Source organism: Eulemur rufifrons, chromosome 6 (genome assembly GCF_041146395.1).
Source record: "Eulemur rufifrons isolate Redbay chromosome 6, OSU_ERuf_1, whole genome shotgun sequence".
Classification (NCBI taxonomy): Eukaryota; Metazoa; Chordata; class Mammalia; order Primates; family Lemuridae; genus Eulemur; species Eulemur rufifrons.
Window position 1 is genome coordinate 1,753,139 of NC_090988.1, and position 143,680 is coordinate 1,896,818.

General features: G+C 48.6%; 1 protein-coding gene across 4 annotated transcripts; it reads right to left on the bottom strand.

Annotated features, from left to right (window-relative positions):
- Positions 1-1,075: 1,075 nt before the first annotated feature.
- FLI1 (Fli-1 proto-oncogene, ETS transcription factor) lies at positions 1,076-117,026 on the bottom strand. 4 transcript variants are annotated; one of them, XM_069468641.1, is made up of 10 exons: positions 109,397-109,601; positions 50,410-50,621; positions 44,920-45,082; positions 41,820-41,974; positions 37,464-37,667; positions 29,167-29,232; positions 8,719-8,784; positions 7,017-7,076; positions 5,060-5,107; positions 1,076-3,871 (listed from the first exon to the last, which is right to left on the bottom strand). In XM_069468641.1, the coding sequence occupies exons 2-10, from the start codon at positions 50,417-50,419 to the stop codon at positions 3,342-3,344; spliced, it is 1,302 nt and encodes a 433-aa protein (XP_069324742.1). In that variant the 5' UTR covers positions 50,420-50,621; positions 109,397-109,601; the 3' UTR covers positions 1,076-3,341. The 4 variants fall into 4 exon arrangements, with proteins under 4 accessions (XP_069324742.1, XP_069324741.1, XP_069324744.1 ...); XM_069468640.1 differs by lacking the exon at positions 44,920-45,082; XM_069468643.1 differs by lacking the exons at positions 37,464-37,667; positions 41,820-41,974; positions 44,920-45,082; positions 109,397-109,601 and adding an exon at positions 116,866-117,026.
- Positions 117,027-143,680: the final 26,654 nt, after the last annotated feature.

The window sequence follows — 143,680 nt, forward strand, 5'->3', positions numbered from 1 at the left end:
AATGTTTGTGTCTGTCCCCCTCCCAGAATCATGTGTGTTGAAACCTAACCTCCAATTGAGGGCATTTGGAGCTGGGGCCTTTGGGAGGTTATTAGGTCACATGGGCAGAGCCCTCTTGAATGGGATCACTGCTCTGACGCGGGAGACCCCAGGGAACACCTTGGCCCTTTCACGGTGTGAGGACACAGTGGAAAGGCACCCTCTGTGAACCAGGAAGCCGCCCTCACCAGACACCAAATCTGCTGGCACCTTGATCCTGGACTTCCAGCCTCCAGAACCGTGAGAAATAAGTTTGTTTTATAAGCCACCCAGTCTCCCCAGGAACAGTTTCCGTCGGAGCTGCTCCCAGGCCCGCGCTGCCCGCTAGACTGCGAGACCCCCTGGCACGGACCCAGGACGGCCACGGGGACAGAGCTGCACTAGCAGCCAGCAGGGGAAAGAGCCGGTTTGTCCTCTGCGACTGGTCAGCGGCGCCCTTGGGCCAGCCAGTAAACTTTCAGCCTGGGCATGGCAGGGGACTGAATGCCAGGCCTGCCTTCGTACGGACGCTCCTGAGGAGAAAACGGTGGCCCAGCCCTGTCAGTGAGCGGACTGGCTTGTGAGACCAGAAAAAGTCACTGGGAACACATTCTGGGGGCACATTTGGCTAAAGTTCTGAGACTTTGTAGAGGTGATGAACCTAGGCCAGTGTTTGAATATGACACGTACAGAAAACCTCTCAGAGGGGGAGTGCCCGATGGCCTGAGCCCTCCCGGCCGTCAGGAACGCGCCTCCGTTTCCCCTAGCGAGCGCTCTCGATGGCAAAGCTGATGTGGACACTGCGTGGCTGAGACAGAGATTTGCAGCTGGCTAGACACCAGCTGGACTGTTCTGGAACATACCTGGCCTTCCTCATTTCTCTCTCTCTGCTTGGGCCATTAATACCACGCTTTTATCTTCTCCTCTCTTAGAAGTCACTAGAAAACCCATACATGGATACATATACACACACTTATTTTACTAAAGACTAACTTTTTTGTTTTGACTGTTAACAGCAAGGGATATACAATATAAAGAAAACAGGAGAAAAAAACATTAAAATTTCAGTTTCAATTTAGCTTTATGTCATCCTTTAAATTTTTCTATTTTTGTTTGTTTTATAATATAAATGATGTAACAGTTTATGTATATGATTTTTAAATCAATGTGCATAGACTGAGAATATGTGCTTAACACATTTTTTTAATGGTAGTGTGTAAGATTAAAAAACACTGGAGACCAATGTTCTGGAACACATCTCATTTTATCTAGGTAGACACGTTGTCTAAAAGGTACTTACTCAGTGTTACCCTGGAAAGGTTACAGGGTTAGCAGTGCTGTGAGTCTAATTCCCTGCAACAGACATCAAGGGCTTCCCAGGTCTCATTCCTTTTCATTGTAAAATAGAGGAAATGAAAACAAGCTACCTAACAGTGAAGCAATTTGAGGCAAGTTTCTTCCTCGGGAAGAAAAAAAGACCCTAAAGTCTGCACGGGCCATAAAATTCTGGCCTGGGACCCGAAGGCAGCAGGGCTCATTCTCTGTTGGTGTCAGGTCGGCCACCTGGGTCTGAAGCACTTGGGGGAGGCAGCAGGGTTAAGTGTCTTGGCCAAGTCTGGATGGACCGTTTGCTTTGCTGTGATCCTCGGACACAGATTGTCTGTGGCCTTGGCTGTCATTTTATCAAACCCTTTTCGGCTGGAGGAAGATTTAAATAACATTAAAAAAAAATCACTGCAAACATCGTCAACAGCAATGAAAAACCACATTGATTTTGTACCTTCCGCTGTGCTGCAGTATGTACATTTGAAAACTTCTCGATGGTGCAAGAGGTAAATAGAAAACTTCCCCGGGAAAATCCTTTGACTTAATGAGGGGTAAATAAGAAACATCCTCAGTTCTGAGAGAAGAAGGCACAATTTATTTAGTCAAATTATTTTACAACATAGTCTTCATTGACAGTTGTCAGCTTAACACTTCATATAGTTAAAAAAGTCAACGATTACCTGCAAAATTATATATATTTTAATGTCTAAAAAATATATTGCATATATAGAGCAGGAAAATCCCTCGTCTCCACAAGGGAAAGTTTGGTTCTTTTCTTTTCAGAGTTATGATTATTGCAGTACTGTTATTTACAAACATTTCCGAAGCATTAAAGATTTAAATGGTTTGCCTTTCCTTGCTTTTGCACGCCTGTTAAATAACTGTACCAGTGCTTCTCTTTCTTGTAAGTCAGTGACTTAAACGCCCTGTTTTCTTTTCAGCAATAGTCACATTATGCTTTTTAAAAACCAGCTATAAAAACGTACAAACAGCCCAAATGTACAGATTGACAAAAGATGTACAAATTACATTTAAAAAAATAACAACGACTGATTTGATAGTAAAATTGCATTTGTGACCGAGGTCAACTCGTTTATTTATTCTTTTTAATTTTTTACTTATTTACTTTCAATACTGTGAGATATAGGAAAATAACTCTGCATAATTTATACAGTAAGTTGCCTTCTGATTGGTTGACCCTGGTCTCATGGCCTGACAAACGCACAGCGTTTGCGAATCTGTCTGAGTCTAGAAATCCCTATGACTTTTCTAAGTTCTGGGACCCACTGTCATCATTTAAAAAAAAAGTTATTTAATTCTCTGTCTTTCAGGAATGTCTGTATTTGCATTAAAATTTCTTAGTTTATATCTTGACTACTTCTAGACAGAATGGTCAGCCGCGGGCATCCTGCCCACGGAGGGGCGTTTTGCAATGCCCACGGCTTCTTAAATACTCACAAACGTTCTTTCTTTTAAATTCCAGTTGGGTGAAAACTTCACTGGCCTTACAACCAATGTTCCAGTTGCCATCCACTGAATTAGGTCCTTCTAAAATAAGATTATAAGCTTCTTGACTCTATTTTCAATAAGTCTCAAACCAGAACATGACTGGTTAAGTCCATGAACCCTACAATGATAAGACCCGTGTGTTGATGAGAAACTGCTTAGGTCATAAAAACATACAGAAAATGTATAGCTTCTTGCTCAGAACCATGACATAACCATTCCAGTAATCTAAATATTCAACTCACAAGATGATAGGCGATTGAGAACACACACTGGCATACTGGCCCATTTCTTGGTTCAGGTAGAGGAAGCAAAAAGTTACCAACATGACAAAAATTGTTTTTAAAGAACAAATACAAAGGTTCTATCCAACGAGGAAGAACATCCAGTTTTGTTTCTTCTTCAAGGCCACACATGTCCTTTAGAGTCCAAAGTATCCAGGAAGTGTGAGGGACAGGGCTTTGGCTGGAAGGCCACCGATGGTGAAGCTTCTAGTAGTAGCTGCCTAAGTGTGAAGGCACGTGGGTGTTAGGATGGCGGGGGACATTGGGGTTGGGGTAGATTCCACCAGTGGGGGAGGTCCAGTATTGGGACGCCGCTCCAAAGAAGCTGGAAGAAGTGACAGGCATGGAGGATGGGTGGGGAGGGACAAAGTTCACCTTCTGTTGGTGGGCGTGGTAGGAAGGCATGTAGGAGATATCAGAAGGGTACTTGTACATGGACGGCTCGGTCGGGTGTGGCTGCAGAGCCTGGGCAATGCCGTGGAAGTCAAATTTGTAGGCATACCTTTTGCCATGCACTTTGGTCATAATGTTTTTATCGTAGTAATATCGGAGGGCCCGGCTCAGCTTGTCATAATTCATGTTGGGCTTGCTTTTCCGCTCCCCCCAGCGCCTGGCCACCTCATCGGGGTCCGTCATTTTGAACTCCCCGTTGGTCCCCTCCCAGGTGATACAGCTGGCGTTGGCACTGTCCGAGAGCAGCTCCAGGAGGAATTGCCACAGCTGGATCTGCCCGCTGCCTGCAGGCGGGAGGCAAACAGGAGAGAACAGAGTTATCTCAGCCTGGAGAAGGCAGAACCCAGGTCCCTAACTGCGGGGGCTCCTCATTCTTTGTGAGAAACCCTCACAAATGTGTTTCCTTTCACGTTCGATGGACTTGACAGCCCCTTCTGATCACTGTTGGTTTGCTTTTCTGCTTGCCGCTGAGATGGGCGTAATGAGCAAGGTTAGGTCTTAAGACAACTTGCCCCAAGGCCTGGTGAACAGAATGTGGGTGATGAAGCGCTGGGTTTGCCCAGAATGAGCTGGGCGATCTTGGGTGAGCCCCCCAACCCCTACCCCTTGGGGCAAGATTTTTGAATCTCTTCTATAAAGGCCCACATCACTGTCTCATCTCTGGGTCATGAAACAGCTGTCAGAGTCACCGGGAGAAGGCGCGTCCTGAGCTTTAGGTTGGCTGGACCTGGCTCATTCCTTGGCAGAGCCCTTGAGTTTGGTTCTCAGCTCTAAGCTCTACAGAGAACTTGGGCAGAGAGAAAAATAACAGGAGAAGATGCCGGGTGGCTTCTTTTTCCTCTGGGCGGGAATGGTCGGGCGCTAAGGAACGGGGCGGAGGGGCAGGGAGACACTGGCGGCACTTCGTTCCCCGGGACGGGAGGACGGGTGGGCCTCACTCTTGCAAAGGCCTCGCAGCTCGCAACCCCAGTGGTCTTCATTTAGAAGAGCTCACTTGAGAGTTATTTTTAAAAATAAATCCTTACAATACATTGTCAAATTACTCTATGTGGAATTCACCTCTTTTATAAGGCCAGAAAACTCTGCCCTACTTTCTAAAATCAAGAACAAGCATTTTTAGAATATTTATTTGCCTGTGCCTCGCGTGGGGAGATAACTGAGCTCACTGGAGTTGTTTCCTTTTCTTTTTTCCGTCTTTCCCTACTGGGACTTCCACCTGTGCCGTTTGTCACCAATCTGCGCCTCAGTGCAGGTACGCAGCGCTGTTGCATGCCAGCGCATCCTCACCGAGGGACACCGCACCAGGGACCAGCCCTGAGCGCTCGTTTGCGTGCTACACAAGCAGGTCTTGAACATTTCAAGGAAGAGTATGTGCGACTCCCCCGGCAGGTGTCTGGACTCAGGACAGAGGTCTCTGTGGCCTCGCAAAGCTACATGCTGGAAAGAAAGGCTTGCAGGCCGGGTAAACTCACCAGGGTTGGCTAGGCGACTGCTGGTCGGGCCCAGGATCTGATACGGATCTAGGGAAACAAAAAAGGAAATTGGCTTCAGTGTTATTAAAAATATAACAATAGCATCAACAATAAGAAAACCCAAAGGGCTTATACTTTTATTGCAATATCATTGAGAAGACTGATTTCAGAAAACTTTGCCGCTTTTAATTTGCAGAACTCAAAGGTCCTAACAGTTATGGCTTTAATTTCAATAATTACAGAAAAAGTGTGGAATAGTTACATCATCACTTTTTCATATTTGGGGTCTAAAATTTGTAGATTATGCTATCATTACCCAAAAGAAAATAAGAAAACATTTGGAAAGCCGCTGTCTAATATTCAATCATACAACAAGTAAGTGGACGGATGGCTTAAGGAAGGTCTCATGGTTTCTGGTCTTAGTTCTCCCTAATACTGACAAGAGTACAAATCTCTGACGTAGCATAAAAAACACACGCCTGGAAACCACGCAGCCTGGGTTCTAGCCCCAGCAACGTTATAAACAAGTAACTTGTTGGACAGTTTCTGGGTATCAGTTTTCTCATCTGCAAAATGAATGGGTTTGGCTACCGACTTCCTCAGTTCCCTTCTAGTATAACTCTGTGATTTTAAACTTAGACATGTCAATACTAACCAGAATTTGTATTTTAGCTGTAAAACGACTATTCTTAAAATCTTGATTTACTTAAAACTCATGTGATTATTTAGCCATAAAAAAACCTTGGCAATATTGGTTTAGGTGAAATTTGTCTTTTTTTTTTTTTTTTTTTTAGTTGAAATCATGGTAGAAAGCTGGATCTCAACTTAGCCGTACTGTCGTCACATCTTTTGTATGATTCCAATTTTTACAATTATAATTGCAATTTTTAAAAAATCAATACGAGTTTTTGGTTTCTATTTAGAACCACAAATTAGTTTCAAGCGACCTTAAGGCCATTTTGTCCGTCCTTTCTCAGCCCCACTTTTAGCATGGTAACTAAAATATTTTTGGCAGGTGATGCCTAATTTTGTTGTTGAAGATCCTTTAAAACTCTCTACATCTGACTTGTATTTCACAGTCAGCAAGTTTTTTCTTAGCCCTCCCGGTAAAATGTAGGTTGATTTTCTCTCGGAGAAAACCTTCGAGAAAGATGGAGAAGTGTTGGCCCATCCCGAAGCCAATGGCTTGTTCAGAGCTTGGTCCCAGCTGTGCCACATAAGCAGACAGAGTGGACCGGGGGCGTGGGCGCTGCAACTGTCTGCAGACGGACACAGGGCCATTGTACAGAGCAGGAGGACGACTTCTGCACGGGGCAAAGGAGGAAGCTTGAGCGGAAGCTCCAGCTGGGAGACTTGGGCTCAGACAGTGGAACTGAGCCCAGCTAGGTAGTCAACCCCCTGTTTTGCCAGGAGCAGAGGTGAAGCAGGCAGAGGACCAAGATGTGATACAAGGTGTAGGTGTTCCGGACTCAGAAGTCTCTAAGTTCTGCTGCAATATTAACTCTCCAAGTCCATGGCTTTAAAAATTCCTCTGCCTTAATTGTTGAGTTGACCCAACACAGGATGGGCATATTTTTGAAAGTAAGGTTTGGTGAAGCATAAAAGGCTTGGATAGGAATTTGGGAGCCTGGGGCCACAGGTCTAGTTCTCTTCAGCTGTGTGGCTTTTAGCAAATCACTTGACCTCTCTGGGCCTCAGTTTCTTTATTTTACAAAATAGAGCACTGGAATATTTAATCTTTAAGTTTCTTTCACCTCTGATATTTAACAAGTCTCTACCTGATTTCAGTACTTGTTACTTCATTCACAGATCTATTACAGAGAGTCAAATATAGACTCTTTGAGAGAAAAAAGAGACAACATATGTGATATATTATTTAAATCCTCTCCCAGTTGCCCATGTGGAATCAGCAGCTGCGTGGGACGCAAAGGCGAAAGTGCACGTCCTGGACAGGTACCTGGCTGGGGCCGTTGTTCCGTGTTCTTACTTATCGTCTGTGCTCCTCCGAGCGGGGGACCTGTGACGAGAGGAAAAAACACAGTAGGTGGGGCCATTCTCCACGAGGGGAGAGAAACACCTCGACAAACACCTTCCAAAAGGAGGACAAAAGTGCTTTCTCATTCATTCATTCACCCACCTGCCACTGACTCATGTATTCATTTTATTTTATAACTATTTATCCAGAGCCCACGGTGCCGGTTCTGTTCTTCATGCTGGAGACTCAGCAATGAACAAGGAGTTCCTGGTAGAACTTACATTTTAATGGGGAAGACAATGATAAGCAAATTTTTAAAAAGTAAATCAATAGTACAAATTATCTGATGGTATTGGGGCTGTGGATTTCATTTTTAAATAGGAAATTTAGAGAGGTAACATAATGAGAAGATGACATTTGAGCAAATGTCACCTGCTTCCCGTGTCCCGGGTTTTGTGAGCTCTCCTCCATGTTATCGAGTACCTCCCACACCTCCCTTCCTTCCCTGTCACTGTTTCTGCCTTGTAGGTGCGCATGGCTTCTCTCGAGGTCTGACAGCTGTTGTCCCCACTCTTCTATCTTCCCCCTGACCCATCATGCACTCCTCCATTCAAAAACCTTAGTGACTCCTTCTTGTCTCAAGAATTAAGGTCTGTCTTCATAGCATCATTCCCAGCCCCTTTCATGCCTTTCCAGACTTTTTTTCCATCACACATCCTGGACTCCAGGAAACTGGGGTCCTCACTGACTGCAGACAGGCCAAGCTTGATGTCCTCCCCCAGCCCCTGCTCTAGCGCAAGTGTCTGTCCTCCTATCTCCACGGGCCCAGATCCTTGCCTCTCCTTCCAGAGCTAGCCCAAATGCTGCCAGGTCCACAAAGCCTCCCTTGGCACCACCCAGATGAGAAGAGTTACTCGTGTGCGTGGTTTCCCTCCCCTGCTTTCGAGGCTGTTCCATGTCTGATCCGTCTGGGTTAATTCCATAGTGCACAGCGCTGTGTGCAAAGTAAACAATTAATACTAAAATTGAAAGTGATCCTGGTTATTACTTGGGCATGAATTTGTAATCCCGATCTCTTTCTTGAAGTACTTCCTTTCATCATTCATGTGCATATTTTACTTCCTGGAGGCAGCAAGACTGACACATGCTGGTCCGGAGTCCATGAGTCATTCCTTATTCCCTTAATAGGAGACACTGGGTAGACTTGAACGCAGCATCACCTCGCCCCTCGGTGGGCAACCTGGTGTCTCCAACCCCTACCTTCTCCTCATCAGGCTGTCTCCATCCCAGTCTCTCCTGGAATGGGGACAAGGGACTGGCAGGACTGAGCCTCAACAGTCAGAGGGGCCAGGTCAGAGCGGGTCACTGTGCTGCCTTAAATAACAGACTCCAATCCAGTGACCTTTCATTCATACAGAACCTTGTCCCAAGAAACCTTCAGCCTTCAAAAACTCTAAACCAAGTGCGATGAGACAAAACTCGAAGGTCTACGTGAAAATCCCGTGCCATTCTTCGAGGGGTGGGTATCACAGACAGGCCCTAAATTGGCAACTAATGTTGATGTCTGCTCACAAAGGAGGGAAAGAGATGCTTGCTCCTGTCCGCCTTCATCTCATCGCCCTGCCCTCGACCCCAGTCCTCAGGAACGCGTCTCCTCCCAAAGACTGGAACGATGGTCACTTACTTTTGTTGAGGCCGGAATTCATGTTGTTGCTCCATGCTCCTCTCCTGACCGAGTCGTAAGAAGGGTCTAGCGAGAAACAACAAGTAGGTGCGTTAGCATCGCCGCTTTCAGCAAGGTCGGTGAGGATTATCTCCCGGTGATCAGGAGAGGTTAGATTTAATTCAGCAACGACTTCGTAAGCATCACTAAGCTCCAGGAGTGCACTCTTCCCTGGGGGGCGGGGGTGCGATGGAGCAGTAGCCTGACTTTGAGAAGGTCTCAGTCTCAGGAGCAGAGGAGATGGGAAGAGCCTGAATTTGAAGTCAAAGGATTGGTTCAAGTCCTGTCCCCGCCACTGTTTGTCCTGAGACTCTGGACGAATCCTAGGACTCCTTCGGGTCTCAATTTTTTTTAATATGGAAATAAAAATTGCCATGAATCATTTACCTTATGGGGTTGTGGTAATGATTAAATGAGATAACATATATACAGCACCTGATGAAGCTTTCTACAAATATAAACTAACACAAGGTTAGAAAGAAAAAACTGTCCACAGCTGTGAAGCAAAATCCTTCCTGGGGGCCCCCCCAGCCCCGCTTTGAGCACGCCGGGGGGTGGGACGCTGTCTCAGAGCAGCCAGCATGTCCCAGCCTCTCGGGGCTCTCAGACTTCCCCGGTAGTGACACGGGCTGGGCCCGACGGCCACAGAGAAGGGGAAGGGGCCGGAGGTGTAACTAGAAAGGGGCGGGGGGAGACACGCTTCTGCCTGGAAAGGGCGCAAGGTGTGCTCCCGGCCTGTCCTGAGAACGCTGCGCGGACTTAAACCTTTGTGCTCCCCCCTCTTTCTTGAAAGATCCACATGCCTCCCTAACCGTGTTCAGAGATTGCTCAACTAAGTGGCTGGAAACTTCACTCATTTCCTTTCTGGTGGTGTGAGTCCCGTTGAGACGTAGAGCAGGAACAGCAGAAGAGCTTAAGGATGCAGAATTATGACTTTCAAAGTCTTTCCATGAACAACAAAGAAACCATAAAAACAATCCGAACAAATGGAGTGCAAACCTCATCAAACAACAGCCGGACGGGGAAATGCAAACCGTTCCCTCCGACCCCTTCGGAGCCCCTCAGACAAACCAGGACACGACCTGGGAGGATGGAGGGACTCGGCCCATTGTCTGGTCTTGTTGTTTCTGGCTACAAAGAACCAGCAGCAAAGACAGTTTTCTGTGGAAAAACCCACGTGCAGACGCACATTCCTCATGCCTCTGGAAAAGTCAGTTCAGTTTTGAAATTACAGTCTTTAGCAACTGGCAGGCAAAGCAAAACAGAAAGTGAGGGGGTGTGGATGGGGAGAAGGGCAGGGCGGGGACGGAAGAGAGAGACCAAGCTCAATGCCTTTAAGACGTCTGCTTTTATTTTTGACTTTTTTTTTTTCTTTCACAATTTCTCCTGTAAATAGAGTCCTTTCCTTGCTTAAAGAGCAAAGCACACAAATGAAAAACCAACTTGTGTACAAGCTTGGAATGAGGTCGAAAGCTCTGATGGGCATCTTCTGCGGGCTGTGTGCAATGTTGGCATCAGCTAAAGCAAAGGTGAGATTCAGCAAAAAGTTTTCTTTGAGCGGGAGGAGGCTGTCGGTTAGGCCTCCAGTAATTTACCTGGGACCCACCTGGGCACTCCACCGTGTGCTTGGCCGCAGAGTGGACGTGGAATGACAGGAAAGGGGCTCTCTGTCCTTGCATGTGGATAAGGAGCTGAGATGGAGCAGATGCGGCTCACCTGGGGAGACCTAAGGGCTGCTGGAGGTTAGGGAGGGAAAGGGGAGTGGCACCGGCCGGAGAGGCCACCTGGGGGCTGTGTGACTTGAGGGAGCGCTCTCCGGAGAGGTGGGGTGAGCAAGGCAGGCAGGACAAGGCAGAGGCAGGTGGCGAGATGTCAAGGTGACCTCGAGGGACGGCACGGGTGGAGCTGGCTGACGGGAGAGATGTGGAAGGAGGCGGGGGCGGGGGCGGGGTGGTGGGGAGAGCAGAGACATGTTCGCGGTTGTGTTGATGGCAGCTCAGCAAGCTTTGTGACCTTGGGGTTCCAGGCAGTGGAAAGAGGTTTAGGGCACGCAGTGACACCAGGAAAACAGGTGTGGTGAAGAATGAGCTTGTGGTGGTGTGGGAGATGGATCACTCTACTGGGAACAGAACAGAAAGTGGAATTGATAGTGACAAATTCAAGCAAAAAGGAAAAAAAAAATACACTAAGTTCCAGAAATCAGTACATGTCAACTGAAGTTCCGACTTGACTTCTGACTTACTGCACCGATAAAATCTCTGTCTCAGATTTTTCTACAGAATTTTTCTACTTTCAATCACTAGTCTACTGACGGCTTCAGTCCTATCTGAAAGCTATCTTGTAACCATTCAGAGGAACCACTCTATTTAAAGCCCAAATTATGGCCATGGCTGTAGTTAGCATTTTCTTCCTTTTATTCTAGCGCCAGGGACAGGGCAGGCGTGCAAAAGTCACAGAAGGCACGAATGGGCTCCCTCTCCCGACAGCGGGGGGGTGGTCACTGGCTCCTTCTGTGACTCCAAGGAGCCAGGCCTGGTTTGAGGCTGGTGCCCCATGACAGCGGTGGCGTGGCAGCCCTGCCTTGTCTGTGGTGCCCGGGGCCTGAGGAGGGACGCAGGGCTGCTTGGGGCAGTTCTCCCACAGGCCTGTCTCGTGGCAGAAGCCTGGCTGAAGGGACTTTGGAAGTCCCAACCAACCCTCGGCGCCTCCCGTGGGTGAAACAGCAAGTGCCAGAAAAAGAAGGGCCACCCGGCAATCAGCCGGAACTGCGTTCTCACCGTGCAGTGAAAAGAGCCATAAGCGGTGGCGGGCGGTGCCGTAGGCCGGCGCCTTCCGCCCACGTCGGAGCAGAGCGTGGAGTCAGAGTCACAGGACCACAGGCCCCCACCCCCCTGCCCCCCGGGCCTTCGCGGTCCCAGACCTTCGCATGGAAAACGCCCCCACTGGCACCTGAATCCCCAGAGGACAGCCTGGGCCGCTTGCTACGGAGTTTAACAAATGCCTTCTGTGGGCTCTGGGGTGCCAGGGGACATCTACTCAGTGTAAAGTTTACATTAAAACCAGTGTTTTTGGAGAAATTCCTGCTCCAAAGACAAATAATGACGGTGGAGAAGCCAAAGCCAAGAACTGAGGTCTCGGCTCTGGCTCAGAGGTCTGAGAACGGGGCAGCCGTGCAGCGTGAGCGAGGGGCCCGGCGAACACCCCCGTGCCCAGCGCGGAGCCCGCCTCAGGCGGGGCCAGCGATCGATACCATGATGGAGCATCGTTACCGTGTGCCAGGGAACACTCGGGCCCAGGAACGTGGTGGCCAGCCTCCCCACCCACACCCTTCCTCCTGCCCCTCGCCTCCTCCCTCTGCTCTGCTCCTTATGTTTCCACTGACCACCTGATCGAGTCAATCGCCAGTTCCCGATTGTGGCTCACCGCATTCCCCACCCGAACGTCAGGTCCGCAAGGGCAGACACCTTCGTGTTCTCTGACACGTCCCAGCGCCCAGAGCGGTGCCCGGCCCGGAGTGAGCACTCCGTAAGTATTTGCGGAACAAATGAATGAACTGCGCCAGTGTTTCCTGCCTCTTGCTAGCCATAAGCCACACAATTCTTACTGTTTCGTAGTACGTACATCGCTAGCTGAAGGGAATCCAGTGTTCCTACCCTCCCTGCTCTCCGCCAAACTCAGTCTCCAGGCTTAAGATTTCAGTGTGGCTGATGAGCGCAGCCCACGTCAGCCCCGTGTCCCCTCTGAGTGTAAGGGACTACGGTCCCCTATTTATGAGGCGTCGCAGGCTAAGCTTGTTCCCGCAGGGAAGTCAAGGACTAGACGCTACTCACCGAAGTGGCCTCCATTTTATTCATGTGTTTTTAACAATGTCATTGTGGAAATGAGCTTTCACTTTATTCCTACTAAAAGTCACGCAAGTGCAAACTTAGCAGTGTGGTCGGCTCTAGCACAGACGTTCAAACAGAGATATGCCTATAAGAAAATGGAAAATCCTGGGCCAGGGAGCGAGCCCAGCGGCTCACGTTCCTGCACAAACACGGTCCCTCCTGGAGCCCGACGCCGGCCTGTGTCAGGGCCCGGCTGCCGGTCAGGCCAGCACACGGAGCAGGTCTCGGTAGAGGGGCGCCTGCTTCGAGAAGCAGCCTGGGTGTGCACCAGGCCCCCCCGAGTGAGGTCCCTGGCTCCTTCCTGAGAGCCGACTTTTGGAAAGACAAGCTTGAGGCACCACCCAAGGCACAATGTGCAAAAAGGTGGCCTTTGGGACCAAGCCCGAGCTGATGCTCCCAGAACTTCCCTGTGGAGGCAGGTGGCTTCGTCAGCAGGAAATCACACCTCAATTCTGACAAACTCACTTTTTTCTTTGGTGAAGGCTGACACCCCTGGCTTATGGAGCACCAAGAGGACAGATCTTTTTGTGGTTTCTCTTCAGAAGAGTCACCAAAAGCGCTTCGCCCAGAGTGTCTGGTTTCAGGCAGTCCAGAGATCAACTTTTGCCAAAGCAAAGAGACCTGAGCCCTGTTCTGAAGAATCAAGGCATTGCCAGCCATTGTGGGTGATCCAGCCTCACATATATGACGCCTTAACAGTGTCTCCATTATGCAGTGCCCAGCGTGGCTGAACCTGACACTAAATGGCCTCTTAGATTCCAGGAGAGCCTCCTGGGGCAGAGAAATACGAGCACGGAGATGTTTTTTCTGAAAGTCCCTGCTGGAAGGGGAAAGCTTTTTCTGGACATGACCCTCTCATAGACATACCAGTGTTAACTTAGTTTCTGTGTGAAGCTTTTAAACTGGTTCTAGAAATACGGCCAAGTGTCTCAGGAAATCTTTCTTTCTGCTCTGCCGCCTGCAGTTAGCATCCGGCCAGCACGCCGCACTCCACTTTGTTACGACCAGAGGCCGGCGACACGGCACCACCGGCCCACAAAAGCCTCTCTCTTCAGCCCCTACGACATAACCCTTGTTCCCAAGGACATGGTGGAAAAAGACGAATTTTCCCTGAAACCTCTCACTGAACATCTGGTTGCTGCTGAGGAGCCTGCAGCACTGGCCCGGTGCACCCGCGGGGAGCCGGCTTCCAGACGCAGACCGTTCAGCGCGGGAGTGTGCAAGGCTGCCACGCTCCAGGCAGAGCAGGGCCTCTGGGAGCCGGAGCCAGGCCGATCCTGGCCTCCCTGCCCGAAAGGGTGAGGATATGAAAGAGAAATGCCCAAATAACAGTGCCCTGGGACCCAAAGCCCTCAGTTTCCTGAGAAAGAGGAAGACTTTGGCACTGCTTGTGCAGGTGACCAGTGGTCTTTGTGGCTGGGCTGTCAGGCAGGGGCCCACACGTGCTGGTAGACAGTCCGACTGGGTGACCCTCTACAACCCTTCTCGGCCTGAGGCCCTGTGTTTGCAGCAGGGCCAGACTGTGAGGCCACCAGCCGGGCTCAGGCAGCTTCCCTCTAACCTTCCCAGCCCATGCTCAGCACCAGCTGCTTGTCTGCCACGGTCTCTGCCACGGCGCCGCCCATGGCCCTGCCCACGGCTCTGCCCACGGCCCTGCCAGTGGCCACACCAGGACTGAGTCCCCGCTGTCGGACCTGCAGGCCTGGCTGCCCCATTTCACAAACAGCGCAAAGGCAACTCACCCCGATGCAATGAAGTTGTTTACGCAGGGCTTAGGATGCCCTCATGAAGGTGTCCTTTCTCTCTGGTTGGCTCCCCGGGGGTTACTTTGACAGTTCGGACATGGCATTTGAGTCAGTTAGCCCTGGGTTCAAATCCCAGCCCTGCCGTTGACCCTGCCGTGTGGCCTTGGTCATGCTGCTCTGCTGTTTTGGACCTCGGGTTCTGCTTCTCTGAAAAGCACTAACAAATGCTTTATAGGGCTGCTATGAGTATTAAATAAACACTCAATAAAAATACACCCAGTATACATGTAGTCTATTCAATCTTGCCGGTGCCTCCTCCATGTTTATCTGGGTGCAGTGAGGTTGCAAAGCTCTCAGGGAAGGCCTTGGAGAGGAAGGGCGCTTCCCTCCTGTGCTCCTGGTTCAGCGGTTCCCAAATTTGAATAAAATGGGGCTCTCTTTTAAAGGAAAAGGAGATTACCCTGGGCCCTGGTTTGAGAAACTGCCCCAGAGACAGAGAGGGCTGGTGGCTCTGGGCGGTCTGCGGGGACATGGGGTCCAGGTATTTGTCTGGCATCCTCTTCCTCCCAGACTGCCAGCTGCCCGAGTTCCTGCCCAGCCGGCCCCGAAGCTCAGGGTGAGTCCTCACCCCATCCCCACCCATTCTACAGGGCACACTCGGCCCTCACTTGCATGGCATCTTATGTCCCAAAGAGCAACAGAGGAGCCTGGCTCCCACTGAGACCCCAGGAGCGGGGAACTAGCTGGGGAGGGCTTTCCCCAAACTTGGAACTCACAGAGAAAACACCCTGGATCGGATTTCCTTCACTCAAGGATCTTGTCCTGGAATCCAAATGGCCCCTCAGCCTCAGAGCCGTCCCCGCTGCGTGGAATATAAGGGAGGTACTGTTTAAGATATTATATGTGCAAAGAGGAAAAAAGACATGTGAGAAAAATGCTTGCAAGAAATGCATGGTATTTAAATATGAAAAGTTTGGGAAGTTAAGTGGCACGTCCGCCCGGCACGGCCTTGCCACAGCCGAGCCTGGGCCCCTCTTTCCCCGTGCCCCTCCCGTGGGCTCTGCGTTTAAATGACACAGATGTCTAAAGGACCTATTTATTTTGATAAGACCTCAAAGTGGGATTTTTGGGCCAGTCTTATGTGGAAAAGCAATTCATACTGACTAGATTAATTGGGTGTTGGCCAAAACTCCCCTCCCCACTGGGCCACGTAGACGCAGCTACAATTGCATACTTCTTCGGTCAAATCTGCCTCAGGGTTAAGAGGATTCCAGGTAGGAAAAAGAAAACAGAACTGTTCGCTTAGGTAACCAGGCTTGAGGACAAATGAGGGGCAGTCTCTGCTCGGCCCCCTCCGCCCCGCCGAGAGCCCCGAGCTGACCCTCCTCTGCGGAGATCTCTCAGTGAGGCTTCCCTCCCTCTCCTCGGCCTCGGGGGCACAGTCCCGTGTCTACGCGGCCCTCCGGCTTCGCACCCGCTGCTGTCAGGGCTCACTGGCGGCCGTCTCCCGCCTATCGCCCTTCCAGAGCGGGTCTGCGCACCCACCTCCCTTGTAGGATGAAGGGGCTACATCTTAATCCCCTGTTTCCCTCAAGAGCCAGTTCTTGCCTCCCACCAACACCAACTTACTGAATTTAATTGAGAACTTATATTCCACCACACGGTCATTCATTCAACGGAGTTTTACCGAATGTCTGCTCTGGTGCTGGACACGTCTGTGCTGGCAGCACCGTGGCGGCTGGACAAGCATCTTCCTCCGCGGCGCCGGCATTCAAAGCAATCAGCGACCGCCTTGTGTGCCAGAAGGCGATGAATGCTATGGAGAATAGCAAGCCAGGGAGCGGGCAGGTAGCGCTGGGGGGGAAGGGCCTCCCCCAAAATATTCACTCTGATCAAAGGCTTGATCCAACATTATGAGAACAGCTCTATCTATATAGCTCCATGACTTTCTTGTGGAAAGTGACTGGCTTGCCCTCCATTGCTCTCAAACCTTTCTGGAAAGTCAATTCTTTTTTATTAGTTCTTTAGTGAGAATTGCTTTATGTTGGAGGATAGCAAAATTAGCTACACAGTTTGACAGCATCTCTTCAGTGTTTGGGTGAGGGATGTTGAAAGGTGAGATGAACCCAGTATTTTAAAGAGAAAACCAATTTTTGTATATTTTGAATCTGGGTGATTGCTCAAGCTGTGGTCTCAGACCCACATTGCATTAGAATTGCCATTCAAATCAAGAAACTTAAAATCCCAGCACTTTCTATGATTTGCCTTTTGACCTATATCTGAAGTGGTTTATAGGAAAGGATAAGTCTCTGGGGTCAGTGTGGGAGAAGTGGACAGGTGAGCTCATCCTGAAGGAAGCTCCCTCTTCGGTGTCCTGGCAGGTGAGCATGGCACACCTCGGTCCCTGAGCCCTGCATCCACAGGACGGAGCACAGTCGGTAAGAGAAAACGAACCATCAGTTCTTCACAGGTAGAATGTGGTCTCCCTTATTATATCATAGAATCAGAGGCTCCTTATCAGTCTGGAAGGGACCTCAGACATTATCTAAACCAGACATGCAAATTAGCACAGGCCTGGAGGCCCAAAGCCTGAGAGAAAGCATGTGTGGCCATGTAAGAATTTTAATAGAAATTGAAAATATGACTCATGGCATAAAAACTGCCTTTCTCCAAACTCCTCCAGGATATTGGGCAGGACTGGTCATTATTTTGCAGGCAGAGCAAAGACTTTTTAAGCACAAAGATTCTTCAAAATATATGAAAAATAATTTTAATCTCTTTGGAAGAGTGGCACCTAAGTCTTATCAAGTGTAGGAATGTTTGTGGTGTTGTTATTAAGGATTCTTAAAGATCTTCATGGGAAGAAATTCCATAATTTCTGTTTAATTCACTGTCAACAGGGAAATGGCTCATTGCAAAGGAAAGAAATCTGGATTGGGGTCAGAACTCCTCGGTTTGCCTCCCAGCTCCGCCAGTCATGAGCTATGTGAACTTAGGCAAGTGACTTAACCTCTTCGAACTTCAGTTACTCTATCTGTAAGAGGTAGACACTTGTGTATGTGTAGGGGGAATGATGATTCCTAAATTTGAGAGTTTGGAAAAGCAAACAGCATACTGAATCCTCATGGGTTTTTTTAAGAATAAATGAGATCCTGTATGTGAAAATGCTTTATATACTCCAAAGTGTCCTATAGAATTATAGCTGCTATTCTTTTCCAGAGTTTAATTTATGAGAGTTAAGAAGTTAATATTTCTTATGCCAACCAAAGCTAATTTCTTCTGGTTCTTTCTTTAGTGAAGCAGAAGGACTGAGTAAATACTTAATTAAATGGACAAAGAGTAGATTGTTCTTCCCCAGTGAATTCGTCAGCTGTCGATGATATTTACTGAATATCGACAGGGCTGAAAGGAAGACACAGGACAAAACTCACAGTTGCAGACTGCAAGGTGATCTGCAGTTAGGTCCATAAATAGCTTGTGAATGTCGTGGGGCTCAGAGAAGAGACTGTGGCCTTTAGGAGCAAGAAAAAAATACCTCGAGGCAGGTGGGACTTGCTTGAATCGGGGTTTGAAGAATATGTTGGATGTTGACAGATAAAATAATTGTCCCACTTAATTTTCTCATTTTCTCTTTAGATATGCCAGACACAAGAATTCGAACTTCATCAAAGAGGCATGTTAAACTTCTTGACCCTCACATGTGGGGGGGGTCACAGCTGTCCCTGGAATCAGACAGGAAAAGCCACTCATGTCTTCAGCATTCCTTGCTCAATGACTTTCTCTTCTGCCACAAGGATATTTCATGAGAAATAAGCTCTTTACTATCTTACATAATGGCTTCTCTGAAGAGAGAGAGTTGTTACATCTATAAAAAGAGCTTAGGAAAGATTTTTATATTAAAATAACAAATGATGCTACCTACACTTTGGCTCTCCACTGGAAGATGCCCCAAGCCCTTACACCTGTGTCCGGCACAGGAGATGCTTCTCTGTCTCTCTCTCTAGATAGACAGACAGACAGAGACAGAAAGCAAGAAAGAATCTGGTTTTCGATCACGGGACTAAACAAGCTTCTTTCAAATAATTTCCAGCTACCAGTGTCCTCCGAACAATCAATCCCCCGGTAGTGGAATTTCTAAATCAGCGTATTTGGCAAAACAAATGCATTTGCAACATTCGTGCTGAAGCGGCCACCAGCAGGTCATCTGGAGCACGGTGGACCTGCGCTTTTCTCTCTGAAGTATTTGGGACCCCACTCCTCAAAACAGCCAACAGGGGCCACGTTTAGTTTCTATTACAAACCCAGACCACGTGGCCGTGGCAATGGAGCCCCATCAACCAAGGCCAATTTCATTTTGAGTCTTCTCTGTGTTAACCATACTGGGATCAGTGTTGCCAGTCAAAGTGAAACTTGGTAGAGATGGCAGGCCTAGATAGGAATAGCCCAGAGTCGGGAGATAAATTAGAAATTCAAATCCCGAAAGGCCCACGTGGCAAGTATGAACCACTGCTGAGAGCTGGTGGAGCTCTACCCGCCAAGTGCTCATGGCTGTGGGGCCCCTCCTTGCAAGTGGAGTTTTTGGGCTGAATCCACCTGGAAGGCTGCTCTGGAGGCCCCCAATACCTTCCCCACAACCGTGCACCCTCTCCCCTTCCCCCTTGGGGGGAAGTCATTTTCTTTATTAAAATGCAGCAGAGCTCATGCATTCATTGTCACCATCATTAAGGTTGCAGAGCAGATGGGGGCCTAGCAGGTTCTGTTTCTCCAGGGTGCATCCAAGAGCAGCTCTGAGAAGCATGAAGACCAAAGACAGCCCAGGGAGGGCAGGAAGCCAAAGCGGGAACTTCTGAGCAGCAGGAAGAGCACCAGTGGCTTGGTGCCTTTTGGCACAGGGACGGGCAGAGGCGAGCGCGGCAGTGGGAGAAGGGGTGCCGCGCAGAGCAGGAAGTTCTTCTCCGAGAAGTACTGGAATAGAGCATGGCTCTCACTGCGGTGCGGGGAGAACATTTTAGAAGCAACGGGAGGAGCTTATTCTAAGAACAGAAGTGCTATCTCCAACTTCCTCCCTGCTCCTTCACCTACCAGGCGCACAGGTGAATCTACGAGGGAGCATGAGGGTGGGGGGCTGGAACATTCTGGCAAGTGTCTTTAAGATACGTCCTAAGTGATTGGGATAGCCTTTCTTTTTCCTCCTTGAGAACCAACCCCGGGTCTAGGAAGCTTACAGGGGCAGAGGATTGTTTACCTGTAATTTAAGGAAACTTTACAATTTGATTTATTCATCTATTATTCACTCCATTCTTTCATTTTTTTAAATTAAGTTTTTAAAAATCCTTATTGATAGACAGTACTGATAGACAGTATTACTCAATATGTTTACTTTTCTAAATCTGTTATTTTCCTTTATCATTTTAAATGTAGTACTAAACACAAAAGGATATCCGTAATATTATATAAATTATACAGCCTAACAATGAAAAAAAATCTGTGAAGCCACCTAATGTGCTCCTTGAAATGCATATAAGACCAAGTGCACTGAGTCAGGCTCCTCATTTTTTTTGTACCGTAACAGGAATCAATTGATCTAATCATGCCATCTTAACAACTAGACGACATCAGCTACCTGGAAGAAATGGGCCTTTGGAGGGAGGTGGTGAATGGGGCAGGAAGAGGTCATCTTAGAGCCTTGGTCACTGCCTGGGTGGGGAAGGGCTGGCAGGAGCAGGTGCTGTCCTGCTTTATATTAACTTTATGATCGGGATTAACCAATCTGTAAAATGGGAACAATCATAGTGCCAACTTAACAAGGTCTTAGGAAGTGTAAATATGAAGTGAATAGAAAACTTCCTGGCACATAGTAGGTGCTTAATAAATATTAGCTCGTATTGTTATGGGGGGCATGATAGGAGACGTTAGGAAAGGAAGGTTGAAATGAGCAGAAGACATATTTTCCCTGCATGTCACCTTTCCTCAGCTTGGCTGTGACCTCAGCCCGTCTGCATGGGACAGACCTGAGCCCTTGGAGGGCAGTTCAAGCTGACAGAAGCAGGCTGTGGCGGTTGGGCCCAAAGGGTGAGGTGGAGCTAGGATCCTGTGCTTGACACCTGCTCTTTGAGAGTCCCCCCCTCACTGCACAGGGATGGAACTGATCACAGTTTCAGAGGAGTCATCCGGGGTCCCACAGGGTAGAAAGTTAGGCAAGACGGAGAAGAACGGCAGCAACATGTCAGTGGCTGTAGGAAATACCAGGCTCCCTGATGGAGAAATCACGAAGGACCAGTTTTACACTAAAGTCTCGGGGAGTTGCTTGAGGCACTTTGACTATTATTTTCATCCATCCACCCAACGGTCCCTACCTCCAGGGTGCTTCAAGTCTTGCAAAACCAAAGACCGTTGTGCTAGAATCTGCTGAATGCTGAATTGGTAAAACAGCAGGCACCAGCCAAGCACCCAGGGAGGGGGTGGATGAGCCCGTACTGAGGTGGTGTCATTTAAAGGGTGAATGTGGTTGCCCAGAATATGGACTGGGGGGGAGGGTATATATACCAGGCAAAGAAAGAATGGGGAAACATTCCAGATTGTGTTTGAAGATAGACAGGAATCCGTTCATATTGGAAGGAAGGCTCTCTTCATCAGAACTTAAATGGGCATAGCTGTATACCTCTGAGCTCCAGGGTTATCTAGATAGCTCTGAAGCTTGCCTCTAGCGGTCCTGCACAGCTGAATTGGACAGTCTTCAAGTATGAACACACTGGCAGGGTGGGTGGTGACCTCACTGTCCCTTGTGATACGGTGCCAAAGTCAATGGGGTCTGAGTAATCGGAAGAGACCCCAGTGTGGTCCTATTCCCAGGGAAAGCAGTGTCCCCTTTGAACTCTAGGTGGTCACCTAGTCGTGCCTGTGCCCTGCACAACATCTCTGGTGGCTCCCTGTGGACACGCATGTACATCTGACTTCCTTCCACAGTGGAGGTGTGGTGAGGCATTTCTTTAAAATAATCAATCAGTCAATCGACACAGAGACTGAAGAGAATGATCACTGGAAGATATTTTTGTTTGTGTATGTTTCAAAAGAGTCCTCAAAGAAATAAAAAGTACATACGCAACACCACAACAAAATTCCTCCTCTGATGGCATAGACCTGCCTCTAATAAGGCAGCGTACAAAGTCTTCTGCTTCATTATCCTGGAACAAATTTACACTTGTCTTAGGAAACAGGCTGTTTCCAATAATTTAGAGAAAGTGTGTCCTAGGCGCTGTGTAACCCACACGTGTGCAATAGCAGTGCACACAGCACACCCACGGAAAGAAATAACAGTTCTTTTACTTGGAGAAAGGAAGGATAATGGTTACTTAGAAAGTGTCCCAGACAAGCTGTCAAACTGAATTCAGAGAGCTGGAGTCTGACTCCGGGACAGGGCTGGCTGGCTAAATTCCCTTGGGATTGGGGTTTCCTGCCTGCTACAGCTTAGAGACAACGACTCTTTGTTTCCAGCACTCTCTCTCTCCCCCCTCCTTCTCTCTCTCTCTCTCTCTCTCTCTCTCTGCTCTCATGCTCTCTGTGTGTGTGTGTATGTGTGTGTGTGTCTTTCTCTCTTCTGGTGAAAAAAAACATGCAACTCTCCAAAGAGGGTCAGATAAAAAGCAGACAAAACATTAACTCTGGAATTTCAAAGGAAAACAATTTTAAAAAATAAAATGGAGGGAGCAAGCTACTGTCTATCCTGTAATCATAAATCCTGTGTTTGGACCACAGGAACAGCACACACACACACACACACACACACATGCAGCAGTCAGCCCTGCTTTTGCTAAAAATGGATTAGGGGCATTTCATCACAAAGGAAAAACATGAAATGACAAAGTTCTTCACAGGCTCTCCTGTGAGGCCTCCATACCCTCCAATTTAGAGTGTGTGCTCGCTGACACACAACCTGCTACATAAGAGATGTCATTTACTCCCTAAAAATAACACGAGATTACCTCACAGTATTACAAGGCTTTTCCTGTGGGTACACATGTCCCAGACCAACCCCCATACGCCACGCTACACAGGCAACACACACACAGCTCATGGCCACACTGTGCTCTGGGCTCAGCTGCCCACACACACACACACACACACACACGGGCGTGCGACACTGCCGAACGCCCACGCTCCCGAGTACTGTGCTCGGAAACACATCTCACTCACCGTGTGACACATACAGTGCCTAGCATGAGGAACAAATGTTCTGTGTTCATCTACATGTTCACCCGTCAAAACAAAACTTCTTGAGACATCTTTTGAGTTAGGAAAAATTCAAGGATACATAGAAGCAGAGAGAAGTCTGAGGAAGCCAGGGAGGCTCCTTGCCCTGCTCTAACGATGACGAGCTCACGCCCATCTTACTTCGGCCCCACTCCCGCCCTCTGCCCTCCCCGCCCCGATGGCCGTGCAGCAAGCCCCCCAGTTCCCGGCCCCATGGCTGAGCTTCCTGTCTCACCGTGCAACACCTCACTGCACGCGGTCTCCCAGTTTCCAGGAAGCCACCGTGCAAACCCTGCCCAAGGCTCTCCTGCTCACACCCGCGTCACTCGGGGACCTTGGCTGTTCCCATAGAGACTCACCGGGCTCCTTCCCCCAAACCCAACCTGAAGACTCCCACGGTGGCCCTGTAGCACAGCCCCCCATGCGCCCCAGCAAACATGATGGCTTCTCTGGCGCCTACCTCCTTCCCTCCCGGTCAATAGCCAACCTCACTCTACCAGGTGGCATCTTTCTGGAGGCCCCCCTCGTTCACTCTGACCGCTGCAATCAAACCTTTAGGACACGTCATGGAGGACAGAAGTGCAGGGGAGAACAGAAAGATTTGGTGACATATTCCCCAGACTCTAAAGCACTGTGTTTAGTTCTTTGTGTCTCTGTTTGACTAGAGACCCCAGGGCAGGTGCTGGGTGTTCACCGTAATTCCAGGGCTCAGCCGCTGTTCTAGGCAGAGCAGGTTCTTAATGAACGCAGGGACACAGGAATGAACGGGGTAAGGGAAGCATGAATCACAGAATTTAGGTCTATTTAGGACTAAGTTACCCATAATATGCGCCAGTATATAGATATATTTATACATTTTTCCTCAACTCCCTGTGTGACCTGAGCTGGGCCCACGCCTTCCCTGGCCTCTGACCTCTTTTGTTCTATGAAGAGTTTGGAGAACATATTTGGCTTTAGCATTTAATGATTTTTTTTCCCTCTCTTTGTTACCCTTAGAGAACTTCTTGTACGTAGCATGCATTTTTGTATTTTAGTTACATGCAATTTTATATTATTCCTTACTATTTTATAGGCATACCTCCCTGATAAGTTTCAAGCAACTTGGCCATCTCATCTGTGGTGCAGTATCCTTCACAACCCTTGGCACAGTGTAGCACCTGGCAAGCTCTCAAAAATATCGTTATTATTTGCAAGAATAATGTTAATTGCTATTATAATTTATTATAATAAATCAGAATAATAAGGTACTATTATTACTATAACTTTTATGTTTGAGCCCTTATTGGTGTGTCAGACAATGTGCTGATTTCTGAGTATTATTTCATCCTGAAGGAGCACTACAATTATCCTCATTTTATTTGTGGGGAAACTGAGGCAGAAGAAAGTAAGTCCCTTGTTCAGGTCACAGTCTCTTTGAGTCCAGGGCCTAAGTTCTTAATCAATATGCTATAAGGCTGAAATATGAGATCAACGCCCACCTTAGGTAAATTGAGAGTATTAAAGAACGTTTAAGGTGTTGTCAGATGCCTGAATCAAGTGTGTCGAGATAATGATGCGAGAAGTAGCCTGGAGGGACAACAGAACACACCAAAGACCCAAGTTTAAGTTCCTTTCTGCCCCAAGACCTGGGTGACTCCTAATCTCTCTGTGCCTTGTTTTCACTACCTACAGAATGGGATAGTGGTAACACCAGCCTTGTCCTCTCATGGGGATGGCTGGGGCACAAAGGAGACAGGGGTCTCGAAAATGCTTGGCAAACAAGGAAGGGCTGCAAAGAAAGGGTCGTTACCACCTGCAGGCCCCACCATGCGCAGATCTGCTTGAGAGAAGCAGGGCTCTTGTGAGCCGCTGTCAGCGCCAGGCAGGATGCAGAAAGGTAGTTTCTCCCCTCTCTTTCCATATTAGCATGTAAGCAGACAGATTTTTTATCCATTAGCCAGGCATGTGCTGGACATGGCCATTCCGCGGCAGACACTCTGCCCGCAGCGGGGTTGGGCTCTGGGTTTCAGCAGCAGGTCCTGAGAGGCTCCCAGACTTCGGCTGGAAGCCCAGTGCTCCGCGGGCCTGGTGGGCTGATGAGTTCCAGGAGTTAATAAACAAGGAACTCAATATCCTCCATCTTTTGCAGAGGCAGAGGTACTTAGACAGATTCGGCAGGAGGAACTAAGGAAATGAGGGCTTAGGCATGCAAAGCAGCTCTGACGAGATCTGCTGGGTTTTGCGCATGGCTGGGAAGGCCCGAGGGCAGGTTTGCCCAGGAGAATAACATGCAGCCCTTACCTGCACCCAGGACAGACACACGCACTTCTGCAGCCAGGAGGACAGGAGAGGGGGGGAGGGGAGGCAGTAGCCCTGGCTCCAGGACGCCTGTGTGCTTAGGAAGGCCACTTAATGTCTAGAATCCCAGTGTCCTCCCTGTAAAATCAAGTTACCAACACTATATCTGCTTTTTAGGGGACTGAGTTTGGAATAAGTAAGGAATTTCTGAGATGTGAAGTTCTGTACTAAACTTGTCAAAATAATAACAACATAAATCAATAAAATCAATCATCAATGACAACGATGGAAAAAAACCTAATAATGGTTATATGGTCCCTACACTTCTCCAAGCCTTTATCAATGTAACAATAGGTCCTGCTCTTCCTTTCCTGGGATGATGGGGGCCGGGCCTGAGGTAGCTCAGAGCTGGTCCCTTCCCTCCTCGAGCCGTCTCTGTGCTACGACGCGGGGCTTCTCCAGCGTGCTCAGCTTGGCTTCCAGGAGCAAACTGGAAAGCTTTACAAAATTCCAGTGCCCAGGAGTCACCCTTGGAGATTCTGAATTAGTGGGTCATTCTTGGGGCTTGGGCATCAGCAGTTTTTATTTTAATTTTTTTGCATTTAAAAAATTGTAGCAGAATATATATAATACAACATTTACCATTTTAATCATTTTAAGTGGAAAGTTCAGTGGCATCAAGTACATCCACATTGCTGTGCAACCATCATCACCATCTATCTCCAGAACTTCCTCATCTTCCTGAACTGAAGCTCTAGAACCATTAAATAATAACTCCCCATTTCCATTCCCTACTCCCTCTGGCAACCACCATTCTACTTCCGTCTCTGCACATCTGCCTGCCTTAGCTATCTTAAATGAGTGGAGTCATGCAGTGTTTGTCCTAGGGCATCAGTATTTTAAAAAGCTCTGCAGGTGTTCCTCTGTGTGGGTAGGACTAGTGGGTGGTGCGGAGCAGGAGCAGAGACTGCGTATGGGTTCCTCTTTGGAAAAGAAAATGAGTTTAGGGAGGTAAATCCAGCTGATAGTGGGAAAACTGCAGGGGCAGAAAAAAATAATGCAAAAAATTCAAATCCCTGCCCAAATTACCTTTAAGCTGCGTACTGCTTCTGTGAGAAGGCGGCTGGAGGGAAAAGCTGTATTTGTCAGGAAGACCACCTGAAGGAGGGTCCTTCAGTCCTCTAACCTGAGTTTGAGTCCTTCCTCTGCCATTGAACAGGTGGGTACCCTTCAGTGAGTCACTTACTATTAAGGAGCCTTACTTTCTTCGTCTGCAAGATGGAGATAATAATATCTACCGCAAAGGGACGCTGCAAGGCTCAAAAGCAAAGCTTCTGAAAGTGTCTGATGTATTCCAAAACTCTGTAGAGATGACAGTCATGGCTGCTATTGTAAATGGGCAACAATAGCTTCTGTCCTAATTTATTTTTCAAGTGCATTAGCCTTGATAACTAAAGGCAGAGAGAGCACAACTAACTGCTCTAGCTGGGTCCAATCCATGTCCACAGAATATTTAATTTAAGGGCCTTAAAGATTGTTATAAATTAATTTAAAAAATCTAGTCTTACTTCCTGGGCACAAATAACCCTTGGAGATTGCAGCCATTTTCAAGAAATGGCTGGAAGAGTGATTATGCCATTTTAAAGTAAAAAGGCATTCTAATTTGATAAGTGCTCTGAAGACCCATTAACAGACGGCATCTCCTCGACTTCTTCCCTTTGTGCGTGATGCCAGCACCTGCCCTTTGTGGAGTGCACACGTGTCCAAACACACACGTGTCCGCACACACGCACACAGAGCTCTGGTACTCTTGATGAACTCTGGGGTTGCTTGGGGCTGAGTGTGTCTTATTCAAAGAAGATGGAGTCAAGGTCGCATGATGTCTTCTAATAGCTAATAGATATCTATTAGCGCAGAGCAGGAGAGACAGAGGTTGGGAGGGCATGAGAGGGAGGAGAGACAGCCCGGTTAGCTTTGTCTTGCTAATGTACTTTGTTTTGTGGCATGGTGGGTTGTTCAGCTAGATTCAGACCACCTCACAAGTGGAGGCGTAGAGGAGCAAGACGGCTCAAGTGGAGAGCTTTCCCGGGGACAAAAGACGCACCTGCAAAGCGCAGACTTAATCGTCTCTAGAGGCCGGGGCTGATGTGGGGAGATAAATGCCCGGCACCACCTGAATGAGCGTGCGTTCGCATGGATACCACAGTTAATTCCTTTCAGAAGAGGGGTTGCTACCCAGCGCGAGCAAGCCGCGCCTGGGGAAAGCCTGAATAAGCCAGCAGCACTGCAGATGCTCCACGGACACAAAAGGGCCCAGGGGAGGCATCGCAGGTAGGGGGGAGGGCCGAGCACTAAGGCCTGTGGCAGGGGCGGGGGCGGGGGTGGGGGTTGGTTAGTGTCACATTTCAACTTGGACAAACCAGTTTCTAAACTAAAACCTGTATTTTAAGCCCGATATCAGAAACTCTTTCATTGGTTCTACCCCAGAGCTCACTGGCTAATTCTGGTGTTGTTAGCAGCCTGCAGCCCGGAGAGCTGGAAGAGCTTGTCAGGATCCTAGTTCAACAGCTCAGAGACTGGGGGTTCCATCCTCCCTCCCTTCCCCTTCCTTCCTTCTTCCTTCCTTTCTCCCTCTCTCCATCCAGTTGTTCCTTCCTTTCCTCCCTCTTTTCCTTCCTTCCAAGAAGTCGATCCCTATCTGCAATGAAACGGAACTCAACCTGTGGAACGACTCAAAGCACGGTGGCCGTGGATGGGGCTGGGCCCTCACACTGTGGCCCCAGGGGCATCTCCTTAGCGGCCCCAGCTCCAGAGTCAGGCCTGACTGTCCTGATGTAGTCCATCCCCTTCATCTGAAGCAAACCAAGGTTCAGGGCATGAAGTGATTTCCCCAAAGTAAGCCGAAGGTGCCTTGACCTTCACTCTAACACATTTGCCACTCACATATATTTTCTCTCTTACAGACATCTGCAACACGATGTTAAAATAGGTCATCAAGTAAAATATGGCTCAAACACAGAATGAATCAATGTAAAGTGAGTTTTCGTGGCAAAATTCAATAGACCTGAATTGGAAGGGAAAAACATCAGTAGAAACAGGACTGGCTCAGGGTGGGATAGGAGGGAAGAAAGCAAATAAAAAACATGAAAGTTTAAATGCAGATTCATTATGTTGTATCTTCTTCCATCACTGCTCTAGTCATTATCAAATCATCAACTGTTAACAGGAACAGGAAGTCCTATGTGATCAAAGGTGTTAACCCCGGGCCAGTGTCTTTGGGTGTCCATACCCAGTGAGGATTTTCAACCAAATGGTCTCTTCCCTTAGAAAAGCCTTATGCTCCTCTGAAACGCTATGCTGGGCTACATTATATGCAACCAGCACTGAAGGTGCCTTCATTCTACGTCATGGCAAGAGTGAGTTAAAGACAGACATGAGGCAGGAGAGGGCCAAGGAGAGCGCCTGCCACACTCCTGCCATTCTGCAAGCTCCTACTTACAAGTTCCCTCCTCCAAGGAATTTTTCTTTTGCCATGGGAAAATTTTTTCATTCCTTCTCTGGTTCCTAATAATTATTTGTTTGCATCTTTTCTTCTCTCGTAACCCAGGTACCATGAATTATTCACTTATTTAGATGCCTGAAATCTAACACAGTGTCTGGATTAGTCCTCACAATATTGTTTCATAAATAAAGATGCTGAAAAATGCTGTTGTGATGTTTGCTAAACTCTTCACTGGCAAAAGCCATTTGCTGAGATGGGTTTCTTTCTCTCTGAAACAAACCAAACCAAACCAAACCAGACCAAATCCTCAAACCGCCACTTTAAAAAAATCAATTGACATCGCTAAAATTTGTTCGAAAGAAACCTTCAGAGGTGGACATGCTAGAATCCTTGAAATCTTCATTTCATTATCTTCAGCAGAGCAACACCCCACTTTCAGCTTGGAAAGCAAGCAGTATCCATTTCATTCTAAGAGCAACACGTTTCCTTTCATACAGTAACTTCAAGTTATATCTTTATGGTACTATTACAAGATACTTTAAAACCTCGTTTGTTGTATTTCGGCAACCAGTAGCACAAATGGTAAAAACTTTGGCTTCCTGTATGCTAGAAAAAATTGAGCGGAACAAGGAAGCTGGTGCACAGACCTGAAGTTTTCCACACCCGTCTTACCCCCGTGGGATTGTGTTCACGCCACGGCCACGTCTGGTACGAAAGAAACTTTGAGCGCGCAAGAGAACAGACTCACCTTCTTTGACACTCAGTCGTGAGGACTGGTCTGTGTGGGAGGTTGTGTTGTAGGCCAGCAGTGAACCTGGGAGGAAGCAAAAACAGGTTAGAGCCTGAACGTTCTCCTGAGAGCAAGAGCAGGGGACGGCAGGAGGAAGGAGTGTGGGTGGGGAGGGAAGAGGGCAGGGGACTCCTGGAGGGAAAGAAGAAGTCAGTGGAAGCCATTCGCCTGGAGTGAATCATGCAGGCCTGAAAGAGCCTCCTGGAGGTGGAGACAGAGTATGTCAGGACAGAAAGCTTCTCAGGAAACAGGCCAAGCCCGCCATGTTTGCAGCCCTCAAGTGCCTGCGGCTCCACGCCACAGTGGGAACCCAGGACTTCGAATCAGTAAACCCGAGTCTGTCCTATCCTGCTACTGACTCACCATGAGACCGTGGGTCCTCATGGGCCTGGACATGTCTCCATTTTGATTTCTTCCTGAGCTAGAGCAGAGGTCGGCAAACTTTTTCTATAAGACCAGATAGTAAATAACTTAGGCTTTATAGGCTAACTGCTGTCTCTGTTGCACATTCTTCTTAGTTCTTGTTTTGTTCTGTCCGTGGGCCAGATCTGGGCTGCAGCTTGTACTTTGCCACACCCTGGCGGAGAAGCCAGTACCACCCCTCCCTGCTCTGACGTCTGTGGGTTATGTGCGTGGGGGTCCCTTGACAGGCGGGGTGAGGCGATGCTCCTTGCGGTGAGGGGTGCTGGGAAGGAGCTGGGGGACGGTACTCCAAATAGGAACTTTTGCCTCGCTTTACCTGTGTCTAAGAGAACACAACTAAGCATGAGGAGTAATGTATTGAATTTTCTATCCTCCCAAGTGCTTAAAATCCAACTTCAGTGTGTATCTACTCTGTAGCAGGCACTAGTCTAGTCATCTTGAAGAGATAAGTATTTTTGTGGCACGTAAAACAAATTCTCCCTTCTTTCCTAAAACTAGCATTGTTCCTTTGTTTAAAGTGAATTCAAGAGTTTTATTTTGTAAAACTCAAGACATTTTTGCATTTCTCCTTGAGATTTTCCTGGGGAAATCTTAAAGAGCCATCAAAACCAGGGCCGGGAGTCGCTTTCACAAAAGATACCAGCAGCTCAGCACATGCGCTTGAAGCTAAGAAGATTTTTCTACACAACCCTTTCCGTTGCTCCCCGTGGCCAAGTGGGCTGCCTTGGGTGCCAGCGCTGGGAACGGGCTGTCAAGACACTCCTGCTTTAGTCTCCAGTCTCCGAAGGGGCGCAGAAGTGGAGCTGCTGCCGTGCCCAGCTGTGGGCGTTTGGTTGTGTGCCTCAGGGAAAACGTGTGTGCTACTAGGCCAGACGAGGAGGAGGACAATATATAAGAATCTTCCAACCGCCTAGAACATGACTGTTACTTCTAGCTCGGAAACAGTCCAGACAAAAACAAGGAGTGGGGTGGGGGTGATACTGAGACTGCTATATGCCAAAGTGTGGCATGTGGATACCATTTTGGAAATGACACAGTCACGTGAACGTAATATCCCAGAACTGACTACATTTGGTTAGTCCATTTTCAAGACTATCAATGACAAAGTGAGCCTTGGACAAGTTCATTTTAATAGTCGTGTACTGAATAACGATGTTGCGAGGCATGATAGACTGCGTACCTGATGGCAGTCCCATAAGATTATTAGACCACATTTTCACTGCAACTTTGTTTATGTTTCGATACACAAATAGTTACCATGATGCCACAACTGCCTGTGCAGTCAGGGCAGTGACATGCTGTGCAGGTCTGTGGCGTGGGAGGGACAGGCCGCACCGCAGCTGAGGTGTGCAGCAGGCTGGGTGCTCAGGGTTGTGTGAGCACACGCCAGGATGCTCGCACGACGAGGTCTATCCCATCATTAAGAAACACATGGCTCTATGTTATTATGCAAACGAGAGTTCAGGATTAGACCTGCCTCTCAGCGCTGACTAGCTTTGTGACCTCCAGCAATATGCCTCATCTGTCTGAGCCACAGCTTCCTCATCTGTAAAATGGGCTAGTAACGATGCCTACCTAATATGGTGATTGTGAAGACTAAATAAAGGAATGCATGTCAAGTGCTCAGAGCAGACCCTGGCTCATAAGAAGTGTTCAGTACGTGCTAACTATTACCTCGTCATTACGCTTTGGACACCCCTCTCGCAGACACCACAGTCACACACAGTAAACTGCTTTATATGAGAGTTTGCTGAGCGTCCGTCTTGTCCTCTGGAATGGAAGTTATGAGTGGGTTCTGCTGCAATAAGAAGTAATCCTCCATGACTGGAAGGAGGTGAAGAAATGGAACCAAATGTTCCAAGGGGATACAGAAACATCCCCGGAGTGAACTCAAGAATGCTGGCCTCTCTGTCCCCGGCGTTCTCCCCCTCGGGCTGCAACCTCCCTGCTGGAGCAAATAAAGAAAAACGGTGGCTCTGAGGAGCAAACCGCCTGAGCTTTGTGCAGATTTAGCCGAGAGCACGGAGCTCAGATAAACCACATTTATTAAATTTCTCCCTTGGTGAAAGTTCTCCTTTGAGCACATGTGAATTCCACAGGAAGCTCCCAGAAAGCTAAGAGAAAGGGTCATTTGACCTCTCCAAAGCTTGCATGAAATACATATTTCATGGCAACCTAGGAAAAGGATTTTGCCCTGAAGACTGTTCTTGGTTCAGGTTTCACTCCTGGAAGGAAAGGCGTCCCTCCCCGAGGAAGGGCTGGCTGGGGGCATCTGGCCTCTTTCCCAAGGGACCTCATTCCCTTCTCTTCTCTGATTTTTATTTAACTAGTTCCTCAGGCTCCAGAGGGTAGCACAGCACACTCTTTTCCTAAGGGGACGTGTTCCGGTGCAGGCAGCTCCTCCCTGGAGCCTGTCCTCCTGCTCTGTGTCTTTGGATTGTCCTGTCCGGCTTCCAGGCTCTTTCTGGGCTGGTCCCGCATGGGCCTGATGTGCTGTGAGCTCCTGGTCTCTCCTGACACCGGCCCGTCAGAGTACGCGGGCTACGAAGGGAGCAACACACACAATGTGCCAGACACTTTCTTTCTCGTCTCTCACTGAATCCTTGCTCGAGCCTTGCAAAGCCGGTACCATGTTATTCCCCTTTTACGGATGAGAAGACTGACATTCAGCAGAGTCATGTCATTTGCCCGCAATCACACAGCCAGAGAGTCCAGGAGGCAGGAGCCCCTAGTCTATCCACAAAAGCTGTCTTCAGCCCGGCAGACACTGCAGCCTCCAGGCTAAAGCAAAGAAACAGGCAAAACTCCCCTGTGGGGTTGGGAAGGCAGGGTGGCGGCCACCTTTGGGAGGGAAGGGCGGTGGGATGGAGAGAGGGTGCGGGGGGCTTGTCTTATGCCCTGGCCTGGTAGTGCTTACATGAGTGAGTAGGTTCACTTTGTGATAATTCCTCGAGTTGTGTACTTGTGATTTGTGCACTTCTCTGTATGTTACACTTCAGTTAAAACATTTGTTCACTCGGTTACTTGTTTATGTATATATGTTGCATATATGTATGAGTATATACGTGCACACATACATGTGTATCTATTTATTCGGGGTGCTCTTTGCTCTGAAAAGCATGAAGTGGCTGGGCCAGAGGACTGGGATGGCCTTCCCAAAGTGGAAACATGAGGGAAAAGTCATTTTCCGTTTTCGAGCCCGTCTGTCGCTGGATACAGCACCCGGGAGGGAGCTGAACGGGGGCGGGAATGAGCAGCGGTCTGCAGGTGGGGACAGCCCCGGGCTCATGCTTTCTTTGGTGCCACATTCCCGCTACCTAACCTGCTTTTCATCGGGGACACCTGGAGCTGGGAAGACAAGCGTCCCAGTGCCACGCTTTTGTCTCCTGCCTGGCTGTGACCATGGGATCCCCCAGCGCCCCTCACAGCTGGCCTATTGATCTGGGTCTCCCTTTTCTCTGGGCTGTGCTGCTGCGTCAATGGCCCTGGCTGACTGGCTGAGTGCAGGGCACGGGGTGGGGGCAGGGCTCTGTACTCGTTCAGCAACAAGACTGGCCTGACTACTGCGTCCAGGGCAAGCTGGCCTTTGGCCCTGCTGGCCTCATGCTGTCCTCCGGTCAAGCCGGCCTGGAAGGCCAACCCTTCACCAGCACAACTGCCCAGACCCGTCGCTCTGCCGGCCATCCGAGGCTGCAGGTGGGAAGGCCACAGAATGCAAAACGTGCTTTCCATTAAGTTTAAATTAAAAATGGGACTCAAGATAGATACCTCTTCTGTGGTCTCCCTGTCACACAATTTGTTTCATTCTCTTGAGTAGCCACTGTTTGAAAATGCAGTTTCTTAGTATTTTTCCCAGGTCAGACCCAGGTAGACATTTTCCTTCTGCCTCTGACCACCCCCACCTGGCCCTGCTGGGCTCCCAGACACCCCCAAACTCCCCCCAGTGGCCCAGAGCCTGAACTGCCAGCTGGGGACAGACAGCCCTCACTTCCTTTGAGGTCCGTCCCAATCTTGGCTTGTGAAGGCCCGTCTCACTTGCCGCAGCCCGTGTCTGTAACACGGCCCTGCCAAACGGCTGTGTCTGAGAGCGAGACCGGGGGCTGCCAGTCAGGTCCAGAGAAGGACTGGGTTAGTGTGGTGATGGGTTTGGCTTAGTCGGCCTCCTTCCAGAAGGCCACAGGGAAGTTTTCGGAAAGCATTTATCTCTTGGTACAAATAAAGAACGGAGAGTGGCCTGGCCCTCGATGTGGAAGCCCTGGGGGACCGAGGCTGACTCTGCAGTCAGCAGGGGAGACAGGGGTGACACCATGGCCGGCTTGCTGCTGTCCCAGGGCCAGGGGAGACACAGCGGCAGCATGAGGCTGGGGCCTGGGCTGCAGATGGGGACTTAAGAGTCTCAGACACGCCGGCTGTAAGCCTTTGAACCGATTCCTGAAGCTCTCTGGGCTTCAGTTGTTGGGGCTTTACAATGGGGATCATAAATAGTTGTCCACAAGGGGGCGTCCTCCCATGTAAGGTGAACGGCACCTGGGCAGGGGCCTGCCTGGGCCCTGGTGTTCCCCAGGAGACCTCAGAATGACCCCGAGGGCAGTGGGCACTCTGGCCAGACCCCTTGGATTTCAAGGGTGGTGGTGTCACACAGCCACTCTGTCTGGCACAGCTGAATGTCCCAGTGTGCAGAGCCAGCACCTGCAGGCAGGCCGGATGAGCCCTAGCATGCTAGGCCATCCGACAGGGTCTGCAGTGGCTTAGGACATTGCTATTTCTTCTCCCCCCTGGAAAATACATTGTTTAATTTAAAATTTGGCATTTAAAGTTTAAGAATATCTCTCGCCTCCCAGACAACCAGAATAAACAGTCAGGCTCCTTTTGAGAAAGGGTAAATTTGATGACAAAACTTCTTATCTGACAAGGTTTCCTTTTTCCTAGACTTTCTATTAAGGTCCAGAAAGACTCGATCAGAGAAATGCCACCAGTTTGAAGTCTCCTGACTTAGGACTGGCTCACATCCCCAATTCTCCCCTCTCAACTTCCCTTCGCCCCACAGGACTTCCTCCATCTGTGTTGAGGATCTCAGCTATTTTCCTTCCCCCTCTTGCCAAAGTGGAAATGCCGGGCCCCCACCCGCCCCTGACAAAAGGACCAGATGACAGGGCACAAGGAATTAGCACCCCTTCCCAGCCTCCACGGGCTGCTTCAACGCACTCCCCAAGCACAAAACATCCCCTGGAAGTCAGTCTGGAAAAACAATAAAGAGAGAAGGCTCCAAAAGCATTTAAATTGTTGGTCAGCATGAGGGATTTCCCAGAAATCCAGAGCACAGAGACAGCAGAGACCGGCACCAGCACAGGCCCCCTGCAGGTCCTCAGCAACCAGCCGCCCCCAACCCCAGGAACCCCACCCTGGACACTAATTCAAGACCAGCGTGGTTTGAAACGTCTCTCCCCTGACAGGGGATCATTTAAGTCTAGGGTCCTCAAAAGGATATTACAGTGCTATGTTGGGCCATGTTTTCTTTCTTTCTTTTTTTTTTTTTAACTTAATACAGCTATTTTTGATTTTGCAGGCAGACGTGGTCTTTCTATCAGTGCACAGATCACTTTCTAGTGAGCTTTTTCACTCCCACTGCATCGTGAGCACGGCTCGTGCTCTCTCACCACCGTCACTCCGCGGCAGAGCAGCGTCTCCTCCTGTGGGTGCGCTGCAGCCAGCCAGCCTGGTGCCGAGAGTCTGCCCTGCGTTCCCAAAGGTCTCCCTGCATGTGCTCCATCCTGCCTCCTTTCCACTCTGGAAATCTGCTCCACTAATAAGCCCGTTTCTGGAAACCCCGTATTTTTATTGCTTTGGGGGCATCTTCTGTCTACAAATATCCTTGAAAAGAAAGAAGCAATTCACACTTTTTCTTGCCATGTTATACCCCCCCAAATACCCAACTGTGCATCTCCACTTCTTCACAACCTGCTCACTGCCTTGCCCTTGAACCCACTTCCTCCAGTTCAAAGTCCCTTGAATGGGTACCAGTGGCCACCTTCGCACATACCTGGGCCTTTGAGAGGCAGGTATTTGCTCAGCACCTGTGGCTTGGGTTCTTTGGCGACACGAAGTACTAGTGGGGACTTGGGCTGTTTATGGACAGGTCAGGGCCTGGGGCTCTCACGGCATGAACAGGCTTTCCCAACAAGTACTGGGCTCTTTAGCTGTTCAGAGCATGCTGTCCAGGCTGTTTTTCTCCCACAGATGAAGGGGCCAGGGGTCCCACAACCTCCTGCCAAGGTCACCCTTTGGGCGAAGTGGGGAAGGCGGGGTGGGCCCTTACTTTGCTTTGCTGGTCTTGCCTCCCACGGTCCCACCCCTCCCCGCTCCCGCCTACGCCACGGCAGGACTCTGGTCAGAGACCCTTATTTTTTTTTTTTTATTCTATAAACACTTAAAGCCTGAAAAATATGGATCATTAGAAAATGCTAATTATCCAAAACTCAGAAGAGCTGGGTGGAAACCAGTCCCCTTTTTTGAAGTTGTTGTTCCTTGGGCTGACCTCATGTTGCAGCGAGACTCAGACATGAGGTCATTGCTCTGGTGCTAACACACACTGCATCACCCACTCTCTGCCCTGGTTACCAGACGCCTTGGAGAGGTGACCGGAGAGCCCAGAGGCACTGGTGGAAACTTCCGAAGGCATTTTTTTCATTCTTAGCTTTTCCAGCGGGTGTGTGCTGCAGCGCTGCCGAGTGAGACGCGGGTTCCAGAACGGCGTGTCAAGGGCCCACTGGCCGACGGCACCCCGGGAGCAGCAAGGCCAGAAGAGCAGGCCCCAGAGGTGCTGTCCCAGGATCCCGGCTTTGGAGTGGGGCTTACCCTCAAACACCTTCCCAAAGCGTAGCTCCCGCAAGACTCCAGCGCCCTGGCCGTTCACAGCAAACGCAGCACCCGCGGCTGCCCTGTCTACGCTGTTAGGGAGCCCCTGCGTAGCGTGGCCCACAGCTTTCTTCCTGGGGCATCAGCGCTGTGGCCCTCGAACCATCTTTTTAGGCCACAGAGCAGCCCCCCCAGTACTTGGGGGCAGCATTGCTCTACCACCCGCCTGGGTTTCTGGTAAAGAGCAAGGCTGAGGTTCCCGGCAGGTCTAAAAGAGTTCCCTCCCTCTGCTCTGCGCACATTTCATCTCCAGCGAAATTCCTGTCCGCTTGCTGGGTGCTTAGTGCTAGGGAACCTCCTACTGGCCGAGTCGCATGGCCGGCTGCCTGTTTCTTTCCCAAGCCCGCCCTTTGCAAAGCTCCTTTCCTTCCCCTGGCCAGGCCAGGAGAGAGCGTGCCATAGACCTCAGCACACCTGTCGCATTGGCTACTCTCCCTGGTTGGTGGGGCAGCGTGCAGACAGCCCTGCAAGGCAGGGTGGGAGGTGCCAGCGTATCCCAAGGATAAGGGGAACCTAATATGTAAATTTTCAACACTTTAAATCCAAAAGCCATGAACTTTAAATCATTGCTCAGGTAAACACCAGCCAGGGCATCCGCCTCTGTATAATGACAGGGTGAAGTAGTCTCTGGAAAGGGGCTCTCACGGGAGGAGCGTAGCCAGCCTCTGGCAGGCCCCTCCGCTCACAGCTCCCTAGTCCTCCCCACCCCTCGCTCCTCTGCCCTCGACACGTCAGGAGTGGGTCTGCCCCCGCAGGGCCTGCAGAAACCCAGGCGACCTCAGCAGCATCACAGGCCTGACCGTGCCGCACCTGCCCAACACGGCGACACCGACTTTCTTTCCCTGGGTCGGCTCCGTGGGAAACCAGCGGCCCTTGCAGGGCTTCCTCCTGGCCCTGGGAGCGTGGGCGGCACTTACTTTCCCTGAGGTAACTGAGGTGTGACAACAGCACTTCCGTGTTGTAGAGGGTGGTGGCGCGGAGGAAGTCCTCCTTGTTCATTTTACACAGTTCTTTGCCATCCATGTTCTGGAAAAAGGCCGTGTCGATCTCCATCAGGCCGTACTCCTTTATGGCCCACTCCAGCCACTGCCTCACGTGCTCCTGCGTCCACAGCGTGGGGTCTGCAGAGGAGAAGGGACGAGAGCCGTCGGCAAGGGCTGCGTGAGCGTCCTGGGCAGCCTCCCGCTCTCCCTCCCTCCTGCCCTCCTCTCTCTCCCTCTCTGTCCCTCCCTTTCCGCCCCTCGGTGGAAAGCCAGGTCCCTTCCAGATGGTTCCCCAGAACCCCCGTCTGGCTCCATGGCATCTGGCGCTGCCTGAACCACTTAGCACTCCAGGGAGGTTCTTCGCTGCCTCGCTACGTACCCCGACAGGACACTCTTTCAAGTCTTGGCGGGCAACTGGAGCCTTTGCCTGAGCAATGGTGGCATCAAAATGAAAATAAACACAATTCCACAGAACCAGGGACCAATGTTTCTGGAAAGGGGAACCATCTGTATTTTAGGAATATTAATGATTTCACGCAAGAACGCAGATCCCTCAGATGGCTACAGAAAAGAAAGATGCGCGCACAGACTTTCACTATAATTGCATCCAGGCAGCTGGAAAACCCAGTGGTGTTAGTCTCTCCCACAAACCCTGTCTGGGTTTTCTCCTTTTGGGATCACCCCAAAAACATTTTTTTTTTGATATTTAAATATCCAAAGATGAGAAATGGTGTTGGAGAGAAAAAACCTTTTAGTCTCCGAGTGAATACAAATAATGTAAAAGCTGAGGCGGTCTCCACTTGAGGACCACTCAACTCCTCAGCCAGGGCTGTGTTTGCAGGGGGAAGGTGAAAGGGATGAGTTCTAGCAGGGTCCACAGTAGGTAGAACCTTGTGTCTTATCACTTATCACAGTCCGGAACCCATCTCTTCACCGGGCAACCGATTGTTAGTGGGTCTAATAAACACCTTAACTGTGCTTGTGACAGAAGGAAAACTACATGGCGCCTGCCCTCAAGGAACACCTACCCCCATGAAACATTTAGGCAGGAAAACACACGGCTAAGCGATGGATTTTGAGGTGGTCGTTCAAGGACCCATACGTGGAAGGGAATAGCATAAACTTAGGGAGTCATGGAAGGCTTCCTGGAGGAGGACATAGTTGGCATTTTGTTTCCAGTCAGCCATTAGCCCCAGCTTCTAACAGGCTGTTTCATTCAGCATGTCTGTTTGGCAGGAATATTTGTGCTACTCCTCACCCAACTCGCCTCCTCTCTCTGCAGTGTCTGGGAAGGCTCTTGGCAGTAATGGGAACCAGGACGAACGGTTAGGGGTGGATGGGGCGGAAGGCAGGCTCTGCTGCCTGGCTCACACCGTGCAGCTCGCGCCAGAGACACATCCTCCAGCGTCGGTACTGCGACCTTCTGCTGACTGTGCTTGGCTGGCACGGGTTCTCCGTCCCACCTTGGTTTCTATATGCGACAGTCTGGGTGGCAGGGGCTGAGGCGGCTTTGCGAAGTGCCCAGCACCAGCCACGCACGGGAGTGATCGCTGCGTTGCTGCTGGAGGTGGAGGAGCTGGCAAAAGGGGAGGAGTTAGAAGAGGAGAGTTTGGGGTCCCAGGGCACAGACTGCTACTGAATGCCACAGTGACAGCCCAAGGGCCCCGTAACTAGTGATGGCACAGACGGCGGGTGCCTACTGTGCACCAGCCGCCCCCTGTGCCCTGTGTTTACTTCTCAAGGAAGTCTTGCAATATCCCCACTTTACAGATGAACGTGGAGTCTTGCAAGGTTAAGGCGAGTCGCTGCTAAGCATCTGAGCTGGGCTTCCAATCCAAGTCTTCACAGGACTTCACTCAGCTGAAGTGGTAGGTCCCCGCAAGGTCCCCTCTCCTCTCCTCATTGGCCTGCTCCCCCCACCTGTGAGTTACTCTGCTCTTAGCCGAAACGCAGAGCGTCGTTGTACAAGTATGTATTTGTCTCTCCCAGATAAATTCCTTGCTTTGCTTTACTCTTTCACTCTCCAGAAGCAATTAGGTATGGGTCATTGGCAAATGGAAATAATTTTGCACCTTTGCAGAATTCTAAAGAAACATGTCCTGGGGGGAGTTGGCCTGTGTAGCACATTATTTCATCCTTTGCTTCTCCCAATGCCTCGCTGTTAGTGTCCAAAGCCTCAAGTTCAATTTTACACCATATATTTTATTTATTTTATTATTTCCTCCCTTGCTTTAGGCTCTATGACAATATTATTTCTCTCTCTATATAGCACAATGAATTATAAATCTTCTACTCTGGATCCGCTGAACTCTTCCAAATGTGCTTCCTGGATGATTTAGTCCTACTTTCTTCCCATCTGCACATACAGCTGGTGATTAACTGGGGCCCACATTTATACTTGTCTTAAAATCCCACCATAAATTCAATCGGTTATTCCACTACCATTTTATTGCCTTGATTTGTGGACTTGCCCAAATGAGACTCTCCCTCCTGTCCAGCAGGCTGACCTGGAAGAAGCCAAAATGTCTGAGGGTCTGAGAGATCCGACCGGAGGCAAAGCACCGAAGCAAACCCACAGCACGCACCGTCACTAAGCACAGCGCTTTGAGATTGCTCCATGTGAGCGGGCGCTACTTTCACCATTAGCACAGCAGTTAACTTGGCCCACTGGAGCCTGTTTTGCTGTTCCTTTTGAGGGTTAGAGGGTCAACGCAGCAATCTGGCCACTTCTGACCTATTTCCAAGTCCCCTCCCAAAACTGATGACCGAAACGAGATGGTGCCAACAGAGACCTTCTCTGACCCCCTAACACTTCAGTCCCGAGAGATTCCCTCCCATGCTGGTAGCTGTTTGGTGGAAGCAGAGAGTTTGATACCATTTGAGCAAAGACTCAGTGAGGCTCAAATGAGGCTCAAATTCCCGGCAGAGTATAAAGGAGGCTCCTACTGTGTCCATATTAATGGTTTCATTGTCTGCTTTCTTTGGTGAGGAGGAAGAAGATGCACCCAGGCTAAACACTACTAGCTGGTCTGCTGAGGGAGGTGGGAGGTCAAACATCCAATGATATGGAGAGAAAGCAGTTCACATGGTGCCTGGCACCTAGAAAGCACAGAATAAATGGAAGCTCCTCTCCCTCTACCTTTGTTGGATCATATGCTTGTGGAAGAAAGAACTTAGAATTGCTTTATGAGTCAGTTTTAAGCCCTATGGGGTACAGAGAAATTCCTGTAAGCCCCACCTCTCTCCTGCCTCATTCTTTCTCACACCTTCTGGAATTTGGCCCAGAACACAGGGAGGTGGCTGTAGCCCTAGGAGGGATGAGACACTGCCTCCCACAGAACAGAGATGCAGAGGGTCTAGGCAGGGGCCCATTACCAAATCACACCTTTAAACCAACAAACAAATTCCTTTGGACTACCTCCAAGAAACGTCTGATCTTTTACTTTCAGACATAACTGCATTTACACTTTTACAAAGAGAAGGAGTTTTGCCTCTTTGGTAAAGCTATTTTGGTAAGATCAGTTTTAATCCCTGCCCTATAATTCACTTTGCTTAGGACTTGGATGCTCTCGCTCCTTCTACCTGGCACCAGTTCTACACGTGGCAGTTTTCAAACTCCCTTTTTGTCCAGGCGGCTGGGCTTGCTGGTGCTAACTGAGGCAAAGCGTCTGGCCAATGGACTGAAGGATCGAACAATGATTTTATTTTCTGTAACAAACCGCACCAATACCTAGGAAAAAGAGGCTATTTTTACCCAATGACATAACTTGTTGCACACATGTCAAGGCGCTCCGTTTGTTAAATATAGTTATTTCTATTTTAAAACTGAAAGAGCTGGCTGTCATTCTGGAAAGGTGGAACCCAGCAGATGCCAGGAAGTACACGCCTGAAGGGAAGGACAGACTTCTGCAGCTGTCCTCCTCCGCAAAGGCAAGGGTGCCCATGCCTGGGAGCCCACGAGACTCCTTTTGGGTGGGGGCAGCCTCTGCTCTCCGGGCAGGTCCGTCCTCGGGTACCAGGCCACTGATGTAGAGCCTGTGATGGGGTCAGTTTGAGCGTGGGGCTTCCAGAATCCGCACGTTGGGGTTCTGGTGACATTTGGGATACTGTCTTGGAGGGCAGCTAGGTAGGAAGGTGAAATGTGCAGCTTTCTGGGTTTTGCATTTCCGTAGGGTGTAGGGTATCAGGTAAAGGTTTAGATGCCACCCCGGGGCAGGCCTGGCCATCAGCTGTGGGCCCCCAGAGAGCGGAGAAGTGAATGCCGGGCCTGAAGCCTGGTTCCCAAAGTACCTGCGGGGACGATGACTCTCCTCTCGTTGGTGGTCATGTTGGGGGGAGGGGGGCCGTTCTTCTCGTCCATGTAGCTGTTGTAGTTCATGGGGTTGGACTCGCCCCCGCCGATGAGCTTGCCGCATTTGCTCACGCTGCAGTCCACTGGCGACTCCCTAGAACGAGAGGAGACAGAGCACAGAGGAAGCCGTCACCGACGGGGGCAGCTCACCCTGCCTCAGCATCGCGGCCGGTCACTCTGAGCACAGCCGTGGAGCCACCACCCAGCCTGCTGGGTGTCATGACCGTGACGGCGGCAAGGACGCTGCCCTATTTCTATCCTCCTTGCTGCCACCAAAGTTTTCTTCAAATCCCAGCCGGATCCTATAATTATGCTACGTAGAAATTTTGGCAGCTCCACAGTGCCCTCAGACCAAAGTCTGAACTTCCTTGAGTGGCCCTGCGGCCCTCCCAGGCTGACTGCAGCTTACATTTTTAGCCTCATTGCCAGGCAACCTGGTCCTTGCTCCCAGACACACCTTCCTCACTGTCCCCAGCCTTGGTTGTAGGATCCTTAGTTTGGCACATGCCCTCCCCCTGCTGGCTTACGTGTTTCTCCTTTCTCAAGATGGTGTCCTCACTTTCTTTGTTTAATCTGGCACCCTATGCGGTGCTTTGCAGGGGAGGTGAGCAGCAAATGTTTTCTCAGTGACTTATTTCTGTTGCACACATATCATTTTAATGTATTTCTCATGTTCTGTTATATTTCCCAATAATCCTCCAAGATAGACATAGGAAGGGTTACTACTTCCTTTTTTTTTTCTTGGTTAAGGAAACAGAGGCAGGCTGACTGGCCTAGGGTCGCACAGCTAGAGCGGGGGCAAGCAGGACTCAGATCTTTGGTGCGAAGCTTCACTATCAAAACATGCAAAAGAGCTGGTTTCGGCATGAAGGAGGACTAGAACCCAGGAACTTCAGCCTGATTGAAAGGTGTGGCCCTCATGGCATTTTGCAGCCCTGGCCACCAAGCTCACAGGGGAAGAAATATGGAAATGCATGGGGAGAAAGCAAATCACCCAACTTGGCCTTGAACTACACACCCAGTTAGCACCTGGGAGTTTGCAGCATTGGTGACTGACTGGTGCCCTGGAGCAGGCTGGCATACACACTGCACACGCCCCCACCCAGCGTCACACACCTCCAGCGTGCTCAGGGGAGGTGCCATCCTGCCCTGCCCTTCCCAGACACTCCGGCAGCAGCAGGACCAAAGGAGACGGTGGGAAGGCCAAGGAGAGGCTGCAGCTGCGGTTATAGCGAGCAGGAAGCATTGGTTCTGGCAGCCTGGGAGACAGCCAGTTCTCTCAAGAGCTCCAAACCAGGCCTTCAGACCCCGGAGTTCAGATAAGGTTCAGATTACAGCTTCCAACTCTGGGCTGCATAGTCTCGCCGGACGTTCCAAAGGCCTGGCCACTGCCCTCCGTCCCCTGCTGTGGGCAGGACCAGACCACTGCGAAGCCGTAGGAGCAGGGCCGTGCCAGAGAGGGACCCACCCATCCCCGCAAGCAGGGAGGGCTGTCACCAACCCAGGAGATGGACAGCAGCCCAGGGCTTCCTGGGACTCAGGCAGGGCGGGGGAGGCCTGAGCACATTCAATACAGAAAATTAAATGAATTTGTTTCTTAATCTGAAAGGAAAAAATATTGAAGATCACTTATCATAGCTGGGAGATAAATGCTCCACTGAGATATTAGAAGTCAGACGGTAATTTTTTCCTGATGTCTTACAGAGGGGAACATGGGCTGAAAATGAAAATAAGATGTATAACTTACACATGTTAGAATTTAAGGTTTTACTATTTGCCTACTGTTTTTCCAGGCAGAGAACCAAGAACCAGCCGTCAGAGTCCCAGATTGTTGAAGGTTTAATGTCCCCATGGCAGGCGGAGGGGAGGCAGTAGCACATCGGGGCTTTTCACCAGCGCTCGGCCCTTTGGCTTCTGCTGTTGAAGGACTTGGCCTGCCATGAAGCGGCCCCAGTCGGGCCTTGGAGTCGGCGTCTGAGCTGGGCTCTGGCCCGAGCGCGCCGGGTCCCCACACCCACCCTGTGGCTGACTACATGCCTGCATCCACACACATGACCTGTGCACACTCTGCAACAAGAAGAACACACCAACACAGATGTACACATGTGCACACATGCTTCACACCCCACAGTCTGGCAGCCTTTCCCGGCTTCCTGGTCAGTTGTGAAACAGCCCAAGTGCCGCAGAAGTTTGCAGGATTAAGTTGGCCTGCAACCAGGGAAGCAAGGTTTGCACTGGCCGGGTGGCCGCTGGAGGATGCCCAGCACCAGAGGGTGTGGGCAGGGCCAGGGGTCTTTGGGAAAGGAGGGCAATGTCAGTGGGCAGGGTGTGGCGGGAGAGGATGCACGTGCTCCACAGGCTTCTCCCCTTTACGAACATGGGGGAGATGATGTTTGAAAAATTCTTTTCGCCATCAGCAGGGCCTCTGGGGGATTTCTGAGTTAAAAACGGACCTCTTGCCATTCAGAGAGGTCAGCACCTTGGGAGTCACTGAAATTAAGTGGCCCTTTATGGTTCATGGCTGTGTATGGTAGGCACAGGCAGGTGGCAGGGCTGGTCCCCAGTGCCAGGAGGAGAGAAAAATAAATTTGAAAAGATGGGACATTTCATAAAAGCTGCCTGATGCATGACCTGGTGAGGAGCGGAGCCACAAGCGCCCGGTGAGGTCGGTACATGCAGGGAGGTGGGCGCGGAAGAGGGCGGGGGCTGTCTTGCCAGGACGGCTGCTACAGCTGTCTGGTGGGCACAACCTCCTTGTTCACTGACCCACAGAAGTTGTTCCAGTTCTGCTTCCCTCTGCTCTCCCTCCTCCAGCCCCGTGCACACACCTACTCCCCAGCTGGGCAGGTGATCTCTCTGGCTGCCCACCTGCCTGGGCGCTTCCCTTCTGGAGCAAGGCCCTGTCCTCAGTCCAGGCCTCTGTGCTAGGGCTTGCAAGGGGCAGCCTAGGGAGATGCCCTGGCCCCCACCCCAGACTGCCGCACTTGCCGGGCCAGCCCTCCTCCCGCTGCTCAGGGAGAGAAAGAAGGAAAGCCGTACCTCGCCCGCTCGCCTGCCAGACTTCCCTCCATTCTCCCAGATCTAGGGCACCGGGCCTCCGCCAGAGAGCACGAGCCCTGCGCGGCCAGGGGCTCAGCTACTGCTAAGGGTGGGTACAGGTGAAGCCAGCGTAAAGACTGCACTGTAATGAGGCAGCTGGCGCCTGTGAAGAGGGCTGGATGAAAACAAGAGGAAGGGAGGGAGGGGAGCACAGACCAGACGAGGTTTCTCCATTCAGCTTCCCGACACTGCGGCTCATTTGTATTGAGACTGCACTTATGGCTAGCATGGGGCTGGGGCCCACAGGCAGCTGATAGTACTGGGACAGGGACAGGTGACAGGAGGGCCTGGGGCTGCACAATGGAGCAGGGCGGAGGTGGCGGCTCCCAGAGTGTAACTCAGTGCATCTCTGGATGGAGATCTCAGGCAACAGAAAACCAGGGCCCGGGAGGACGCAGCAAAGCTGCCCCCCTTTCCTTCATTTTTGCCACTGGACATAGACTCTTTGCTCTTTGGGCTCTGTTTTTGTGTGTTCAGTGAACATTGCTTTGAAAAAACTGCTAGTGATTTCCAAAAGTGCCTTGCAATCTGTTAGGCAATTTAAAACAAGATGTGAAATCTTGGGCGTTTGGATGAAAGGAGATTTCAAAGATTTCTGAAGATTACCCCTCAGACTATACAAACATCTTCTTCACCTCCCCATTCAATGCAGTGACTGAACTCAGGGTATATCATCAGATCCACAAATCTGCAGCCCAGGCTTTCCATCAAGGGATACCCAGTGTTTACACAGTTAAAGTTGCATAGCACACGTGTCTTCCACGGAGCATGCACATTGAATAAAAATTAAGCAGTCTATATCGCCTTTAGGATTTCTGTAGGATTCATGCAGAGATGTGACTTTCGTTTTTGAAAAGGAGATGCAATAATTTAAAAGCAAATTTCAAGGAAAAAAAATCCCCCATAACAAAACCATCCCCCTAACCCACTAGCTGTTTTCCTCTCCATACACAGTAGATGCTGACAGCTTTTGCAGAATCCTGAGAATGCCTTCCCACCCAGGTTATATGCGGTATGTCTCACACTGCAAGGTTCAGAACGTGGAGTTTAGGGAGGAGCTTTGCAGTCAGGGAGGCACAAGTTACAGGGCTTGTGAGGCTGATCTTTCTGCACGTGGAGTGTGAGCCTCTGGGTGTTCGGTGCATCCAGACCCTCTGGGCCAGTACAGGGAGCATCAGGACAGGCTAGCACTGAACTCAGGCCCTGAATGCCGGGCACACAAGGCAAGCCCTGTGTTTCCCCTCCATAAGTTGATACTCTTTCCTTCGAGGGATGTTTTCCCCAATCCCTGTGGCTGAGACAGGATGCAGCTGAGAGTTATTTGCAGACCACAGCTTGGATCAAGTTCCTGAAGTCTACATCCAACATAGAACCTATGGGCCATGCTGTTTCAAGGCAACCCAGCCTAACAGAGTCAACCACAACAGGGAGAGATGAAGAAAGAGAGCACAAGCCTCCAGAACATGGGCAACAAGACTTTCTCTGAGCTCCCCAGACCTACTCTCTGGGTTTGACCCTTTGCCCTGGGCCAGATGGCTTGCTGCTGGGATGAAAACCTTGCATCTTCAGGCACACTGAGTATCTCCTTCCCACCAGAGACACAAATATCTATGGGGTCTCCAGTGAGTGTGAAGAAGTAACTTAGAAACTCATGTTATCAAAGACCGTGCAAGGAATGCCTGTGAACTGCAAGGCAGTGCAAAACATTCTGGCCCAGCACTGTCCAAGAGAAGTAGAATATGAGAGCCTTGCATGCCAGCCACATAAATAATTTTAAGTTTTCTAGTGACCGTATCTTTAAAATAAAAAAGTACAAGTGAAATGGATTTTAATAATATATTGAAACATATTACTATATTAACTCAATATAGCCAAAAGATTATCATTTCAGCATAATTGATAATCAATGAGGTATTTTACATTTTTTTCCCATACTAAGTCTTCAGTATTATTCTACCTTTAGAGCACATCTCAGTTTTGGTCCCAGTGCTAGTGGCCATGGCATTGGACAGCGCAGGTCTAGCCCAGAAGCCCAGAGATCCCCACTGTACACCCTGCCTGGTTCTTCTCTTCTGAAGTTAGGGATTGTTACAGCCGCCCCGCCTGTCTTTTGCGCCATGGTGAATTATTCCCTTTGCAAATGATCAACAGAACAACAAAGTGCCATTATCACTAATACTCAGAAGATACAAGCAGCACAGGGTTCAGGACGAGAGATTTAAATAGCCTGGCATCTATTTCATCACGTCATTTCTTTTTGCATAATTCAATAATGGGATCTGATATGGTTCCACCTTAAACAAAGACATTTTTCTGGAAATCCTTGTTCCCTGCCAGCCGACCAGTCCAGCTTGCACATGAGCACTTAGAGGATATTTATGAGGTGCTGGCGACGGCTGGGCCTAACCCGCTGGGCTCTGAGAGTCACTGGATTGCCTTTGTTTCCCAGGGCGGGTGAGCAGACACCAGTCTTCGGAACCTGCTTTGTCTCCTGCCCACGGTGTGAGTCAGGCGCGCACACCAAACGCAGAGGCTGCCGCTGGTGCCACCAGAGCAGGTTACTCTCCTGCCGCTCCCTGAGGTATCAGCACAGCCCCTGCAGCTGGCCTGGTGTGCCGGAGCCAGGGATGAGCTGGCAAGTGGGTCCTGAAACTGATTGCCTTGGGGGACCCTCTTTGCCCAGGATTTGTGGCCTAGAGTGCTCGCGGCTTCTCCAGGAGCAGGGCAGCCAGTGAGCAGTCGCTGAGCACCGACACCGACTCGTGTGGGAGGGGCTGAGTGGCAGGGCTCGTCCCTGTCCTGGTTAGTCACTGACTACCTGCCTGGCCTTAAACAAGCCGCTTCACCCTGGAGTCTGCTCAGCCGTGTCTTCATTCCACTGCTCCCTGGACGACTATGAATGGAGCGCCTATCCTGGGGCAAGCTTGGCTCTGCAAACAGAAGCCCCGCCCACATTTCCATGGGGCGGGGACAAGAACTCCGCGGGGCACAGAGTGACAAGGTGCTGCTTTAGATCGGCGGTCAAGGAAGGCCTCTGAGAGGGTGACCTTCAGGTAGAGACTGGTGAGAGTCATATGGCTGGATGGAGTAGCAATGTTCCAGAAGGAAGGAACCCAGGGGAGAGACCGAGGAAGGAGGGTGCTTGGGGGTCCAGGAGCAGCTGGACTCTGGTGAGACTGGTGTGGAGGGAAGGCGTGAGAGGGACAGGGTTGTGGAGAGCACGTTGGGGGGTGGTGGGTGGGGGACACGCTAAGGACTTTGGATTGTGTCATAAGCCGTTAAGGATTTTGAGTAGGATGGTTAAATATTTGAAAGGATGACCCGAGCCGTTTGCCATTTGGAGAACCGAATGCAGGAAGGCAAGAGGAAAGGGGGAGAAGACGATGCCCCTGCAGAAGCCCAGGAGCGGAGCTGCTGGCGCTGGATCTGGGGGGCGCTGGCGGTCAGCTCTGGGAGGATTCGGCTACGACAGACCAAAGACTCTCCAGCAGGGACTCTGGGTTTCCATGAGCACCAGGAGCTGCTGCGGTCAGGTCGGTGTGGGAGGCATTGCTGGGCAGAGGGGAGACCACAGTGCAGAAGCAGGACACAGGCAGAGGGGCTCAGGGAAAGGCCCCCAACAGACCACACACAGGGGCCGAGCGCCAGCCTTGCCTCCTCCAGGTCCTAGAAAAGGTGCTCACCTCTCAAAGCCCAGCTCGCCTTCCTCCGGCGGAGTCCCAGCAGCTACCCCACAGGACAGTGGTGGGCAGCAAGTGGTAACATAACATGGACAAATGTTCCATAAATCACACTATGACTGTTGGGAACTATGTTATCATCGTTACTGTCTCTGGAGAGAAGCTCATTTGAGGGGCTGCTGGCTCGGAACCTCCGAGCCTTCCTGAAATCCTAGAATCTGGGAAGGTGGCCGAGATCCCAGTCACTGGTTTGGGTTAGTGGGAGTGAAATGTGGTGGGGCTGGGAGTTCCCCCGGCAGGTCTGAGACCACAGCTGCTCTGGGGGGGCCTCCCTGCTGGCCGCGCTCTCTCGCCTGCCCGCTCCTCTCCGGGCCGCTACCCTCGGTGACGCACCCATTCGCGCAGTTAGCACTCCTTAGAGATGCCGTCCGAGCCTGAATTCCAGCCCCAGAATATTACCTGAGCTGCTGACTCCCAAGCCAGGTAGACAACTTATCTGGATGTTCTATGGACTGTTCACAAGGAATCTCAAAGGAAGAGCCAACCTCCCTCCCGCGGCACCTCCTCACACACCTTTCCGCGGCGGCTGAGGGCACCGTCCTTCACAACTCCAGCTCCAGTCACCTGGGACTCTTTCCTCTCACCTACCTGCCTTCCAGCTGAGCCCTGTTAATCCTGTCTTTGGTACGTCCCTTATGCACCTGTCCTTTTCATTTCCATATTCCATACTTCATTACCATCACCTGAGTTCCAAACTTCATTATTTCTTATCTGGGGTATTTTACTAACAGCTTAACCTGTCTTTCTGACTGTCCTGTCCTCACTCGCTGTGCGCCGTGAGCGGTGGCTTGCTAGTCTTACGTCTCAGCTCTTGTGATACATGCCACACGCCTGCAGCCCCTGTTCAGCACCTGCTCCTCCCTTTTATTTTTGTCTCCTCGCACTTAGACCCCATGGGTCACCTGGTATTTCATGAAGACTGATGTTCTCTCTCTTCAGACCTTTGCTCGTGATGACTGCTATCACCATCATCACCCTCCTGGTCCTTTCCCTGAGGTATCAGTGACACTATCATGTCAGCCTAAGGAGAAGGGACTACTCCAGCCCTGGGGGAGGAAGGAGGAAGCCGGTGCTCCAGGGATTTAGAGGACTTGCCCCAGGGGTGGAGGCAGGACCAGAAAGCCACGCTCCCTGGCCATGCGGCTGCGCTCTCCCTCCACCCTGTGGCTCCTCCACCGGACCTCCTGTCTCCGTTTCTACAAAGACCTGACCCTCCTGGACTCCACCTCCTTCACCCACACTCCCCAGGCTCCTGCTTCCTCCCCCACTCTTCTCACTACTTCTCCACTGTGATAAAGAATGATTTGGTCATGGGCTCTGCTGAGACCCACCCCGAGAGGCCAAGTATCTCCAACGGGATAGGGAAGAGCATCTTATTGCTAAGTTATTCCCAAGAGGGGCTGTACCTGGGCCTGGGCCAGACACAAAACACAAAACATATGTTCCCCAAGTGTCTGCATGGGGTCTTGGGGCCTGACTCTCACCTGGCTTCTGAGGGCTGCATGGGCCCCAGAGAGCCAGGTGGGCTTCCTGGCCCCACTGCACCCCCAGCCTTCAGTGCTGGGGCCTTCTCTTGCCTCAGCTGCCCGGGGAGTGACTCGGGCTCGCGGCCCAGCACCACAGCACCATCTGCTGCAAATGCCCCAAGTGCGGCTCTGCAGGCCCAGCCCCACCGGGCCCAGGGTCTTACCTGGATCCATTCATGTGGTCATACTCCCGCTTGACATTGACCCTCACCGGCTGGTTGATCCACTCCTGCTGCGGTGGGAGGGGGTTGATTTTGTGGGGCTGCCCGTAGTCAGGACTCCCCGAGGCGGTCATGTCGGCCTTGGGGAGATGGGCGGCCGCTCCGTACGCAGAGTCAAAGAGAGACTGGTCGTCGCTCACCACCGACAGAGCCTCCTGCAGGGCCAAAGAAGAGATAGAAAGCCCGTGTCACTCCTCACCCAAGCAAGTGGCACTCTCGCTTTGAGCTGGCAGGGTGGCCCTAGGCTGCCCTGGGACAGCTTGTCCGGAAGTCCCAACTGTGCCCACGGCTGACTGATCACACTCCGGGGCAGGTTTACCCTTATGCAAACTTGATGGGTTCTTTGCAGGAGGGAGTTTGGGCAGTGGAGTGGGGAGGGGGGACTCCTAGAAGTGGGTTCATTTGTAGGGTTTATAGGCTGGGACCTCCGAAAAGGAGGGCGGGGAGGCAGAGGCCAAGAATAGTGGTGACACGACGCGGAATACAGTGTGGCAGCGTGTGAGTGCTGGACTCTTTCAGATGTGAGCAGGAATGTGTCTTATACCTGTGTGGCGTCATCGAGCTGGGGAAAGGAGCTCGAGCATTTACTTTACAGGTGAGGCCAGTGAGACCCGCCCAGAGAGGTTACATGTCTGGCTGGAGGTCATACAAAGAAAGGGTGGGGCCCAGGCTGTGGCTGGTCAGTTTCAGGGTCCACAACTGTGAACAGGAATCAGAACAGCTTTTTGACAGGGCTGACAGGCGGGTCAAACGAGAAGACCTGATGCAGGGGTCTAGCTCACAGGACTGCCCAGCACCTTGCTGAGGGGCTGTCCGGGCTGTGCCGTAGCGTCTTACGGATCCCAGGTTTGATGCCCCAGCCTGGCAAAGGGCAGGGAGGAATCCAGGTATGTGGGGGCCGTCAGGGCGAGACCTTCCGAAAGACGTTGTTGGGTGCCCCCACTCATCTGTTCCGTCACCCCACTCGGGTTTGGCGTTTGGAGGTCATGGACGGAGGAAGGGAGCCTTGCCCGTTCCCGACATCGTCCACCAGTCAAAGCTATTCCAAGTCACACTACATCGCAGGGACCCAAGGTCATTACAGTCCTGTAATTGTCCCAAGTGAAGTTTACTGCTGTTAAGAAAAGATGGTTAGTTTTCAAAGAAAAACTGGGCAAATTAACAGAGTTTAGTCGAGCAAAGAATAATTTGCGAATCAAGCAGCTCCCAGAACCGGAACAGGTTCAGAGTGACTCTGGGCCTGCCACATGGTTGGACAACATTTATGGACAGAAGAAGGAAGGTGACACACAGAAAACGGGAGTGAGGTTCGGAAACAGCTGGGTTGGTTACGGCTCAGCACCGGCCCCCTCAGCGCGGCGTGAGCAGCTGGCGGACCCTGCGGCTGGTACCAGAGAGGGTTACAGTGTTTGCACGTCCAGCCGGGACACAGCTTGCCATGTATGGAGAACCTTCAGGCTGACCTTAAAATATGTAAGGAGGCAGCGTTAGGCTAAAATGACTTTAACAGGAATAACTGTAATCATACACTCTATAATTGTGAAGAACCCATGGAGTAACACATGACAAATGCCGGGAACGGTCTCTGGCACACAGCGATACTGAACAAATGTCCGCTGCGACGATTACCAGTATTCAAAGATTCCCGTAGGCACCTGCTTTGTGCCGAATTGTGTCTCCCCAGAGTTCTTATCCTGAAGCCCTAACCCCCAGCACGAGAGTGTCTGGAGACAGGGCCTTCAAAGAGGTGTCTAAGTTGAAATGAGGCTGCTAACGTGGGCCCTAATCCTTATGTGAGGACACACAGACACACAGACAGAGCCCAGTGGCGTGTGTGCCAGAGGGCAGACCACGCAAGAACGCAGGGGAAGCCAGGGAGAAAGGCCTCGGAGGAAACCAGTCCCACCCGCACCCTGATCTGGGACTTTGGGCCTCCAGAACTGTGACCAAATACATTTCTGTTGTTTAAGGTACCCAGCCTGTGGCATGTTGTTATGGTAGCCCTAGAAAACTAACACGTCACCTTTACTTGAAAATATAGTGACAAATGAACAGCACCTTTAAATCTGAGATTGTCTACCTTCCTTGTATAATTCACATTCCTGACTCGAATGTCTCCTCCAAAACAAAAGCCCTCCACACGCCTGTAGAATTACAGTCTGCCCCGCCAGCCAACTGTCACCCTCCGTCCCAGGGCCACCCTCCACCCCAGCAGGAGAAAAGCCACACTTCAAAGAGAAAGCTCTTCTGCAGTGGTTTCCAGCTGGGATCGGGGAGGAGTGCTGGACGTACTCCAGGAGTCTGCTTCTGCCGCTGAAGGCTTTGCATAGACGCATCCAGAGGTGCCTTCGAAACGGAGCTGCCCACACGATATTAAAAGGCTCACGCCCCCAGCTGAGGGGCTGTCCCTCCATTTAGAGCCGGGATCTGGGATCTGCTGGGATCCTTCTTCATCTTCCACCTGATGCCCCTGTGTAGCGTTAGAGGAAGGCTCTGTTTCTTGGAACTCTTTGTTCCTTGGTTGTTACATCTGCTTTCCGTTTCAGTTGCGGATCAGCCCTGGCTCCATATTCCACCTGGCACAAGATTCCAAGTTGAAAAGTGCGACGTTGTGTTAATAACCTTTCAGGGGGCTGACCCTGAACCCATGGAAGTCCATGAAAATAGAGGATGCATCACCTCCTAGGACTTGAAAGTGCCGGTCTTGTGATAAAGCTGAAGAACATTCGCCACAGCTCTCTGCAAGAGAGCTCACACCTGAGGAACCAGGCACTGTCTTATGCTAGGGAGGGTGGCTCACGTTCTTGGTGAATTCTGCACAAATCTTGGAGTTTACAGTAAAATGATTTCTTCCACTTCCCTCTTCCAGGTTAGTGGGGAAGATGATGGAACAGCAGAGGCAAAGAGGCCTGAGAGGCAGGACCGGGAATAGGTCCCCACCACCCTCATCCCAAAGAAGGGGCCAGGTAACAGGAGAAGGCAGGACGGGCACGTCCAAGGACAATCAGGTGGGGAAACCTAAGACTCACAGTAGAGAGGCTGCAACGGACAACCGAGAGGATGGAGCTGGGGGTTCTGGACGCAGACTTTGGAGAGACTGCGTAAGGAAACGGGTGGCATATAGTGAAAAAAAAAAAAAAACACATTACGGGACAGAGTGCAGGCAGTGAAAGGGTGCAAAACCAATCTGAACTCATTTTGGAATAGAAGTTTCCTTTGGAATACAGCTCTCAGTCAAAGGGAACCCCGGTCAAGTGGCAGCGTCGCAGGAAGAGGGTGCCCTTATTCAGCCCAGAGCACTCCCACTCCCGCCCGGTCTGTGGCCCGGGCCAGGCACACGCGCCTCCCGCTGCATCTTGTCTCAGACTCTTCCCTCCTTGACTGCACATCTGCACACTCTCCCTCATTCGGCCCACGCTGCACCCTCCCGGGCTGGGTCTGGCTCCCTGACAAGTTGTGCATGCTGCTGTCACCCTGCCACGACCCTGCTCAAAGTGCCCGACAGCTCCCTAGAGATCTGCCACATCTGTTCTCAGCCACTTGCTTTCCGAGGGTCAGCTTTGCCACCTGCCCGCCCTTTCGTTTCACCACTCCCCTCACTACAACCGTTGCCGGCTCTAACCACTCCCACTGCTCGCTAGACACGCCCCCCTCAGGTGTACTTCTGCGTCTTAATCTTGCTGGTGCTTTGCTCTATCCTTTGCCCTTTCACCTTCACACACCATCGCTCCTTGCCACTGTGTAAGTGAGATCTTCCTTACACACACACACCCCTTCTGTTTGCAATCATTGGTAGACAAAGAACTTTTTTGCCTGTGACAACATGGAGAAAAGAATTGGTGGGTCAGGAAGAGAGAGAAGCTGAAGGAGCAGGTTTCCTGTCTGGCTCACTGGGCTGAATTTGAACATCCAGTATGGGCTGGGGGATGGGGTGAAGGCCACTAAGTGGGAATAAAAGACTTGGGGAGATTTGGGGCCCAGGTGGAAAAGTAGAGTTGGGGAGAACATTCTTGCTGGTGCTGCAAGGAAATAGCACCCCATCTGCCAGTCCAGGCTGAGAGCCTTGGGAGCACCCCAAGACCAAGACCTCGGCAAGTACACTGTGCCTTTTATGATGAAAGCGACAGGGGGTTTGGGAGACGTCTCCAAACTGGAGATAGTGGGCCTCAAAGAGGGAGACAGGAGGAGGGCCAGAGAGACAGACAAGGGGGTGGCCCTGGGTGAGGGTGGCTGGCGACTGTGTCACTGCTGGCAACTCGCAGGAGTCACGGCAGGGGAAAACGGGTAAGGCGATGTGGGTGCAGGCACCGAGGGGCTGCTGTCCACAGGTGAGGAGCTGCCGAGCTGGCAGACATTCCAGTGATACGCTTGGAGCTAGTTACACACAGGTAGCTGCTGCTACTTCACGTGTGTCTTATAAAGCTCTTGACTTAAACTCTTAAAACTTTTTAAAGCTTAAACTTAAAACTCTTTACAGGAATGAGCAAAACTCTTTACAGCAATAAGCAAATTGCTGGTGTTCAAGAACTTCCCACTGATGGACTGTTGCTAAGTATTTACCTTTGGGATGACAGACTAGGTGTGGAAAGAACACCGCATTCGAATTCACCACTAATTCTCAGGGTGACTAAGTCCCCTCTGTTTCAGATGACTTCACTTCTCCTGTTGACTTGGGATACTGATGATTTCATTCAAGAGAAGACAAGTTATTCTTTAAAAGACTTGTGGAGTCCACGCAGCTTTAGACGATGTTACATAAAACTGCCTTCAGAGGGAGAAGGATAGGAGGGTGGGCTCCTGGCCCTGTGCAGTGCTCAGCTCCGGGTTCCTTCTTGGCCCACAGTTGTCACTGTGAAAGGAATCCCTGAACTGGCTTGCTAATTGGATTCTGAGAAGCACTTTGCTCTGCAGGTCAGGCTGCCCCGGTCCCTCAGCCACCGAGTCCTAGACCCAGAGGGTGGCATACGGTCCTTTGTTCCAAGCAGAGAAGTGCCTCAGCCCATTAGTACCCACTGGTGCCTCTTTACCAGGGAGCTCAGCAAGGGCACTGCTTGGGGTGGCAGTGTGAGTTCTGAGCTAATGCATTGGACTCACATTTGCCCATAGAAATGCTTCCTTCCCACCACCCTCTGCTGATCCTGGGTGCCAGTGGGGCCACGACGCCAATGATGCACTTGTCTGGGTGGGGACTCTCCTCACCCAGCTTGGGTGAGGAGTCTTTAGCACATCACTTACAATACACCATGTGTTATCATTACAGAAAACAAACAGATAAGATTAGCAGACAATTAGCAAAGCACTTATTAAGGGCAAAACAGTTTACATGCGTAATCTAGTGTAATCCTCCTAGCAATTCTATTATCATCTCCATGTTTTCAGATGAGAAAATGGATATTCAAAAAAGTGAAATAACTTGCTCATTCACACAGCAAATGAGTGTAATCTGGGGTTCAAATCTACCTGAGCACATAACCGCCACTGTTCACAGATTTCTTCTTGTGAATTTTCTGTCTTTCCAATTAGAACATAATCTCTTTGAGGGCAATTCTTGTATGAATTGTAATTTAAAGCACACTCTTTGGAGCTACAGAGATTTGAGTTCCAATCTAAGTTCTATCAGTTGCTCATTAGGTACCCAGTACGATTTATCTGTACTCTATGAACTTCATTTCCTCATTTGCAGAATGTGTATAATAATGGTATCTAACCTGGTAGATTTTGAATAAAAGTAAAATGGGATAATATAAGTACAGTACCTAAATCAAGTACCTGAAGGTTTTGGAACATTGTAAATAATTAAAAGTTAAAAAAAAAATTGAATGAATTCCAATGCTGAGAAATGGCGTGGGAACCACTGGCTTGCAGATGGTTGGGGAGGGAGTTCAGACAAAGCCAGAAGCCTCTTTCTCTCCTGCATTGGTTGTTTAAAAGATCAGTTGCCTAAAGTTCAAAATTTTTAGAGGGTTTGGTGATTCTGAAATGCAGCTTCCATGGGCTTCTAAAGACAGAACCTATTTCACTAATCTGCATTTCCATTATTCATTTAAAACCATGGATGTTGTCCATAGTAGGCTCAGCCCTCTCCATGTCTCTGGCTTCGGAGTCCAGGCCTCTCGGTGGCACAGCCAAGGCTCCGTTCAGGAGCCCTGCAAGAGAGAGGAGGCATCTAGTGTGGAGACGATGAGAGTAGGGGGCCAGCACCCACTCATAGTGCTGCTCATGTACTGTGCTCGGTAAATATCAGAAGAATGCCATGTGTATGTCTGTGAATTCACTAATAAAAAAATTTCACTTACTTTGGAATTTGTTACATACATGTGCATGTATGTATTTTTCCTTTTTCCCTCTAATAGTCACAGATGTATCTTCCAACACTGTTTTCCTCAGATTAACCTAATACCGAGTTCCATGTGCACATCAGTGGGGTGACGGGGATGTGGTCAGAGCCCTGCCGCGGCCAAACTGGCATCTCCGCTACTTAGCCAAGCAGGGATGGAGCGTCCAGAGCGGCCAGGCAAGGTGGGGAGGGTGCCTGGAGGATCTCCCGTTCTATTCAGGAATACATGAAAGAAATTTCTGTCATTGTCCCACGGCAGGAAGGCACAAACAGGGTTCACAGTTACGAGTCAAGTGGAGTTAGAGGAGGAAAATCCCAGACACCACCAGGGACAGGAGACTCCCTCTGCTCGTCCTCACACTTAGGCCACTTTTGTTTCTGATGCAGAGAGAACCCCAGACATGGGGCTAAGAAGCACTAATGTCCCACCATGTCCTTCCCACTCCTTTCCCCAGCCCTGCCTGAATCTCCTAAGGACAGTTTTCTGTGGCCAATGACCTTTGCTGGCAGCCGGGGGCGAAAGGAATGTCAAAAGCAGCCAGACGGAGCTCCCTGCTGCTGCCCTGCTCAGTGGGTCCACCTCGCTGTCCCAGACCAGGGCTCTGGAAAGCAGATCTCTGGCCTATCCATTACCCAGGGTCACCACGGGAAGCACACTAGCTTGGGCTTTTCATTACATTCTTTGCATAATGACATGAAGTCCCTTCTCTTGCCAGCCAGAGAGCATAGGAAATGCAGATACGACGCATGGGTGCAAAGCCCTCTGTGCCCTCTGCCTTTGGAACCCAGCAGGCTCTGCAGTGGTGGGGTACTCAGCCTGGGGTGGGGTCACTCCAAGTCACCTCTGAAGTACTCAGAGGGGGTGGCTGCTGGTCATCAGGTCAAGCTTTTGCCTCTCTCTCCTCCCTGGTTACCTGCCACGCGCCCCTCTCTGGCTCATCATTTCCACCCACAGAGGCAAGTTTTATGGAAAGTTGGATGAGGAACGTCGTGGAAACATCAGTCAGCACGAGTATTAACTGAAAACTCCTTTGCACAGGGCACAGCTGTATGTTCCCCAAACGGCTATCGCAACACTTCCAGTCTCTGCCTCTCTCCGTCAAAAGGCAGAGTTTATTTCCTTTCCCCTTGAGTCCAGATGAAGCTTTATGATTGCCTCCACAAATGGCCCTGCACGACTTTCAAGACTAGGTGATAAAAGGCATTATTACTTCCACCTGCTTCTTGTTCTCTCTTGGGCCTCTAGGCCTTGGAAATCAGCCACCATGCTGTGAGGAAGCCCAAACGAGGCCAAGCAGAGAAACTGTTCGGAGAGGCCCACACAGAGAGGAACGGAGGCCCCCAGCCGACCACAGCATCAACCTCCAAACTTATGAGTGACGGACCTTCAGATGAAGGTTGACAGAACTCGTGAGCGTAACGGTTGGTTTATGCCACTAGGTTTTGGGGAGATTTCTTATACAGCCACAGTAACTGGAACGTTTCCTATCACTTCAATCAGCAACTACAGAACCCATGTTCAAAGGACATAGAGGTGATTGAATATCTTCTCACTGTGATTATTGATGCTGGCTGGCAGCAATAGGCACAGTGACCAACCAGGGGAAACTGAGGCACAAAGCAGAACATAACTTGCCTAGGTTCCAGTGAGGGAGAGTCAATGTCACCAGTAAAACTGACTCCTCCAATAACCATGTAGCGGGATTACTCCCAAACAACAACAAAGCAAACAACAACAAACAAAACCAAACAAGGACCACTTTTTTAAATTAGAAAGAACAAACAGAACAGAAGTTTCCAAGGAACGTTTACAATCAGTAACTCATTTAACTTTTTAAGATGTGAGTTAGGATCCTCACATTACTGAAAAGGAAACCGAGGCTTACAGAGGTTCTGTCCTTGCCTGAGGTCCGTCAGCTGCTGAATGTGCACACCAGCTGCCCGGCCGCAAAGCTTAGGTTTGTCCCCCAAACCGTTTCCAGTCGGCTGCCTCTAGACCCGGCGCTGGCCGCACTGCCCGTCCGCCACTGAGCCCCCGAGTGCCTGGCTAATTTTTAAAGTCACCTTATGAACATCATCCCTCCTCCCAAGTGCCTGCCCCGACACTTAAATCTCCACTGAGCGGGGAGGGGCTCTGCCGTGGAGGACCCAGAGAAACCAGGCAGCCAGCTGGGTGCCTGGAAGACGGACTCGGAGCACTTTGCCGATGAAAGCACTTTGTTCAATGGTGTTTAATAAATTAAGGGTATGAGCCTACATGAGCTCAGAGAAGAGGATCTCCGGATTCTCCGGCACCCCCTCAACACAGCCCAGAACTGGGGCCCGCTGCTCACCACGGCTCCCGTTAGCTGCCGCTCCAGGTCTCCCGTGGGTTTTTACCTTCGCCTGTTGACTTTGAGTGTTCGCAGTCACTTTTTTGACCATAACCACATTTAAAGGGCATCTCTAAAGATCAAAGTTGAATTCTCCTCCCACAGAGAATGATTTTACTGCTGAAAAGAAAAAAGTGCTGAATATGGAAATTCACAGGATGAGAGACAGAGGCTCATCGGAGCCCCAAGAAAAGAAAACTTTACGGTATGTTTTACTTTCTGTTTCTTTACAACGGGCCAGACCCCCATCCAAGCTGCTTTTTCTAAATGACAGACAGCGGGAACCCCAAAAGGGTCAGCAATGCTCTGCTGTGCATAATTCTTCACGTTGGACCATCCAGGACCAAGCAGCTCTCAGATAATAAAGGGGTGACCTGACCACTAGGGTGGGCCCTGTAGTGTCAAAGGGATAGGACAGTGACAATGAGATGCCGAGACTTACAATAGCTAAAAACTGGGACGGTCTCTTCTGTAAGACAGAGCCAGTGTTCTCCTGCCAGTCCTCATGGGCAGGAAGGGTTACACAGAGCCCTCACTGGCCCCAAAGGGTGATGATTAAAAGGGACCACCAAACCCAGATGATGCCATGGGGAGAACCAGCAGGGCCACAGCGCAGGATGGCCGCCTAGGTACAGCAGCAGAGGTGGTGTCCCACGTCTTTCACCTGGAGTCTCTATTCTGCCTGCTTTCACTGGACTGGCTGCACCAGTCATTAAAAATCCTGCAGTACTGGAATTCTGCCACCCAGGTGCTACACTGCACCGTCCCCGAGCCCTCCTTTCCCTCCTCTGCCCTGGGATTCCTAAAGGGCCAGTGGTGGGCACTGCTCCAGGGCAAGGGGCTGGTGCCCGGTGCCATGCCTTACGGGTTCTTATGGATTTGAATGTTGTCCCTGCCCTGGAGAATGGTTTTCTGTTCTAGCAGCGGAGCCACATGGGGATGGGTGAAGATCTGGCCTCGGCTGGGGGCAGAGGGGCCCTGGCCATGTTGGCCGCAGATGGGGTGAAAAGGCAAAGGGCAAAGGCAGCAAACCGCCTCATTGCTCTCTTGACACGATAGGTTGCTGCTGTTAAACCCGACCCTGACAGAGGGCACAAGCTACCAGCTGGGCCAGTGTGGAGCTTTATCGGCTGTGCAACTTTGGGCAAGTCACCTAATCTCTTGGTTCCTGGGCATTTTAAACTGCCTTCCACTGAAGGGTTCGTGCTCCTCGACGATGACACGTGGCCAGACTTCCCTGACCACAGAGCTGGAAGCTTAGACGAGTGTTCGTCTAAGCAGTGGGGATAACTGCAGTGTTTCCTCACAGAGTCTGGATTTCACTCTTCATGGGGACGAGAGAACAGCCCGGGAGCCCTGGGAAAGTTCCTGAGTGTTGTTTCCACATCTTTGCAATTGTGAGTTGTACATAATGAGTCCGATGCGCACCGTCTAGGGGATGGACACGCTTGAAGCTCTGACTTGGGGGGCTGGGTGGGCAAGGGCAACATACATAACCTAAACTTTTGTACCCCCACAATATGCTGAAATAAAAAAAAAAGAGACATAGAGATTCAGTGAGAAGATCTAACAAAGAAAGTGGTAAACATGCAAATAAATCTAAATAAAAAGTGTACATAAAAAAAAAGTTCCTGAGTGTTCCTATTGCTTGAGAGAGAGAGGCCTGGTCTTTATGGGCAGCGGGACCAAGAGGATCTCCATCTGGGTCTGCAGGGACAAGAGAGGGTTCCAAGTGACAAAAAGAAGGGTGGGAGTGCGGCTGTTCAGTTCTGGAAGGATGGGCTCCCCCACGAGAGACTGACACTTCTCTTCCAGGGGTGGAGAGGGCAAGTTTTACAGTTTTTGTAAGCCCCGGGGAGAGGAGGAAGTGTAGGTGGCCTGTGCCCTCAGGTGTCTGACTCCTGGGGTCGTGGGAACTCTCCCATCCTTTTTCTCAGAGACCACTTCCGATGCCATGGGCACCCTGGAGAGAGGAACTGTGTTAATCCTATTGTTTTCATCCCTGGTTGCTCCCACACTTCCTGGCACCTAGTAGGTGTGCAATAAATTATTTTAATGAATAAAAACCTCAGTGCACAATGGGAAATGCAGAGACCCTGCCCCGCCAGCCCACACCTTTACTGCCAGCCAGACTTCCTCCTGTCTCTGTGCCTCCAGCAGTTTCAGTGAAGCCTTGCCCCCCAGGCTTGTCCTTTTTCTTTAAGCCAGCCACACCCAGTGACCATTTCTTGTTCAAATTTAAACAAGAAGCCACTGACTACTCTCCCCAAACAACCACTTGAAGTCCTATTCCTAGAAGCTACGATCTCTTATCCAACAGTTTCCTCCTGAGACAGTTGCCTTGGCAACCGGAGCCCGCACACCGGCAGGAAGCGCAGGAGGAAACGTGCACAGGGGCCTGTGATCTCATCCTTCCCGCAACACCCAAGGAGCACCCTGGCGGGAGGACGAAAGCAAAAGCCACCACACACACACACACACACACGCACACGTGCACGCACGCACCGGCGCCCTCGGTGTGGCTGGCAGCAGCCAGGGAGAATGCCATTTCAAGGTGATGGGCGGAGGAGACATGGCACGAGCGACTCCATTTTACTTCATTTCCTCTCAGGGCACGGGGAGCAGGGAGCCCCTGAATCCACTTCCCAGGTCTTCCGTGCGGCTTCCTCTCCATGATTCATGGCTGAGGAGCCGGCCCGGTGACCTCATGCCCATCAAGTCGGGAGGCCGCTCGGCCCAGAGTCCTGAGGGTGCAGTATTTCCAACCGGCACATCTGGACGAGCCATTCTATCCAAGGTGTTTAGTTCTTTTGTGGCCCCGGGGCATATGGTTACCATACTGTTGCAGCGCCATGTGGCAGAAACCTTGCGGATGGGAGTCGGGGAAGAGGCGGTGCCGAAGGAGGGCCACTCTCTGCCCTGCCTGATGCCCACGCTACCTCATTCTGACCCTCCTTCCCTTTCTCGCCACTCTGTTCATTTCCCCTGTCTCCTCTCTCACTTGCTCCTTCCCCTGCATTTTAAAATCCTGCTTTTCTTCTTGTTATATCAGACCCCACCCTTTCTGACCAGCACTCCTAACCTCTGGACAAGTATTTAATACACATTTCTTGATTGCTCTTTGGGTGTCTGGTGGCACTGATGGGGATCAGTTTTACTTCCTCTTTGCGCAATCCAGCCTCCCCTGCCAGGAACTGCCTTCCCATCCTCTGCCGACTCGAATCTCATTCACTCACCAAACTGTCAAACACCTCCTCCAGGAAGTCCCCCTGCTCATGCATGCGAGCCCACCACGGGAGCCTCTCATTCCACTGAAGTCTGTGTATGTTCTGCCTCCCCCATTGGCTCGCACGTTACCCTAGGCTGCCTTGTCACATTGCTTTTATTTGTATTTAACTCTTGCCTTCCATGGTAGTTTTCCATGGGTTTATGTTCTGTCTCTCCAACTAGCTTGTCCCTCAAGGGTGGATTTTCTTTGGGTTTTTCTATAGATGTCATCGCCACTTAATAGCTGCCTTGGTCCTTTCGTCTCTAACATGGGTACAATGACAGACACTACTTCAAAGGGTTGGTGTGAGGATTGAGTGAGTTAATCTGTGTAGAGAGCGCCCCACTCTGCTGGCCTGTGAGAGACAGAGCGCTGGCATCTTTGACACTGTGCCCATGGAGCCAGACTGTCAGCATCCGACTCCGCGCCTGGCACTTGCTAATCTTGTGACCTTGGTGCCTCAGTATCCTTTTTGGTAAAATAGGGAGAATGATAGTATTCTAACTCATGCCCATCACATAGTAAGCACTCCTTAAATGTACTCTTTTTATTATTGTCCACAAATTCTAATACAGGGAAAGCATTACATCTGCCTGGGCTTGCTTCTGTACCTTTAACATCAAAGGACTGAGCCAGATGATCTGCAAGATCTCTTCTCGGGCTTCAACCCTAAAATCTAGGTTGATTCTGCAACCCCCTTTGCCTGGAGCAGTTCCACTTTATGCCTGCTGTTCCAGAAAATGTCTGCTAGAGCCTCCTTTCGCTCTCAAAATTACCCCAGTTTGGATGCTACATTACATATGGCCACCCTATATATAAGTAAGCTCAGATGGTTCAGGGGACATAAGCTTCACGGCCCTTTGGTTGTCATCCTTGCTCTCCCTTCCAGAGAAGAGGGTAAGGGGAACTGAGGACAGCTTGGTCTATGCATGAGAGCCAAGCTCCGACCCCATCTCCAGTGCACAGCTGGTCCCTCAGTCGGCAGCCACCCTCCAGGCAGGCACCCACTGGGTTGGCCTTTGTCCTTGTCTGACCTGAATGCCAAACCCAGGCAGTCTGGCACTGGGGCCTCCTGTCTCTCGGCATCTATCTACAGGAAAAGCAGGTATTTTGTGAACAAGTCCTGCCACGGCTCTCCAGTGAAAACATCTCAGTGGGATTACATGGAGATGTTTTCTTTGTCAATCTCAGTAAAGCTATCTGAGCAGAAAACCCAGCTGAAAGCTACTGACGGTTCCTAGGGGCTTGAAAATGGTTTAGTTACTCTACAAAGGCACTTAGTGTTCTGCTCTTGGAAGCTTCTAGAGGTACTGGCCTTGCCCAGCAGGAGGCAAGCCTGTCTGTCTGCCTCAAGGACCTGTGTCATAGCGGCAGTGAGGTTTAATCATGGACATTCCAAAAACTTGTGGGAAATGGGAAACCAATCTACCAGGTGGAGATGCCCTGAGGAGATGACCCCAAAGCTCATCAAAAACTTCTTAGCTCCTTTTTCCTACTCAGTTCTATTCAGGATCCATTGTCAACGGCTTTCAAGTCCTTTTACTGCCACTTCTGCTTGGTTTTCTGTGTAACTGAGATCACCCATGTTCGTTACGGGATTGGTGCTGCTCACGAGAAGGCCAAAGTCCCTGATGACAACCTGCCCGGCCTCGCCTCTCTCGGGAACCTGCGGCAGCAGAATGCACACGGGAACCTCGTGGTTTCCTTGCTCCTTCCGATCCTGAACCAAGAACGGTCTCAGGTCCAACATCAGCCTGAGCGGCTCATAAAATGTGTTGAGGATTTTGGAAAAGACTAACAAATGCATACACTTCAGCATCAATCTTATAGTAAAATCAGAATTAAGAAACAAAAAGGTTTACCTAAACCTTTTATTCATTTACATAGAAAGAAGCTGAGCTCTTTAATTTGGTCCAGTGGAAATTTCTGAGATGATAGGACTGTTCTAAAATCTGTGTAATTCAGAGCCACTAGCCACGTGTGGCCATTGAGGACTTGAAATGTGGCTAGTGTGACTAACTGAATTTTTAATTTTCACTAATTTTAGTTAATTTAAATTTAAACAGCCACAGGTTACGAGTGGATACCATGTCGGACAGCACAGGCTGCAGACACTTGTGTTTGGTGGACAGACTACACGCTACTCAAAACACGCAGAGGGGTATTTCTGCAACATGTCCTGTCTCACGATGAGATCATGAAACATATTTATCACACAGAAGAGCATTCATTCATTATGCATGCATTCATTTAACAAATATTTATTGGCATCTGCTATATGCCAGGCACTGTGATAAAAGTCAGAAATATGTCCATGGAAAAATGATGCTCTGGAGTTTTAATGGTATTTGTTTATTAACATAAAATTAGGAGAATTACAGGGCTTTTCCTCCACTGATCTGGCTATGTCTCTGCAGGGAACTAAACAGGTGACAGTTACGCATATTATTCTGGGACTAGGGGCCGTCAAGTAAGGAGCGAAGGCCTGCTGTGCTCACAGGCTGGGAGATGACATGGGAAGGCGGAAGAGCCTGGATCAGATGCGGTGGGAATTATGGGATGTGTGAGGTAAATCAAGTAAGAACAAGGTCTTCGAAAGCACTCCGGGCAGGTGAGGCGCTCACACGTGGCGGCGGTGCACTGCCAGGGCCTGCAGCCGCCCCCGTGCAGCGGCTCAGAAAGCCACCAAGCAGCCAACCCATTGCCTCAGGAGAAGGCGGCAGGATGTGAAGTAAACAGAGATGACACAATCAACCGCCAAGGAGGGGGATTTCAGAGGGGGCAGAGCAGCGAATGGAGCAGAAAGGTAGCACTTCGCCGACCCTGGCTTTTCCTGGTCACAGAGAGCTGGCAAGACCTCAGGTGAACACAGCACATGGCAGGAAGGAGGAGGGGCACAGAGCACACCCCAAGGGCCGTCACAGCACTGGCATCTGGAGTGATCTGGAAGGGCAGGGCCGAGAGCCCTGAAGCAAGACACCCCTGTGTCCTGAGCACTGGTGGCTCAGGCCCCAGAGATGGGGATCTCAGTGGGCCACGTGACTGTGTTTTTAAACCAGAGCTTGCAGACTGTGGGCCTCTGGCCCCTTAACACATCACTTGGTGCTTCTTAAATGTCAAGCCCGAACCCGGGGGCTCTGGCATGCCACCTATGGCCAGCAGCCCTTCCCTTTTCCTTTGGGTTAAGAACATTTGCATGAAAACAGGATCTCTGCCACTGCACATTCTCCGTGCTCTCTCCACCAACCTTCCTTTCTGTTCACCCAGTGCCCACCCTGGTTCCCTCAGGCTGTGGCCCAAGTATAATCTAAGCAACTGCCCACTGCCCCAACTCTAGTAAGTGGCCCAGTGGGTAGGGGCCCACCACTCTGAGGGGAGGACTAAACAGTACTAATCCACGCCACGTCCCGACTGTCAACATTGTCTGATCTGGTTGAGAAAGATTTGATCTAGAACGTTTGCCGAGGTAGCCCAAAGGGATTACTGAACTGCACTTTTGGAGGGGCATCCGCCCCCTCCCAGCACATTAACCCTCCTAATTATTTTTAAATTAAGCTAATTCTAAAATATTTGCATTCTCTAACAGGGCAAGTAGGGGAAGAGGAGGGAAACAAAAAGTATCTTGAAACCATGACCAGGCCAGCCTAGCAGAAACGAGTTGACCAGAAACTCCCTCCCTAAATGGGAGTCTTGTTCTTTGATGACCCGACATTGTTCAAGGATTGCTCTGAGTTCATTTCAGGACTACCGTGGGCCATGACTTCTGTAAGCACCAATGTCAGTGTGAAAGGGAAGAAGTGAGTAGGTAGAAAAAGGGTTTTCTTTAAACACCATTATTTGTTGCCATAGCAGATTTCCTCTTTGAGGCCTGTGTGGGTCCTTGGAGAGCTTTGTGGAGCACACCCTTCAGTCCGAAGATGACCTGGTCACTCTCCATCCATGCACACGTGTGTACGCATCCCTGAATACTGATTTCAATAAGCAGCTTCTCTTCCCGCCCTACTGTGGGCTGGAGGGTTTCTTGGGAGATTGCTCTCGGCCCGCACGGGGCGCAGATGCGGGGTGGAAGTTGGTGACAAGAGGCATCTATTCCCTTTCAATATCAGGGCGAGTGAGCCATGTGTCCCTCGCACGTGGGGACGGGAGGCCCGGCCAGAGCCTCCGGCCAGGCCTGATGCGGCTCAGACATGGCCCTTTGCTCCTGCAGGGGGAGGAAAATCCTGTCAAAACGGCTTAACGATCTTCCAATATTTCCACGCAATTAAGGCCACATCTGTCTCCCAGGCCCCCGCGCTCCTCTGCTAGTGCACAGACATGAACCAAACAGTCTGTCTTGCCGATCTGCAAGGTAACAAAGAGCTCCATTCATAACTGTAGGCACTTTCACCATTTTTTTCAAAGTAAAATAGAGTTTTCACTTTGAGAATAACCTGTGTGGCAAGCAAGTGAAGGATTTTTCCCCCCTAATAAATCAAATTCAACAGCCTAATAAAATGCTGGCTCCCCTCCCCCCACCCCTGCCTCTCTGCCTCCCTCCCTCCCTCCCCCTGGCCCACTCTCTGCCAACAATCCCTGGGAATAGGGAGTAGAGGGCGGACCCAGACGAGGCCGGGAAGGTGAGCTGGGAGCAGATGAAGGGAATTAAAATGCCTTTTGAAGGCTCACGGGCTCGATGGCAGATTAAGGACTGGGGTTGGTGCGGGCAGGGGTGAGGGGTCAGGGCACTGGGTGGCAGGCAGTCTGCCTTCTCCTCCTGCTCTTTCCCAACTTTCTCAGCCTTTCTGGGCTTTTTTCAAAATACTGCTTTTCTTCTCCTGCTCCCCCTACGCTGCCCATCCCCAAACATTCAGTAAACCTCCTGCTTCCTTCTTTTGCTGGGGAGGAACAAGAGAACCAAGTTCCTAAGGATGGAGCAAGTGCTCTTGGGCCACACCTGCAGCTGCAGCCCCAGCAGCAGTACTAGCCTCTCTGCTCAGGGCAAGGCTGAGAGATCTCCCGTCTTTGAAGCCTCCAGAGAGTGAGTTTGCGGAGATAAGTGCAGATAAACATCAAGTGTGGTGCTTATCCTCAGCAAACACAATCTTTTGAGGTTCTCTCTACTCACAGGCCATAGAGACTCTAATCAGAAAACAGAAGGGAAAATGCAAAACCAAGCAGTATTGCTGCTGCTTTTTCTTCTTCTTTTTTGTTTTGTTTTGTTTCGGTTTACACACTGGAAAGCCCAACATAGATACTGTAATGCAGGGGACTCCAGAGCAAAAACACAGCCTGGGTCTTCGCTTTGTTCGATTTTTTTTGGTGCTGACATCAGTGGAGGACGTCTTCACAGGCCCGGACATAAAAAGCATGAGCTAAACACTGATAACAATTACAATCTGCATAAAGCATTTTCTCTTCCAAAGTGCTTTTATGGTGGTTGCGTTATCTGGCCCTCAGGACAACTCTGTAGGAAGGTAGGACGGATGGTTTACGAGTAAAGAAACTGCGCCTGAGCTAGGGTATGTGCACGGTCACACAGCTTGAAGTGGGTGCCAGGAGGAAAAGCCAGACCTTTCTGGCTGTAAAGCTGGACTCTGCTCATTATATCCCATGCAGAGGCTCAGCAGCTAGATGATAAGCAGAAATCAGAATGGCCTTGAACTTGGGTGTCCCACCTGGAGGCACTGGGGGAGCTGGGCAGGCGGGCAGTGGATGAAGGGGGTGGAGGGTTTCTGCGCTTTGCATCACTTGAGTAATGGAGGAAGGTAGAGGCTTGGTTGTCCTGCATTTCCGTGCAGTGGTTGCACCTTACGTCTTAGCGTAGCACGTCAGCAGGAAGATGTGGGAGAGCGCTGAGCCTCAGGTCCAGAGTTCTGGTCTCTGCTCTAGCCCTGACCAGCTCTGGGGTCGTGACAGGGCTACTTGCTCTAAGTTTCAGGTTTCCCTTCTGTGAAGTGTGGCGGGAGGGTGGAGGGGAGGGATGGTGAGGCGAGCATGGAGAGTGTTTGCTCCCCATGTACACATTCTTTAAAAATTATACTACGATAATGACAATATTTTAAGGTGAAACATTGCCGTGACTTGTTAAGACTCGCACAGTTGGATAATAGATGTGGTGACGCTTATCCCTCCCTGCTTCAAGTTCAATGGTGCTGATGTGGGAGTCTTGGACTTGGGGAACTGCCGATGCCATTTACATCCATCAAGATAACAGGCTATTTCCACACGAGTTTTGGTTGAGCAATCCTGCCCCCAGTCACCAAGCCTTCCGCGGGATACACGTTATAAGCCCGAGATGTGCAGCTGAATAGAAAGTAAACCTGCCACAAAAGCCTCACAGGTAACATTACAGCAGAAGTAACTGGAACTCAGCCTAAAAGAGCATTTCCTGAGGGAAAAGGTGATTTATCATTCAAATGAGCTATCTTAGGAACCTCAATAAGCCCTCAATGGCTGCTTCTAGGATGGGAAGTGAGAGTGTGGGATACGGGGTGGGCAAGAGGGCTTTGACCTGATCTCTATTTGAATGTTCTACAAGAGTATATTCATGCAGTATGCATTTTATTAAAAATCATTTTTAAAAGATGGAGGAAAACCAGGAACATCCATGGATGAGTTCGTGGTTTGGAGACAGAGCTGGCCTAGAACTCGCTGGCGTCAGGGAGGGCACCGTGCTGCGGCGAGCTCGTGCCCCCGCATGGCGGGCTGTCTAGAGAGATGGGAAGCACGTGGAGGCTCAGTCATGCAAACCTCACTCTATGCTGCATGTCTTGTTTTTTCAGCTCCCAGTGATGGTGGTCCTGACAATGACGCTGGGGCGGGGGGTCAGAGAGTGCACCCATTTTACAGAGGAGGGATGGGGCTGAGCTGGCCCCAGGCCTGCTCTCCCTCTGTCCGGCTCCCACTGAGGGCCCAGGACCTCCATGGAGCTAGCCGGGTTCAACAAATTCAGTTTGAAAAGGGCCATCAGAAGTCCCTGTCCATTTACGAGTTAGGTCTACTGCAGAAATATGCCTCTTGAGCTCTGAAAGATATCCATTTTTTTTTTTTAACATAAACTTATATATCCTTTTGAAAATGGTTGGGGTTTGGGGAGGGAGGCTGGGCATGGTCATTTGGTTGGCAGAGTGTGGTTCCGTTACAACATAGACCAGGGCTTGTACCCAGGTGCTGAGTCAGGCTCTGCCCTCTGTGATGAGGGGTCTTCGTTTTGTTCATGGTCCCCCCTACACACAGCTGCAAACACATACAGAGATCCATAAATTACAATACATTTAGGAAACTAACACAAATTGCACCATAAATACTTAACTTATGCAAATACTATTATAGCAGAAAGTATGCACACAGGCAAAGCAGTAGCAGTCTTTTCTAGAATCTGAAAAATAGTCTTCTATTGATCATATATACAGTACTTGCTGAACATTTGCCTTGGGAAACCAGTAAGCAATGCAATTTCTTGGTATGCTATTAGTTATAGCCTTCTGTTTTGAGATGTTTCGGCTACGGTGGAAATGTTTATCTGTACCTGGCATGTTTCTGGGTATGTCTGAAATGGGCATGTCTCAAGAAATCTCTCCAGGGTTCTATATTCTGAACCAAAGTTGCTCAAGTGACAAACTGACTCAGGATATCAAGCCACCAATTAGAATTTCGAGTGTGACAAGCCTGCTACAAGTGTATACCTTAATCATGACCTCTAGGGTTTCAGAAGCCAGAGGGCTCATGCCACCTCCAAAAGCTGTAGCTGATCAATTCATATTACTTCTTTCATTGGAAGATTCCAGAGTGTAAGAATTATTATCAGGTCTTCTTTTTCTAGGGATTTCTGATTATCCTGCATATATTAAATGAGTGTATATAGCTCATCAGAAAGCAAAGCAAAGAATAATGTACTTATGTGGTGTGGGCGTTGGGGACCTGGGGGACGGCTGCATGTTCAGCTCTGGTAGCTTGCATTTCCTGTTTACTGGGCTTAGGTGAAGGGTTGAAACAGGAAAGTCTCAATGCTACCCTGGGTAGATGGCCTCATTGATCATGCCTGAGGAATCTCTGCCCAAGGATGGTCAATTTGGCCTCTGGATACCACGTGGAGGTTTTTAGTATTAGGAAACTTCAGGATCAACCACATCCTAATTCTCGCTGCTTGTTTCAATTGTCCTTTGTCATGTTCTTTCAAAGTTCCCTTCAAAATTAGATTAAACAACTTCTCAGACCAGCAAACACAAGACCTTTGGGAAAAAAAACTGAAAAATGTATTAGTCTTAACACTATTTTCTGTTTGCGGAAATCATATGAATTTCCAAGGGGACTTGGCATCCAAAGGGAGTGGGAGCAGAGGTTCAGAAAGGCCTAGGAAATTCATAAGAACTTCGCAATTTATTCTCCAAAGTCAGACTCCTGGTTCATTCAGCTGCCTACGAAATCTTGGCTCATACGGATGTGATAAAGTTACCTTGTGTTCACCTATCTTATGTAGGCACCTGATGACACAAATAATCATGATGACTGTTTCTCCATCATCAAACTGATCTCTCAAGGAATTACACCAACTATATAGTCAGCTCCCTGAAAATTAGAACCAAATGGTATCTTAGGAAGTATTGTTTTTTTAGAAGTCTCCAAACTTTAGAAATGATAAGTTCACGTTAAATCTTTACATAAAAATGATAACCACGATTACCTCTATATTGTACAGGAGAATTTCAGTAAACATTGAGGTGACAGAACAAAGTCCTCGGCTGGTTCAACTCCTATACTCAGCTCAGTCTCTGCCTCTCTCTCTCTAATGGAAATGACAGAAGATGCATTTTCTAGATTTATTCCCCTCCATACTATTATTATAACGATAATAATAACAAGTAAAATTTGTAGACTCTTTTATAGTTTAAGACATTGATCTTAATAGGAGCCTCCCACACCTATAATCTCATTTAATCACTCTAATAAACGGGAGAAGTCAGCAGGATTATTCCCCTCCCCCATTTTGCTGATGAAGAAACAAAGGTTCTGAAAAGATGACGATCTCGTTCAGAGTCACAAAGCTGGTGAGTGGAAGAGCATGAGCCGGCCCACCAGACTGCAGACACCACGTCCTTTCCACGGGACCCCTCTTTCTGATGCACTCTTTGCCTGCAACACCGTGGCAGTGAGTACACTAATTTTTCCACATTGATGTTATTTTGCTTTCCCTTTTGATCCTGCCCCTTTGGTTAGACTGTAGGCAGTTTTAAGACAAGATCTTTATCTGTCTGTCACTTACTGTTTGTTTGAACTCACAACGGGCTCATTGGGGGTCCAGAGACTTCTGCCGATTGATGGCATGATGGCATGCGCTGGCCATGAGCCTGCAGCTATGACATTTTCAAACTGCACACTTCCTTCAGTGACCGAGTGCCCAAGCAACAGGCCTCCCTGACATTTTCTCAAAACCAGGAAACGAAACAGGCCACCAAGAGCAAGTGACCGCCAGCCAGGGCATTGGTGCAAACCAAGCAAAACACAACACAGTGCAAGCAGTGTGGGTCACAAGGATGAATGCATTCGATTTGCAGCTCTCTTTGAAGAAATGCAACATGCTCCTTCCTCTCACCCTGGTTTCAGCCACAACCGTCCTCCACTTCTAAACATGTTAAATTTGTATACAAAACTCCACCTTAACCTGCTTTTCACTATAATCCCGGCCTCCGCACATGCATAAGCACTGCCTTCTCCCACCCAAGTCCTCACTCGGCCTGACCCTGGTTAGCTTCTGAGATGAGAGGGGAGCTGGAGTGCTCCGTGCTCAGGCGGGTACGGCGCAGACAGTGCAGCCTTCTCTGCACGTTTTGGCTGAATGGCTGGATGTTCTGAGTCAGGGCAGGGCTGTTTAATGTACAGGAGAACACTTTTTTACTCACATTTCGTCTTTTCTTTTTCTTTTCTTTTTTTTTTAGAGACAGACTCTCTCTCACTCTGTCACCCAGGCTGCAGTGCAGTGGCAGGATCGTAGCTCACTGCAACCTTGAACTCCTGGCCCCATGCAATCCTCTCACTGCGGCCTCCCCAAAGCACTGGGATTACAGGCGTGAGCCACGGAGCCTGGTGTCATATTTTCCTTTGTATATTTTCCCCTCTGCCTTCCACCCTTCCCTCAACCTGAGCCTCTCTTTTAATTAAGTCAAATCTCTGGCAAATGACAAAAAATTTTAAGAATTTTTTTCAGCGTGTGGCTGCAAAGGCAATCTGCCTGTGGCTCTGGAGCCCTGTGGCACTGCGTAGGGTTGCACAGGCAGCAGTGCTCTGGGCCCCTGCAGCTCAGCAGCAAACCCCATCATGATCATGTGCTCTGTCACCCTCTGATCACAACCCAGATAGGAGGAGCTCGTGGGGGCTGACAGCCAGTCTGATAGGCCGTGACAAGAGAAGGGGGGAGAGCAAGGGAGGGGGAGAGAGGGAGAGAGAGAGAGAAAGGAACTTCTTTGCATATGAATACATCTAGCTGTGTCCTTCTCAGTACCTAGTTCCATTCGAAAGAAAGAGAGGTGTCCAAAGAGATAGGGCTAATTAGACAAAGACAGATGCCGCACAACACAAAACCATTCTGCTGGGTTCTGTATGGGCGCAGCTTTGGGGATTCTCAACGCACAGAGTCTTATACCACGTATGATGTTCCTGCCAACAGAGCCCACATGGCAAATGTGGTCTTGACCTGTGACACTCAACAGGTTCTAGCCTATGGCTGGATTTGCTGTCTGTGACTCACTTTGCATATTATTATTATTTAAATTGTTATCTATTCTGGCCTAGTAAACTGGCTGTGTCCACTCAACTTCAGCCAGGTTGAGGCATGGGGGGAAGCCACGACAGCCTGAATGGCGGAAATGTGTGCAGCCACTGAGACGCTCCCTGAAACACTAGTCCTACTAGTGTTTCTCCAAGTGTGCTTCTTGGAATTGCTGCATCAAAATCACTTGAAGTGAGGGTTGAAGATGAAGATTCCCAGGACTGTTCCAGACCTAGGGAATCAGCATCTCTGGAGCTGGAGCCCATGAATCAGCATTCTTTAAACTCCCCAGATGAGGCTTGTGCAGACGCCAGTTTCAGAGCCTCAGTGGAGAAACTGTTTCACAACCAAATTCAATTGGAGAGGGGCCAGACTGCAATGCCGCCCCTTCCCCTGGAGCTTCAGGACATATATTAGCATATTCAAGGCTCTGATATGTCCTGAGGCAAAGACACTTGTTTAAGTTTGTTTATTTCCCACACCCATCTGAACACAGAATCCTGTTTTCATGAAGCAGCTCTGAATACCTCTCAGGCACATTTCGGAATCCATGAAATGCTTTAATAAGAACCACTATTGTAAGCCTTGAAGGACTCTAATTCCCTAGCTCTCATTTTTCCTGTTTTCCTGCCACAACCCCCCTAAACTATTGTGAGAAGGCAGTGTAGTTCCCTGGGCAAAACCAAGGCATCTGAAAGACACCTCATGCCCAAGAGATCATTTGCTTTTTTTTTTTTTGCTTTTTTAATAACTTGTTGCTTCTTAGAATCATAACTTGCTTTGGTTATGTGTTGGAAGCAATGAAGCATATTCCTTCCTTCCATCTTAATCATTTACGTGCAAATGTCCAATAAAAAAGAGGGGCTTTCCTTGAAGCCTCCAATCTAAATTGTATCCAGCCTGAAGTTCTCTCTCAGAGCGCTCTACTTTTTCTTTATAGTATATACACCACATTTATAATTATATATTCACTTATGCGTTAGTGTGATTAGTGTGATTACTGTCTCTCTCCCATTAGACTAACCTCTACGAAGGAAGGGTCTTCACCTATTTTGGCCACCTGTGAACCCAGGGACTTAGCACAAGGCCTGGCAGACACGTAGCACTCCATAACTATTTGTCTCATGAATGGATTTCAAAGTTTTTATTCAGCAACTTACACAGAACATGAGAGTCGAAATCATTTAGACTCACAGTGGTTCTGTCTGCATATCAGACTTTCCTGAAAAGCTTTTAAAAATGCATGGTTCTGGCCTGACCTCCTAGGGGAGGAGAGCTGGGGAATGATCTGGTCATCACTGGCTGAGTGGTGGAAAAACAAGGGGACTGGTGAATTTTACTCTGGTCTCTCTCCTGCCTTGCTGCAGGGTTTCGGCTAAGTTTCTGCTGTTTGGGTGTCTCAGTTTCACCGTTAGGCCAAGTGGGAGTCCCCTTACCACTTTCCTCTTCTACTCAAGCTGCTCCAGGAGATGTCTATGCAAGCATTTCAAAGTCCTAAGACAAGAGAAGATACTGAGGCTCTGATCACGGTTACGGCTGCAGCGTGATGGGCTTCTAGCACATGGCTGTGAACTCTGCGTTTTGTTAGATGATCTCTCATACAACTGCACCAAGGAAGTGCTTGACACGGCCCCGTTAACAGAATAAAGGACTGATCAGTTTGCTAACCACCCTTTCATACTTGATTTCTTGTTTTGCGGTGCAAAAGTTACACAAGCAGACTGTTGGGTACCAGTGCTGGCTTGCTGGTGCTTTTCACGGCACCATCCGTCTGCAGCCAGGCAACCTGTGCCTGGAGAAGATGAGCACACACTCAGGTGCGCTCTGACCCCGGGCTCCCCGGCCCCGGGCAGGGCCAGGGTTAGTCCAGTCCAGCCCAGACCGTAAGCAGCACAGGAAGCAGAGGGCACAGCTATGGTGCATGTCACCCTGTGGCTGTGGCCACAGCCGCACTCTACCTTCCAACCTGCACAAGCTGTGAAAGCAACAGGAAATGGCCACATTTCTATATATAGCCACAGCGAATTTATCCAAAGGTGCTGTTTTGCAGAGATTATTACAAACTTACTCATTGGGAAAGGACACGATGGCATGTGCCTTTTCCTCAGGGCCTCCTGGGGTGCTTGTTAAATTAACTGCTCCACCTGAGAAGGGAGAGGGACATTAAGACTTTTTGGTTTCTTGGTTTTCGAGGTGAGCAGACTGGTGCACTTTCTTTTCCAAAGGATTTCCGGTACATTCAGCAAAGGCTCAGAAAGGAAGGGAAATGGCCATGGAAAAAGGCAGGATTTCCATGAGCCTCTAAATAGAGCCCATCTGGGAAAATCATTCATTCCATAGATTGAGTTTCCCTTGAAACTCACTAATTAGGCTTTGCTTCCCCTAGTACATTCCCCTGGCAACTAAATAAATACATCCTTTTGTGGTGTATCCATCACAGCCATTGGTACAGCCCCCTAGGATCCTACCAGAGACAGGGGCAACAGAAAAGACGCGGTGTCCAGACTGCAAGGGCCTGGCACCACAGACCACCTCTGTTCTCAAAGGGCTGCCGTCAAAAGGAAATGAAAACCTGTCTGTTCCAGGTCCACCCTGACAGCAGAGCCTTCTTCACCGCTCTGGACGTGGTTTTCATGGAGTGTCCGCTGATTTGCCAGCACTCTGGACTAGAGTGCACTCTCCATGCGGGGCCTGGCCTGAGCAGTGCGATTTGCTCTGCACCAGCTCCGCTCCCTGCCGAGTAAGCACAGAAATGGATTGCTGTACTGAGAGACTCACCCCACAGAGGTGGGTGTGAACGTGTTGGTTCACACAGGCACACTGGGTGACCTTTGAGATTCGCGTTTTCATCTGTAAAATGGGGACAGTGGGGTTGGAAGGATGAAATGAGGGAGTGTAATCTAAGTTTTCGGCACAGTACACCCATGACAAAGGCACAAACTATGCCAGTCACAGTCAAGGTGGTAATAATAGGAAAATCAGAGGGGGACTTAAGGGTGGAAAGGATCCTGTGGAGGGTAGACCCTGATTCAAGATTTTCAACTTTTCTGTGTCCTAAAACTTCTCCTGCTAACTCAGTTGACTGGCTCAAGCAACATGGATAAACTTTGAATTCTGATATCATAAATGCTTCGAGTTTGGGTGTTGGGTGAACATAATTCCTTCGGAGCACTCCCTAACATGCTGCCACTTAATAAATGTGGTGCCTAAAATTCTCAGTTCTTTTTTTTTCTGAAAAGACACTAAAGACATTAACGTTATAGAACGCATTTTGAAAAGAAAAATAGGCATCTCTTTGGCATAAACATCTGTAGAACAAGTTTAAAAGGTTCCCCACCCTCACAGTTCCTCCAGCCAACGCCTGCAACACCTTCTTCCAGGCCAATTTCCAAGAACCCGGCTCTAGAAACCAAGGTGAATGCTCTGGTTTCCATCCTTTTAAAAAAGGTGGCAGGTACGTGTGCTATATGGTGCACTTGGTGCTTGGTACAAGGAGGACAAAGCCAGCAAAGGAGACCCGAGGTGCCCTGAGTCCTGTATTCATTCTGGAGCCTGCTTGGTGGGCCCGAATTTTCCCGGGAAGCGCCATATGCTTCCCAACCTCAACCCTGAGCCTTTTCTTTTCCCACCCGTTTAATTGTGCTGAGTCCTCAACCAAATCACCGAAAGTTGAAAACACAGTGGCAGAGGCCAAAGCCTGAGGCTGTGTGTGCCTGAGATTAAGACTTTATCTGATCTTTGACAACCTGCAGAGGAAATCCTGTTCCAAAACTCGAGCCTTGAAAGAAGAGTTGCCAGCAGTTCTTCCCTCCCACCTGTGAGATAAATCAGGACACCTGAAATGTGAACATGGGCGAGTTGTTTATAAATATAATAGGTTCACTTCCTATCACTCCGTTAGTCCCTCCCCCTAACTTTTTTCTTTGAACCACAGAACATAACAAGTCTCTTGGCAGAGTCATTAGTGTTGTCCTCACTCACACGGGTGACAGCGCAGAAGTGCCCCGCAGAAGAGGCTCCCTGCAAAAGCAACTGAAAGGCCGACCTGCCTTTAGGATCCATGCAGGAGCTCAGCCAGCTAGCTCTGAACCGAGGCAGACACGGCAGCTGTGGCACCTCTGTGTGGACCCACAGGGGTTCTCCACGCCCCGAGTCAGAGAGCTTCAGGCAGGGCGTGTTCTCTGGTTCCTGTCATTCCCCTCACTCGCCCCTAGCTAGAGGACCAGTTGAATGTGGTCAGTTTTAGAAGGTGCGTCGTATCCCTCGGCAGGAGTAGGCGACGCAGGTGTGCTTGGTATTCAGTAAAGCTGCTGATGTCTGCCGGGGAAAATGGGGAGCGAAAGGAAGACACTTCCTGCACCTGGAGGAAGGAATCCCAATGCGGAATTTGCCGGGTGTTTGCCCGGACTTTGCTCCTTTGATCATTTCCTTTATGGAAACAGGAGCAGATCTGGTTTATCAGCTAGTCCCCAAGTATGCCCAGGGCTGTGGGAAGATGCAAGAAGGAGAAGTCAGAGAGCCTGCCTGAGGGAGCTTATAGTCACAGGGGCCACTGCAACTGTGGGAGAAATGGGGTGAGAAAAGTGTCAGGGTGTCAACATACAGGAGCAGCACCCAGGGGCAGGCACGAAAGGGACAGCTTTTGACCTCTGGCCTCGGTACCCGTACCTGTGCCGCAAAGGGACACAGACAACTGCTCAGATCTTTTTGGTTTTAGCACCCAGGATGCTATGACAGCCTCAGCCAGATAATTCACTAAGGGTAATTCACTAAAGGGAAGCTGGAAGTGCGGGTCGTCTGGCCTGGCCCACTCCTGGCCACTCCACTAGCAGGGGCAGCTGGGGGACGGCATTGGCTCCCGTGTGCTACTAGGCCGTTGGACTCCACGGCTTGTGGGGCTGCACCTTCTGGCTCCTCGAACAACAGAGCTATTCTGCCAAAGGCCCAAGGGAGAGGACCACCTTTTGTGTTGTGTTTTGTTTCAGCTTGTGAGGAAAATGAGCTTGCCAGCAAGTGTGGAACTGGCCTGAGGGGAAGTGGGTCCAGGGAGGGAAGCTTTACTTCTGCCCAGTACAGCACAGAGAAGAGAGCAGGAATGCCTGCTCTTTCCTCCCTGCAGCTCCTCTCCGCTCCACCTAAGCAGGAGGCAAAGCCAGGCCAGGCACAGAGGACAGGTGCCCCTTCTGCTCTGAGGGGCGGTGGCTGCGGGCTGCAGTCACTGGATGCGGTGATGTGCTCACACTGGCTCTGGTAGGTTCCTGAGGGCCTACTGTGTGCATCTCTTCTCAAATCCGTGCCCAGTGACATCCCACTGGTAGCTTGAAGTTGGCCACCGTGGGAGTATTAACACCACGGAAACTGGTGAGCCTTAGGCAAACCTGGAGAGCTAGTGGTTAAACATTTATGAGCACACGTGGCCGGAGGTAGCTGCTTCTCAATCAAATAGCACTCAGGCTGCAGCAGGCCAGCTTTCGAAGCCGACAGCGCAGACCTAGCGCTCGAGTGCTGTGCAGGTCCTGGCTGGGCAGGTCCCACACAGGGGGGTCAAAGCAGGGCCTGACTTGCTGAGATCAGCGTCCAGCCACCGCAGCTCCTTACGCTCTTCCTCTTAAGAACTTAAAACATTTTGCTGTGGCTGCTTTTCTAATCCATAAGCTATAAAATATATAAATAATGCCAGCCAATATTGATATCGGAGCTACTATTTGCCAGGTACGGAACTAGGGACTTCGTGTGAGTTTCATCCTCACCATGGCCTTATGAAATAATTTCATCAGTTCATGGCTCAGGCAGGTGCGGCTTGGGAGTTTGCCCAGCTTATACGTGGCAGAGCTAAGCTCCGAACCCAGATCTGTCTGATTCCAAAGTGTGCTCCTTCCCAAAGCTATGTCCTTTCCACTACAGACACGCCTATTGTTAATATATAATATGATTCTTCCTCCTTGAAAATATATCCAAATGATAGTAACTCCAAGGAGGACCTTCCAGTGTGGCACAGCCCGCGTGGCCACAGTGCAACCAGCGCTGCCCTGCCCTCCCCCACAGAGCACACTTCCTCTTCCCTCCCTGCCCGCCATTGTCCCTCCCCTCCTTCAAACTCTGCTCAGAACTTACTTCCTCCTTGAAGCTTTCTCTCATTAACCCCACCCAGTTTTGGTCACTTCACCAACTTTGCTTCTCCTCAAATGCTTTTACTCAAATCCACGCTAGAATTCTCTCGCTCTGTTTGTACAACTGGCATCCATCTGGGTCTTCCTCATTAAGCTGTACCTGTGTGCACAGTATCACAAGACGCTCGTCCTTGGGGCCTGCTGGGGTTGGCCTCCCTCGTCTTTGTCTGTGGGCCTACAAATGACCGGCCCTTCCTGTCCAAAGCAGGGCCATCTCCCACCAGCTGGCCAAGGGGCTCAAGTACCCACTTTGTTCTGGCCAAAGCTGCTGTTGGTGCCGAGCTCCAGCTGGAGGGCCCGAGACACGGCCCAGCCCAGCTAGTGTCACTCAAGGAACTCGCCTTTTCTAATCTTAATATTTGATTAAGTGGGGGCCAAGACTTCCTTTGTCCAGTCTTGGGGTCGGACACCCCTGATTCTAAGCAGGTCTTCTCCTAGGCTTGCTGGCCATACCCCCTGCTCTCTGCTCTCTGCGATTGGGTGTAGGTGGAAACCAGCAATGCAGTAGGAGTTTGGGCTGGGGCTGGGTCTGGGGAGGCGTCTTTCTGTTTAATCAGCAGTGTTCTGAAAGGTGTGAGTACACAGGTGAGCATGGTGGGTGCCAGCTGGGGACGTGGGAGAGGATGGCTGACACAGGAGTTGGGAGATAGCTACCTATGTCAGCTGTGCGTCCAAAGCTTCCAAGTGGACTCAGAAGGCAGGCTAGGCCTTGGGTCTTCTGACAGAAGATACTAGTAATATGATAGTAGCAGCTGGTCCGATTTGCATCTGGGAGGCTGTTTTGGAGAGCCCAGCTGACGCAGGGGCCATACCTGACAGGGCCTCCCCTGGCCAGTGAGGATCCCTCGTCCTCCCAACCTGCTCCCCCGCAGTGTCCTTGCCCCCTGCGTCCCATGCCCAGGGCACATTCTAATTCCTCCCCGCAGCCCAGAGCCGGCTGAGATCTGGCACGGGAGGCTTCTGTCCTCCTGAACGTTAGCAAGCTCCCCCTGCATGACTGCCACTTTTAGACTGGCACACAGTTTTCACAAGACGGGGTTTTGTGGTTTGGGTTTTTTTCCTTCATAAGTTTGCAGCTGCTAGTTTTGAAACCACCAGCCCTGAGGCAACTCAGTCAGAGAGAAAGAGAGAGAGAGAGACAGAGGGAGGGAGGGAAAGAGACAGAATAAAAGAAACGAATGACAAGGTGTCTTTCTGTAAATCAGTTATCACCTCCAAAAGCTCTCTGGGGCAGCCTAGTCCCGGCTTTGCCTTCTCTGCTGGGCGTCAATTGGTGACAAGCTCCTAGACACATTCAAGGGTCTGTGGGCACTTTGTCAGGGTACATTTGACAGAGTGTACTGCACATGCCTGTGTCCCTGGCCTGAGGGTCACAGGTGACTTGTGAGGGGCCAGGACTTTCAGTTACCATCTGAAGTGGGCCTGCCAGCTTCCTATGTCCTGCATGAGTGTGTGTGTGTGTGTGTGTGTGTGTGTGTGTTGGGGACAGGGGGAAGGGGAGGAAGAGGGAGACACGGGGAGTTCCTGACTCCGAGTGTCCGAGTACTGGGTAGGTATGGAGCCTAAGCCCCTCTAGTGGGTCACTTTGCATTCGCAATGGTAAGCATTTAGCAGAGCACAGACTTGAGCCAGAAATAAACTGGATCTAGAACAAACTATTCGCCTTCAGCCCTCCCCTTCCCCTTCCACATTCGCTGGCATTTGTGGTGGTTAATTACAGTTTTCATCCAAACCAAGAGAACACCTACAGTCACAACCTCACATCCTCCCACTGGGCAGAGTGTGGAGGAGTCAGGGGCGAGCTGTCAACCCTACTCTGTGTGGCTTTTGTGTGTCACCTATTGGCTGGCATTCCAGTGAACCCCACGGCTATCCTTGGGCCGAATAAAAGCACTTTCACTGGTCAGAGTAGGGAGAATCGTAGTGATATTAACAAGGGAAGGAAATAAGAAATGGCTGGGCCTCCAAATCAGACCTGCTTTGACCTGAGAAGGCAGAAACAAATCTGGGTTATTGGGAATTTCTACCTCCATAAATGTTGGTCTGGGCATCTCCTAAAACCACGAACCCATCCCCATCTTATATCAAAATGATCTGTTCTCTTGTTTCTCCTCATGCTTTCTCCCCACTCACTCCTTCCCAAATTCATTGGGGGTCCCTTGAGGGCTTGGGATAGGTATTTTCTTTGCAGAACCCATAAAACTACCCAACATAGTGAGGGCTTTGCATTAGCACATGCTCTATAAGTGCTTATTTAACTGAACTGAATGTTATCACACTCTTTTACAAAAACACATGCTGATTTTCCTGTGATTGATAACAGAATCCAAATTCTCTACAGCCTGGTACAAAAAGTTCCTCCAGGTTAGGCCCTGGCCCATTTCCTGCCTCCCACCCGCTGCCCCATACTTGGGGCACTCTTACTGACACAGCGCTTTCCCATGCTCACGTTCCTGTCCATGAAGGTCCCTCTCCCTGAAATACCCTGTCTGATAAATTCCAAGTCATGTTAAAAATCAACTCCATTGTTCCCTGCTCTGTGAATCTATCCCTGACTCTCTTGGGCCTTTCCATAGAGTTGGTTGCTCCTCTGTTTGGCGCCTTGTGATGGTTTGCACACGCTATCATGAAAGCACTTGCTTTTTTAGTGTGAGTTTTCACTTACACCTTGAATCCATGAAAGACAGGGACTATGTCTCATGTATAACTGCATTCTCAGTGCTGCACACTGCCCAATAATAGTAGGTGCTCAATACATGCTTGATGATTAAAATAAAAGGCAAATGGGTTCCACTGATCTATTCCTGGAATCTCAAGCAGGGTCTTCTTATACTTCTCCTCCGCCTTCCCCTCTCTTTTCCCTCATGTGGTTGCTTCCTGGGCCTTGGCACACACATGGCACCAGGAGTACATTTGTTTCCGTCTCTGAAATGTCTCCATCCTTGTGCACAAGTTCCCTAAGATAACCCATAGCCATTCCTATGGGTAATCACTGTGATCCTGGGCTTCTAATGTTTGCAAAGACATGGATCTGTTATCTGAAGATGTAGACACCCATGAAGATGAGCCTTCCTGGATCCTAATGCACCTCGTCCAGGAAGCCCTCCCAGCAAGTCCAAGCCCACAGGGATTTTCCTTTTCTTTTGAATTCTTTCTGCTTACGCGGCTTACACTGCCTGAGCCTCCACTTGCTCCTTTGTCCTCTTCCATTGCTCCATTGTTATTTTGGGTTTGTATACATGGTGTTATGGACTAAAAGTTTGTGTCCTCCCAAAATTTATATGCTAAATCCCAACACCCAGTGTGATGGTGTTATGAAATGGGACCTTTGGGGGTGATTTGGTCCTGAGGGATTCATAATCAAAAATAGAATAAATCTTTGATAATTTACATGTTTTTTTGAGCACACAGTTGCTCTTTCCTGTGGAAGCCATACAAATCCCTTGGTTCAAATATTGCTATAAATGGCAAAATTCTCCCCAGCAGACAAAGCTGCATTCCCCGGAGCCCGAGCAGGCACATCCCTGCAGAGTTTGCGGGTAGCCCGACTGACAGACAAGGCAGTGACGGCAATGTGGGGACCAGGTCCAGCTAAGCAGACCAGGTGGGGCTTTGGTGTGCGCAGTCGCCAGACTGGTGTCTCCAGGCTGCTCTGCTCCTTGTCTGAGCATCCTTCTCCTCCCCTCCTCCCTTCTCTGGGCTGGGCCTCTCTGAGAAGCACCCTCCACCTGGGTCACAATGTGCTAGGTATCCCACAACTCCCAGGACCTTGCTAGGCCAAGCTCTTAGAGCAAATACCGTACAGCCAAGTCGTGTAGGAGTAACTTTTGCATTTTGATGGGAGCCTCCTGGACGTTCAAAGGAGTGAGCTCTCGGAGAAGATTTCAGACATTTAGGAACTGGTGGAGGAGCTCTTTCGGGGATGGGTTTTTCAGAGCATCCCACCATACTGCCTGGGATGCCCACATCCAAGGCCAGCTGTGGACAGACAGGCGAAAGGCTGCCCCCTAATCCAGAATGGCCAAGGACCCTCTCACTCTAAAGCCACTCAGGGGGGCTTTAGAAAATTACTTTAGTGGGACTTTTCCTTAGACAGAAGAGGAGGAGAGTGGATCCCTCCAATTAATACCTGGCTTGAGTCATCTTGCTTGGAATTCAGAGTTTGGAAAGTCACTCAAATGCCTTCATTCCCAAACCTGACCTTCTAGAGAGCCTGGAGCTGGCAAGATTCAGATTCATTTGCGTCAACATGTTGTTTGGTTAATGCAGCTGAGCATCTAAGTCCATTTTCTTAGGAACCGGAAATCCCAGCGTGCCAAGAGTAAACACATCCCAGCCCCCAAAGGTTTGAGTTTATGTAGGAACTCCCTGACCACAAGGGTCGTGGGGCTGCATGCTTGAGCCAGGCCCGCCTTCGTGCCCATAATGGATCTTGGATAAAGAGATGGTCTCTCTGCAGCTCAGCGGCTGAACTGTGAGCCTGAACCATGCTCCAGGCTGGTTGGGGACAGGCTAAGGATAGTGTCACAATCTCAGACATAAAGCAAAGGGTCTTGTATAACTAGACAGGCATTTCCCCTGCAATCCCCATCATAGACCATTCAGTTCTAGTTGCTTCTCTTTTTATTCTTTGTATCTTCCGTGAGAGCAAGGACCGCATTCCCTCCGTCCGTTGTAGTGCAGTGCCTAGAGCAGCGGCGCTAAGCACAGAGGAGCAGAACGCATGAGTGAGCAACCGGCACCACGGGTCAGGCCGGCCTGGGCAGCACAGGGCACAGCGAAGGGCGCGACTCTTCAGCTCTCTGCGAAACACCGCGCTGGCGCGAGCCCGACATGACGCTAGTCTTGAGGGGCTCCGTGAGAATTAATTCTCCCTCCCAAACTTGCCAGCCCCAAGTTGGCGATGACACAGATTCTCCAGAAGCTTCTCCAGGTTAGCTGAGCGAGCTCAGGTTAGCTGGGGCTGGAGGGGAAGAGAACCTCTGGCTGCGCAGAACTCGCCTGGCGGAGGGGGAAGGGCCCGGTGGCCAGAGGGGGCTCCTGTTCGCCAGACAAAGAGCCCTCAGAAAGCTCCCTTCCCGGCCTCGCCACACACGGAGCCGGCGCAGAGGGCCTGGCCTCGCTCTGACAGCCAGCCGGCTGGCCCTGGTGCCGCGAGGGGCAGAACGAGTGGCAGACAGCTGCGCCCAGACGCGGGAGACGCTGAGCAGGGACCGCGCAGTCTGACGACGGCAGAAAAGAGGCAACTTCTATTATTAGTGGCTGCTTTCCACGTATGTGTAAATCAAACAGCCTATGCAAAAAGAGGCCTCCTAGTAGCAGGAAATTCAGAGTTGTGGGTGTCTTTGTGCTATCAGATCGGGCTCAGGCTTGCCTGCAATCCGGTTTCAGACGGGCTCCCATCTGGGCTGCATTAAGAGGCACAAGGAGGTGAGCGAAGGCCTGGCCCTGTGTTTCTGGTTTTATGACTCAAGGGGGACTCTGTGACTTTTTTAACATTGCCTTTGCAGCATTTCATGTGGGCTCACTTTTAAAGCCTACACTGAAGATTTTATTAAAATAAAAAAGAGTTAAGTCTAGCTCTGTTACCAAATGCCATCCCAGGTCCAGAACCTGGGAGAACTAGGATGACACGCACCATTCAAAGGCCCAGAACCTAACTCACGCATTTATGCTTTACCGCGTATGCGGCACCAGAAGGGGTGATGCAGAGTAACAGCTAGTGCTGCGGGGAAATGTCCACAATTTAATAGCAAAAGAATAAAAGGAGGTTACAAAGCAATATGATTCTGATTACTTAAAAATAAGACACATATGTCTATATATTTTCATTAAAAAGACTGGAAAGAAATACACCAAAATATTAATAGGTTGTTTTCTAGGTTGTGAGATGAGGGGTGATTTTGCATTTTGCTTTTGTGGTTTTCTGTATTTTTTAAATTTTATACAAGGATGAGGTGTTACTTTGGAAATCATTATTTTTAAAAAAGTTAAAAAAATAAATAGTACATTTAGTGAGTTAGAAAAACAAGTAAGCCAAAAAACAAAGAAGAGGTGGTGGCACATGTATGATGGGCTCACTAAGGGAGCCGCTGCTCCGCGGCTTTGGTGGGATTCGACATCCTTTACCTTCCCTGTCTCTGACTCCATCTCCTCATCCATTTCAACCCGCGACTGTGCCCACTGGAGCCCCGCGCTGCCCGACAGCACCTGCCTGCCCAGCACCACTGCCTACTTTGCCCCAGGAAAGCTAAAGAGGCCCTAGAAACAAGAGAACACGTGGTGAATGTAATTCAGCTGCTAAAATTTGCTGCAAGTCTCACTTGTCACCTGAGTTTGCCTGAGACCTCTCCAGCCCCACAGAGCTCATACTCTCTGAACGTCTTTGTGTAAAGCACCATTTGACATCTAATTAGGTAGATTTCAGCAACTTCCAAATGCTGCATCTATCAGAAGTTAGCTGCCTAAGACCCCCAGGAGAATTATAAAGCTATAAATAAATAGATAACACAGATATATACACATGTTTACATATATTTTGGATATATGTACACAGGTACATATATATGAGAAAAGAGGAGACACAGTTCACAAACACAAAGATCATTTCGTCCTCACAATACTGTGAGCCATATGTTTTCTGCATGTAACTGGCAAGGAGACTGAGACCCTGGGAGGTTAAGTCACATGGCCGGAAGTGACTGCCCTAGAATGCAAACGCAGACCTGCCTGTCTCCAACGCCTGGACTCTACCAAAATGCCTTTCTCCCTCCCAAGCTGCCATCCAGGCGGACTGCTGTGGGTGCAGTGAGTTCCAAAGCTGCATAATTACTGGGTTCAACTTGGCCCCCAGAACAACCATGACAACATTTGTGGAAATGCTCACAACAGCTCTCTACTTCCAGGTTCTGAGATCAGAAACGGAAGTTTCAAAATACCGAAAGTTCGTTTATGTTGAACATACTGCTTGGGCTAAAAGCAGGAAGTCCAAGAAAGCCTGATCTCATGAGATTTTTCAGCTCAATTTGGATCCACATCTGCAATTCTGAATTTTCCACTGAGTCTAACCTCAGCTGCTCCACTGGTATCCCCGGGTCTGCACCTCCAGCGTGGGGTACGGATGAATAATACAGTCTGCTGCTGTTCACTAGGGCGATCCAGGCATTGGTCACTCGCAGGGTGCTGAGCTGAGACAGGCAGTAGAGAGGAATACTTGGAATTTGAAAAATATGAAAGTTTCTTTCCATAAAGTTAAAAAAAACTCAGACCAAAACAAACAAAAACTCCAAACAATAAGTCATCCAAATAATAGCCTTGTTCTTGTTTCCAGGTGCAGGAAACAAGTGGAAAGGAATCTTGCCACCTACTCCTTCCCGCCACAGTCCTGGCTTCCCCATTGGTCAGACTCCCGCCAGAGGGAAGGGGAAGGTGGGGGTGTTCCCCCCCCATGTGTCTAGGCCTGCCAGCTTGCAGGGAGTCTCAGGATGTTGGGGAGAATCATTCTTGGATCCCACTCCCACAGCTTGAGAAGCTTTGGAAAGCAAATCCTTCATGTTGAAGAAGAGGAAACTGAGGCTACAAGAAGTGGAAGGATCTGCTCAGGCCACACACACCTAGTGACAGCATTTGCTGGGATGAGAACCCAACCCCACTGCATCACGTGGCCTCTTCCTTCAATCGTAACAGCTGCCCTACCTACCTCTCAGCATTCAAATGAGTTAATAGGCATGACAGTTTTTAAATGACAAAATATAGAGTAAATGTGAGCAGTTGTATTTTTACATATTTCAATTGTTGGGTTAGTTGGTGTAGCTGGTGGTGTCCTTAATTTGAGTCCCATTCCAAATGTCGAGTTTTCTGGTGATGCCATTATCTCTGAGGCTTCCCTGCCAGAAGGGCTCAGAGGCTCCCAAGAACACCTTCCTGCACACACCATCCCCAGCACCCCTTAAAGGTTCCTTATGGGAACATCAGGGGACTTTTGGACACAAGGGTCGGCAATATATTGTGGTTTGGGCTCCTGTACTATGTATTAGAACTCATTTTTCTGAAGCACGATTTCAAATAAGCCACACCCAACCGAAACAGTCCAAGAGAGGTAATAGACCGCATCCTAGAACCACCCCTTTTTCAGTTTGAGGAGCTCAGGCACACGGGTTACTGTCTCGCCTTGTAAGCTGTTCAGGCTAGATGCAAAGGGGAAGTAGCATGATGCATTTAGCAGCTGTATGGCTTTAAGTAAATTACTAAACCTCTCTGAGCCTCAGTTTCCTCATCAGAATATGGTAATCGCAATAGACACTCGTGGGTTGGCAAGGGCACTAAAGGGCATGTTCATAAGCCGCCTGGCATGCACCTGAGCAGGCTCTCCCTGCCCTCCCTGCAGCCTTGCACTGCCTTTGGGTAAACCCTGGGCACCTACGTGCCTTGGAAGCAGCCTCTCTGAGCTCCAGATGAACTTCCACAATCTGGGAGAACAAGTCCTCAAATTTTGCAGTACACTATTTTGTTTTGAAGGAATTCCTTACACTTAGCAATTATTAAATACATGTCACCTCACAGCCAAAGCGTCTTGTACCAGAGAGGTCCTCCTCAGAATCTCCTCTGTGCTCACACAGGGCTGGCAGTGCTGCCCTCGCCCCGTCGCGGGTGTGCATTCCTGGCTGGGTACTCCGGCTTGGGGAGCACTTGGAGCAGGGGTGAAGAGGGTAATCTCCCCCATCACTCGAAGCTGACGTGAGAGGAAGCAGGGCCTTTCATGTGGCAGGATCGGGCATCTCCCCGGAGCAGTGTGTGCCCCGGAAGCCAAGCCGGTGGGCAGAGGCAGAAGCCGCTGCTGCTTCCTCCCCACCTTGGAAAATTACACAGAGTGCCGCCCGGCCTGCTGGCTGCCAGGCAGATGCCCTGCTGGTTTCTGAAGCTGTCCGGCCTCCTTAGGATGAAAAACAACAATGTGCCCATGCCCACAGTGACGAGCCTGCCCTTGCCTCTTCCTCCTCCCTGCACTGGAAAAAGTACAGGATCTGTAAACAAGTCATTAGATGCGAGATCCTGCCCAATTTAGACTCTTTGTCTGTTTTCTCCAGAGTAAACCCATGGTCACACCCACCCAAACCAAGCAAAGCCCAGCAGGAATGCAGAGCCCTGCGGCCGGCTCGCCGCAGCTGACCCCACAGTGCCCAGGGGGAGGCGAGCGGACGCCCAGAGCACTCATTCTGCCGGGAGAGCAGCAGGCTTGGACGGCACACGGCCGAGATCTCAGTCTCTGGGTTCAAGTCCCCCAAGCAGCCTTTCCTCTTGGAAATACCTCCCCAAACTACGAAAAGTCAAAAATCCACCTCGTTTGAAGTCTGGCAAGAAAACCCCCAAGATCAGCTTCTCTTTTATTCCTGTACTTCCTGTACAGGCTTCTAGAAAACAGAGGTTGGAGAAAATGAAAGTCAATGCCAAATACTAACCAGACAGAAGGATAACTGCTTTCCCCACGGGCCCCCACCCCAGCTCTGGCACCATGGGCTGGGGAACAGCCTCTCCTGCTGCTGCAGAGCTGTTTATTTTGCACCCTATAAAGGGAAACCAGGCCCTTTTCTGACATTTTGGCTTGGATGGGTGGGGAGAGAAGGAGGCCCAGAATTTAAACTCAAAACCAGATCAACTTTTCTAAATCGCCTGGTGCTTTTGCTATGATTCCTAAACGGGCCACATTGTGTGAATCAGGCTTTTAACTCCCCCAACTGATGTGCCTCCATTTCTAACAGTCTGGTTCCTAACCCTAGGAATGCCGTAAACTGCAATGACCCCTTATTGACTTCTAACCACGCAAATGCTCCCCAGATGAAAGTGGGGACAGACACATTCACCAGCAGCTCGGCAGCTCTCCATCCCCACCAGGCCATGGGCCGAGCTCTGCTTCCCCTACCCCCTAGCAGGGAAATCTGTGCCTGGGACACAAACCTCGCTCTCCTGAGTGGAGGGTGGCTTCCTTTAAACAATAAAACAGGGAATTTCCTTTGTCCTGGAAATGTTCCGCTTGTCATCAATGTTATCCTTATCAGCAGACCACAATGCAATAAGGAGAGGCCCCAGCTTGCTCAGGACTCATGGGGTACCATTGCAAAATGTTTTCTTCATTTTTTTCCTCTGCCTTGGATTCAAAGCCTGACCTTTACCGGTAGAATTCAATCAGGTCATCTCTCAGATTCCCCGGCGGGGAAATAAAAGTGGCACAAGCAAAGTCGAGATTGTTTCCATTGCAAGAAGGTAGAAATGTTGTTTTCTCTCTATATCATCCAACTAAGTGAGATGTGATGGGGATAGGGAAGGTAATAAAAAGACCCTTAAAAATTGTTTAAGATCTTGTTAATAAAATACAGCCTATATGCTCGCATTCCCACTGACTTTGTGTAGTGTTTTCTCACCCAATGTCACTGACTCCTCGGTTTCTTTTGTCCTTCATTGTGGCTTTCACTGTTTTTAATGCAATTCATTTTCTATTCAGACAGGTTTGAAAATAGATTTTTTTTTTCACGTTAAACAACAGGCAGCAATAGTTAGGAAACGGGTGGAGGCATTTGGGAACACCACAAGGCCAAAAGAATTGCACAAATAAACTTCTGCTGATGTTAACACTCTTGTATTCCAGGGCAGGAATAATTAATTGTATATGTTTAATCACTTAGCAACACTTAGCTCTTATTCTGAAAAGCTCAAAACATTTCCCATATGTAGTGAGTAAAGCCTTTGGTGTCAGACGTACTCTACCAGCAGCATAACTTTCGGCAAGCCACTTGAGTGGCACGCGCCATGGTTCCCCTCACTGGGCAAGTGGGTATGATGATAGATGCACTCTGTGGGGCAGGGGTGGGAGTGGAGTGCTAGAACGCCTTGAGGTGTCCAGCACGGTGCTGGGCTCATTGGTCCCTACTCAGTTAACATCATCATCATCGGCATTACTGAAACCTCCTGCCAGTTGTTTCCAAGCAACGATGAGATAAAGGGCACAGCAATTCCAGAAAAGATCTCAATAGGCAATCCCAGTTCTTAACCTCTCTCGAGTCTTAGATCAGAGAGTTTCCTCTGAAATTCTAGCAAGCACTAGATATAGATAGCATGCTTGTTCAGTAGGTGTTTTTTTTTTTTTTTTTTTTGATCTTGCAAAATGCTTTTACCGCCATCTTTGTTACAACATCACTTCGAGGTAAAATTATCATTAGCAGAATCTCCCTGTTCTGCAGTTGAGGAAACTGAAGCATAGGAAGACTCAGGCTTTTGCTTAAGGTCAGATAGCAGCTCTTGTCAAAGCCAGGGAGTACAGCTTCCAGAGCTCTGTTTGCCAAAGAGCTGCCTTACTTTGCCAGTAAGGAGTTATATCAAGTTGAAACCAAGTGATTTCACAGGCTGGGATTTTTGAAGGTGGAAGTCGGCCTTCCGGAGTCTTCTTGTCCTTGAAATTTCTGAATGCATTGCATATTAAAGGCATAGTACCCAGTCCATGTCCTCTGTGCCCTCAGTAGAACAGTAGTCTGATGATGCCTTCCGAGGTAACTGCTCTCACAATCCTCGTCATGGCGCTCTACTCGCCCTACTGAAGAAAAGTGTGGCTTATGGACACACCGATAATGCTGGGGGCACTATGGTTAGGATGACTAAGCTTGGGGTACTTAATTTAGAGAGGCCGCGGGCAGCCATCCCATTCGTTCGCTCACTCAGCAAGGACTTATCGAAGGCCCACTCTCCTTCATACTGACTCCAGCTTATCGCTCAGGGTTCAGCCTGAATGTCACTTCCTTAGGGAAGCCTTTGACCTCCGAGACCAGGTTAGGTCCCCATGTTATACCCTCCTGAGGCACCCCATACTTCCCCTTTCACAGAGCTCTTTATACTTATAACAACTTGCTAAATACCTGCTTTCTCTGCTTGACTGTAATCTCTGTCAAAGTGGGAACCACACCTGTGTTTTCACTGCTGTAGCCCAGCACCTGGCATGTAGGAGCTGCTCAGCAAGTACATGAATATGTGTCAGGTCCTGAGCACTCAAAGACAAACTGCTGGTCTCTGTCTTCGAGGAGCTCACAGCAACATTAGATGCTTAAAATGAGGTCAGAGGAGTAGCCAAATCACTTTGTTCACAGACTTGAACTCTGTGCATACTCTTCCCCTTATTCTCGATGTAATCTGAAAAGGACAGGGTGGAATGTTTCAAACTGAAGAAGGATTTTTCCAAAAATGAATGAGCTACAGAATTCTTGCACTAATGATAAGCTCTATACGAAGTAGTCAGGATGAGATCACAAAAGACTCTCACTGGGCAATCTCTGGGGCCTGGGGCTGACCTGTGTAGCTCATCCTCTCTGGAGGGCGCGTCTGAGAAAGAGGCAGGACCACAGTGGTTTGGCACCTCTAAGACGGTTCTGGAGAGCTGGACCATAGGGAATTTTGCATCATTTCTGGGGAAGGAGTCTGTCCATCTTAGTTTTAAACAATTCAACTCGCAAATTCATGCCACAAGTTCCGTGATGGACACCGGATTGACCTTCACAATGATGTGAACCTGGAGACTTCCAAGACAAAAGCCACTATAGATCTGCTCCTTAGCAAGACCTTAGTAATGAGGCCAGAGCTCCTTGGGAGAAGGACCGGGGCCTTTATTCCTTATGGTAATTCTACAACCACAGTAGATGTAGCATGTCATACGTTCCTATTATCTGTGGGTGAGGGGCACAAAGAAAACAGATAAACTGCTTCATGTCTTGGGAGTATCGAGGATGTAGATCTCGGGAACCGAGTGAACCACAGAACAGTACGAACCTAGGGCACACTCACTCGAGAGAAATTGAGTTTCAAAGACTGACACTCCAGCTACCTATTTTCTAAATTAAAGTTGCTTTGTTCACATTTATACTTAAGAAGAAATCCTACAAAGAGTTATAGGGATCTGGGAACTAGGAAGCAAACCATCTGTTAGTACTATGGAGCCCTACATCATAGGAAATCCTATTTTCCTGGTTGCATAGAACACAAAGCATTAGAGCAGAAAATGACCTTAAAAATAAGTTAGTACAATGCCAGTGTTTTTACAAATGAAAATCATCACATCATACAGGGGTGCTCTTTGGCCAAGGTTATTTTTCAATGAAAAGGTGTAGAGCAAATGCCCATATCTTTCTTTGACAGGCCCAATATACACATTCAGTCATGATCTGCAAATATATTTTTGATAAATTCCAAATGCCCCCATTTTATAGAAGGGAATTAAAGTATTATATTCCCAAAGGTCAGCACGGCATGAGTGATGAAGCCAGGAGACCAGATGGTAACCTTAGCTCCAGCCCCAGGCCAACACGATAATGCTGAGCATTCCCTTTTCGTTCTGCTTTGCTTTAACGTCAGTCAGAAGAGTAAATGCAAGTGTTAGTCTCCATGTGGACAACACGGTGCTGACTCACACAAAAATAATCCGTGCAAATATACCCCTCTGACAGAACTCAGATTTTAAAATTATGTTTTTGACTTGAATGATACAGACTTGCACTGTCTACTATAGTAGCCACTAGCCACATGTGACTATTAAGTTTAGATTAATTAAAATTCAATTAAATTAAAAATTTACTTCCTTTTTGCACTAGCCACATTTCAAATGCTCAACAGCCTCTTGACTAGCTAGGCCAGGGGCTGCCATATCTGACAGTGCGTCTTAGCAGAAAGTTCTGTTAGACCTCACAAAGACAGTTTTCTTGATCTTCCACTTTCCTTAGTCTTTAAGATAGGATTTAAAAGATTGAGATAAACTGATGAAGTTTCCCAAATCTCTTCTCCAAAAACTTATGCAGGAGCTATATCGCTTATGAAGTTTCCCATACCTGGATAACTTCAAGAGAGAAATGGTTGAGTCTTCTATAGCCCAAGAAAATACTATTGCTCCCTTTCACCAAAATCACATTCAAAACCAGAAATCTGGAGTTACTTGAAAAGATTAGAAAGTGTTACATTAGCTATTTCCAAATCTGTAAATGTTTGGACAAGACACAGGAAATAGTTAAGGTGGTAGGCATTGAGTTTGTCCAGAACTTTTATATGAGCCAACCTCACACAGGTAGACACCACTGTCAAATAAATTTCCTGCACGGCTGCACTCATGCCATTGTGTGAGATGTTCTTTATAATTTGAAATATATATTTGAGATACTCTCTAATCTCTTTACCTTCACTCTGTGGTGCTGGTGTGGAAAAACACAGAATGTTCCTTCGATACAGCACCTAGGTCTTTGTTTTTGTGGGGAAAAGTAATAAGGCTGACCTTAGCTAGACTGTGGGCCCTAGGACTTACAGACTGGTGTCTGAGCAGCTCAGTGTCACAGCCCACGGGCTTTGAAATCCTAAATGTTGGCCAAGAATAAAACCCTAATATATAGTGCAACCCATTCAGAAAACAGATGTAAGGAGAAGTTCTTACTCTCAACCCTAAATGTCTGAATGAGCACTTAAAATGAAAATAGTTAACTTCATTTTCCTTTCTTCACTCATCATTATTAAGCTACTTCAGTGTGGGTAGAATATGGGCAAATGTTCTCCTTCCCTTCACTCTGGTCACACAGTCATTTTTGGCTGTTTAATGTACCATGAAAGACAGAAATACAACTTTTCCTAAAATGCCAATGATGCCTGATGAAGATAAAGACAGAGCTAGCCTCGCTGGACTCATTAGGTGAGACAAGAGCCGCCGCGATTCCTGACTTCAACACTAACAGAGGATCATCTTCAAGGCAAATTACTTCCTCTGTTCTGTTGTCCCTTCACTTACACTGAAGTCAGTTAAACCTATTAGTGACATCTACACTTAAGACACACCATCACAACCCAGTCAAATTCACATCCCTTGATCAGGGGAGCTCGGTTCTACCATCCCTCCTAGGTTGAAGAACTAAAATGCTAGCTTCCCTCTGAATTAACCAACTTCTGGCCTGGTTCTGTGTTCCCTTAACTCATCATCACAAGGACGCAGGGAGGTAAGAGAAGAAGGGCACAGGTGAATGAGCGGAGGCAGTCTGTGTGTGTCTGGCTAGCCCAGTGGCCATGTAAAAACTATTCATAAGACAGTGTTGCAGCATAGGTCGGACAGGAGAATTTGTTTCTCTGGGGTGTTCTGTTTGACACAGCTCTTTATCAGCAGCACAAGCCTGGAATTCCTGAAGCCACACTCATATCCTGCCATCGGTTTTTACGTAAAACCCCATTGATTGGGATGGGAGTTTCTCGACTAGAACAATGGCCGGATACAAGGGAGGGAAAGGAGGAATATGGGATGTTTGATCTGTACTGATGCATTTGTAGAGGATGGTGTCTACATGGGCAAAGAGATATGAGTAAGTAGCTAATTGACAAAATTAACCAAATGCAAACAAATCTTTAGAATCATTAAGGCCAGAGAAAAGCAACTCAATGGGTTCAATTTAAGCAACATTTTTTATCTGTTATGTTAAAGTACTGACCTGAATGAGAATAATAACTAAGATAATAATAACTAGCATTTGCACAGCACTTTACAATTACAAAGTACTTTTACTTCCATATTTCTTTTGATTCTTATAATTAGTAAGATAGATCAAAAAGGTAATATTATTACTACTATCATTGCTATTCTTATTTTACAGATAGGAAAAGAGAGTAGAGAAGCTAATATCTGGTCCAAGATCACTCAGCTAATAAGTAGGATTGAGTTTAGGTTTTCAAACTTCAAACTGCATGTGGCTCTTGTAGAATCATTCTGCTACTGTCACGATAATCTGGCAAAACACTCCAGAAACTCACTGCCAACCTTACTAAGATTTTGTGTCACCTTTCTTGGGCAAGAAGCACTTGGTAGCACACAGCATTCCCACATTACAATGTGTGCACACAAAGTTATAAGTTCAGTTGACTGAACACTGTTAACCAGCCCCTTACAAATAAAGAGAAAGGGGTGGGTGCTTTCTCTTTAGTAAAAAGTCCAAATAAGGCCCAGAACCTGGTATGTTGCGTGGTTTACAATTGGCAACAAGAGCAACCATATGATGAGCCACCCAGTAATTAGTCAAATTGTAGCAATTAATTAATGCTTTTCTTCAAGAAACTCAAAGCAACTCAGTCCTCCAGATTTCTACAAAATCCACACAAGAACAGGATCATCCTGGTCTTAATCCTTCTGTGTGGATGGAGAAGCTGAGGTTAAGAAAGGGAGAGTAACTTGCCCATTGTTCCCCAGCCAACCGAAGGCAAAACCAGGCAACAGAACTCAAGTTACCCAAACCAGCGTGCACTTTAGCATTTACAGGGACTGATACACAGAAGATGGAAACTCTCTGGGGTGTACAGAGGTGTATCCAGATAGCGTTGCCATCAAAGCTTTTTAAGGACTATGAGGAGGAAGCGGAGAATGAGGCTTGTTGTAATAGCACACAGCCAACACCCTCCAATCAGAAGACAGTTAAAAGTAGTCTTTGTAGCTGGAAAATGCCAGCCCACCTGTTCCATCTCTGATAAAACAGACTACTCAACTCACTGCCTGTTGATGCGCACTGACGCAGCAGGAGGGACTCTCGTGCTCATGTAACACTCCCCTGCCCCTGCCAGAGGATCTGAGCTCAGAGCCTCGCCACCCCCCAGTGACGGGCAAACCAAGGCACCCACTTTCAGTGACGCTCCTTATTTCCCACAGAAGTTCATGTCCACTGAGGCATTTGTCTCTCCTTTTCCCCTCGTGTGTGTGCCTGCATTGTGCACACCAGTAAAACATTCTTTCCTGTTTCCAATTATTTTTAACAATTAAGCATGCAAATGTTTGGACAACATTTATTAAACTTCTGTGGACATTTAGGAAGAAAAAAAGACGAACAACAAGAATCTGAATCATCAAAGAGCTCTTTTAAAACCAGTATTTTGAGCCTTTAATTGGAAATGAATCAGAAACAGGCGTGTGAAATTTCCCATGAAATACACATAGGGTTTTAAGATTCTTAAAAAGGTTGCCCTGGGCAGAGAAGAGTCTGGGTCAAACTGATGGGAAGAAATAATTAATTCTGATGCACTCCAAACCCAGCCCACTGCCTGCTCATGGCTTGTCTACAAAACCTTCTGGGGGCAAACCCTGGGGAGGCAGGGAGGGGTGGCCATGGTAATTCCTTTACTATGCTACAGATCCAGTAAGGACGGAGAGATCCACAGACCTCCAGAAGGAATAGCTTAGATGCCTGGGGCAGCAAATCCACATGGCTGGACGCTTTCCCTAATGCACTCTGAGAAAACCCTTCACATGGCAGTTTCCTGAAATGACACTTCCAGAAAAGTTGTCTGCTCTTTCTCCCTCCCCTTTCTAGAAAAGTGCAGAAAGTATAGGTGTCTCACAAGTCCCTGACCTTGAGGGCAGTCCTGTGTTACACAAACCAAAGACCCTGTTTGAGCAAGAGTGCTTGTGCCCTTCGGCCCAGTGTGCTAGTACAGCGAGGGCCCAGGTCCGGTCAGTGGTTCTCTGCAGACAGCCGTATTGGGCCCAGCGAGCTGCGGTGCTCCCAGCTTAATGCACCTATCTTTCCTCTGCGGTTGCTGATTGCTCACGGGCCTGGGCACAGGGCTGGCGGCGGAGTGCAGTGCCGGGAAAAGAAAGCTCCCAGGCTGTACGGGTGTAGTCACCCAGCCTAACCCTTCCCCTTGGCATTGTCCAGGCAGGCTGTGTGAGGCTGAGCACACACTCTCCTCATGCCGCATGGTTTCTCAGTTATTTTCCTCTTTCATCTAGAGATGGTTAACATTGAGGGTTGGGTTAGGAAAAATCAGTATGAATTAGCCCTCTTAAGTGACACCTCTTGCCAGGGGTGCTACATTTTAGTTTTATTTTTTTTCCCTTTCCAAATCAGTGATCCTTGTAGAGAGAAAAACTTACTTGAGTAGTATTTGGGTGGCTACATGACTGCCTCGCTGCCTGGGTGGTGCCCATGGAAAGCACCCTCTTCAATCCTCAGAGGTATGACGGCCATGCGGGTGACAGGACCAATAAACAAAGAAAGCATGCGTCCCACGGGGTCCACTGAGCCTTGATGTCTTCCCCTAGAAAACACCCTTACCATGGAATGTGGGGTTTGGGAGCATGAATACGTGAGTTCTGCTCCCGGTGTCTCTTGCCCGGTTCTTATCTTTAGACACATTGCATCCTGAAGCCTCAGTGATCTCTTCTGTGCAATGGCCTCTTACTTTCTAAAAGTATTGGGAGTGGGGTGGTATCATAAGCTGGCAACGTGTGAGAGGTGCTTCGGGAGATATGACAGAGAATCAGGCAGCTCTATTAATAGTGTACCCTGTTACCCTGGGTCATGCCTAAAGGTCTTTCAACAGGAGTAGAGATAGTGAGGCCCAGTGGTCAGGCAAAAGAGGAAAGCAACAACCTCATCCCAACTGCTGGAATTTCTTCTTCAACTGACTTCGAGGACCCTTTAGATACACTTTGAAGCTTCTTTCCCTACATGCATATTGCTAGAGTTAGAACACCAAACACAGATAGGCCAAAATCTTTAAATAAGAGGGTTTCTTTGCAGACCTGTTATGTTGAATTAAGGTAACCAAAGATTAAATCTTACGTAGAGAAATGTTCTCCATAACTCTTTGACGGTATGTGTGCACGGGGTGGGAGTGTTCGTGCATGGTCAGTGAGGAGAATGAGCTAATTTTCTTTCTTTGAATGAAATCAAACTACAACCAGGACGAGTTCAAGTGGCTCACTGACCCTGATGGCGGCACATGGGGCTCGTCGTGATGCTGCACACAACGCTGTGAGAAACTGCAAAGGTGGACACTTGGCCCTGAGCACCGAGAATGAAAATTATAAATTAACGGGCTCTTCAGAGCTAAATTGTGTTTGCTCCCAAGGATCCTTGGAGCTATGGTTTTCTTTGTTCTGCCAAAGGAAGGAAATATATCAGGAAGCTGGGCCAGTCCACAGGAAGTCTCACTTGGTCTGATAAAAGGAACTGGTGTGAGGTAGCTTTGGATGCAGTTATAAGTCAATCAGCCTTGAAATAACAAGAGAGGGTATTCAAGAGAAACTGGAGCCTGAAGTCAGCCATTCTCGATGATTTCCTTTTAACCTTGCAAAACATTCCCTTCTTTGTGTTTTTTAAAACCTCCAAAATCTGTTATTTTTAAAAATTGTGTATAGTTTTACATGTTTATGAGTGAAAGAGAATGAAAAAGAGAGCAAGAGTTATAAGCGAGAGAGAAATAGAAAGAGAAGATACGAGAGTAGAGGAGGAAGGCTTGTCAGGTCAAAGAATGGGCTCCTCTCTACTGAGCTACAAAACTTTGTACACATCACCTCGTTGGCTCTGTATGGTAACACAGAACCCGTCAGTTTCACGCCAGTGCACCTGCTAACAAAGCGAGGCAGGCTCTTTTACCTGAGAAATACAGGGCTTAGGCCTTCCTGAGTAAAGGGTGGTGGAGAATCGAGCACTTTACTGAATTTGACTGGGGCTGCGGGTCGCTTAGACTAAAGGACAAAACATGACCAGGCGTGGTAGCTCATGCCTGTAATTCTAGCACTCTGGGAGGCCCAGGTGGGAGGATCACTTGAGGCCAGCCTGAGCAAGAGCAAGACCCCATCTCTACCAAAAATAGACAAATTAGCCAGGTGTGGTGGTGTGCGCCTGCAGTCCCAGCTACTCAGGAGGCTGAGGCAGGAGGATCACTTGAGTCCAGGAGTTGGAGGTTGTAGTGAGCTATGACGATGCCACTGCACTCTAGCCTGGGAAACAGAGGAAGACCCTATCTCAAAAAAATAAAATCAAATAAAGGATCAAACAATAACAAAACCTACGTAGTCCTCAATAGAGGGTTTGGAGCCTAAACTATACGGATCTGGTGATGCGTCGTAGTGGCTAAGCTTTACGGACTTTGCAGGTGAACAAGATTAGGTTGAAATCATTGCTTTTCCACTTTCTACCTGTAAGACCCCAGGTAAGTTACCTATCGTCTCCAAAATGGAAATGTTGTATATGTCACAGGGTTATCACAAAGATCAAGTGTACATTTTAAAGGTTAGAAGAGCTACTGACACACGGAGCTGGATAAGTAACTTCTTTTCCTTCTGGTAGTTCCAGTCGCTCTTCCTTACTTTATTCCCCCTTAGGGAAAAGGCGATTGTGTCTCTTGTTCTCCGGTGAGTCCTAGAGAGAGAAAGGCCTTGCCTGGGGCCATGGGGACCCGTGCAAAATGGTGGGCAATGTAGCTTCCAACTGAATTGGGGCCTTGGGGGTTACTGTGTTCGCCCATAGCACAGCACCACTTCCTGTTTTAAGAGGGAAAAAAAAAAGCCTTCCAGAAAACTCATTAAAAGGCTGAAAATTCTTGGACATCAAATTATTATTTTCCTAAGAGTTGAGTGTAAATGAATCAAACCCAGATAAATTTAATTTCCTTTCAATTACTTATAAGATTTTTTAAAAGTTCAGGGGAAAGACACTTGAGGCCAAATGTGTTTTGGGTTTTAAATGAGATCCAATTTTGTAAAAGAATCTAAGACCTTCGGGCGGAATCAGGCCCTATTCTTAGTTTGCATGAAGGAACAGGGATTAGCACAGCTCCAGTGTCACCTGGCAATAAAAACAACCAGCTCAGAGAACTTCACTGACACCTGCTGAGAGCCCAGCCTTCTACTGGCCTTGAGGGTCGTGCCACAATAGGAAACTTAGCCCTGGGATTGCAGAAGAGTCGCACGGGACCAGACAGAATGTCTACAAGAGGTTCAGTCTTCCACACCCCACAATAAGAAATGTTTTTAAAGCCTGTCCAGGGTCAGAGTCATATGAACAAGAGAGCTGAAAGGAAATTTTGAAATCATCCTTTCATTTTATATATGAGAAAACATTTAACATGAATAATGAAGAAATGAAGTGACTTGCCTAAGACCCACAGCTGGTTTGGGGGACAGGCCTAGAACTCAGATCTTCAGATCCTAGGCTGACTTCCTCTCCTTGCGTTTACCCCCACAGTCACTGGTACCCACACATGGGGGATAAAGTCACCGTGCCCATCCCCTTTATTACGAGTCTTGTTTCTAAGTGTCTCTCTTTATATTTTAAATCAGTTTTTTAAATTATAAAAGTAATAGATATTAATGATTAAAAATAAAATACTATACAAATTAACAGTGTAAAGAGTAAAAGTCTACTTCTCCATGCCCAGAGGCAGCCACTGTTAATAGTCTCCTGTATATCCCTGTAGAAATTGTACGTAAATAATCCTACATATGTGTGCCTAATTTTTTTTTAACTAAATGGGACCACACATTTTGGAACTTGCTTCTGTCCATATAATAATATACATTGGAGACCCTTTAAAATGAGTGTGTATGACAGTTGGTGTACTCAGTAGTAGTCACATGTGCTTTCTTACATGAACCTTCCCTAATTTATTTATCATGTCCCCTATTGATGGTCGTGCAGATTATTTCCAATTTTTGCTATTACAAACAATGCTACAATAAACATCTTGTCCATATATATATATCTACACTATATTTATAGAATTGGAATTATGAAATTTGTATACATACTTAATTTTTCAAATAGATTTTGCCCTCTGGAAAAATTGTACCATATTCCTAAAGGAGGATAAAACAGTGACGTTTCCCTTTACTTTTGCCAACCCGGGGCATTGTTAAGCTGTTTTAATCTCTGCTGTCCTCCCAGGTCATAAATGTTGGAATTTCATTATTTTCATTTGAATGACTTTATGCCTGTGCTAGAGATTCTTCTCATATATTTATTGCCCATTTGTATTTTTTCCTAGCATTGCCTATTCATAACATTTTTGCCTTTTTTCTGTTAAGGGGTCTTTTTCTTACTGATTTGTAAGTAGTCTTTGTTAAGAAGACATTTACCCTTTGTCTTCTAAATGAGAAATATTCTTGCTCAGTTTCTCGTTTATCTTTTCACTTCAATTCTGGTAATTTTTTTCACGTAATACGTAAACAGAGAAACCAAAGCTTAGAAAGGGAGAATCAGAGGGAGCGGCCCCAGCTGAACCTCTGGCTTTGCAAAAACACCCTTACAATGGACGTATTACCAGGGGTGAAGGGGCAGCAGCGAATATAAACCAGATACCGCCTTTGGGAAAATGTGTCTAAATGTCCTCATGATAGCAGGTCACAGACAAAGGCTCCCCCAGTGAGCATTGCTTCTTTTGGAATCTCCAGCAGTCAGAGCTCAAATTCAGAAAGCAGAGAAGCCTATACTTTCTAGAAATCTGGGAGAAGCAACATAAACGTCTTGTTATTCATTTACACGGATGCTCTGTTGAGCACTGTGCCTGGCAATATTATTCAACTTTTGGGTGAATGAATGAATAAATAAATGAGTATGAATTAAGTGATACGCATCTAAAAACAAAATGACTCTACAGACATGAGAATTTCAACTACATACATGCTTTTATATGGACTGTAACAGCATTAACTTGAAGACAGTTCACAAGCTGAGTAATTTTATAATATTAATCTGTTTGTTTTTCCATGGCTGCCACAGGAATGGTACCGCAAAATTGTTCACTCTCAGACTCCTTCCCACATAAAATCAATGAATGCCCATATATTCAGGCCCAGAAACTCTGCTACTGGAATGTTAGATGACGGTAGTACATGTGAAACCCACACGTGTCTAGAAATTCAAGGTTAAAGCTCCCATGGCACCTGTAATTCTGGCTTCTCACACGTGTGTACTGAGATGTGACATTAAGGTCTTTCACTGCCTCGTACACATAGCACTGGCTGGGTAAAGGGCCCTTGCTTTTGGGAAAGCGTTTCAGTGTTCAGGTCTGCATTCTCTTTGAGGTGGAGTGAAAAAATTTCATGCTCTGGGATTTTGATCATAAACTACATGGCAGACACACTGTTCCCCAAAGATGGCAAATACCTTAAATACTTCAGAGTTTGGCTCATGTTTGTAGGTATGAGCAATTTTGAACCTGCTATATAGTTGCTCTGAATTATCTGAAAATGCATCCAAACACTTAATCTCTGGTCCTACTTGGAATGATGGTGACAAGACCCTGAGTCTTTGGCTTGCCTGGACGAAATGTCAATATTTTCAACTGGGGCAATGGGCCCAACCAACCCATGGAAGAATGCCAGACCTGTCTGAATTCCCATAGAAATTTGATTTGAGTTTCAGGGAAACAACCTTTCCTTTTGTCTCTTCTCAAGTGTATCTGCTGACTCATTCTCAAAAGGAACTAAAGCTGTAGCCCAGGATAGATGGCCCAACTGAAAGGACAGCTCATGGTGAGGTCTCCAGAACACCAGGACGGAAGAAGTATTTGAAGAGGTGAAAAGGATAGTCACATTTTTATGACATCTGGTCAAATCTGACCTCTCCTCCCTCCCTTAATGCCACATTTAATAAGCAGGTGTCTTTGAAGACAGCTGATAGCATTTCTGGTTGCCTAAACCTATCACTGGTTGTCTAATCCTGACTGCTGCTCACTCTCGAGTGCCGTCTGATAAGCGATGGGGTCACTTGCAGCTACGTTTCCTAAGGAGGAGAGCGAGAATAGGAGGGTTCAGCTCCTGAGAGATCTGTACGGCTATGTAGCTCGTCCCTCTGGTCACAGGTTTTGATTCCGCCTTTCTATATGTAGTGCAAGACCCAAGTTTGTTGTGACGGTATTTAAGGTCCTTCATAATCTAGTTCCTGCCAATCTTTCCACTCGTACCCTCTCCTTCACATGCACCCCCCACAAAGTGTTCCACTTTCCTAGCAAGCCCTTGCATAGTTCCTGTGCAAGTCCTACATCCCTCAAGGCCACGCTCTAGGTCCACCTGTGCCAAGCGGCGATGTGGCTGGTGTGCGTAGAAAAAGCAAGCATCACAGAATCAGAAGTACTGGGCTTGGACCCAGCCCTGTCACTCGTTAGCTGTAATCGTGACCAAGCTGCCTTACCTCTCTGAACTTTAATTTCTTCCGTATACAATAGAGATGTGATGGTATTTTTGATATGACCTCCCACAGGGCTATTGTGGGGATGAGACACAAGAGTGTATGTGAAAGTGATTTTCAAACAGTGAACTACCTAAGTATCTATCATCATTAAGTCTTTCTCTGTCTCTCCGGCTCCAATTGTGCTTTCCTTCCTCAGGGCTATCATGACACTGAGTTCTGCTGGGCACATGCACATGGCTTGTCGTCTGGGGAAGTCTCCTGGGCAGCAGCCCCTTTGCCACCGGTGTTCCATCTTCACGGAACTTAGTTACCTATTTAGTCCCTGAGGGACAGTCACTCAATTGCATCAATACGGTTGGTCAGTTCATGAGCCTATCAGGCTGAGGTTACAAATCCCCCATAAGGCCAGCTAGCTTAGTACAGAAAAGGGTTATTTGGTAGATTGCCTAATTTTTTCAAACTTCCGAGATTCTGGCCCTAAGGGTGACGGTGTGGGGATAGACAGCTCCAGCCATCGCCTCTGGGGAAGCATTTCAGCGCACAAGCTACTGATGGTGGGTCTATCAGGTCAGTAGCAGAACTGTAATACACGAAGAATGACATTGCTTAGTAACACCATCCCACTGATGCATTACTATACGAATGGCATGAATACTACAGATATGAAATCATTAAAGCAACAGAAAATGAAACAGGGCGTAGTCTTCTGCAGAGGAAAAGACACCTGCACAGTTCTGAGATTACTAAAAAAGCTGTTATGGCTGGTTGAAAGTTTTGTGATACTTTGTGTCTGTTTGTATGTGTATGTGTGTACATAATGAACAATATCCTTTAGCCTACTCAATTTGTTATAAAATAACAAGCGAAACACGGACTTAGAAAGACTGTTTTAAGTACAGGCCAAAAAACATTTTTTATCAATATAAAAAATTTTTCCCAATTTTTTTTTTAACTAGGGACAACTTAGTACTAGCATTAAACTAATGCTACATATCTAGAAAAAGAGGCTTGGTTTAAATCAACTACTTATTAAAACAAATGCCAAGTTAACTGGTTAACCCCAAACAGAAGGAGACATTGAAATCCTAAATCTTATTTAATGCAATTATTATTCAAGACCTAGATACTATACTGTCTGGAAGATGGATCCATAAGATACTTCTAATATATCTGAATATATTTTATCTAATAGCCAAATATCCAATTATTAAAAGTGTTGCAATAGGAATTGCGCCCACCTGTCCATGGTCTATTGAGAAGCTTGGTTATTAAGTTAAAATACTATATTTTTGCTTGTCTCCTGGTAATGGAGACTTTGTTTACTTTGTCTACAGGAAAAGAAGGATTTATTTTGGAAAAGAGTTGTGTAAAAATTCTATCTAAGAATTTGGGATTTGTTTTTTTTCTTTAAGTATGGAAATAATTCAGGATGGTAGTAGTACATTTTTCATTAAATAACAACAGTGTCTTTAGTCCAAAGTGGCAGATTCTTCATGATTTTTCTCTTAAAGACTTTTCTGTCTGTCTCTGTCTCTCTCACATCCCCCTTGCACCTCCCCAGGATTCCATAATTCACAATAATGTAAAAAAAGCAAATGGCATTTTCATAGCATAGTGGAAAGAACACTGGCCTAAGGGTAAGGAGCTCTGAACTTTCACCTTCACTCTGTCAGTAATTAGCTGAATGATATTGGACAATGCATTTAGCTCCCTTGGCTTCAGTTTCGCCACCCATAAAATGAGAATGTCAAGTAATTTTCTTTAAAGCTCTAAAGTTGACGACCTATAAACTTAAATTTGAAGAGCAGTGGAAGTAGGAGGAGGCTTTTTGGTAGAAATTTTTCACACACAAAACAGGAATCTTCATTTGGTAATTACCTGAGGGGAGCAATTCTGCATGATCATGGGGACAGATAAACCGAATGGCAGAGTCTCCCTTGCCAGGCGTTCTCCTGAATCCAGGGGCTATGAAGGCGACAAGGTAGGGGGTGGGGTGCAGGGCAGCAGCAGCCCCTTCCTGAGGACACAAGTCAAGTCTGTGGTCCCAAATGTTCCTCACTCAGCTGCTTCTTCCCCAAACCTCATCCCCAAGTGTCCCTTCCCTGCCAGTAACAATGACCTGCCCTCCAGGGTCTATCTGACACATCGACCCTCCCACCCTCTGCTGGTTTGCAGAGCCTGGCAGTAACCCCAACCTTTCTTTCCAGTTTTGCTCTCCGGTCATTGATTGGCTGTGAGGTGCTGCACTCCTTTGAGGCAGAGGATGCAAAGTGACAGTGTCTCTGCTCAGTTGTGACTTTGTCAGAGGCACTTTCCCTGGCCATTCTGGCTGGTGTGGCCCTATTGTTTTCTATTCCCAAGCTGCTTCATTGTTCTTCAGAAGGTGTATCACTACAGACAGAGATTATTTTTCTTTCTTTATGTGTCTGCTGCCTTCACTAGAGTGTACATTCCCGGAGAGTCTTCGTCTATGTTTTATCCTGGACACATAAAACAGAACCTTAAACCATAATAGACACATCATAAATAAATATTTGTTGAATTAATGAAATATGCATTATTTACAGGTAAATCAGACCTGTGATCTAATTTTCTGACCAATCCTTCCCAGCACAACCATTCTTAAAGGAAACCTGCCCTCCAGGGTCTACCTGACACATCAACCCTCGGACCCTCCACTGGTTTGCAGAGCCTGGCGGTAACCCCAACCTTTCTTTCCAGTTTTCTCTCCCGTCACTGACTGGTTGTGAGGTGCTGTACTGCTTTCAGGCAAAGGATGCGAAGTGACAGTATCTCTGCTCTGCTGTGACTTTGTTAGTCATAACTAAGATGTATCCAGCTAAGGCATCAGATTTTATTTAATCCTTACTATGACTTGTGACCAGGGGGTGCTTTGGCCCCATTTTATAGATGAGGAAACAGACTCAAGAAGCTAAGTGCCTTGCTGTAAGGCACACAGCAACTAAGCAGCAGAGCTTAGAATGAACCTAGATTTTCTGACTCCAACCCCACTGTTCATTTCCCTGTTTCCCCATTTCACCATGTCTGCATCTCCTCTGTCTCCTCATTTGTAATGGCACCGTGTCCACCAAGCCAACCTTCCATAGATCAAATTAACTGGATTCAACCAAAGCCTGCCTAAAACTTAGATGCAGTTTTTGAAACCAGGTCATCTCTTGCAGTGGCAAGCAGTATCATGTGCTTTTCAACACTGATAATATCATGTGGGAAGAAGGGGTGGGGAAGGGTGTTGTTTAATATTGCAGGTTAATCTATCTATGGCAAAAGAAAAGTAGTATGGCTCCCACAAACTGCGGTGCTCCCAGTGTGATGCTCAGAGCCTTCCCAAGTGATGCTCTTGGAAAAGAGAAGAGTATGTAACACACCAGGACTTACTACAACGAAGGGTAACACAATTGGGATTATATAATCACATGGAGTTGTGCAAATCATGCACAAAATAAGGGGCTTCTGGGAAGAAATCCAGACCTCCCTTGCTTCCTAGACCGAATACCTCCTGAGCACTGAGACCCACGGGTTATTTTGAAATATTGATATGCCACCTTATATTTGAGGAAGAAATATGCAGGTACATAAAATCACATCCCAGAACCACTCAAAGGTGATTTTTCCAGGCCATTCAAACTGGAAATGCACATTCTGGATTTGTGCCCACAAATTAGATCCAGTCTATAGTGTCTTCAGAATTCTATCAGTATAGGACTGGATTTAGTGCAATGCAAGTGTTCTTGTAAAAGCATGTGAACATAACATTGTAGGCACAGAAAAGATTGGAAAAATACTATTGTATAGGTAATTTATCCTACTATTTCATTTTTAGAAAGGATTAAAGCTCAAACAGGTTTAATGGATGTGCATTCTCAAGGTGAGACTAGAAGCCAGCTGGCCGCTTCCTGGTCCACTGTCCTCTCCAAGTTCAGTATTTGAACCACTGTGGGAGTGAGGTCCCCAAGATCCAAAGTTCACGTGTGAACAGAAAACTGTGGCTTTCACACAATTTAAATGCCAGATTATACACTAACGACTCAATCCTACCAAATGTTGGAGATCAAAGATAGCTTGAAAAGCCACTGCTCTGTGGCGACTCTGCCTAGCCAGGTATCCTGGGTAAGAGGCAGGGTGCTCGGGTGGAGAGTTTCGATGGGCACACCGGCTCCCACCACCAAACATGAAAAGAGAGGACCTTCAGGCCCATCCTTGGCCTGAAGTGCCAGGTTCCTGGTCCAAGTCCGCTCTCGCTGCCTGCCATGCCAATCCCTGTGTGTGTATCTCAAGAGGTTAGCACATCCTGGGTACACAGACCACAGCTTCCTCCCTTTGCTCAGGGCCTGTGCTTAGAGGTCTGAGCAGTGTGGAGATATTTCTTCACTTCTCCTTAGGGTGTCCACATCAAGACCCCGGAGCTATTTTACCCTCTTCGGATTTGAGAGGGTCTTTGGGGTAAGTGGTAAGTGTCCTGATTGGGGGCATTGGGGAGAATTTTCTAGAGTGCAGCGTCTCATTACTAAACCCAGGGATACAGAGACACTTGCATGCACACACCAACAGGAAGCAGAGACGCGGGCAAAAAATGGCCCAGTGATCCCCACTCCCAGGTCTCCGCAGGATCCTCTCACCCACTGCTCACCCACTCACTCTGCTTGCAGAACCCAGACTGGTACAGGCTCCCTTTAACCCATTACAATCAGTTATCTCATCTCCAGATTTTCAAGTTCCTTCAGTTGGTAGCTTTTTACCTAAGTCAGCATATTTCAAACTTTCAGAAAAAAAAAAAACTTAGAAAATAAAAACCGCGACCCCACCCAGAAGATAAAAATCTCTTGACTTCTCTAAGCCCAACATCTTAGCCTCCTCTCACTCAGCACCGAGCGGGGAGTTGATTTCTTTGCATTCTGGGCAATGGCGGGCTCTGCCAGTCCCCACCTCACCAGCCTAATAGTTTTTCCAGACAAACTTCTGCTTGGTGTCGCGAGGCAACCTTGCAGCTGCCTCCTGCTCCCATTCATTGCACTAGGTCTTCTAAGGCCAGCCACGTTAGGACGTGTCCCCTCCTCTTGCTCCCAGCCCCACTTCCAAACCCCGTCCGAACAGCAGTCAGCCCTGTGAAGTCTGCCGCGGCACCTAGACCCTCACGGTCCCTCCGGGCTGCACTGTGCAGCCGAGACTCAGGCGTGGCGGGGGTGGGGTGGGGGTGGGACTGGTAAGGCGGGCACCCTGGCCTCGGGCTCAGAGCCGGCCATCGCAGGGGGAGCGGCTCTGAAGGGCGAGGGACGCTCGTGGAGAAGAGAGCTCCGAGAGCCCTTCCCCCGCGGCCGGCGCGTGCCTAGCGGGCCGCGGGGAGCTGCGCGGACCGAGCCGGGGAAGGAGATTCCCTGCCCGGGAAGCGGCGAGGCCGGCCCGTTAGTCCCGGGGAGCCGAAGGCTCCCGAGCGCCGAGAACTGGGCGACAGAAGTACCGAGAGAGAAAGCAAACCAGCCTGCGCTGACATGTAAACAGCGGCTTCCATCTGGAGGAGCCCGCTCAGACAGACCTCCGACACACTCGCTTGCACCCCATCCTCCCGCAACGAACCCACTTGCCCGCCGCGGGGCCCACCGGCAGGGACCTGAGCCGGTGGCGCTGCAGCCCCCGCCCCCGCCGCTCTCGGCCTCCGGCGAGAGAAAGCCGGCAGCCCGGCGAGTGCCCAGCACCGGGGCCAGGGCGCCCTGGTTGCCGGGTGGGAGTGGTGGACCCAGAGTTCTCCCGCCCTTGACTTGGCTCCGCACCCGGGGTCCCCAGCTTTCACGCCACCCCTCCCGCAGCCAGGCCGGCAGCGCGGCGGGAGGGGGCCGAAATCCACTTTGGGGAAAGGGGTTGGAGGAGACGGCCGTTGGTGGGCAGCCTGGCTGCCCGCCCCGCGGGTGGGACTCCAGCCGAGCGCCGGAGGAGCTGCGCAAAGCCGGGGCGCGGAAGGAAGGGAGAGCGGCCACGTCTTCCGGGCCCCGGGCCCCGGCACCTAGCCGCCCGCCTCGCCGCCCCGGCCGGCCCGCCGCCCCGCGTCCACTGCCCCAGCGCTTACCTTAATAGTCCCGTCCATTTGGCCAAGTCTGCAGCCGAGCCCCCCAATATTCCACACATTGACCCGGTTACAGCCTGACCTCGCAGCCCCTTCAGATTAGCCCGGCGCGGCCTCCCTGGCGCCCTGGGCCCTCCCTGCGTGCCCCCTGCGAGCGCCCTGCCCTCGCTCCCCTGTGCACGTTTGTTGTTGTAGCGGAAAGAAAAAGAGACAGTTAACCGGATGAAACTTTTTTTCAGCTAATTTTGGGAAGTGACTTCACTTTGCGAATCGGGGAGGAAGTCCTATCTCTCTCTCTCTCTCTCTCTCTCTCTGTCTGTCTCGAGCTCTCCTCTCTTCTCTCCTCTCTGCTCTCCCTTGTCTTCCCTCCCCCAACACCCCCTTTTCCTCCCTTCGGCTGGTCCTGCTTTTCGCATCACACTATATAAATATACGCGGAGATGCCCAGATACATTCATGCACTGCGCACACAGGATACTTGCTTCTGGAAGATAAGAGCCAGCCGGGAACAATGACGGGGTCCACGCCCAGCGTCCGCGCCCTGATTCCCGCTGTCTGCACCCCCCCACCCCCCACCTCCGCCCCCATCACCTTCCCCCAAATCCAGTCAAACGCCTTTGGCCTCTTTCCTTTTCCTGGGGCTGTTGGCCGAAGGTGGCCCTCCTGACTCATTCACTTTCCGTTTCTTCCCACAGATACGTTCATTAATGCTTTTTCCAGCCGGAGACAAACTTTTTGGGGGTGGGGGGGACGGCGAGAGAGTTTACTGGGGCTGGGGATAACCTGCCGCCTACTGCTGGGGAAGATTCGGACGCAGACAGAGGCAAACCAACCATCACAAAGTGCATCCAACAGGAATTTTTCCACTCGGGCCCTCGGCCGCCGAGGCGCGGCGGACTCCCGGAGCGGCTCACCCAGTCATCTATTCGGATTCGCGGCGGTTGCGGGCTGACCCGCGCCGTCGGGGGCGCGGACTCCACTCTGCGTGCATTGTTAGGAGAAGGGCGCCCTCCGGGGCAGCGCGCCTACACTCTAGGCTCCGGGCGCCCGCAGAGGGCGGGGACCCGCCGCACCCTGGGCCACCTATCCGCATCTTCTTGGGTCAAATCCCTAGCGCTTACCCGAACACGACCGCCCATGCACCAACTCTCAGGCCAGAGTCGTCCTTCCAATTTCCACCCTGGCCCCCAAGGAACTGACACTCCTCCGCGGTGGTCAGCAGGTACCAAGAGCGCAGCACGCAACAGCTCGGCGCAGACCCAGACTTCTCCCGGGACGAGACCTGGAGGCCCGCGCTCTGGACCGTCATCCCCACCCTGCCGTGAGCCTGGCCTCCCTCGGCCCACCCGGGACCGCCCCATCTCCCTGCTGAGCTGCCGCGCGCTCCATTTGGGGCAACCTCGGGGTCACAACACTTGGCTTGACTCCCTTCTCCCCGACCTCCAAAACGGATTACCTTGTCCACGCTCTCCAGACCGCGCTTTGGACTTTCTCACTTTTATTTAAGAGTCCGCCCAGGGAAAGAGGAAAAAAAAGTCCAGAGGAGATCCGAGTCAATTGGAAAGAAAAAAATTCAAAAGGGTGTCCACAGCAGCGAAAAAAGGTGACATTAATTCTTTATTTCTTCAGGAGCAATGGAGCCCAAAAGCTTGCTCGCCTCCCTCCCTCCCTCCCCTTCCCCCTCTGGAAATTAGTCTCATCAATTCAGCTCCAATTTTGGGTTCGAATACAGACATGGGTCTGAACGTGACCAGACCTGGAGTGGCGGGTGTAGCCTGCCAGCAATTGAGACTCGGAGTGCGTGTGGGGGGTGGGGTGGGGTGGATGGTGGGAAGGGGCCGGGCAGACTCCCCCCCCTCCTGTCTGCTTCTCAATCCAGGGGTCTGCTCCGGGGCTCCCCTGAGACCGCCACATCTGGTTACTGCTAGCGGGGTCAGACCCCCCCCCTTTGCCTGGGGCCACCAGTTCTGGAGTTCAATTAAAAGAAATCAGACTTAACCCTTTCCTCTCCGCAGCCGGGCGCCTGCCCTCTTACTCCTCCCTTCAGCGTTTCCACATGCTTTCCAGAGAGGAAAGAGGTTAAAGGGAAAGGAAGAATGAATTACATCCTTTCAAACCCCAAATTGTTTCCTTTTCAGCCCAGACTCTACCGACCTTCAAACGACAACAGGGCTTTCAGGAGGGTGCAGGGAGACACTTCCCATTCTGGACCTCGCCAGAAACCCGTGCACCTCCAGCCACATTGCTCCTCTTTCAGCCAGAAAGGACTCCAACTCCACCACGGAGAGGCCCCCTTCCCAGTGCTGGGCAATCACAGAGGCTGTTAATGGCCACCCCACACGCAATGACTGCCCCTCTCCTAACCACACTCCTCCTAGCTTTTTAGAAGGTGCCTCTATGGCAAACAGGATGGCTAGGTTCTTTTCCAACTCCTGTTAGCTTGGCAAATGACAGACTGTCTTCACTGCGTGGATCAGTATTCACCCCAACATCCCTAGCACAACTTCCCAACTTCTTTTAGCACCAGCTGCCTTTCCTACTGGAAGCATTCAATATGGAACTAGATTAACATGAGGACTAGCCCTCCCGTTTTAGCTGTTGTACTCAATAGCACTTTCTGTTTCTGCCTGTAAAACCAAAGCTATGGCAATTCCATAATTTTGAAGATGGGGGTGGCCAGTGGAAAGGCTGGCACAGGCATTACCCTATGCATTGGCACAAGCATCACTGTTCCTTTGTGACTCACCCACTGACCTGCCCTCGCTGCCACTGCCTTTGCTATTTGCCAGCCCCTCGGTCAGGAGCTCCTGTCCACTCACAGGATCTGCACCCAAAAAGAACCCACCTTAACTCGCAACAGATCTCTGCAGGAATATCAGATTCCCTCCATCCAGTGCTGACATGCTGGTGGGCGAGTTTGCCTCACTTATGTAACTCTGGGTTTGGTGCTCAACTCTACTGCTGCTGCTGCTTTTTTAAATCCCAGAAGGGGGTGGGGGAAAGCCCTAACCAGGCACAACAGTAAACAAGTCTGCCCTGTTTAATGTGGTTACCACCAGACATCTGGAAAGATGGTTTGATCCTGGCAACTCACATTGTTTTCACGAGCAGCCAAAGAGAATATTTCGAATGTTTGCATTGAGACAAATTGATAGGGAGCCTGTGGTGAGGCCCACTACAAATGAAAACTGTCTTGTGTTTGAGGTGGGAGGGGCTTCCCCTTCCCCTTCCTCTTCGTGCCTTCTCTCTCCTCAGGCTCTTCTCCCTCTCCCCTCCCTCTCGTGCTCTCTCTCCTCCTCCCTCTCTCCCTCCTTCCCCCCTAGCTTGGGGACGATTGCCGTGGCCCACACACTCACCCACACACTGGTGCACACCCTTCCTGGCTCACCAGGGCCTCGGACTTTCCTTACAGGGCAGGGCTGGTGACCAGGAGCTGGTACGGGTACCACTGGTGACCATTCCACCAGCCCAGGGCTGGCTTTCAAGTCGAGGGACGCTCACAGCCAAGGAAGCCCAGCCCAGCATTTAAAACAAAAGCTACCAACTGGGGGGGGATACCCCAACAACAAAACTGCCCACCACACATATCTAAGTCCGGGGTCACTTACAGAAAGAGTGCACATGGGGACGAACATTCAGGAAATATTTGGATTTGCAGCATTTCATTGGAACTTCGGTGAGATGACTTGCCTCACACTTGACAGTATTTTCAAAGATGCGGAAGTCCTGCTCCCCCCCTCCAGGGCAGCGGCGGGCGAAACGTGTCTTGGCTCGCTCAATGTCAGCCCTTTTGACCCGGTCAAGACTTTCCAGACGCGGACTTCCAGGGCTCCTTGGGTCCCAGGCTGGGTTGGGGGTGGAAGGACGCGACCATCGGAGCTGGGTCCCCGGGGTATCTCCGGACCCCGGGGCGGCTCTGTCATTTCACACTCCGAAAGATGCCAGGCCTGGCAGCGCGTCTCCTTCCCCCTCCGTCCTCCCTCCTCCCGCAGCCCCTCCGGGCCGCCGGCCACCACGGCGGGTACCGAGCTGGCAAAGGCTGGGAGGAGGGCGGGAGAAGAGGGGGCGGGGAAGGGTGGGCAGGCGAGCGCCAAAACTCCAGACTGCACAACTGCAGCTTCAAGTGTCTGGCCTCCCGCTCGAGGCCATAATTAATTTGAGATTTATTTTTATTGGAGGACTCGAGTCTCGTCTGACCTTAGCCAAACAAGGCAGCTCGAGCCGCCCCTGGATGCGCTTGAATGCCGGGGAATATTTCTGCAGGAAGGCTCTGCAGGCGCGCCTGCTTTGAATTTGTTTCTCAGACTTCATCTACTCGCAGATTGAAGGAAGATTTAGAGCCTCTGCTCGCCCTGCCGGCTCCCCACGCTCGTTCTGGCCTGAGTGCCGAACCGGTTCAAAACGCGACGTGGGAGGCCGCGGCAGCGGGCGGGCCGAGAGGGGGAGGGTCCCTGCGCCCCGAGCCCCAGGCGTTCGGCTGACCCCCAGACCATGCGGCGTCGACTAGGAAACCTCAAGGGAGTCCGAGGCTGACCAGAGAGCGCAGGCTGACAAGAGGTGGAGACCAGCCAGGTGTCCAGACCTTCACCCAGCGGTGGCGCCAACATGGGGACTTTGGGATGGGGGTTGGGGGCTGGTTCGGCTTCTCCAGTCTCCATCAACCCCTTCCTCCCTGCCGCCCCAAACATCCATTCTAAATACAGACCAGTGGACACGCAGCTTTAGGACCTGTCGGCCAGATACCACCTCTGGGTCGTGCCATTGTGACCGTTCTGGGGCCAGCAACCTCCTTTCTTCAGGGGGCTGGGGGCCTGAGAGGGTGTCTCCCCCATAATGCAGCATGGGCCGAATCCTCAGGGTGCTAGGAGCATGGAGCAGCAACAAGGAGTCTGGGGGACCCTGCCAGCCTCCCCGGCCGGCCAGCGTGGGAGGCGGGTGAGGACCTTTCCGGGCTGTGCTAGTGCTGGGAGAGACACGTTTGCATTCTGCTGGCACCGTGCCCTTACTGGTCAGGGATACTCCACTGGGTCTCTGGGTCGCTCACCCCCACCATCCTGAGTGGATGTTCTGGTTGGGAAACCGGGCTCCCTGGGTTTGAAGTCTATCCTACCTCTGGACTTACCAGCGTTGCCACCTTGAGCAAGTTCCTTAACCTCTCAGTGCCTCAGTGTCCTCATGTGTACAGTGGCGTTATAATAGGACCTATCTCCAAGGGCTGTTGTAAAGATGAAATGAGTATTTAAAGCTCTCCTGGCAGACAGCACAACCTTATTATCTGTATCTTGGCTCTGCCCCTTACAAGCTCTGTTACATTGACCTCATAAATGCCTCAGTTTCTCATCTGCAAAATGGACTACTCCTAAGGTGGTTGTTAATATTAAATGAGTTAGTATCATACAAATACATTGTTTAGAATGGGGGCTGGCAAAAGTAAGGGCTATTTGACAGGTAGCTACGATTAATAATGTTAATGTCACACCGTTATTCATCTAGTATAGCTGTCAGTGCCTTGAAGAGTCAGCCAGGTCCCTCTCTGCCTTTCCCTTGCTCTTTCTAGCCCAGCTCTTCCCTACAGCCCCTCCTGAGAGCAGGTTTCCCCTGGAGCTTTCCGTGGGCCCATCAGAGCCCACATTGCCCAGATCCAGAGCCCAGAGAAGTGAGCACCCTTGGCCTCTCACGGCAGGGCTGGGCTCCTGGCTCCTGGGGCAGGGGAGCCTGGGCCCCCAGCGGCAGTGTTTGTCAACAACCCCTGCACCGGGTGCCTGACTGGGAAAGGCAGGGGCCTGGCAGTGGGGGAATGTTTGTGCCCCTCTGGCAAATGGTCTGCGGAGGGAGCCGGCAGAACAGACTCAAGATTGTCCCTGCCATGCAGATCTCTCTCCCTCATCAATGCACCCCTTTGTGCAATAATACAAACTTTGTGGCTGCTGAAAAATCCATTTTCCCCCCTTGAAAAGAGCTCCTGCGGCCAGCGGCTCCTCTGGCAGCCCACAGCTCCCAGCCTGCCATCTCCCCCTGACCCCATGACCCCCAGGTGGTACCTCTGCTCTTCTGGATGGACTTGCTTTCCCCCTGCCCCTTGCCTGGGTCAGGCTCCTGGGCTCCCATTTGCACCTCTAGGGTTCGTCATCCCAGAGGTTCTGGGTCCCCGAGTGTGTGTAGACTCGAGGGTCCGCGTGAGTGGGAGAGAGACTGCAGCTCCCCGCCGTGGGTCATCTGCAGTCCTCAGTGCGGAGCAAGAAATGTGAGCTCCTCTAGCCTGGCTCAGAGCACCGGGAGTGGTGAGGATGGGAAGGGTAAAAGCTTCCTTAACATCTCAGGAAAATAATCTTAGAGTATGCTGCGGCACCCCCTGGGGGTCACGTGTGCAACCATCCATTCACTGGTTGATACATTGATTTACTCATTATTCATTCATTCACTCACTCAATTGTCATTGATAATCACCCCTTTTGGGCCAAGCCTTCAAGATCCGGCCTCCCCAAAGTTATCAAGGACTCCTTCACGCCCCACGTGGGGCGCACAAGATGCTTCGGTGTGTCAGTAAGTTTCCCTTCAGAGAGGTCTGAGGAGGCTTGGGTGTATCATAGGTGTTCCTAAGAGTCCGCACCCCACCCGACGGGCCCAGGCACTGCCCCTGTTTGAGCTGGCGCTGGAGTGAGCTCGGCTGGGACGCGCGGAGGGGTGGGTGCACTTGGAGGCGGGGCTTCAGGAGCGAGAGGACGGAGCCGGAACCGAAGAAGGTCCGGGTCTGTTTGCACCACCACTCCTCTTCCGATCTGGGGAGGGTCCAGATGGTCCCCGGCTCTGGCCCCCTACCAGAAGGCTGGAGGTCGCGGCTGCGCAGCTTGAGGGCCTCACCGCCGCGTCCACCCCGGCAGGGCCGCCGGGTGCGCACTCTCCGCCCCGCCCAGCCAGAGGATTTTCATTAAACGTGTAACCCAGATGTTCAGCCTGGGTTTGTTTACATTCTTGGGAATTGTTGTGGAAAAGAAAAAAGCCCCTTCTATGTGCTGTCAAATACAGCAATCTGCACTTTCGAGGAGCCAAGGAAGATGGGCTTGAACGCTGAGCTGATGTCGAACCCGTAGCAGAAGCGCGCCCGCACACCAGCACACCTGCACACAACCGCACATACACACGCCACATGCACACGCGCGCGCACATGCGAACACGCGTGCACCACCCATTGGGACCTGATGCAGGCGTCTCCATCTTCCTCCACATCTTTCACCAACTTTACCGGCTTCCAGCCTCGGAAACAGAAGCCGCCAAGAGAGTTACTCCTCAGCCTAGGATTCGCAAGGGTCTGTGCCACGCCGGCCTGGCCGGGAGCGCCCCTAGCTCGAGTCCCGAGTCCCGCCAGCTTCCACCCCTGCCCCCTTCAGCCGGGAAAGGGACCATACGATAGGAGTGAAGGTGGGGTGGGGGCCGGAGGTCATTACCTGTTTAAAGACGCTGTCATGTCTTACCTTGACGTAAGACGACGTGTCGGGGACTGTCTGAAACATCCTGGGTTGGCGAGAAAGGGTCGGGGAAGGCCCAAGAACCAACCTGAGTGGGAGAAACCTCAGTTACCCGCGAGTGGAGCCAGTGGGGTGCTGGGTGGTGGCGAAGTGCGAGGCAAATGGAGGAGCCGGCAGGAGTGGGGAGGCTCAGATCTGCCCCGTCGCGCCTCTGCCCCAGGCTTCCAGCTAGGGGGTGGTGAGGACTGAGAGCCAGCTCACACCGACCGTCCCGTCTTTCCCTACAGTCCCTTTACCCTTCTCTGCCTGCCTCCTGGCGGGGCTTGGGTAGTTTTATATCTTGGGAACCCCCGCAGCTTGTCCGCAGCCAGGGTGAGGAAGGACTCTTTTCGTGCAACCTGAGGCCCCAGGAAACAGACATTTACAGAGCTGGCAAGGTTTGGGCCTCCAAGGCGCAGACCTGCTGGGAGTCCCCGCCACCTCCAGGACTCTGCCAGCGTCCAGCTGCTGCACTTTTCCTCCCTGGTGGGGCGGGCAGGGAGAAAGCCTGGCGTGAGGCTCAGGAGGAGGTCGTGGAGGCTCCTTTCCCAGACCGCACCGCACCCCTCCTCACTTCTGAAGGAAAGTATTTTTAGGCAGAGAAGATGACAATGAATATTAGGTCCTCTTTTTAGTGGCAGGGGAAGTGGTGTCCTACTTGGGTCTGAATATTTGGGCAGGAGGGCGCAAAAACCACTGTAGGAGCCAGGTGCTTGTGCACAAGTGGGTCTCTTCCCTGGCTTAGCCAAGTTTAGCTCCTGTCACTCTCCTAAACCATCTTTAACGTGGCAGCCCACAGCTTCTCCAGCAGCCAATGTGTTTCTGATAAAGCACTTTTCTTCCCATTAACAGATTCCAGCTTTATTTGGTTCCTGAAGCAACAACACACACACACACACACACACACACACGTGTGCGTGTGCCTACGTGCTGGGACCAGGTAGATTCTCTTGGAGTCCTCCGCCCCTGCACTTTCTCCAGTCTTCCCCCATTTTCTTTGAAAGTCAAAGTGCAATTTGCAAGAAATCAGGGAGGCTTGAAAGAAAGAAAAGAAACCAGGGAGAGAATAAGAGAAAAAGGAGCCCCAGAAAGTCCTGCATTTCCCGGACTGCAACCAGAGCAGGGACTGGGCAGAGAAGCACCCTGACCCTGTGTAGCCTGGGGAGCATCCGACGCAAATGAGCACTCACCTAGGCACCCTTTCCTGCTAGGCCAGCAGGAGTGGAACTCGGGTAACTCCAGGATGGTCTAGCTTTTGGTGCGCACTGTCTGTGCCCGGAGCTTCCGGAACCTTGGTAGTGCGGAATTAAACGTACCGACAACTTGGAGTCGATGTTTGCCTTTCTCTCCAGTGCATGCAGACAGGCGGCCTCAGCTTGGGCACATCCCGGGGCCTGCAAGAGCCACTCGAGTTTGTGTGTGCGTCTCGGCTTTCCTGTTGGCTGCCTCACGCCAGCTTTCTGAGTCCCACTCCCTCTTCCTCTCTCTTTTCCCCTCCTGTAATTTGATTTCCGTTTTCTTATCAATATTTCAACTGCTGTCTGATGAATTGTTCTAATAGGACAGCCGCCCATCTGCCCCCAGCTGCTTTTCCAAAAACCTCCCCGTGTTACAAGGAAAATTCAAGGAACACTTAAAAACACACACATACCTTAAATATAGAGACATACAGCTATGTGAAACCAAGAGGAGACATGGAAATCAGGCCTCTTTGAGCTAATTATTTATTCTTTGAAAGTTTCAAATTATTGCTATGCAATAATTGTTCCTCAGACTTAATTATCAGTGAAATCCTCTTACTTTTCAAGCCCTAAAGTTTCTCCTACATAAAGGTTATTCCTTCCCTGTATTTGGTCCCCTCAACAATACACCTCCTTCTCCTCACATTTTCCAGGCAGCATCTCTACGAGGAAAGTGGATGGCAAATGGCATAGAAATAGCCCTATTGTGGGGTTTTACTTTATATAAACCTCAAGCATTTAAAAACACTCTTGCTAAGGAATTGTTTCTGGGTCCTCAAATTTGTGTTTTCTTAAAATTTGGAATGTTGCTCATTTCCTCACTTCTTGTAGACCTGGCCTTGAATGGGGCTCAGATTTCTGAGTCCAGGCTCTCATGGGCCCTTTTGGCAGCCCAATCCCAGGGCCATTCTGACAAAACAGAGCTGCGCTGCTGCTGAGTTGGTTGTCTCTCACTCTCCTCCCTGGGCCTTCTGTAACAGGGACTTGCTCACCATTGTTTTTAACCTGGGGTTAGGGGGGGAAAGAGGTGCCCAGTAAGAACAGAGATGGGAGTGTGTTAATTTGCAAATGCAAACTGGACAGCCTCATGTACCTCCCTGAACTGGCCACAATTTCTCCTCCTTTTTTTTCTCCTCCTTTTTTTTCTCCTCCTTTTTTTTCTTGGGTACCCAGATCCCTGGCTGATTTGGTTCTAGACTCCTTGAGAAAATTTGTTTAGTACCTGCTCCCCCTATCCCCTTCTCCACTGGCGCTGGAAATTTCTGACCAAAAGGCAATTGCTAGGATTCCATTTCAAGAGAAAGCACACTTATCACCCAGATCTCCCCACGTGGGGGGTATGAGGGCTGGCGGCAGGGTTATTCATTATTTCCTTCTCAACAATATCCCGATTTTTCTCTCCCATCCCTCCCCCGGAGCTCCACATATTGAAACATTTTGCTGCTTAATAAGAGCAGCCGGGAGAGCTACGAGGTGAAAGGCCAGCCTGAGACCGTGACTGGGGCTGCCTGGGCTGGGCGCTTGCCGGCCAGGCTGCCCTGCTCTGTGCCCTGCGCATTCCTGGCCATCACTTAGGAAAACAAGACTGGCCTTGGGGAGGGGAGGGGGCTGAAGGACAGAAGCCACTGCCCTGGATTTTTGTTCTTGGGATTCTTGGGGAGATCATCTTCTCTCCCAAAGGAGCAAACATACTATTCCAAGCAACAGCAAATAAAACAGTGGGTGCTCCACATCAGATAATGTGTCCTACATTGATGTCATGCATTTTAAAGATAGGTTCTCTTTGGGAAAGTTGAAGATTTGAAAATGAGGGCTTCAGCTATATTAGAGGAAGTGAGAACTAAACAAGTTGTCTAATACCTCACCATACTCAAACAAATTGTCTAATATTTTACCTTCCTTTATTTTCTTTCCTTCCTGCCTGCCTCTCTCCCTTCCTTCTTTCTTTTCTTGAAGGAGGTTTCTAAGGGACCACTTGGGTGTATCCCTCTAGGTTTTAAGCTCTTCCTTCTTAATGTTTTCACAGTTATTATTATATCTGTATTTGTAGATGTATCTGTTTAATGTTTGTCTGCTCTTAGCTTGTAAGTTCCCTGAAAGCAAGAGTTGAGTTATTTTTTGCACAGCTAGATATCCAGTGTCCACACTGATATCCCTAGGCAGAGGAGTGGATCAGGTTATTTAGCTACCTCTATCTTTCTGACCAACAACTAAAGAGAGGAATGCAAGACAAACAGAACCAAACCATCACATTATTATTAAGGAAAAACTGGCGAGAAAGTTTTACCTTAGTGGTACTAATTCATTTTCTGCTTTGCAAGGAGGGTTAAACAAAATCAGTGCTCATGTATTTGCTTCATTTGTACATAAACAGGTTAACCAAGGAGGCTGAGCTCATCCCCCTTCCCAAGCACCCAAGGTGTGACCACCTGATGGAGGTGTCCAGTGTCCTAGGCTCTGTACCAAATTCTTTGTGTGGGGGGGATGGGAGGGTTGTAATGTGCCCACTGGGGGAAGTATCTACAGCCCTAACCACCCAGTCCAGGGTCAGGGGTGGGGTGGAAGTAGGACTCAGGCTATCTCATCCTCCAGGAGAATTTTGTCAACTCCCTTTGTCACCTGGAGCTTTCAATTCACCAGAAGAAAATTGCTGAAATTGGTAACAGCTGCCTTAAGGCAGGAGCAAGTGAGAAGAGGATGGGGGCAGAGAGGACTCATTATCCAGCTTATCCCTACAACCCTTTCCGATAGGAGGACGATAGGAGGACGGGGGCTGCTCTTGCTCCAGAGTTCTGCTCCCTCCCTCACCAGCCTGTGCCAAGCAGCTTCCCTGGGCCATACTTTTGCAATCCAGAGTTTGGGTAGCAAGTGACGCTGGTGTGGAGGTTACAACAGCCGGAGCTTGGAGTCCAAGAAAGGCTCTCCAGTAGGGGAGCGGGGAAGAGATCTGGGTGCTGCGCCTCTGGGTCATCCGTGGGCTCTATGATTCTCAGCAAGATATTTGGGACTCAGCTTCTTTATTTGGCAAATGAGAGGCTACAGTTAGTTCATCGTGAGATACCTTTCAATTTGAACAGGATGTAATTCTGTGAGATTACCTGGGAAAGGATGTGCGTAAAAGGCAAATTAATGTCCTAGAGTGAGGAACTTCGGGTTCCAGTCTTGGTTCTGCTCTTGATGACTGGTGTTATGGGCTGAATTATGTCCCCTCAAAATTCCTGTGCTGAAACCCTAACCCCCTGTACCTCAGAATGTGACTGTATCTGGAGACAGGGCCTTTAAAGAAGCAAACAAGGCAATGAGGTTTTTAGGGTGGGCCCTCATCCAATATGACTGGTGTCCTTACAAGAAGAGTTTAGGGCACAGACATATGCGGTTACAGAGGAAAGACCATGTAAGGACACAGGGAGAAGGCAGCATCTACTAGCCAAGGAAAGAGACCTCAGAAGAAACGAGGGCTGCTGACTCCTTGATCTTAGACCTCCAGCCTCCAGAACTATACAAGGAAATACAGTTCTGTTGTTTAAGCCCCCCAGTCTGTGATATTTTGTATGGCAGCCCTAGCAAACCAATGTTATATAACTAAGAAATAATATTTGCCATGATTTGGTTTCTCCAAGCAAGAAAAAGGGAATGAACAATGTTGACCCATTTTATTCAACTCTTCTAGAACCTGCTATGATGATCGATATCTATTTATCATGTACCCACAATGCTGTTTTTTCCCCCATGTGTGCCCTTGTGTATAAAGCATTGTTCCTGTCTTTGGGGCTCTTTCTACCCCCAATAAAGTCCAAAGCCACATTGAGTTTCAGCCTCCTTTGTGGATTTGCTATTCTTTTTGCTTTTAACGATGGAGAAGGAAGAAAGCTGCTTCCTGCTCTTCAAACAAGCAATTTCAGATTTTCAGGGGTAGCCAACAAGGAGTCACCCTCCTTATCTCTCATTATCTGTGTCCCCATGTAGACCTTGACAGGCTGCAAACCTAGATTGAGCTCCTAGACATTTCACGGAGAGAAAGGGGCGGGAAATCTGGTGAAGGAGATAAGTTCAGGAAATAGAGGCAGTGACTACAGCAGGCAGACAGGGGTTTCTCTGGATTCCGGGATGTTTGTGACCTTTGATTCCCGTCACGTACCAATACACACACACACACAGGCACAGGCACAGGCAGGCGCAATCACACACACATATCCTCAGGGTAAAAGAGAGCCTTAGGATGGGCAGCAGAAGGTGCGAGATAGGGCACTCTTGGGGCAAGAGATCTGCCATCCTAACAGGTGCAACAGACAGGGCCTCCCCCAAGCTAACAGATGTACCCTCCCCCCACCTACAATCAAACATATGCAGATTTCCCACCGTTGGGGATGAAGAGGTGGGGTTACTGGGAATAAAATGCACATTAAGGCAGAGAGGAGCTCTAAGACCAAAGATTTCACATACTGTATATTCATCCCTCCAATTTAACTTAGGAAGTTTTTTTTTTTCTCCAATTCATCTTTTCATGAATATCAAACAGTTCATTGTATTTTATTACATAATTTCTGAAGCCTATTCTAGTTTAAATGTTCATAATTCTAAGGGGTATATACTACTAGTTTCACCTATGGTTACATTTTTTTCAAGTTACTGGGAGACATTCTCTACCCCTGCTCCTGTTTAACAACCATGGAATTAATTCTTTCTAATAATTCCAGTGTGATTCCAGAGAGGATAAGGCTTTTTATGATTGAATGGAGTCATTCATTCATTCATTCATTTGTGGGGGTGGGAAGGGCAGCGAAAGGACTTTGTCTGTTGCTAAGAAGGCAAAGGTTTGCAAAGACTATGTTATCTTTGCTCCATCAATCTGGCCTTACTCAACCCTGAAAAGGAAGAAAGAGAACGGAATTAAAAGAAAGCATCAGGTCTTGTAGAAAAGCACGCCATTACCGTTTGGGGGGCGGGGATAAATCACAACTTTAAAGGATTCAAAACATAATTGCATAAAGTGGGGCAACTGGTCCACCCATTGCAACTTTGAGGTAGAAGATGATTATATTAGTTGGACAAAAAAAAAAAAAAAAAACCCGAAAAACCTTTGGGACACCATTGAGAAAAATGCCACAAAAATACAAAACATACTCTAACCACCGAGGATAATTGAGAGCAGTGTTGTCCGAAGCATAGATGACATATTCTTTGCCCCTTTCCTTCCTTCCTGAGCCCAATTTAAACAGAATGAAAGAAAGAAAAAACCTGGATACAAGCCAAGCTGGGCGAATGGCAATTATATTTGACATGAAGGTTTTTTGAGTATATTTTTTAAGTGTGCTGGCGTGGGAGTGGGGTGAGCTATGGAGAGAGAGTTGAACGATGAGAAAGTATACATAATATCTTTAGTGCTGATGCCTAAGGATATTCCTTGGAGAACTAAAATGCGTTTGGCCAAGTGCTTCCGACTTTTAGAGGGAAAAACCCTGTGCACATACTTGTCTGGTTAAATACTGGTCTGATTCATCATTATTATTACGGTGAACCTCAGCTTTGACAGACAGGGGACAGTAGGGTCCCAGAGAGAGCATGGCCACTCAGTATTACTTCACTGCACTTCACAGCTGAACACAAAACAATGTGGCCCACTTAACACAATAAACACTGGGGACTCACAGCCTTGAGAGTCCCTCCCAGGGAACCTGGCTTCCCTAGATAAGACATCAAAGGTGGACGTATGTTTCATTTTCTGGGTGTATGTTTTTAAATCAGATTTTGTGAACTAAGGGTTCTCCTAGATTCTTGGCTGAGGGAAAGGAGGGCAAAGATTTTTATCCAAATCCTATTTTCTCTTTTTAAAAGATCAGCCTTAGGAGTGACACATAGATGAACTGATTATCTGACTCTGAAATTCTCATTGCTTCCAGGTGATTGGTAATGTAGAAATGGGGGGTATGCCTGCATGTTGCTGCTTTGGGCAATGATTTTTAGGGGTTCTACCTTACAAAAATTGACTAGAAGGGGTGGAATGGAGTGGACCTTAAAGAAATAGAGTTGCCTTTCAATATTTAATGCTCCCCGCTGACCCTCACCAGAGAGGGTTGGCTTGTGTAGACACCAGAGTGTGCTTGATTTTAAATTCAGCATGTCCTTTATTAACTCAGGAGCCACCTCCGTGGGCTGTCTTGTCCTTTTGAGGTCCTATCCTTTTCATTCTACTAGTCAGTTTACCAGCAGTAAAACCCCAGAGCCAGGAAAGAGTGTTCCTACTGAAAATTTCACAGGTCAGTAGAGATAAGAGTCAAGTGGGCACCATGACTTCAGCTATTAGCTCAGGGACCAAGGTACCCCAATTTTTTTACACCCCCTCCAGCCCCAATGTGATCCTAATGTGCAGTCAAGAGCAAAGTTCTCTTAAATTGCTACGGAAAGAATACCACTCACGGCGAAAATCCAGCACGTAGTTTGGAGTGGTTCTCTCCCAGGCACTGGCAAGGGTGGACCAGGATCAAATTCTTCAGCTGTGCAGTGCTTTCGATTTGGAACCAAACTGAATTTTGGCCTGCGTCTCTAAAGAGAAACTGGCCACGGCTGTGGGGCCCAGAACCCAGTGAGATGATAAGCACTTGCAATCTTGAGCACTTATCTCCGCCTGTATCTGGCTTTCTTGCGTTTATAAAGTAAATCGGGAAATCTTACCGCAACAGGCTTTCCTGTGAGGAGGCTGGCATTTCCTGCCTGCCCCAGTGGGGACAGGAACGGAGGGAACACATTGCTGATGCTTGGCCCTCTTGTTTTAGCTCCCTTGCAACTGCTGGGGCAGGGACAGTGGCGCCCAGCAAGATCAACAACGGTGTGAGCCAGAGCTAAGGGGGTGGTTATTTTACAGACACACTTTTCATGTAGCATTCTGACATATGAAATAGGAAAGAAAAAAAAAAAAACACCTATGATTACTTGTTTGAATACACAGACGCACACACACGCACGTGTACACATTTAGCATATGGTTGTTGCATGGGTATGCAGATGACATTAATTGAGGCAACTGATATGCTTTTCAAAAACTACCATTAAATTGCTTAGAGTCAGATTAAGTTGTGTTTTTGCACTGGGGAAAGAATTATATAAATTCTGTGGTTTAGCATTTTAAAAATTTTGTGAATAAATAAAACCTTTATAAAAGGAATTGCCCTTTCCACCTCTCACATTGGCCTTTTTATTTATTTATTTACTTCTTTTAGAAGCAGGGTCTCACTCTGTAGCCCAGGCTAGAATGCAGTGGCCTGATCGTAGCTCACTGCAGCCTCGAATTCCTGGGCTCAAATGATCCTCCCGGCCAGACTCCCCAGTAGCTGGGACTACAGGTGTGTGCCACCACTCCCAGCTAATTTTTTTGTGTTTTGTAAGACAGAGTCTTACTATGTTGCCCAGGCTGGTCTCAAACTCCTGGCCTCCAGCAATATTCCTGCCTTGGCCTCCTAAAGTGCTGGGGTTTACTGGCACGAGCCACACCGTGCCTGGCCTTGTATTTCTCTTTAAGGTACATTATATTCAAGTTTTAATAAATGCGCTATTTCAAAGGCCACCCATGAAAATAAAAGAGCTCACATATTACTTCTGTCAAAGAAAGATATGAGTGTATATAGAAAACCCTATCTTGTTCTGTTATTATAACATTTATGTGATAAATTCAGTTTGGTTCCAAGTGATAGCACGGAGAATCGTAGGTGACTGCAGGGGGCCTGAGAGAACCGTGTGCTCAATTTCCAGATGAAGAAACAGAATCCCAAACAGAAAGTACTTCTTTTTTCATGTCACAATTTAAATATGTTATTTCATTAAGGGACAACACTGTTGTTATTAGCATATTTAACTTGGTGAAAACCAAGTTTCACATGAGAAAACTGAGGCTCGGCAACATTTAGCAATTGGTCAGACCTTGCAAAGTGAACCCCAGGGCTGGGCTACAACACACTTGAGTTGTTTAATTCTAATCTCATATTTGCTGGTTGAGTTTCTATCAACATGTCCTGTGAAATAGTTTCACTTTCCATCTCCTTTAGGTGGTAGTGGGGGTTGTTCACTAACAATACCAATTCACCAATTTTCATAACTCCCTTCTGTCTTTCTACATTTATTTATTTTGAGACAGAGTGAGTCACTCTGTTGCCCCGGCTAGAGGCAGTGGCATCATCATAGCTCACAGCAACCTCAAACTCCTGGGCTCAAGCGATCCTCCTGCCTCAGCCTCCCAAGCAGCTGGGACTATAGGCATGTGCCACAACGCCCAGCTAATTTTTCTATTTTTAGTAGAGACTGGGTCTCGCTCTTGCTCTGGCTGTTCTCAAACTTCTGAGCTCAAGCGATCCTCCCACCTGAGCCTCCCAGAGTGCTGGGATTACAGGCATAAACCACTGTGTTCAGCCTTCTTTCCATATTTAAAACATCCAATGTTGCCTTCTATTTCTCTTCCTTTTATCCCAGGAGGAAGAGTTGCAAAGATAGGACAGATGGTAAATGCATACCGTTCTCCCATCTTCCCCTAATGTTACCATATTCTGTAACCACGGTACCATGATCAAAATTTAGCATTAATAGAACACATTAGTACAATAGACTATTCAGATTTTATTGGTTTTTCTACAATGTCCTCATTCTGGTCCAAAGTCCAATCCAGGACTCCAAATTGCATTTAATTGCCAGGTGTCCTCTTCAGTCTGTGACAGTTCCTGTCTTTCCTTCTCTTTCATGACCTTGACATTTCTGAAAAGCACTGGAGAGATACTATGTATTAATAGAATGTTTTCAACATGGTACATAATACCTTATAGGGTATTTGGGTTTTTCTGACGTTTTCTTGTGATTAGATTGAAGTTATGTAGTTTGGGGAAGAACAGCACAGAGCTGATGTGTCTTTTGCAGCACATCATGGGAGGGGGTGTACATGACCTTGATATATCTTATTCCTGGTGCTATTAGCCTTGACTGCTTGGTCAAAGTGGTGCTGGCCAGGGTTCTCCATTGTAAAGTTACTATTTTTTTCTTTTTGTAATTAACAAGGACATGGGAGGGAAATACTTTGCAATTAACAAGTATTATTGGGGGAGAGACTTTGAAGCTCTGCAAATAATCCTGTTTGTTGTCTTTAGTCTTTTGATCACTGATCTTATCACTCCTTGGTGGATTTCACCCTGAGCAATAATTACTACAGTGCTTTAATGGTGATTGTACTCATTCTTTTCACATTTGTTACTTGGAATTCTTACCCCCTTACTTTCTGGCACCACAAGATGTTTCAGGATCATCTTTATTTTCTCTGTCCCAGATCTGGAATCAATTACTTGTTAAAGAATCTCTTGTATCTTTTATCGCAGAATGGGATTTAGAAACCAAGGTTTGGGAATTAGGTGTGCTCAGTGCTGCTAGGTCTCACTGCTTCTAGGCCCTCTTAGCGCACAAAACAAGGAAATATATGTATTAGTGTACACACACACACATGCACTCTAACCTAAATACATCCATATATCTTTCTGTATTTCTCTGTGTCTTAGTTGGCTACAGCTGCCATAACAAAATGCCACAGTCTGGGAGGCTTAAACAACAGAAATTCATTTCTCACAGTTCCAGAGGCTGGCAGTCTAGAATCAAGATATTGGCTGGTTTGGTTTGTCCTCTGGCCTCTCTCCTTGACTGTCGGTTGGCTTTCTTCTCCTTGTATCATCATGCGATCATTCCTCTGTGCACTTGCTTTCCTGGTTTCTTCCTCTTCTTGTAAGGACAGCAGTCATACTGGGTTAGGGCCCACCTGAAGATCTCATTTAGCCTTAATTCCTTCCTTAAAGACCCTAATTCCAAATACAGTCACATTAGGGTTTGGGGCTTCAGTATATGACTTTGGGGGGAATATAACTGAGTATATATCAATCTGTATATTTATAGAAATATTTAAAACTGAGTTAATGCTGATACCTCCAATGCCAATCCAGTATCACAGGGTTCATTCTAGAATTTCCTCTTTGCTTATTTGTAATCTATTTCCCCAACAGTGAGAAATCTGGCACTTATTATCGGCAATGTATTTACTTATTTGTTCAACATAGCATACCTGTAAAGTAGTTTCAAAATTGCTAATGTATACTCTTGAGGAAACAAATTCACCCAAATAAGGTACAATGTTTATACATGGTTCTCTCTGCTTTTAGCCTTACAGTATCTGATCAACACACTGTTCTGCATGGTTGTTTAGGTTATCTCCATTCTTCCTCAACTCTTCAATGTGGTTACGTCATTAATTTGTAATACAGTTAGATTCAGTTGTCACAGTCTTCATTTCATCTTGGGTTCTCTAGAAAGTGGGGTTGATTTTTAAAATTTGCATTATCATAAAACTTGCTCTTTGTGGTATATAGTTCTAGAGGTTTTGACAAATGCACAGAATCACCATAGTGCTATACAACAATTCTCTTGTGCTGCCCCTTCCTCCCACCTGCAATCCCTGCTGGCCACTGATTTGTTTTCTGTCCCCATGGTTCTGCCTGCTTAACAATGTCATGTAAATGGAATCATATAATATGTAGACTTTGGGATCTGGTTTCTTTCCTTTAACAAAATGCATTTAAAATTCACTCGTGTTGTATGAATTAATAATGTGTTCCTTTTCACTGCTGAGTATTCCATCGCGTAGATTACCACATTTTGTTTATTCATTCACCTATTGATGGACATCTAGGCTGTTTCCAGTGTTTGTTGAACCTGAATAAATCTTTAAATATTTGTGTACAGGTTTTTGGTAAGTATGGAAGTTTTCAGTTGCTTGGGTAAATACCTGTGAATGGGATTTCTAGGCTTTATGACAAGTGAATGTTTATATGAAATTGCCAAACTGTCTTCTGAAGTGGCTGCATCATTTGGCATTCCCACCTGCAGGTTTCAGAATTCCACTTGCTCTTGATACTCACCAGCACTTGGTTTTAATTAGCATTTTCCTGAATGACTAATGATGCTGAACATTTTTTTTTATTTTTTATTTTTTTTTAGAGACAGGATCTCACTCTGTCACCCAGGCTGGAGTGCAATGGCTTGATCATAGCTCACTGCAGCCTTGAATTCCGGGGCTCAAGCAATCATCCTGCCTCAGCCTCCCATGTAGCTGTGATTACAGGTGATTACAGCCACTGCGCCTGGCACAGCCCTCTTCTCTTAACTTTTGGCTTTAGCCTGTGTCATCACAGTCTTGAACTTTTATTCCCAATCTGTAAAATGGGAATGTTCTCATTCAGAAAGACTGATCCAGGCCTTGAAATGAAGGTAGATGGCCCCTTTCCACTTTCCTCCCACCTCAGCCTCCCATGTAGCTAGGACTATAGGCTTGTATCAGCTATGTTTTAAAAAATTTTTTTTTAGAGTCAGGATCTCTCTATGTTGCCCAGATTGATCTTGAATTCCTGGCCTCAAGAAATCCTCCCATCTTGGCCTCCCAAAGTGCTGGGACTACATTCGTGAGCCACTGCTCCTGGCTGAACATCTTTTTGTATGTGTACTTGCGACCTCTGGTGTTTGTTCAGATCTTTTGTCCAGTATTTTATTGTTTTTGTTGTTGTTGCTGAGTTTTGAGGGTTTTTAAAACTATTCTCTGGAAACAAATCCTTTTTCAGATTTATGTTTGTAAATATTTTCTACCATTTTGTGGCTTATCTTTTGATTCTCTTAACAATGTCATTCCCAGAGCAAAAGTTTTAAATTTTGATAAGTCAAATTTATATTTTTTATTTTATTAATCTTGCTTTTGTTGTCATATTTAAAATGCTTTGCCATACTCAAGGTCATGCAAATATTTTCCTATGTTTTTTCCTAGACGTTCGATAGTTGTAAGTTTTACATTTAAGCCTATGATTTATTTTAAATTGGTTTTTGTAGAAGGTATGAAGTATACATAGAGGTTAATTAGCTAATTACTTAGTTTGTTTTGAATATAGACATCTAAATGTTCTGGCACCATTTGTTGAAAAGGCCATCTTTTCCCCAGTGACTTGCATTTGTACTTTCAGCAAAACCAGTTGACCTTATTTGTGTGGTCAACTTGTAGGTTGTCTAGTCTGTTCCATCGCTTATCCTTTTGCCAAAACCACCACAGCGTCTTGATCATGGCGACCGCATAATAATTCTCAAAATAACAGTGTGAGTGGACACTGTGAGGCCTTTGACTTTGTTCTTTTGCAAAATTGTGGTAGCTACTCTAGTACCTTTGCCTTTCTATATAAATTTTAGAATCAGCTTGTTGAGATCTCAGAAAGCCTGCTGGGGTTGTGATTAGGATAGTGTTGAATCTATAGATAAAACTGAGGAGGATTTACATCTCAAAAATATGAAAGAAGTACATCCTTGCTATTTATTTTTGTATCAGACCATATTATGATATTTTGGTCAACGTTTTCACAAGTGACTGAGATGAGCTGCAAATATCAATATTTTAAATCACATAAATGATTCGGTACTGAGATACAAAATATAAACATTAATTTCCCTGGATTATTAAAGAATTAAGGGTACTATGTTTCCAAAGTGACATCTGAACAGCCATGCAATTCTGTGCATGTGTAGAGACTTAGTTGTGCCTATGTTTTGATTATATTTGCCATTAAAAAGTAACTCCTTTTTTCTCCCACTAGGAAACTTCTTGAAAAAGAAAGATCTATAGAAATTTGAGCATATATTAAAGGCTCAAAAATTTGATTGACTAATAATACTGCTGAGAATGATTTAGTAATGACCATTAAACTCCCAATGCTGACTGTACAGTGTGCAATAAGGGTGCTGGCTAAGGGTCAGGCAGATCTAGGTCTGTGCAGTGGCTCTGCCACACATGAGCTGTATTCCCTGGCCGGGTACTTAACGTTCCCAAGCTTCGATTTTCTCATCATTAAGAATAGGTAACAGCAACTATCTCCAAGTATTCTAATAAAGATTAAATTATGTTTTAAAGCACTTAGCACAGTATCTGGAACTTAATTCTTAATTAATATTATCTCTGTTAATAAATAGCTTTTTATATTAAATGTTCCAAATTTTGTTTTTCACTTAATTGATGAAATATGGCCACATCAAACTCTACAGCATTCAGCAGCTACCGTTGCCCAGGTGTACCTATTCCGATATGTAGTAACATCACTAGAAACACTTCTAATGAAAAAGTTGTTATTTGCATTGAAATCAGCCTACATATAAAGGATGTATTCATAAACTGCCATTTATCAGAAAAACCAAAAGTATAAATGATTGATTGCTGACTCATTTTTAAACAGAGCTAGGCAGCATGATAATCTAATAGCATTCTTGCACTATTTATTAAAGCAAGAAAGCTTTCAGTTTATAGATGTGTATGCATACACACACACACACACACACACGTGGTGGGTTGAAAAGAGAGTTGTGTTTGGCCTTAGAAATTCATCTAGTTCAGTTTATAGACAATCCTACTGGGTTACTTAAAAAAATTTTTGCTCCCTCATTACTCCTGCATGATTGGTAGGAAAAGTTGCCTCTATTGTGCCCCAAATCTTCATCATTTAGGTGCATTAATGCTATAGCTACAGCTTCCATACATGTGTAATATTTGATAAAACGCAGCAGAAGCCACAGGAAACGCTGAATACTAAGTGCTGGCAAAGGGGTCTCTATCACCAGGCCCACAGGACTCTGCCCTTCTACTTTCAGATCCATCATATGTCAGAGTTGGTGAAAACTGAGAGCAAAGGGATGCAATTTGCATTGTGAGTTTTTCGTGTGATCAGGAGCAAGGCAGGGACCATGTGGCAGAGTTTTGTGCACGACTTGACCCTATGGAGGCAGCTTTGCAGGAAGCTCAGGACAGCTCCTCCAAGGTATCCAAGCAGTACCAGCTACTAGGGATCCAGACCCAAGCTCAAAAGGCGTTCAGGAAATGCAATGGGCCGTCTGAGCCTGGAGGATTTGTTCAGGTGCAAATCTGCCCTGGGCGGTGGGGGGCGGGGGGACCCTGAGGGTTTGGGAAGAGCGTGAAGCACCCTGGCTCTCCATGGCCGGTAAGTTTGAGTCTCTCTTCTCAGATTCCATTTCCTGCCTCTAACTGCCACAGCTTGATTGTTGAGACTTAGCCACCCGTGACTGTTAAGGGAAATAGAGGGAAAATTGAGCCACTGCATTCATCTCCTCCCCTGCCACAAGGGGCAGGGTCAGAGATAACTGAGTCACAGCCAGAGCCCGTCACTCACTGTCACCTTCTGTTTTACCATTCCGTTAGGATCCTGGGACAGAGGTTTTGAGAGCTTTGCAGGAGAACACTTTCTACATTGAATTTCCTTTTTCTTTGAGCTTAGGGATGACGAAATCCGGCTGTGATGGAGAAAGTCAGAGGCAATGCACCATAAACGGATGATATTTAAGCTCTAGGGAGGGAACCAATGGGTGAATGTTGAGAAATGGAGATCAGGAATGATGAAATTTAGTCTTTGCTCTGAGAGGTGTGGTTATCAAGGGATTGTGTAGCTAGATATTCACCTGTTTCTCAATAACCGAGATCCTATGCAAGTCGTTATCTGGACCTCAGTTTTCCTGTCTTTTAAGTGGGAATCCAATGCACTGTTGGAAATGAGGTGAGGTAGCTAAGGGCAGCAAAGGTCCTGAAAAGCAGGTCCCAGGTCCACATGCAGAGAACCATGTCTTAAAACTTGATTTTAAAAGTTCACAGATGGCTAAAAATACCCTGTTGACACAGGCCTGTCTGCACTCTCTGATTTTTCATTTTACGTGCAAAAATTTATGTTTTTACATTTTCGTTGGCTAGGGTTCTGTTATTTGAAGGTAAGGTGTGGGAAGTCCTTCAGAGGTTCAATGGGAGACAGGGAATCGGATATAGTTTTTCTCTCTGGAAGGAACTTTCATCGAGATTTAAAAAAAAATGTTTAGGCTCTGCTTGCTACTGTAACCTCTAGTCTTCTGCCAAATGGCAACACAACAAAGAAAGCCTCCTTTTCAAGTTTCTGGTTAATAAAACAACACAACGCAAGACAAATAAACAGAAACAGAAGGCTTGAGCTCACATAACTTAGCAAGCACATGTGTGGACCAAGGAGCTGCTCTGCTCCGACAGACGGACACCGTCGCCCGGCCACCACCTCACCCAAGACCTATTACTAGGCCTAGGTCCAAGACCCCCGGCGCAGGTCCCCACACAAACGGAAAAGGGGGCTTGGGAAAAATCTCACAAACAAGTGGCCTCTTCTTTTCGTTTTTTGGGTTTTATTTTGCCACATCCTCCAACTTTGGAATTTGTGCTCATGGAGATTTGAGTCGGTGCCTGAGTTTCTAGAGGCTTTGGCTACCGACAGGCCAGTTGAATTGTCCCTAACTTAGTGATGGAGAGTGGTAGCGAGTCATTTGGGAGAGTTTGGGTAGAACCTGATGGGCAGCTGATTTATTTAAGCTGTGAGGTCTCAGGCGTCTTAGTGACATTCTTCCTCAGGACTCACCTGCGAGTGGGCTGAGAACCTGGGGCCTTGTGCTGGGGTGCAGGGAGGGCAGCTGGTGAGGAGGACCTGGTGCCCTTCAGGGACCTGGAAGCTTCCTGCTGCTCTTGTCGTTGCTTCCCGCCCTTGGGGTGGGGTCTGGGCAGGGAGTTGAGTGTGCTCAGAAGTAGTGTAGGAGCAAAATCCCACTCTTTCCTTCCTGATTTTCTGTCCTTCTCTTTCGTCCTTTGACCTGCACGAATCTATCTCCCCTCTGAAAGTCCCCTGAATTCCCTCTTTCCACCTGCTACCAGGACGTGCCGTAAGGAAAGCAACAGTCATCTTTCCTAGGCCTGTAGGGAAGTTGTCTCCGCTCCTCTTCGCTGTTCTCAGGGGGTGTCTCCAGGCCGTTATGAGGCAGAATCTGTGGATCAGCTGCCGCTAAACCCTGGAAACAAAGAGCAAATCCAACCCTTGAAGACCTGCTAAAGATTTATGATGTTTCAGAGGAGAAACTGTTCATAAAAAGCGGACGAGCCAACTCTCCTGCAACGTGTTAATAACAAACGGAGGGTGCAGAGCTGCGTTTTGTTACTCGGAGCAAATTCAATGACAGGAAGGGCTGTGAGGCAGTTGGTGGGATGTCCCAGTGTTTGGAATTCCACCACCAGGAATGTGCATCTTTCCGAGGATTTTGTGCGTTCGGCTGCTCTCCCTCCAGACCTGTTGTTTCTCCTGGTTTTGATCAAGTTCTCTTGGATCTCTTCTGGGATATACGATTCCCTGACTCTCCAGAACTGCCCTGGAACAAAACTTCCTTCCTTCCTGAGAACTTTGTCAGACTCATCTCAAACTCCTTTTTCTGGATGATTGCCCCAGAGAAAGTCGAAGCTGGATGGTGCCCCCAGCAGGCCTTGCAGGCAGACACCAGCCAGGGCTGGAAGGCGCCTCCCTGGCCTCTGTTCCCGCTGCTTCCCTTCCTGTGGGGCGGGGCATGCGGTGCGCCCCCCACACTGCCGGAGCCCTGCAGGCACAGCTGAGCCATCCTCTGCTGCATGGACGGGCTAAGATTTGACAGATTTGCATAAATCAGAGCAAGTTTATCCTTCTTGAAAACTTTGGTTCGGGAGTGGTCATGTGACCTCATTCTGTTTGAGGCAAAGATTGCAGAAGCTTCTGTGAACATCTTTCTCTCTTTTAGGAGTAGCAGTAAATCGCCATTGTCTTTCTCTGCCTCAGTTTCTGCTGGTGGACTTCTTACCACCAAAAGGGAAGCTACCCTGAGAACAACGCTGATGCCCAGAGGAAGGTGGATGGAGAGAATCTCAGTGAAATTTAGGCCGAGTCCTGATTGAATGTTCTTGGAGCTCACCCAACCTCTGGAACACCCAGTTATATGTGCAAATAAAATTCCTTATGGTTTAAGCCATCTGAGTCTGCTGAAATCACCCTTACTGATTTAGGGGCTGAGACTCTCAGCTTGGTATAAAGTGGGCCTGGTGAGGGAGAACCCAAGTAGGAATCTGAAGCCTTGGCCAGAGTCCTAGGTGGCCAGGTCCTGAGCACGTGTCCAGAGCCATTCAGGTGTACCTTCAGCACTTGGTTCCCGCGTCAGAGGGAAGAATGATCGCCGTGCTATGTCCCAAGGCTGGGCGAAGTCCAGATAAGCCAAAGCTTCAAAACGTGCCATGTAAAATGATCTTATTACCATCATTTGTCAGTTCAACGCGCTGATCTATCATATGAAAATAGCAGTAGTGGCTACCTCTATTGAGAGATTGTTGTGTGTCAGGCCCTAAGCTGAGCATTTACTCTTCATTGCAAGCCTATAAAGTGTGTTATTACATATCCATTTTATAGATGAAGAAAAAGCAGTAGAAAAATTAATAAACCTTTTCAGTGTTATGCAGCTGGTAGGTGGTAAAGCTTGCTAAGAAATATTTAATAATATTTGCAGATGCTGACAGTCACCTAAGCATGTGCTCAAGAAATTGTCAATTACACAAAAACCGCCACCAGTCTCAAATTCTGTATTAGACTTGTTCCCATTTTCAGGGTTTTTGCCACTCATTCCATCCTCATCCAGCTTTCTCCTACCATTCCCTAAGCCCTTAAACTTATACAGATTTCCCCATCATAATTAACTGCCATATTTATTTTGTATTTATTTATTATACTAGGAGAAGAAATTGTTTATGCTGATGTTGGTTTACACCACAATGCTAGGAGTTCATGTGTGTGTGATGGGGTATTAATGAAAGTAGTGGGTGCTTCAAATATTTTGGGACTGTTCTAAATGCACTTACTGGGACAGGATGTGACATAGTGGCTTGCTGGTTACAAAGTGTTGCTGTAAGGGATCCACTGTCTTGCCCTGGAATACTGAAGGTAGGTACAGATTCAGTGTAGTAACTGAGGGCCTCCTGCCTGTCTAGAGAGACCAATAGTTTTCAGCTGGGACAGTTTTTCCCTCCACATTTTGATTGTCACAACCAGGAGGTGGTGAAGTGCTGCTGGCATCTAGTGGGTGGAGACCAGGGATGTTGCTAAACATCCTCCAAGGCACAGACAGCCGCAACGACAGAGAATTAACCAGTCCCAAATGCCAGCAGTACTGAGGTTGAGAAAGCCTGGTCCAGACATACCCAAAGACCAGAACTGAGCTTTTCTTTCTATGCCATTCCTGCTTGATTAGGGGTAAGGCAACGCATCCTGTTCTAGGGGGTCAGTATGAGTGTCCTGGGATGGTCACAAATTGGCACCCACACTGGGGCTCAGCAAAGTCTTGGAGCTCTGCCAGGTGTCCTACTGGGGGAGACACAGGCCTCTTGCAAGACGCTGTTGATGGAAGAATCTTAGCTGAGAGAGTCGCGGTCAGCTGATAGGCCCCTCTTGACTGGAGTGGAGTGACCATCAGGGGCTCCATCTCTCCAGGGTCCCTAGCTGCTGGTGGGGCTTGACTGTCTCTATGCAGACTGCTCCCTCTCTTCCTTAACCCCTCGGGCTTAATTCCGTCTCTTGGTCCCTGACTTCACCTTGCCGAGGTCCTGGTCTCAGCACCTTTGCTCTGTTGCTGACGCCTGAGGCTGCCGTCCTCATGTGTCGTTAGGGTAGGGCCCGATCACTTCCCTGTGTTCTAGCTCCCTCACCTGTGCTCTGGCATACACGTTATGTTATCGTACACTTGAGATCTTCCCTTTTGATGCCCAGGAGCTTAGGTTAGAACTGAAAAAAGAATAGAATACTAAAATGCATGTTCTTTTACTCTTCTTGCTATGGAAGTCAAACTTCTCTTTTGGGACATGTGGATGGCCATGAGTGTTGAGGAGAGAATCAGGGCATACGACAAAGAAAGAGAAAAATCAAAAAGGTGGATACGTCAAGATCTTATTCCACTACGTCACAGATTTTAAGTTTCCTCCCCAACACTTTGGAGTTAGGAAGAAGGTAGTGGTGGTAGAGGATAGTTTTATGGGTTTAGCCAGATATTAGGAACATCTGGTGACTGGATGTTTGTATTTTAAGCATTTCTGACTGTTATGCTGGTAGGACGGGAACTGGGAGCTGTGCTCTGGCCACTCGGACACAGCGCTGGTGTAGAGAGTAAGGTGAGGGGCGGGGGTGGGAGAGGGGGTTTGGGCCTGGCAGATGGTGCTTTTCCCTCTCTGAGACTCACCTACTCCTACTGTAATAACCGTAACAATTCTCCGCACCATACAAGGTGCTCATCATGACAGGCGCCATACTAGGCTCTGGACTTATGTTTTCTTATTTACATTCCGTGCTCATATGCTAGAGTCTGTGATGCTCCAAAGAGATGTCTCCTAACAATTCATTCCTTTTTTTTTTTTTTTTTTTTTTGAGACAGAGTCTCGCTCTGTTGCCAGGGCTAGAGTGAGTGCCGTGGCGTCAGCCTACCTCACAGCAACCTCAAACTCCTGGGCTTAAGCGATCCTACTGCTTCAGCCTCCTGAGTAGCTGGGACTACAGGCATGTGCCACCATATATTTTTTCTATATATATTTTCTATATATATTTTTTCTATATATATTTTAGTTGGCCAGATAATTTTTTCTATATATATTTTAGTTGGCCAGATAATTTCTATCTATTTTTAGTAGAGATGGGGTCTTGCTCTTGCTCAGGCTGGTCTCGAACTCCTGAGTTCAAACAATCCACCCGCCTCGGCCTCCCAGAGTGCTAGGATTACAGGCATGAGCCACCGCGCCCGGCCTTATTCTTTTTCTCATCATCTGGGTAGATGTCATGCTTTGGACTTAAACATACTGTTCTTACATTTAGGAGTTTTACTGTTACGAACCTCAGTGTCATGTTTGTTGTTTTTCAAATCCATGTTTGCTTGTTTTCTGTAGGGTATTGATGGATTGTCTTAAGTTATCTGCATCCATTAGTCCAATTGTCTTGGAGAAGTTGCTGGGTTAGTGGCATTACTTGTGACTGTGAAATACCACGTGAAATGAACTTTCCCACCCCAGAGTCATACCTTGGTACCTTTGTACCAAGGCTCCAACCAGGTGAACCAATCAATATCTTTGAAGAAAGGGTTAGATTTTCTGGAGGAGGTAGCTCTTGAACTTGAGTTCCATCACAGGCAGGCTGATGGAATACAGGATGCATTCGGTGCTCAGAATTCATACGTGAGAAAAGAAAATGCTTCTAAGAAAAGGTGCTTGAGGTGTGGATTTGAAAGAGATGGAAGAAGATTGTGAACAGAATTTAATGCTACCTCTTTCAAAACACATGGCCTGCACCTAAGGGTGCATTTATTGTGAACAGGCTCCTGGTAGCTTTTGGCTGTTGTTCCAGTGAACCACGTGTGGCTCTAATGGGAGAGTTTCTAGAGTTCCATAGAGGGTGTCAGCGGCAGCAGGGAGAAGGTTCCAAGGTAAATAGAAAAGAAACAAAGAATGAAAGACACATGTTTGCAGGGGAAAGCCTGGGAGTGTTTCAGAGAAAAGAATGGTGAGTAGAAGGGGAAAAGAAATCAAGGCTTCAGGAGGTGAGGAAAGATCTTGACTTGGGAGCCAGAGACTAGAAGCCGAGTGAGGGTCTGGAAGAATGTGAGAGCCGCAGATAAGGAATAAAACTCCCGCCAGTGTCCAGAGCGTGGGGCCTTCTGGATGCACCCCCACCGCCCCAACTGTGTGGCCGAGCAATTGCTCAGTGCAGAATCTCATAGCACCGATGGCAAGGACAGGGGCGTTGGCGACCCAGACAGCCAGCCTGTGCCCTGGAGGGCTGTCCTGCGCTACCCACTCCAAGAAGATCCGTCCTTTATTGGAACACTAAAGACTGGTCACTGCTTAGAGGATCTGCGAGGGATTTGACCTGGCTTGGAGCAGGCGGGCTCACTGTGCTCAGATGGGCACCAGCAGGTTGTGGCATCTTGTTTTCTTAAACTGGTGGGGGGATGTGATTTGTCAGGCGGGCCCTCAGCTTCAGAGAGCAAGGAGGGGTAAAGTGTGGGGTGGACATAGTGGAAGATGGAATCTATTTTGGAAGTTTCTCTGCACAATGACATGTGACTACCTCCTGTGCTTTTAGGAAAGGAAGCAATCTTTTCCAAAAAACCTATATCACAAGGAGTTTTGAAAAACTTTATAAAACAACTCTGAAAACCAAAGAGACCCCAAATAATTCACGTCTTATTTCTATTTTTCTGCGACCCTTACGTTCAGTGTTGAGCAACCAGAGATATCAAGAATTGGCTATAAACCAGGACCCCTCCCCTTTTGTTACGTCCTATGAAGGGGAAAGCTTTTGTAAAATTTGGAAACCTTAAAAATAAAATACAATATTTTGTGAATGGATCTTTTCAATAAACAAAGAAAATGGAATGATTGCCTTCTCTGATATCAACTTTCACGTGCAGTTTAAATATTACTACCACTTGGGATCAACTGAATACTTTCAACTCTATAAAGTTTCTACTATTTCATTTAGCCAGAAAAATCTGCCAGCTAATATTTTACTAAGTCTGAAAAAATTTTAACCAGCCCTTTCTATATCTGTCAAGCTCAAAGAGATGATATAGTTCATGCATGTATCAAGACTCCATAATGTTTTGTCTTAGAAACATGGATTATATTTCCAATATTTATTTAAAAAATTTTTGTCTATTGGCTGACTTATTTTAGGCCCATAGGCTTATGTTTTTATTGCAGGGTAGGCTTAATTCATATGCTCCACGTAGATGACTCTAGAATCTTCCTGTTCATGAAGATCACTTAAGATGAAAGGTATTAAAATAAGGTAGACTTGCGCTATCTAAGGGTGTGTTTAAAGCAGCCCCTCTCTATAATACTTATTTCTGGTGCTGGGCATCAAAGAAAAAAATGAAAAGTCAGCACTATTCTCTTAAAAATACGTCAAGGGCCCCCAACTCTTTAACAACACAGGAAATGTCAAATATTATATGGATATAAATAACTCAGTAAAACAGGGTTACAAGAACATCTGGCTTTGCACAGTTCCACACACTCGCCTGGCGCAAAGATATTTCAGTAATACTATCCAGTCGAGGGGTTGTGTGAGACTGTGGGGCACAGAAGGGAATTTGAGTGTCGAGTGAAAAATGTGCTTGTAAAAGGGTCTGAGTTGTTATCTGTCTAATCCGTCCTAATCTGTTCAGTCATTTGCTCTGGGGGCTCTTAAGAGAGGAACACTGACCCCCTCTGGAAAGCAGTCTCTTAGACAGATACCCCAGGGCCCCAGGGTGAGGAAGGGAGGGCAGAAGGTTAATGCCCCTCCCCTCGAGGAGCAAGCTCCCCAGTGATAACTGGAGGGATCATTTTTAAAAGGGATATCTCAATTTTTAAAGGAACTTGCAGCTTTATTTTGGTCCCATCACTATGGAGGTCATCGGAAGGGGAAACGGTGACATGTGTCTCCTTTGTTCAGCCGTTTGGCCTCTTACCCACTGAGTTTTTTTCCTTGATCCCTTTCTCTCTTCTCTGCATCCCAGTCTCTGCTCTCGGCTTTTCCTTTCATTTTCAAGGTCTGACTTCTTTGAGCTTTGGGTAAGCCACCATTTGGGGAAGGCAGTTTGTGCAGTTTAGACTATTTGGTGTTCATTTCACTTACATGCACTTAAAAAAGAAAGTAAAACCTCCAAAACAAATATGCACACACACAAAAAAAAATGCACAAAAGACACTTAAAGTTTATGGTTTTCCTCTGTGTCTAAATTATAATGTTCAACATTAAAAATAACAAGAGCAACATCAGCCACGTCAAAGCAAAATATAAACAGTGTGTATGTCTTAGATCCTTTGGGGTTCATTTCCAAACAACTCTTTCACTTATTCGGCAAATATTTCACTTATTCGGTAACTATTATGTGCCAAGCTCTGTGACAGGTGAAAATTCAAGGCCCTTCCTTGCCTTCAGGGGACTCACAGTCTAGTGGAGGAGAGCAGGTCACCATAGGATATGACGCAATGCAATGCAACCCACTCTAAAATAAAGTGAACTGTTGAAAGAAAATTAATACCAGGTAAAAGCAACTTGCCTAAATATCTCCTACCAACCTTTGGAATACCTGGTTGTATTTGTAGCTTTTTAGCCCTTCAGTCTTTCTGGAAGTGATTGATCCTGGGTTGAAAGCAAGCCGCCCTGGGGAGGCGAAGGCAGCTCACTAGCAGACGCAACGCTCGCCAGCACCGACAGGGGGCGCAGGAGCTGGTTTCTGTCTGAAGCTGCTGCCAAATCGCACCGAGCTGAGAGAAATCCCTTTACTTGGAGTGTGGCTGGTAGGTGCCTTTGACAATCCAGTTCTGGTAGGGGTTCTTGGAGATCCCAAAGTGCTAACTTTAACACATTTCTTTTTGTGTTATTTCTCAAATATTTTATCATTTTATTCATTCATCAATTGGTTAATTCAACCAGTGTGTATCTGAAGAGTTCCTCTTAGGTGTCAAGGGCAGTAACAGGCGACAATCCTTGCTGTCAAGGGGCTCAGTCAGCTGGGGAAAGCCATGTAAACAAGCAGTGAGACACAGCGCTAAGGGTGGGATGGGCGCTGGCCATCAGAGGGAGGCACGTCCCCGGGGGCGGACTGGCAGTCATCTGATCGGTCGGGGCAATGCTCACGCTGGATGTTTAGAAGTTAAATGGCATTTTTCATCCCAAATTATCCGGATTGGCTACATACCTTGTATATATTAATTGGATAATTTCCCCATTCCCTTTCACTGTGTGCTCTGTAGGCTTGACCTAAAAGGAAGGGCCAATGAGTGGCGGAGGCTGTGGGGTTGGTTCCCCAGAACCCTGAGAGGGTCCCTCTGTGGGTGTCACCTGCTAACCTGCTCTCCTGCTGGTTTCCTGCACGCACTTTTGCCTTTCTCTTCCCATCCCAGTCCAGGCAATTGCTGGGACAAACTGCCCCCCGCACAGCGCTGGGACTGTGACGCAGGCCAGTGCACTTCAGGAAATTCAAACTGACAGAAACCCCTGCCTTCTGCGATTGCAAAAGTGGCTTGGTGGAGCAAGACGCCAGCTCAGAGCCATGGGCTGCACCGAAAGGTTCCTGACCCTCCCTGCAGACACAGGAGCGCCTGGGGGTGGGGGCGGGGGTGGGGGGGAACGCTTTGGCAGGGTTGAGATAAACACTCAGGTTGAGGCATTTTTCATCTGTTTAAACCAGATCTCATTACACTGTCAAACAAGACTGCCACGCTCCCGAGAAACAGCTATGGTATTCTTGCTGAGGGTTGGGCCGAGAGGTAGGAGTTTGTTATTTCCACTGCGGTAAATTTCCTCGACACTGGGATGCCAGGCAGTTTTCCCCGGGAGAGAAGTGGGGCATAGGAAAGGTCAGCTCTTGGAACCTTTGAAGAAAAGCCTAATGGCACTTCCTATAGTCCCGACCCGCCTGTGGCAGGGAAAAAGAAGACTGTAGTAATAGTGTCGCCACATGCAGCGCAGAGAACAACTTTCGCTAGTTCCCTGGTGCCTGCAGAGCTTTCTCCCTAACCCTATACCCGTGTTGCGTCTTCTCTCTTCTCTCACGGCCACTTTGCTGCTGCTGTTGTTTTAATAACTTCTCTTATCTTTTCTAGGTTGAGTTAAATTTACCATCAATTGTTTAGTCCTGATGACACTCAAAAATTAGATTAACTACCGTGCCACCCAGGCGTTAGCAGGAATTATGCAGGAATAGCTGGGATCCATGTGAAATTCCTCATAAATAGGCCTTTAAAGGGGTCTTACTGAAATCGGATATCTGCATTTTAGAAAATCCAAAGCAAACGTCTGGTAAGTGAATCTTTTTTTTAGCTGCTGACTTCTATCCTGATCCTATTTTACATCTGTGGCGTGCATTTCCCACCTTTTGCTTGTTTTTGTTTTAATCGTGAAACTCAATGTATAGCTTTCAGTTTTTAAAAGTTATTCTCTCACTTACTTCTGTTTTAAACCTTCTCTGCTGCCTGTGAGCCTCTGCGCCCCTACTTCACCTCCTGCCCTACAGGTGACCTCGTGTCCCACCACACTGAGAAATAGAAGCCGTCAGATAGGAACCCTTTAACTTCTTGCCACCAAATCCAAAAATCTGCCTTATATCTGCCTCCATGTGACCCTTCTCCCTTCCCGTGACAGCACAGAAAGGTCTCTTGCGTGGCCCTACACCCGGTAGGAGGCATGCAGGATGATGGAGAGCTGTCCAGTGTTTTCTATCTAGTCAGAGTCAGCGTAGGAACCCTGGCCTCCTGAAGGGCCCTACGTCATTCTCCCTGCATCATGGTGCCTTTTAGATTTTAAGTTGGGAAAGTAGTATTTTGTTTAAAAATGTTTACAGTGAACACATCTGCCAGGCTTCCACGCTCCCTGCACCTATGTGCGGCAGCCCTGGATTTTTGTTGGTGATCCACGTGGTTCCAGGGAAGCCGATGGCACTCCCAGTGTGGCCCCTCAGTGGCATCCAACTTCACAGAAACCCTTCCGTTAAGGATTTGTTCTGTGAAGTTTGGATTCAGTCAAAAGGCCGCACTCAAGGATCAGGAGGGCCACAGGCTCCCACCCCTGCCAGGTGGGCATGTGTCCTCAGCTGGTCCAATCAGAGAC

Coding starts and splice junctions, on each gene's coding strand:
- FLI1 (XM_069468640.1), bottom strand. Junction 29,233..37,463: donor CCTCAGTTACCTCAGGGAAA/GTAAGTGCCGCC, acceptor GCTTCCTCCCAG/GTTCACTGCTGGCCTACAAC. Junction 5,108..7,016: donor GGAACAACGGCCCCAGCCAG/GTACCTGTCCAG, acceptor TTGTTTCCCTAG/ATCCGTATCAGATCCTGGGC.